The 144179-nt window shown below is 42.6% G+C and overlaps 1 protein-coding gene across 2 annotated transcripts; it reads right to left on the minus strand.

Moving 5' to 3' along the window:
* Positions 1 to 211: 211 nt before the first annotated feature.
* RAP1GDS1 (Rap1 GTPase-GDP dissociation stimulator 1) lies at positions 212 to 113966 on the minus strand. 2 transcript variants are annotated; one of them, XM_075860647.1, is made up of 15 exons: positions 113754 to 113966; positions 68350 to 68457; positions 52677 to 52799; positions 50676 to 50801; positions 27980 to 28126; positions 19581 to 19709; positions 17449 to 17574; positions 10985 to 11128; positions 8358 to 8489; positions 7297 to 7431; positions 6353 to 6478; positions 4820 to 4959; positions 2527 to 2653; positions 1130 to 1258; positions 212 to 843 (listed from the first exon to the last, which is right to left on the minus strand). In XM_075860647.1, exons 1-15 carry the CDS (start codon positions 113755 to 113757, stop codon positions 716 to 718), a joined length of 1824 nt encoding a protein of 607 aa, XP_075716762.1. In that variant the 5' UTR covers positions 113758 to 113966; the 3' UTR covers positions 212 to 715. The 2 variants fall into 2 exon arrangements, with proteins under 2 accessions (XP_075716762.1, XP_075716763.1); XM_075860648.1 differs by lacking the exon at positions 27980 to 28126 and having other exon boundaries at positions 113754 to 113965.
* Positions 113967 to 144179: the final 30213 nt, after the last annotated feature.

Genomic DNA, 144179 nt, shown 5'->3' on the forward strand with positions numbered 1-144179 from the left:
CACCCTAATAGGTCATGTCACTTAACCTACATGAAGATAGTGATAGATGCCAGTAACGTATGTACAAAGTTTCAATTTTAGGCTGAACATAAGGTTGGGGTAAATGTGATGGAAAGAGTACACGCACTGCATTGTGCAATATGTTGGCACCAAATAAATAAAAAGTACAATACATAGAAAAATCCTGAAGTGATAAAGTACAAACACAAAGTAAGAGGGCACTGGTAGTTTTATTAGTGGATTCTGGGCATTGTACCACAAGTTTGACAGCAACAGGCAAGACTATTGAATGAGTGGCAATACATTCCCTTTCTAGCCTGCAACCAAAGCACCAAAAATGGAGCTGTTGTGACTACGTATGATAATCCAATTCCAAAAAGAACTGGCTGCTTCCCGTATTGTCCAGACTCTAGTAATACTCTATTATGCACTTCAGCGTTGTTATAGGGGTCAGTGAGTATCACTTTTACATTATAGGACTACTACATGCACATATTCCCCTTGGATGTAAGCAACAAGTATACAAGGGAGACAGCAATGAGAAAAGACAGGCTTGGTTTTCAACTTTCTGTGCTTACGATTGTACCTACAGCAGTTCATCTGTTTCTGTGGCAACATAACACTCATGCACAAGTGACACAATTGGTGGGGATATGGCCGGGGCAGAGCACAGGAGACAATGGAATCAGCAGGATGGACAATTTGCCAAGCAGTCTCAGCTCTGTACAGTCAGTTTCTGCTCTGTTAGCGAGGCTTGCTGGGCAACAGTTTTGTTCTCATGGCTCCGTAATTTTGATACAACGTCCAGGAACGTCAGGCTTTGAACTTCCTTATGTAGAGGCTCTGTAAAATTATCAACAAGAAATATTTGAAATATTCTAAAAAATATTCACAGAATTATTTTTAGCGCCCCAGGCACAGCCATATGTACGTCATTGTGCCTGGTAAACACTGAATGGGTGCTGCGGCCACTTCAGTCAGCTGACTTATGGGGGTGCCAGTAGTTGGACCCCCACCAATCGGATATTCATGGCCTATCTTAAGGCTAATTTAACGTTGTTACAAGTATTCGTACATATTACGTATTATATATACACGATTATATATAACTCCATGGTATATTACTTACCGGAGCCCATGACAGCACAGATCAGGACCATGGAATTGTACTTGATCTCTGGAGCGCTTCTTTCATCCGATAACAGTCTATGCAGAACCTGGACTAGCTTGGCACTTTCTAGCTCACATTCTGCAGTTTCTAGAACAGACAAAAGTAAGAGGGTCAGTAACAAAAGGACAGCATAAAGTGATAAAGAAGTATCGTACAGCAGCTCCATCCATAGGACGGGAACGGTCATGCACATGATCAAATTATTCCTCACATGGTGCCTATTGCGAAGGTTTTACAACATTTGTGCAATATCTAAAATATCTGGTATAACAATTGCCTTTTCATCTAGAGAGCAGATGTCTGTCAAGATGTCCCAACAACTAGGAAAATCATTTTTAACAGAATGTTGAGATTCGATCTCTGCACATGATCCGTGGACCATTGTGGGCAGTTTAAAGACATCAACTTATGTTCACAGCACACACGATGACACATACCGAGAAATTTATGTTTCGATTGACTAAATCGGTTTTTATTGCTCCATTTGATCATTCCGACTTTATGAAGAAAGAAATCGTTCTCCAACCATAAGAAAAGGTGTACCACGCAAGCTGGCCTAATATAAGGGGCGGCAATACATGGTACATGAAAGGATGGGAAGAGAAATATCTGGTCATACACAACAAAATGTGTAAGGACTTACGGAACATTAAAATGTTAGATGGTCAACAGTTCTGACTATTGACCGTCTAAAATTCCACTATTCCGGCACATGACCAAAAAGAATTGGGATGTGAAAAGGGAACAAGCTGGCTCAATTGTTGTTGTATTACAGTCACACAACTGCATCCATTTTTGGTTTTGTGTGAAGGTAAAAACTAAAAAGATCAAAGCATTTGGGGGTCTCTAGAACATCCTGTGGTACACAAGTGCTTAGATTGTCTATATGGTAAAAATGGTCTGTAATGTATCAAAGGCGTTTACCCATTACAGTAGGTGAAGGCATTTTATTATGACATAACCTAGTGATCAGTGAAGGGCTGACCGCTGGGACACCATTGACCCCTAAAGCAAAACGGACTGTGATCAGTCTGCCATTTTCGCCATTGCTGCTCTAATTCAGTCTTGAGATTGGGCAGAGATGTCAGGTCACATGGGATCACGGAAAACCCCGTTAACGGTCTCGTACAGCCGAAGGCAGCAGAGTATGGAATAAAACAGAACACACAGTTGTTGTAATTTCCATATTATACACAAATATATTTGTTAGTATGTATTTTTATTTATCTTCCCATAACCTCTGCACCTTCTAAATCACAGAGAAAGTAAAGGATTTCTGGATATAATGCCAAATGGATCAAGCACAGCATCAGTGAGTTAATAACAGGAAGATATATACCCTATAAAATACTCACGTAATTGTAATGCCGCTATTAATCCCAGGGCAACAAGTGCTTCATTCTGCATTATTACATGTTCGCTGGTTGCCATGGTGACTAAGTGCTTGATGCCACCACTTTCGACAATGGCTTTAATTACATCCTATGGCAAAGAGAAATCAAGCAATGAAATAAGACAGATTTGCATGGAATTGCAATCCTTTTCATAGACAATACTAAGTCTCCAATGGTAAAATACATACGAATATAAAAGTAGAATTCATGTGTACATGTAATAAAGTAGGTCCATTTGAGTTTCAATCCTAAACCTTATAGAGCGTAAAGTACAGACTTTACTGTATGCTACGGGTTCCAGAACTCTTACTGCTGTCAATAGAGTAAGTATTCAGAACAGCCCTGCTATGTGAAATCTACAGATAATATATAACAGTCATTCATTGTAGGTAAAAAATACGGCAATTAACCAGATATTATCATATTTCTATTGCGTTGTTGCTGCTATTTTTGCAAAATCGACAGCAGGATCTGCCGCCACATTGGTTGTCACTTTTGAGCTTGCTTCTCAGCAACAGATGGTCAACTATTGACAAACTTTTAAATATCACTCTAATTTATTAAAATATGGTAATTTACATTTTATAATAAGAAAATTAAAGGGAACCGGTCACAAGTTTTTAGGCCCCTAAACTGCCACCCTGCCTCCCCACGGAACTGATGTTCCGTACTGAACAAAACGATACAGTATGGAACAGCAGTTCCGCGGGAAGGCAGGGTCTCCTAGCATCATAAAATGTCTATGAGTCCTGTTCACCTGTACCGTGGTCGGGCCAGAAAATCCAGCCAACACTCGGACCGTTTTTGACGACCCGATCTCGGTCGTGTGCAACTGCACTAAGAGCAAAGCATTGGACAATTCTGAAGTGGCCTTCTATGAGTCCTGATCCAAATCCTATTGAACATCTGTGGAAGGAGCTGAAACATGCAGGCCGGAGAAGGCACCTTCAAACCTGAGACAGCTGGAGCAGTGTCCTCACGAGGAGTGGCCCAAAATACCTGTGGACAGGTGCAGAAGTCTCATTGAGAGCTACAGAAATCGTTTGTTTGCAGGGATTGCTTCAAAAGGGTGTGCAATAAAATATTAAGTTAAGGGGACCATCATGTTTGTCCAGGCCAGTTTCATTATTTTTTTTTTCTTTTGAACCACAATTCAAAAGCAATGTCTGATTTACATTAGTTGATTTTCAGTAAATTAAGATTTATTATTACTTTTGTCAGTTTCAAGATATTTCAGTGACCATTGTGTGTTTTCCTTTCTTTAACGGAAGTGTACCAACAATTTTTTTCCACGACCGTATCGATTTATATATTGAAAATGCACACTAAAGCTATGTTCACACAGGGCGGATACGCTGCGTAAAAGCACAAAGTGTATCCGTCCTGGTTGTCGCAGGGAATTCTGGCCGAAAAATCGCACCAAATCGTAGGGCAGTTTTTCGGCCAGAATGTCCACTGTGGAAATCCTGCACTGAAAAAAAAAAAAAAACGTTCGATACTTCCATAGCCATGGCGATGCGTCCCTCCGTCTTCCTGCAGGCCAGCCTTCTGGGAGGACGTTTCATCCCATGTGACCGCAGGTCTGGCGGCGGCTCCCTTGTACCCTCGCTAGACCTGCGCTTCTAGTGAAACGCCTTTCACATACTATAGATCGGACAGCAGCAGAGCTCATCACATTCTCTTCCCTGTGCTATCCTGCTGCTCTAGAGAGAACTGTATAGTATTCGAGGCAGAAAGACCTTCCTGATGTCAGGATGGGGGCGCGCACATCTGACGTGAGGATGGGACCGCCGCACACTCGCACACACACGAAGCAGAGTCCGTACATTCAAACGGTGTACGAATTTCTGATCGCAACAGGAAAAATACAAGAAATAAAATGTAGTAGAAAAGTGTCGGTAGCCATTTAAAACACATATAAACACAAAAAAAAAAAAGAGCCCAAATGCATCAATAAAGTATATTACAAAATATTTTTATATTACACATGCTGCAAGAAAATAAACGTTTAGTTACGCTTTGAACTATGGGTGACTTGTAAAATACAGTTTTGGTGATGGGAAGTGACCAGTCCAATAAGGAGAGCTCTGAGCTGCATCGGACTATAGTTTTCGTTTCATGTTGAAGGCGCATACACGAAGAGCTTGATAATAGAAACAAACTATATGAACAACGGTGCATACACAGAGGGTAGATCCAAACCAATAGTGTGCTTTTAATTTGTGTGTGTAACTTTTTTCACACTTTAACTAACCTTTGATTTGCTGTGTCTTATGAGAGCCGAGAGCAGCCGGTTTGATTCACCCATAACCCCAGCATGGTCTTTGGCTTCACACCACTCTACAAGACGCTCAACAAGCTTGGTGTTCTTTCCCAGTTGTTCAGCAGCTTCAGCTACAGGAATATATAGAATATTTTAAGTTGCAATTCTTAAATGTGAGATCATGGAAAGCCAGAACTGCTTTTTACTCAACGGTAAAGAGCAAAATGAAACTTTTTCCGAAATCAATATGAATTTCAGAACACCCTTTTAAAAAAATGTACGTTTCAAAAAAAGGGCTAGCATTAAGCTGGGGTTCACCACTATGGCCCTCATATTCATTATTACTGCTTTATACTATAGGTATTTTTAACACTATGTTTCCACATAAAAAGAGGTTTTCCAAAATTCACCAGAATTATGACAAGCGACAGAACTTCAATAATGCTTACAAACACTATATTTTATATCTACAATCCTTAATGCACCGTCCTGGTTACCTGGAGTGGGAGACTACCTGCATAGCTTTTTATTGCTTCTTGGTTTTATTTTATTCTTTCTCCCAACTCCTCCCTTCCATTTTCTATATGGACCTATAATAATGATCATCTTCTTAGTAATTCATTTGACCATAATAGGCCATATTACACAGATGCCTCTAATTGTATTATAGCGGAAAAACAAACTGGTACGTCATAAGTTAGGCGGTATAAAAACTTTAATATGTTCGTGATTATGTTATATATAGCGGAGGACGAAAACTTTAATGTCAACACACTTACTGGAAAAACCAATTTTCATATCAATATCATAAACTATGAGTATACTTGAATCTCACAATTTACATCAAATCATTACAAACTATGTCCAGATTGAATGATTTATAGATAATACATTCAAAATCTTTGAAATTTAAAACCAAAGATCGCTTCTATCAAACATCCAGATAACAAGAGCTGTCCTTATAATATTATACGGACAGGTGCGATGAGCTATTATAATGAATGCCACAAAAATAAATAAATATGGCTTACACCGTAAATGTATGATCGGTGGGGGTCCCAGGAGTTAGAGGTGTCTTGGATGTTCCCTTGTCTCCCAGAAACGATAATGTGTGTTACCAACTACTGGCGTAACCTTCCGCTGATCAGGCAGGATAGTGGGTGGAGCTATTTAAACTTTTATTTTTTTATTTTTGTACCCCATATCCCAGTGGCCAACTACGCATCGAGAGCCACTGGTGTATAGCACAGATAGTGCCTTTAAGAAAAGAGAATTTATTCCAACCAGTATACAGATGTTTCACGCTTTTAGCGCTCTACAAGCTATGGGAAATAAGGCACCTGTGATGTAGCACTTTTTAACTCTAGTATTGCAAAGTCCAGCAAGGCCTTTTATCACAGTAGAAATTGGAAAGGTTGCAATGCACCCAACGGTCTTTTCTACCATGACCTTGACCAGCAGATATCAGAAACAGAGCACCACCAAATGGAATAAAGCGTAGCCCCCTCTGCAGCGCGCTCTTACCTTGAGCATCTATCAACATCCGTAGAGTTCCCAGTAATTTAAACTGTACTGGAGGCATTTCTGACTTCAGAAACTTAAGCACTTCTTCTGCTACTCCAGCGGACAACATTTTTGCTTTATTCACAACTAGAAATGATAGAATGAAAACGCCATTACACAGGATATTCTTTTGTGAACACATTTATGCGTTCTACATATAAAGATGAAAAAGGGCACAGGCTGGTTCATATTGGCTCGAAGAACATTAGTAATTGCGTGTCACAATAATAGACTCATTTACCTACAGTTCTACATGTTCTTTTCTCCTTCCGAATCTCCTCCTACACCTTTTAATAAAATCTCTTGCTTGAAAAAAGCGCAAGCAACCAGGTGCGCAAAAGAAAAATGTTGTTCCAAGCACAACACAATGGCAATTTTAATGCAATATTCATAGTGCTAGGCCAGTAAGTGCTTCCTGGGGGTCATAATGACAGGGCCTTATTAGTTCTTGACACACAGTCGTGACATAGATTTGGTAGCTTTCTGAGGTGACAGAAAAATTCAGAAATTAATTGAAGGGAAATCACAGAGAACTAGAGTAGAATGGCATAAGTTTACATATAGCAGGACGGAGGTGGCGGTCACTACCCAGAAGTTACTTCCAGTTTTTGTCTTTTTTCAATCATTATTAAGTAGATTAAATATCAATAGGCTTATGGGGAAACTTCGACAAACCAACTTTTTGGGCTAATTTGCTAGGATGGACAGATTTCCTATCAAATATGACAGAATGTAATAAACTTCTAAAAGTGAAGAGTACTTACATTCAGGTCAGGCTGCTCGTTCCTGTAATACTTCATATGAGGTTTTATTTTATGAATTATGGAAGGCTTACAATAGGACTGTTGTGCAAAACAGAAAGTGCATTGAATAATACCATTTGTGTAAGCACGTGGACTACTTACCAGGAATTGCCAGGTTTCTCAGAGCACTAAGAGCAGCATGCTGTACCGTTACATTGCCATCCTCCACATGTCTGTCTAGGAGATCTAGGAGCTTCTGCACAATGCCATTGTCCACCATATGAATGCAGTTCCCATCTAAATTAAATAGATTACCGTCAACCCTGGCAGGCAACATACACAGAGACAGGATTGCTTTCAATTAGGCTTAGTACAGTAATGTTATGGTAGAGTGTGTACTATTATTGTGTTTCGTCTGCACCACGCTACCTGCTATTGCTTACCCGAGGGGCGCTTAAATAAAATATACCATATGTACAGTTTGACCATGGGTTAGTAAATCAGACGTTAGTGTAGGAGCCCAATACTGATAATATTTTTTGTCATATACAGAGATATTGCAAAACTGACAAGATTCACAGCAATATTGGGTGTCAGCAAGTGACAGTAAAAACACTTTTTTGTAGCATGTTCTATGAACAGTAAAGTGATAGTTTACACTCAGAAGCCAATTTAAAACTGGCAACCAATATTGCAGTGAATGTTGTCCGTTTTGTTCACATACTGTCAGGAGTCATAACGACATCTTGTTTCTGGTCATTCTGAAGAACTATATAACTTGTGCAAGAATTAATCATATTAACATAAAGCACATCTACTCTATCCCAACAACATCCGTCTACAATCTGTAAAATTCAAGTCAAGAAATCTAGCAATCCCGAGTAGTAGGCGATTAAAGAACGCTAAATATTGTGTAAAATAGATACTACAGGAATCAGTTATTCGAGGAACCGTATATGTATCCTGGGTTCTAATCTGACCAGGGTTACCTACAAGGAGTTAGCATTGTGCCTATGTGGATATGCGGTGGGTGTTTGGCTTCTTAGTCAATTGTTCCCGATACGTAAGTGTTTACAATGTAAGCTTAAAGGAAAATAGTTTGAACACAGGGACTTATGTTTTTAGGAGTTGCAGAACTTGTTTGCATTATATAAATAACAGGATATAAATAAACTAACAGCTTAACAAAAATCTTTAAAAAAAAAAAAAAAAAGGAGGGTTACCATTTCTAGCAAAATTGGCTATTGCCAGGGCACCAGCTAACTGTAGCTGATGATTGTGTGATGGAAGCCAAGACAGAACCCTCTGAAAGACGCTGCCTTTTCCACCTTCAAACAGCTTCTGCATCGACTCATCTAGCAAGAAAATAACCAGGTTTTCACAAACGGACATTCATAGGCATTTGGTAAAAGCAAGTCAAATGTTCAATTTTACACATGTAAGAATAAATTACATAGTCACTTAGGTTAACCTTCCAAAGACCTATCTCATCTAGAGGACGCAAAACAAACCCAGCAGGGTTCATTGTAGAACGTTTTTAGTCATTGCAAAAAAGAAATTAGTCTTGATCCCATAAGGCTGATGGATTTTCCTGGATCAATTAAACATCATTCACTTCTCTTATTAGTTAAAACTCTCAATTCCAGTAGATCTGACAAACGTCTAGCCTTCTGTTTTAATTGTTTTCCTATTGCTACTACTTATAACATATTACTTAAGACATTTCCAACAGTGACTACTCAAAGGGTATGTTCACACGTAGCGTTATCTGCAAAAAATTGTGTTGCACTTTTTGCAGCAGAAAAGGGAAAAAAACAACATATTTCCACTTTTAAAAAACAACACAAAAACTACTATACTTACCTCCCCTGTTCTCCCGCACCAATGCCTCACTGCTCCGAAGGCTGTTCTCTCTGCAGCCGCCCTCCAGGGATGGGGTTTCGTCCCATGTTTCGTCTCAATCACAGGTTGGAGTGTCACATGGGACAAAACGTCATCCTAGGAGGCTGGCAGAACAGAGATCAGACAGGTGAGCAGGGACGCAACGCTACAGGTTACTAGGGGAGGCGAGAATAGTCTTTTTCAACCCCTCTTCTGCTGTCCGCAGCAGCATATCCGTTCGAAAATCTGCACCAAATCAAAAACAGGATTCGGTGTAGACTTTGGGGCAGAAATCCCAGCAGAATATGGCACGGATAACCTGCAGCAAATCCGACCCGTAACAACATACCCTTACTGTAATGAACGCTTTCTAATAACGATGATTGAACTGCCTTTTCTACACACATAAATGAATACTTTATATCGAATGAACTTGTATATTTAAAGCATTAATAGGTGTGGTTTCAATTTCTCAGTTAGATCACACAAATATAACAATTGCTCAAATGGAATCATTTACATGAAAAAATAAATAAAAAATGCTCTGGTGTCTGGATATTGTTGTTACTTGTTCCTCCTGGTGTTTTTTTAACTTTCTTTTTAGAATGTCCATCTACTGTGTCTATTGCCAGTGGAGACACACGCTCAGTCCCACAGCCCGGATCCTCCACTGGAAATGGCTTCTTCTCAATCGGCACTGGACACATTAGGTGGATGTTATGAGAGAAAATATGTAACAGAAATATCCAGACACAGGAGCATTTTTTTCAACGCATTTTAATTAGAAAATTGTTAGGTTTCCATGATCTAACAGAGAAGTTTAATAATTACTTGAGGGACAACCCCTTTAAAGGGGCTTTCCAGAGAAAAAAATGATGGCCTATCCTAAATGTCTGATCGGTGGGGGTTCAACTCTTAGCACCCCCACAGATCAGCTGTTTTGAAGGGGCCACGGCAGTCCGTGAAGAGGCACTGCTCCGTACTGTGAAACGCTGACACACTAGTAGCGGCGGTTCATAGTAATACAGCCTTCTACCTTTCAAGAGATTTTTTTTTAATGTTCTTGTTTTCTACTGCATTGTATAGGACCATGAATATAAATAACTGGATAAAAGACTACTTGCAAAAGGATTAAAAGCTTAGCATTCTTTAGCCTCATCACTGCACGGAAAGTGGTCTTGCACACGTACACATTTATAACAGCTATCATGTAAAATGTCTTAGGCGAAGTTCACACAGAGTTTTTTGACGAGTTTTTTGACGCGGACACCGCGCCAGAAAACTCGTCAAAAACGGCCCGAAAATGCCTCCGATTGATTTCAATGGGAGGCGGAGGCGTCTTTTTCCCGCGAGCGGTAAAACCACTTCGCGGGAAAAAGAAGCGACATGCCCTATCTTCGGGCGTTTACGCCTCTGACCTCCCATTGACTTCAATGGGAGGCAGAGAAAGCGTATTTTGCGGCGTTTTATGCTCAATGGCCGCGGGCGAAAAACGGCGCCGTGCAGGGAGAGGAAAATCGGCCTCAAACTTCCAAACGGAATTTTGAGCCAGAAATTCCGCCTGCAAAATACTCCGTGTGAACATAGCCGTAGGCTCTGTTCCTACTTGTGTTTTTTAAGCTTTTTTCATTACACATTCACGGCTATCTACCAAAATACTAAAAGCACAGTTAACAGTGGAGGACAAATGGGTGACAAGAAGGGCCGGTGGAGTGCGCTTTCATTTAGATTCAACATGTGGGGGGGGAAAAAAAGGCATTGAAAAGTGCACTCTGCAGGTTCATCTTTATTACTCCAGGCTTGTTTTTATTATTCATAAGACAAGCACGTTATACAATATATTTAAGCTGGCCAGAAACATTAGATAGCGGTTAAGCGTGCCATCAGGTATCCAAGACCTATCGCCATGACTTCTCTATTAATATGCAACCAAAATGTGTAAGCAAACAAAAATCCTTCACATACTTACCACCTAAAAGCAGAAGGACCATTAGATCAGAGGCCGTTTTCAGTTCTGCAATTTCTTCATCCTTTTCACTGTTCACAGTATGATGGACTATGTCAAGTAAACATTCCACCAGTCCAGCCTCCACTAGCTGAAGCTTTATAGAATCTACAAAACAAACCAACACACAACATGTAATGTTTCGCAAGACAACTAAACTGCCAATGATACAAACTAGCTGAACAATGAGACATGGTGACTTCAATAGACAATTTAATTAAAATTGAAAAAGTGAAAGGTGGTCATGAAGTTCCACATTTAGGTTTTTCCTAGGATTCATGGGTCGTCAACCACTTTTGGCTGCGATGGCCTGTGGTAAAACAGCTAAAATCTCTTATTATTTTATGGAATCGTATCATCAGAGAAGGACAAGAACAATCATCCTGTACAAGAACTGGGATGTACATAGATTCAAAATGATCACTTTTTGTTGCCAGAAAGTTTTCGTTTGAGTTGAGAAGAATTTCTGCAAGCAGTAAATGACAGATCCATCAATGGTTAATCCTATTAATCCATTTTTCATTGAATCTCTTAACCCGTCCATACACATGAAATAGGTTGGCTGAGTGCTCACTATCTCTCCCAACTTCCACCAATAGGTTTGGTTTACACGTGGCAGAAAATGCCGTAAACCTACGGAAAAATCTGCAGGTGATGCATTTGGATTTGCAGTGGATTTCACCCTTTGCTATGCACAAATACACCCACAAAAGTTCAGGTAAATCTCGTGTACTCCACCATGGCTGGATCACTTCATTGCACTAAATATTTCCATTAATAATGGCGATATTCAATGCCAGATCTCTGCATATAAAAGAGCATCAAATGTTAATATTATGTAGATTACCAATATGTATTGCAACACCCACACAGTGCCTTAAATAAACCTCAACCTTCCAGAGGCAGTCACTTGTCAGGATGATTATTTTGTGTAACAGATGTTGCTTTAAGTGCATATGAAATGGCAAAGCTTTTCCAATACAGAACAGCTGACATGCACACAATCCTGCCTTCTGATGCCAAGCGTGCCGTAGGAATTTCTGATTTATCCCGCACAGAAAAGCCTTATTCATTTCTAATGACAATATTCAGATGCATTCCCAGGCATATAAACTTTCCAGATTTGTTATTGCAAATAAAATAGAATGGAGTGTAGCTTTAACCCCTTAAGGACACGGCCAATTTTAGCCTTGAGGACAGAGCAATTTTTTTTAAATTTCCCTCTTTGCATCCCGACGCTCATAACGCTTTTATTTTTTGTACGACGTAGTTGTATGAGACTTTGTTTTTTGCGGGACGAGTTGTACTTTATGTACGTACCATTTTTTGGTACAAATACATTATCGTTTAATTTCTATAAATTTTTAATTAGATTAAAATGCAGAAAAAAAGCAGTTGTGCAGCAGTTTTAATATTTTTTTTTTTACACAATACACCGATCATCATAAATAATGTTATACATTTGTTGTACAGGTTGTTACGGTCGTGGCGATACCAAATATGTCTATATTATGTCATGTTTTGGGACTTATATTTTAAAAAGTTGATTTATTATAAAAAATGTATGTTTCTGTGTATTTTATTTACTTTTTATTTATTTATTTACCATTATTTTTTTTTTACATTCATTTAACTTTTTTTTTTAATCCCATAAAGGGATTTATCATTTTGATTTTTATTTTGTAACTGTAATGTACTGGCATAGATCTATATGCCAGTACATTAGCCTGTTACTGATCGTACACAGGCAGTTGTTAGGGCATACCTCAGTATGCCCGAACAACAGGAAATATGTTCAGACAGCCCTGGGGTCCTTCACTGGACCCTGGGCTGTCTGGCCATACGAGTTGTGGGCTTTGATCGCGTCACAGTTATTTTCTGTGACGCGATCAATGTGCAGTCCCCTCTCCTTGAACGCCGCGATCAGCTGTCATCGCGGCGTTCAAAGGGTTAACAGCGGAGAGAAGATGTTTCTCTCCTCTCCGCTGTCAGAGCGGGGTCGTGGCTGTGTATTACAGCCGTTGCCCCGCTCTCGATCGCACACACAGAGACGGCACAGACGGCTGTCACACAGGACGAGTATGCTCGTCCTAATGCGCGAAGTGCTCGCTGCTCAGGACGAGCATACTCGTCCTGTGTCGGCAACCAGTTAATATGATGCATGAATAACATTAACACCACTGACAGGTGAAGTGAGTAACATGGATTATCTCATTACAATGGCACCTGTCAAAGGGTGGGATATAGATTAGGCAGCAAGTGAACAGTCAGTTCTTGAAGTTGATGTGTTGTAAGTGGGAAAAATAAGCAAGTGTAAAAATCTGAACGACTTTGACCAAGAGCCAAATTGTGATTGCTAGACGAATGGTTCAAAAGTTCTCAGAGTCAGCAGGTCTTGTGGGGTGTTTATGGGATGCTCTTTTAGTACCTGGCAAAATGGTCAAGTGGGATTAATGCTCATTGACACGTTCCCACAGAAAAGCTACTGTAACACAACTGTTCTGCCCATGGTGCAGGAGCGTCTTTCCAGGTCTGATGTTAGTTTGAGCGGGAGAGTAAAACTGGACTCACACTTCGAGGCCATGTTATGGACAGCAAAAACTATCAAGTAGCTCATCAGAGCAGGACTTTCTGCTGCCAGCAGCTGAGACTGTGTGGGGAAAATGGCTTCGATCAGGTTAACCAAAGGGCACAGTCATGGCATTAAAGGGGTTATCCGGGTTATTAAAATTGATAACCAATCCTTAGAATAAGCCATCAATATTAGATCGGTAGGAATCCGACTGTTGGCGACCCCGCCGGTCAGCTGTTTGAAGGGTTCACGGCGCTCATACGAGCGCAGCAGCCTCTTCATTGTTTACATGGTTCTTCTGTGTTAAAGGAATAGTGGTGCTATACCTTGCACAGCCGCTACAAATGTAATGGCGCATGCAAATACGAACAGAGAGAAGAACCATGTAAACAACGGGCGCCGTGGCCCCTTCATCGGTGGTGGCGCCGACTGTCTGACCCCCACCTATCGAATATGGATGGCCTATTCTAATGATAGGCTATCAAATTTAATAACCTGGATAACCCCTTTAATGGTCATTCTGTTCCAGAGAACTTTTATGCATGCCCAAAAACTGTGCAACACCAGGCACTGCCTTATGTGTCGATCTACAGAGTGCATAACACTTGCGGGATGCCCTGGTCAATAAACTCAGCGATTTTGTTCCTCAACAGTACAGTATTTAGACCACTCTGCATGGACTGTTTTTTGGTACTCACTCAATTGGGGTAATAAAGGCCTAATAGAGAGACTGGGCAAATTGCCTGGCATAGTCAGGTTCAGCTAAGATTTAGCTTAAAACGTACCACGTCATTTTTATTCCCTGAATAACTAATGGAGCTGTGCTTTGTGTCTCCGCTTTTCAAGTCATTTCTGTGTGAGTGACTCCATTCAGACAGCACAACAAGCTACAACAGAGAAGTGTTCATGCATTTTGAGGTAATCCGGAGAAGAAAAAGTGTTCGACTTTCAGTAACCATGGCAACGCAGAAACACAGATTAGAATAAACACATTTGAATATAGATACTGTATAAGGTTGCTCTATATATTTTTCTTGATTTCGATTTATATTTTGATAAATACTGCAGGTATTTCACACAGCAGGTCGTAAAGGACGAGAACATCCCGTAACTTGCCATGTAGAGGTCAAGCCTTTTCTTGAATTACCCTCAAAGTTTACTTTGCCATATTCTCAGTCCAAAGTGTTCTTGTACAAACCCACAAAACGTACAATAATAAATGCAGCATTCGGGATAGCAAAAATAACAATGTAGACCCCTTTCTGGTGCTGGTTCATGTCACCACAGCCCCATCCCATCCGTTGTAACAGAGTAGGGTAGTTTCTCACTTCTCTGCTGCTGGTGCGGATTACAATGACCCTGGTGTAGGTGGATAGGACCAAAGTGGTCTCAGGGAGTGACTTCATGGTATGTACCACTGATACCCGTGTTGTACCACAACCATTTCATTGGTGCTTGGTACTAGAGACACTTTATCCTCATCAATGGCGGCATGAAACTTTCGTCCTTCAAGTCAACAAGATTTTAGAAGAAAAATCTGTATTAGCAGGTTTGGTGAAGTTGGACACGAGTGAGGACCAGTGTCTATCTATTCCTGCTGATGATCTGCTGGAAACTTTAACACCATAACAAATGGAGATGTCTCAGGATTTTAGGTCACAACGACATGTACAGTATATAAGGTAATGGCAGAAGTCTGTTCATGTCAGGGAGGTTCTTGTTTTCCAACATGAAACACATCCACTCATGAAACCATATATAAATCCTGCTGCCTTTTCTATATAGAATGATACATCTCCGTGGTGAACAGTATTGCATACGGTAGCTGTATCTTTCAACGTGAACTATATCCATATCATGTTAGATGAAGGATATATAGGGGCTTTAGTGTCTAACACAGCCTAGTTTCTTTCTGGTTGAAAATTGCATTGCAAATCTGCTATTGCGTTTACGGCCTCAGTCAGAAACGGTCACAGTTGGATATATGTCAGCGGGAACGCAGCACTCTGCTTCTTACAGAAAGGTCACTGTGGCTTTTCAGACAAGTCACAACACAGTAGTAGGTAGCGGGTTGTTTATAAGGTGTTACAAGCAATTAAACTGGTCGGAACAGGTAGCGCACAATACATACAATGAAAGAGGAAGCCTTGCCAGCAATGTTCACATTTCACCACATTGTACAGTGTTTTTTAATTCCCATAGATAGAACACTATATAAAGGGAATCCTGAAAACATGACCTGTTACCTGGGTCTTCACAAACCAGTGTCTGTATAGACTCTAATAACCTTGGATGTAATGAAGGCTCTCACTTCATTTTAAAGGTGTTTTTCGGGATTAGAAAATTGGTGTACTGACAATAATGACACTATATCTGTTCTTTCCTCCCTACGCTGCCTTTAAAGCACGCCAATGTGCGACCTTTTACATTAGTGTTTTACAACCCAGTTACACAGATTTGCATGTGGTCAGACAAAGTAGTCAAATCTTGGCCAGACTATAGGGCTGTACAAGCATAGAATGGTTTACACGTCCCCACAACAAGCTTCTGCCCAGTAGAAATGGAAGTAGCATTATCTTAGGAGTAGAACCCCCCCCCCCCCCCATGGTGGATACAGTAGATTGGACCTTCATTATTCAGACTTTTCTCACTTTTTTTTTTATGTAATATGTCATTTTCAAGCATATTTAATAATGGAGATCAGATTAAAAAATACTCCATCTGTACAAATAAAACAGAAAAGTTTCCAATATGTTGCTAGTCTGATACTAAATAGTTAAAGAGGCTCTGTCACCAGATTTTGCAACCCCTATCTGCTATTGCAGCAGATCGGCGCTGCAATGTAGATTACAGTAACGTTTTTATTTTTTAAAAACTAGCATTTTTGGCCAAGTTATGACCATTTTTGTAATTATGCAAATGAGGCTTGCAAAAGTCCAAGTGGGTGTGTTTAAAAGTAAAAGTCCAAGTGGGCGTGTATTATGTGCGTACATCGGGGCGTTTTTAATACTTTCACTAGCTGGGCGCTCTGAAGAGAAGTAACATCCTCTTCTCTTCAGAACGCCCAGCTTCTGACAGTGCAGATCTGTGACGTCACTCACAGGTCCTGCATCGTGACGGCCACATCGGCACCAGAGGCTACAGTTGATTCTGCAGCAGCATCAGCGTTTGCAGGTAAGTAGCTACATCGACTTGCCGTGAGTGTCAGAAGCTGGGCGTTCTGAAGAGAAGAGGATGTTACTTCTCTTCAGAGCGCCCAGCTAGTGAAAGTATTAAAAACGCCCCGATGTACGCACATAATACACGCCCACTTGGACTTTTACTTTTAAACACACCCACTTGGACTTTTGCAAGCCTCATTTGCATAATTACAAAAATGGTCATAACTTGGCCAAAAATGCTCGTTTTTTAAAAATAAAAACGTTACTGTAATCTACATTGCAGCGCCTATCTGCTGCAATAGCAGATAGGGTTTGCAAAGTCTGGTGACAGAGCCTCTTTAAGAAGCGGAATAGAACTACAATTGATGCCAGCAGTCTATACATACACATCCAATTCATTGGTGATGGGGAGAATAATAGTTCACCATCACTTTAAAAACAGGTATATTTAAAGGGTTATTCCCATCATTTATGTCATAGCCACAGGACCCAACCCTTCTCGTGAGGTGGTGGACAGTAAATGAAGAGGTGGCCACGCATGTGTGCGACTCTCTCTATTACTTTGTGTGGGAGTAACGTTAACAGAAGTGGGACTCACACCTTTTAGACATTTTTGGCATATCCTGGGGATATCCCATGAAGGTGTATGATGGGAACAACCCTTTAAGAAATAATTTTGATTTCATTACTCTTACCATTTTCTGCCAGAGGAGCGAGGACTTCAAAAATCATTTCTTTCTTTTCATGCTCTGTTTGCTTTTTAAAAAGTTTAACAAGTTCATCTGCAACATTTGTAGAGGCAAACTGCTCTTTACTTGATTCTAAAAGCAGAAAGTGAAAAAAATTCTTAAAATGTATAATTGTATAAAAACATTAGGTTTAAATGCCCTATTCTCCCTGTTTAGGGCCTTGAATTGGTTCTATGACAACAGAGAACATGGAAAATTAAGCTGGCCATACACGTCTGGATTGTTAGGTCATATACAACTCCTAAGACTTGGGCCATGTAGCGAGAGATATTGAGTCCTTCGGACAGTCAAACATATTGGAAAACCTAGGTGTGATGACCTGATCCATCCATTGTCTCATAGACTAATGGTGCAGAAAGAATGGCCATATGCTACACTAACTGAGCTATCTGCCTTTATATGGTCACATTCATTTTCTTCTAATTGTCTTTTGCTAAAACTATTTGGTGGATATGAAAAATGTAATCAAAATACACATGAAGCATCTCTCTCCTTATCTAACATAACATGGTAACAAAACTGTGACCACTACAGACTACTCTTCCAGCATTTTGTGTGGAGAATAACCTTGATACAAATTATTTTGTCCTTTATTCTTTCCAAAAGTAAGGTAAAAGTGGTTGTCCAGGATTAGAAAAGCATTGCTGTATTCTTCAACAAACAACCCCCCACCTGTCCACAAGTTGTGTGTGATATTGCAGCTCAGCCTCATTCCCTTCAATGGAGCGGAGTTGAAATGCCAGACACAACCAAAGGACAGGCGTGGCGCAGCTTCGTTATAGCCTTCCATTGGACATATAGGTCGGGAGGACGTATACCTGACGTATACCTCCGAAGAAAGGCTGAAAAATATTCCACTGCATATAGGTATACAGTGGGATACAGCGTCTGAACCCCCCAGGTAGAGTGATACCTGAAGCGCTGTGCCTGGAGAAGCTCCTGACGTCACTGTCCATATATTTGAGTACCTGGCCAGAGCGTCAGCAACGGTATGGTCAGGGAATCCGCTCTGGACGTCACTGTCCATATATGAACAGTCACATCAGGAGCTACAATACTGAGCGTTGGAAGTGCTCTGCCCAAGGACTCCAGCCCTGGGGAAGCCCCTGACGTCCCAATACATATATAGACAGTGATGTCAAGAGCTGCCCCAGGGCCAAATGCTTCCAATGCTCTGCCTGGGGACTCCGGAATTAAGAAGCTCCTGACATCAAGGTCTATATACGGACAGTGATGTCGGGAGCTTCCTGATGTATACATTTAACGTAAACCTGTGACGGATGCCTTACAGTGGCATCCGTAAGCCATAGGCTCCCATGTTTTTTTTAAAAAACACCCGTTTACCGCACTGTATACAGGATTTTTATTTTGTGCGATCCCTCTGGATGGAATAGTGTAGTCTATTACGCTATTCCATCCTTCAAAAAAAAGTTATATCGATGTATACCAGCCTGACGGAGACTAAAAGGACCCTCTCTTTCGGTCTTCGTGAAGCCCTATAGACACGTTCAGCGTGTGCGTTGGGAGCTTTCCCAATGTACATGCTAAACGTATGGCCAAAGCGTGATGTGAACTAGGCCTAACTGTGGCAACCCTGTTAAGGCCACGTTATGAGCAATAAATGCATAAAGAGAAAAAGGCTTGCTCCAGGATGACTTGAATGTTCAATGACACCATGAGTGTTATAATATAGTGATTTAGGGAGTGGGTAGTCAGGAAGGCATGCGCTCTCTTGGATCTTAAGCACTGAAGAAAAACCCAGATCGGTGAAAACTTTGGCTAGTAAGGGGCTACACCATTTAAATGTAAATATTGGGAGGACTTAATCACTAATGGAAATTTGAACAGTATAGTGGAGAATATGTAATAAAAAGGCTATGTGCAGGTTTACAATTTAAAGTAAGAAAATCAAGCAAAAAAAATCTACAGATTTTATATATATTGCTCCTACGCAGAGCTGTGTGTCTCCTTTTTATTTTAGATGCATTGCAGTAATAAAAAAATAAAAATAAAGTTAAAAATGGAAGATTATTTTTTAATGTGTTACACAAATTGTGTCCAGGCTCTAGAATACTTACCAAGCTCTGCTAAATTACCAAAGGCAACAAGGCACATCTCTGTCAGAGGAGTGTTCTGAGAATGGACTCCAAGGAGCTTCACTAATGTAGGAATCACTCCCATATTTATGAGCTGAGCTTGCAGAGAATCTAGAAAGAAATCAAACAAGAGTTATTTTACTGGTTTTAAAATACTGAAAGATCATACAATATAAGCATTAAAATGGAAACCGCTCCCATTCCAAGTAGTCTCGTACCTACTGCCACAGATCTAAAACAATAAAACGTGATTACTGGTTAAAGATGGAATACCATTAACAGTCTCATTAAACAATAGCACATCATATACGTTGAGACATAATACTTTACTAAAGGGATTCGCTTCTAGACTAATCTGCCATGGAACCAGTGTTCAGGATAAGCACTCTTTATACTGTAACATAAATTTGCCTCCTGTGCTTTGGACAGTCCTTTTATTATGAGGGTCCCCCGAAGATAAACTTATGACAGGGAGTCCTGCTGCTGGGGTCCCAAGAGAACAGATGTACTTTGTGGGGGAAACGGGCAACAAGTATTCAATTTCCCTGCTACCACAGGGAAAACGTGCCGGATCCTCTGGAGGGAAAGACACTTTTTGTAGTCGATCTCCCCTCTGATTAATAGATGAGGGTCCTGAATGAGCGTCCTGAATGAGGGAGTCCATTCTATTAACACAGAATTCAGTGTTTTTCTTAACCAGACAACACTTATATATTTCCTGAGAAACCCTTTAACGTCTAAAAACAGCAAAGAAAATACAAATAGTGCATGTTCAAGGCCAATTTATATGTATTGATAATTGGTACAACAAGAATGCCTTTGTGTCAAATTTAGTAACGGAGTGAAGCATAAATGACAGATCAGGCTTGAATAAAAATAAGCGTGGTTATTTGTGTAACATTGTACACGTAAATAGGCCTTTAGTTATTATAAAACAAGAAACTTTTCCTTAAAAATCGAAATGCATGGTTAATTGTGCACAAAAAGCATAACCATCAAATGTTAAACATAAAAGCATGAAGTTAACGAAAAGTAGCAAACAAAATATATAATAAACAGGAAACACATGATTCTTAACTTTAGATGGAATTAAAGAGGTTTTCCCACTATAGGATATGACGATATATTTCTAGGATATGCCATCACTTCGTAACTGCAGGTACCCACACAATGGTCAGAATATAGAGGCCATAGTGCAGTTCTAGGGATCAGTGGGGACCTCTGATCAGAATGTTCTGGCATATCCTAGCAATATGCCATAGAATTCTTAGGTGGGAACATCCCTGAACAGCTTAGAAGAAAAAGCGGACTTTGCGAACATTTTATCAGTTTCATATTAACATAATTACAAAACTAAAGAGAACCTTTCACTACCCCAGACCTGTTCAGCTGAGTGCACCATCTTATAGGCGCTGCTGCACAGACTTTAGGGGGGCACTTTGAATTAGCGGTGTAGTCTAAGCCATTCTGGAGAGATCAGTGCCGTTATAATTGGCGCCTGATATGTAGCTTAGCCCCTGTACTGTCAGAGGGGCGTTTCTAAACATGAAAGGGCAGGGGGCATCATAGTCAGAGCTCGGACACTGTCCAATCAGCTGCGGAGTGTCAGAACGGCTTCTACTGTGTGATCTACCTGCTGCATGTGCGCACACGTGCTCTCCTCCTCTCTCCTGCTACGGTCAGCAAGCGATTAGAAGACTCTGATCTTGCAAGAGAGGAGGAGAGCGCGAGCACACACACAGACACGCAGCAGAGAGATCTCACAGCAGAAACCGCTCTGACACTGTCCGCAGCTGATTGGACAGTGTCAGAGCTCTGACTATCACGCCCCCAGCCAGTACAAGGGCTAATTTACATATCGGGCGCCAATTATAACGCCACAGATATCTCCAGAAGAGCTTAGACTACACAGCTAATTCAAAGTGCCCCAAGGTCTGTGCAATAGTGCCTATAAGATGGTGCACTCAGCTGCACAGGTCTGGGGTAGTGGAAGGTTCTCTTCTCTTTAAAGGCTATGTACACCTTTGCACAGGTTTTTTTTTTACAAACTTGCATTGCATGTTTTTTACAAACGAAAACATTTTTAAATTAAAAATTGTTTACGGTTTGTCTTCTGTAGCTGCAGTGTATTTCAGTACATGGCCAGCTACTGTATTCAGTTCTCTCTCTGATCTGTCAGTCAGCTCCCTGACAGCAAACCGAGCAACTCCTCCTCTGTGGACTCATGTACGAGCATTTAGTGTGACATCTGCACATGTGCAAGGTCCTACTCACTGGTGTGTGCTGTGCAGGTGGGAACAGTTTCTCTTCAGTTATTTAGCAGCCACGTTCTCCTCTTCACTGAGGACTACAGTGTATGCCCAGCGATCTCTCCCAACCCCAGATAGCTAGGCATGTGCCCTGTGTTATCAGAGAGCTGTAGTGTAGTGAGATCATGAGCAGAAGATCAGAGGGGGAGCATGGGAAATACATAGACACTCTGTCAAACTGTGTGGGAGTGGTTATGCAAAACAGCCGCAGAGCAGCAGATGGGAGGGGGGAGAGCTGAGAGAAGGCTGTGCTCCTGCAGGACAAATCCACACAGCCAGAGAAGAGGACATGTGACCAGTGCTGGGGAACACCCCCAGGGAAGAGAACTTGTGACCAGAGCTGGGGAACACCCCTAGAGAACATGTGACCAGTGCTGGGGAACGCCCCTGGAGAACATGTGACCAGAGCTGGGGAACACCCCTAGAGAACATGTGACCAGTGCTGGGGAACACTCCTAGAGAACATGTGACCAGTGCTGGGGAACACCCCGAGAGAACATGTGACCAGTGCTGGGGAACGCCCCTGGAGAACATGTGACCAGAGCTGGGGAACGCCCCTAGAGAACATGTGACCAGTGCTGGGGAACACTCCTAGAGAACACGTGACCAGTGCTGGGGAATGCCCCTATAGAAGAGAACAAGTGACCAGTGCTGGGGAGCAACCCTAGAGAACATGTGACCAGAGCTAGGGAACGCCCCTAGAGAAGAGAACATGTGACCAATGCTGGGGAATGCCCCTAGAGAACATATGACCAGAGCTGGGGAACGCCCCTAGAGAGAATGTGACCAGTGCAGGTGAACGCCCCTAGAGAAGAGAACATGTGACCAATGCTGGGGAACGCCCCTAGGGAACATGTGACCAGAGCTGGGGAACGCCCCTAGAGAAGATGTGACCAGAGCTGGGGAACGCCCCTAGAGAAGAAGTTTGAATAGAGAAAAGTTTCAAACTGAATATGACCATTGCTGAAGCCATAAAAAGGAAAGCTCAATGCAAAAAAAAAGCTAAGTGCAACTTTTTGTTCTGCAGTGACTTAGTAAGATGTATGCATGTATATTGATTTTTTTCATGCACAAAGGTTTCCATAGCCTTTAAATAATATACAATTAATAGAAAATATAAAGATAGGAGTTGGAAAAAAGCACAAACTATACAACTCTACACCATTCAGTGGCTTTTATTTTGTGTCCTTATACACGAATAATAAAACACAAAAATCAGTTCTGTGCACAAATTTACAATGCTGACCAAACAAAGGGTTTAAACTGGACTAAAGGCAGACCTGGAGATGCAGTTATTCCAATAAGCAGTAAAAACAAATGCATTTGTATATTACTGTACAATTACACTAAGAGGGGTTTTCCCACCATAGTAAGTAAACGCATATTGCTAGGATATGCCATCAACTTACTGATCACGGGCATCTGACTGCCAGGACAGCGACCGATCCTTAGAATGAACTGGCTGTAGCACAAGGTAAGCGATGGGGGGGGGGGGGGGGGTTCTTCACAGAGTTTCCCTGCAAAATGATGCTTCAGGAAGGGCTGTAAAGTCAATTATCCAAACGTCTGACACGGACGCCTGTATTTTTCCACTGTCCGACTCATTTCTTTCTAAACGGCTCATGCATAATAAGCCCGGTTGTCTGCTCACTGTGTATAAATGTATGTGTAGTTGCTAATGTTGTAAGAAAAGAGAATAGTGTGCACTCAACCTCATGCAGCAATATATGCAATGTCCTCGTGGACGCATGCGGCTTGCTGCAGCGCCAATTACCCCTTTGTAGCATTCCTGGTTGTCAGGTAAACAAAGTTTCCCAAGCGGCCAAGCTAGGAGATAGGATGAGCGCAGCGTCAGCTCATTCAAAGCCCAGCGCTGACGCAGCGTGGCGGTGCCACACCAGCGGAGCAGATTTGTTACATAGGTCGGGGATATTAATTACAGCAACATCTACATGTTTTGTTTATATTGTAGCTTTAAATATTTCAAGTTTTCAGTACAAACAGAGCAAACTGATAACCAGACAAAATGAAAATAAAACTTCAACAATACATATAGTGCAATAAAGGGGTATCCCCATCTGAGAATGTTCTGGCATAGCGCTAGGATATGCCACACATTATGATGAGGTGGAGATCCAACCTTTGGGATTCCCGCCGATCCCTAGAATTAACGGACAGAGGTCCCTTCAGGCTTTTCTCTTGAGCAGCAGTGCTCCCGGCCACTCGCTGTTCAGGGAATTACAATAGAGTTCTATTCAAGTGAATGGTGTTGCAGTTCCCTCCACAGCAGGTGGCAAAGAGCATCACTGTGCAGATACATACTGGTTGACTACACTGAATTTTTTTACTTGTCCGGTTACCTTCTATAGGTTTTCTTACAGTGAACATACTTAAAGTGTACCTCATTTCAGAAAACGTCAAATATACCATAGAGACACATCAGAAGGTTTCATTAGTGAGGATATGGACTCCGAGAACCGCACTGTTAGCTAAAAGCTACTAAAAGGCTCAATGAAGCGGATAGCTGGGTTTCTGAAAACTGCTTATAGACTTGCATTATAATCTTGAGCCAGCATGAGACAGAGCTGCTAAGAACTCAACCTACTGCTTTAGAAGCTTCATTCTACTGAATAAGAGTCTTAGAACCGGGATCCCCACTGATGACAATTTCTGGCAGGTCTCTATGACAGTTTTTAACTGGAGGTACAGAAAACTGCAATACTTTAAAAAAAACGTAATTGTTAAAGTGTTCACGAAAATAGAGTAACTTTGCTGATACTTTAGGTTACCAATCATGTACTGATCCATTTTACATGATTCTATTCATATCGAAGGCTAAATTCATAACGGTTTTCCTGATACCTCAGTGTATAGGTTACCTAAACTATTTGCAAAGTTGCTCAGTTTTTAATGCAGATATTAACTATGAAATGTTGTTATAAGCAGGATTATGCTAGAAACAATGTGTTAACTTGGTGTGTTAAAAATGATGCAGTCGGCAGTGGTAAAAAGTATAAAACGTGTAGCACAAGAAAGAAAAGAACACTTTATACTGATCTAAAGACTTCATCAACAGCTCTGCTATGTAACATGAGTAACAGGCACTTTCCACTTCATTAGGCCTAATTCACACGAGCGTATTTCACGTCCGTGTTACGCGTGTGAGAATAACGGACGTCACACGGACCTATGCAAGTCAATGGGTGTCTGCTGCGTGAAACTCACTGCATGTCCTATACTTGTGCGTTTTTTGCGCATCACGCACCCATTGAAGTCAATGGGTGCGTGAAAATCACGGACAGCACACAGACGCACATCCGTGTGCTGTGTGTGATTCACGCAACTGTTGCTAAAGGAATGATGAGAAGAAGAAAACCACCTCCTTCAGTTTACTTTGCGGACGTAAAAAACGCGTGACATACGGATGACATACGCGTGTAAAAAATGCAGACACGCACCATACACGGATGTCACACGGAACCAGTGTGCCCTACTGGTATAAGCAACGAAGGGCTTTGCTGTGTGCACAGAGCACATGTCTACTATATTAATAGAAGTACTAATGGTGAAAGGTAACAATTGAGCTTTTACGACTTGTAAGTTAAGTCCATTCTTGCTAAGATTTGTTGCATACCACTTAAAATTCTGACATTTGCTCCTCAGACTCGGACGACAAACCCAAACGTTGTTCTTAGCAAGCGGAGGTTGGTAGTTTGACATCGGATCCTGAGGTGCAATTCATAAAATTGTATACGGTTTGAGGCAAGTATTAGCAAAACTGGAGTCACACTTTAGAGTATGTGCACACGATAACTGCATTTACATCTGAAATTACGGAGCTGTTTTGAGGAGAAAACAGCTCCTGAATTTCAGACGTAATTGCATGTACTCGCGTTTTGCGGGGCGTCTTTTACGGACGTAATTTGGAGCTGTTCTTCATTGGAGTCAATGAAAAACGGCTCCAATTACGTCCCAAGAAGTGTCCTTCACTTCTTTTGACGAGGCTGTAATTTTACGCGCCGTCTTTTGACAGCGACGCGTAAAATGACAGGTCGTCGGCACAGTACATCGTAAAGCCCATTGAAAGTAATGGGCACATGTTTGCTGACGTATTGAAGGCGTTTTTTCAGACGTAATTCGAGGCGTAAAACGCCTCCATTACGTCTGAAAATAGGTCGTGTGAACCCAGCCTAAGAGAGGAAGTCCAAGGACAGTAAATGATGGTATATCACTAGGATATGCAAAACTTGGTGATCAGTATGAGAGGTGTGGGTTCAACCACTGGCACCCCCACCTATCCCTAGAACAAAGGAGTGGCACTTCTTTTGAACACTGTTCCTGATCAGGCACTGTGCAGAAAACTGCAATACATATGTGGATGGGGCTGTGTTTCAGTACCTGCACATTTCGGGGTCAGGAGTGGCGCTGTGCAAGGAAAATAATCCAAAGTGGCCGCTGTGCTTTTAGCGAGGTGGTCCCTTCATTCTGAAGATTGCTAAGACCTCCAATGATCATGAAAGTATGGCATATCCTAGAGAAACCCCTTTAATTCGATTATAAATGCTTTACATGGGCACATTTCTGCTCCTTACAAGCGCCAATCGACAATATAACAATTTGATTGGCCCTCGTTTAAAGGCCCTTTACATGGGCCAATGCAAACTCTATGGGGACAAGTGAACATTAATATGATTGTTCAGTCCCCAGTCAGTTTGCATCATTGTCTGCAGCACATCCCCGGTTTACACGGTGAGATTTGCTGCCAAAAACCATGATTTTTTTTCTTTTGGATGTATAAAAGACCGTTGATACGTTTTTAAACCGGCCCATGATTGAGAACAAGCGCTTGTGCGGCCAAATTTCGGCACTTGTAAATGGGCCTCGAAATTCTCATTTAGCAGACTACTTGACTTACGATTTACTGGAGACTTTTGTTCAAAACCGGTCTACAATGTCGGTCTTTTAATTTGTGCTTTTGTATGATCTCACTGCAATTCACAAATATGTTGCTGCTATAGAAATAATATTGAAATTAAGGAAAAATTGCAAGCTGGCAATAAAGCCACATATAAATTTGATTTAGAAACAAAATACAGTGTCAGGCTATGTTCACACGGGGTCTTTTGCCGAGTTTTTTGACGCGGAAACCGCGTCGCAAAACTCGGCAGAAACGGCCCGAGAACGCCTCCCATTGATTTCAATGGGAGGCGTCGGCGTCTTTTTCCCGCGAGCAGTAAAACTGCCTCGCGGGAAAAAGAAGCGACATGCCCTATCTTCGGGCGCTTCCGCCTCCGACCTCCCATGGACTTCAATGGGAGGCAGGAGAAAGCGTATATCTCGCTGTTTTATGCCCGCGGCGCTCAATGGCCGCGGGCGAAAAACGGCGCGATAATTGCTGTTCACACGGAGTATTTTGGGGGAGGAATATCTGCCTCAAAATTCCGTTTGGAACTTTGAGGCAGATATTCCTCCCCCAAAATACTCCGTGTGAACATAGCCTCAGAGTAATAACAAATTTTTTTCCAATGTCATTCCACTCAAAAAAGGAAATTTTTTGTCAGGTACCAATACAGGCAATGCAATCCTACGATATAAACAATTTAAATGCACACTTGCGCCACCTAGGGGAAAATAACAATGGATAAGGACATAAATCGGAATATGGAAAAAAATAAAGATTTGAATAACCATATTAAATTTGCTAGAGAACAGCAGGGCACAGAACAGATTGCTTCTGAGATTCACTGCACGTCCATCTGGCAGAACAATGTTCAAAGTTGAATAAAAAGCATAGTAGAGTGAATTATCTTGTAGTTAACACTTCACGATTCTCCTACATTTCTGACACCAGATTTAAGAAGCTATCGGGACATGTTTTGGAAAATAAAAATAAAAGATGTTATTATAGTACAAACCTCCGCTGAATGGCCTCCAGTAATACACAGGCCCTTTTTTTTTTCTATTTAAACATCTACAATATACATTAGTGAACTACATTTAGTGAGGATAGCTTTGACACGACCTCAGTGACTAAGCTGCCTTTATGGTGTGTGGATAAAGCAGTTAGTTTACCATTCTCATTGCTATAGTTCATCAGCATGCCACAAAAGACAGTCATGAGCTTCTCATTTGCTGGATCTGTTAATGTGCATATTGACCGCAAATGGTCAACTACAATTTGTGCACCACCCGCTTGGTCAACTGCTCGCCTGCCCTCATCTGGAAACAAACAAAAAGGCACATTAAAACAATAAAAAGCATTCCATTAGCACCCTCACTTCAAATTACATAGTACAATAGTTTGGGAGGACATCTATATTATTTATGTCCAAGCTCAAAACATAAGACACTAGCAAGCACCATACGCAAAGCGTTCGTGCGCTATATAAATATTATTGTATAGCATTCATTTCTACTTCACATATCAATGCACAAAGCTTGTGTGGGATATGAGCGGTAAACTTTGTTCACCATGTACTAGTTTTGGTCAACGTCTACCAGTGACAATCTACTTTTATAAATGATAGGCATTGCTTTTCTTACTAGTGCTCACTCCTGCCACGTAATCCAGATTAAAATACGACACTTTGTTAAGAATGGAGGTCATGTGCGATCTCCATTAACAACGTTGCATTTGGACATCTTGTTGAATAATTGCTTGAGATTTGCCCAAATCATGGAGAATGTATTTTTCTAGTAAAAGCCCTAATGGTTATGATGAAAATATTCATGGCCAAATACAAAAATTCTAAAACGTGCCAAGGCCTTTTTAATTTGAATTGCACATCTAGTTGCACAGTCGAGTCACATTATTATGACCACCAGCTAATATCCACAGTAACGGCCGTGTTCAGCGCGGACAGCTGCTAGACGGGCTAGGAGTGACTCAAGGTGCTGGTAGGTTGTCTCCGGTATCTGGAGTCATACTGACTGCAGTGCATCCCACATTTTCTGGAGGGTGCATGGGGGAGAATCCATAGACTGAACAAGACAATTGAGGTGGTCCCACAGATGCTCAGTTGGGTTCAAGTCTGGCGAATTAGGTGGGCCAGGGAACTACTTGGAAGTCTTGGTTGTGCTCTTTCAACTACTGTCGGACATTTCTAGTTGTGAGACATGTTGCATTATCTTGCTGGAAGATTCCATCTGCCCCAGGGAAGGCAAACAGAATGAATGGGTGGACGTGATCTGCAACAAAGGATTCATACCCAAAAGTGGTTCAGAGTGCCTTCCATACGGATGAGTGGGCCCAGAGAATGGCATGAAAAAATTCCCCAGACCATAACGCTGCTGACACGCCAACATCCATCCATTCGATGAAGCAGAAAATGTGACTCATCGGAGAAGGCAACCCTTTGCCAATCATCGGTGGTCCAATTCCAATACTGCCGGCAAATTGAAGCCTTTTTTCCCCATGCACCTTTGTTAACATAGGAGCGGTGAGCATCCGACTGCTTCGGAGCCCCATACGTCGTAGGGTTGGCTGAACTGTTATTTTAGATTCACGTCTGGTAGCCCCCTGGTTGATTTTCACGGTGAGCTGCTCCACTGTACCGTATCGTTCGGCCTTTGTAGCAGACGTTCACCTCTCACATCAATGGCAGTTTCCCCGTCTGTTATTCCCAATGGTGCCATTTGTCCATTCACAACACATTTTCACCACAGCAAGACGTGAACAGTTCACAAACTGGCTGTTTGATAAATACTGCCACCCTTAGCGCAAAAGCCAATAATCATCCCCTGTTGCAACTCTGATAAATTGCCCCTTTTACCCATGGCAACGAGTGATATGTGTTCAGACAGCCTATCGCACACCTTATATACTCACCAAGCCAGCCCACGACACATCACTTCCTTCATGGGCTACGCGCTGCCGACGTCGAAAGTAGGCGGTCATAATAACGTGACTCGACTGTGTATGTTTCCATACAAAACTACTGAAAATTTCATTTCTCGTTGGACCTTCAGCAAAAGGAAACAGCAATGTAACACTAATATGATATGACATACCTACCTTGGAGACATCGCACGCTGTTATGGAGCCCATGGTTGGAGAGGGCCCTGTACTGAACTGCTCACGCTACTTGCCATGACACCTTGCTTTAGACAGCCTCAACACCACATAATATAGCTGTACTACATAAATGCCTGTTGCTTGAGAAGACTCCCACAATGTTTCTTTTGATGCTAATAAAGCAATGTCGAGGATTAGAAGTAAAAATGATATCATAGATGGCTGAAAGGCCAATGTTGGAGGCACATTTTTCAAATGATATAAGTAGCTTAAGACGTTTTCTGGATTTAGATAAATAGAGTTTTATCACTGTATAAATAAAAACTTCTGTAACTTTCTAATATACTTTTTCAAGATAGTAGTTTGCTGTAAGTAAATGATTTCGGTTCGGTACATACCTAGTTCTACTCTCAGATGACAAGTGAATACGATGGTGTCCAGTTTAAATATATAATTGGACAGTAACAGTACAGAGATCTTTCTAATGATCTTTTTACATCTAGGCCTGTAACCATGACAAGGGAGCATCCTGAATGGCTAGAGCAGTGGTCCCCAACCACTGGCGTTGGAGCCATATGTGGTTTGCGACCTCCAGTTGTGTGGCTCACGATAGGATCCTCGAGTTATGACCACATTGACTACAATAAGACTTCCAAATTGACTACATTGAAGTCATGTCCTAACTTCTGAACCATGACAATTTGAATGGCATAATACGAGAGATGCAGGTAAAACAAATGGATCTATAACGGCGCTGCTGCTTAATGTGGACGAGGTAAGTATCCAGAAGTCAGATTTGAGTTTATGTAAACTGTTTAATCGCAACGCGTTTCAGCGCCGAACTGGCGCTTTCATCAGGCATAGAGATACAGGAAAAAAGGCACATGTTTATATAGGGCCAGTTCAGATTAGACAATTAGGTAAAAAACCGCGAAAAACATCAGCGGGTCAAAGTTCAGATGGAGCGATCTAATACAATATAAATATAAATAAAGGTTTTAATGCATAAATAAAAGAGTATAAATAATAAAAGACTGTACGTCCTATCAAGAATTGATTTTGGAACGAAGTGGATTAAAACCATGTGCAGTGTATAAATGACCGGTATCATTCAATTACTTGAAACATTAATTAATGTCATCTGGGAGATAGGGGTGAGTAGACATGATTTTATTGATGTGTTAGTGTTAAATGTTATGTTTGGGAAGTAATACTGTATGTTAGTTACAATGTTTACACGTTGCCTCGGGAACCAGATGTGTTACGGAAGCCGAGGTGCTCCACAATGAATGGAACGCATGGTGAACCGCATTGCGCGAAAGATCGTGGAACTGCTCGGACGGGACCGGGAACTAAGAACGTCTCTCCTGAAACCGAATAGAAATATGGAGATCGGGCGGAGGGTGAGTGAAACGGAATATCAAATGTGGCTTAGGGCTAAAGGCCAAGATTGATATGTTAGTTTGTCACTAGTCAGCGTTTTATTTAGAGGAAACGCTGGTCAGTTTTAAGGGGTAAGGATAGTGGTGGTGCGGTTGTCCATACCTGTATTCTTTGAACATAATTGGCACATTGTGCTTTTTTTATATAGGAGAATTGAATTATTGATTTAATATAAGTAAAAACACGCAAATATACATTGAGTGATGTATAGTCATTGCCCAGATAGAGTGATGACTGGGATGCTGTTTGGAGATGGGATGTGAAGGAATACTGAAATTTATTTAAAAATTTAAAAAAAATTTAGAAAAGTACTTAAGAAGTTTTACAAGGTGTCTCATTGATGATTTATTACGTAGTCGGTCAGATCAATTAGTCCAAAGAGGACTCTGTGATGTCATTTAGACCCAAAGGGTGAAGTGTATTCATTTTAAAAATCCAGTAGTTTTCCCTTTGTTTTAACTTGCTGAATCTGTTTGGGACATCAATATTGATATGTTCTATTGGTGTGATTTTGATCTTATTAAATTGGCAATCATGCATTTGGAGGAAATGTCGGGAAATGCTGTGTTTAAGGTAACCGGTGTTTACATTAAACCGATGGTTGTTAACACGGGTTCTTAGACATTGAGTTGTTCTTCCAATATATTGCAACTGGCAAGGGCACTCTAATAAATAGATAACGTAGGAACTGCCACAGTTGAGGAGAGTTTGTATAGTGAAGGTTTCTTTGGTGACTGTGGATGTGTAATCATGTTTTTTATGGCTGATGGAATTGCAGCACAGGCAACGTAAATGTCCACATTTATATGACCCTTTTATGTTGGAAAGAAAATTTGTATGAGGTATAGGATGTTTTCTTACTCTGCTGGGAGCCAGAATATTTTTGAGGGTCAGGGATCGTCTGAAGGTGATATTCGGTTTACATAATAATGTGTCTTTCAGGTACGGATCGTTTTTAAGGATGTGCCAATGCTTGGAAAGAATGTTCCTAATTGTTTTATTGCCTCTGTTGTAAGTGGTGATGAAGTTGAGATTAGAGCTATTGGTACCTAATTTGGAATTCTTAATGGAGGGGTTCAAACAGGACACTTGAGTAAGTTCTGAAGCTTTAGATCGTGCGCCTTTTATAAGATTAGTTGGGAAACCTTTGTCTTTGAATCTTTTTTCAAGGATTGAGCATTCTTTGTTGAAATCTTTGTCAGTACTGCAATTTTTCCTAATCCTCCTGAATTGTCCAAAGGGTATATTTTTCAACCAGGGGCGGTGGTGAGCGCTTCTGAAGTCAATATAGCTATTAACATCAACTTGTTTGAAATGTGTTCTCGTTATGAATTTATTGTTGTCGTTGTCGTAATTGATGGTGAGATCTAAAAAGTCTATAGATGTGGGGGAGAATGTATATGTAAATGTTAGGTCATAATTGTTTTTATTTAGGGTTTCGATGAAGCGCACAGCTTCATCCTCAGTGCCCTTCCATATTAGAAACAGGTCATCGATGTACCGTTTGTATAATAGTATGTTACTTTTGTAGGGGTGTTCGCCATGGATGTATGTTTTTTCGAAGGACCCCATATACAGGTTTGCATAGGATGGTGCAAAACGGCTTCCCATTGCACACCCTTTTATTTGGTGGTAGAAGTTGCTATCAAAAGTGAAGATATTGTGTTTGAGAATGAAGTCAATGCAGTTTGTTAGAAAATCAACCTGGGGTTTGGAAATAGTGTTGATTAGGGAAAGAAATGAGTGAGCTACTTCTATGCCTTTATCATGTGGGATATTGCTGTACAATGTGGTTACGTCCGCTGTCAAGAAACAGACTGGTGATATTGAAGGGTCAATCTTTAGGTCGTTTAAGTCTCTGATTAGTTGTGTGGAGTCCTTGAGGTGGGATGGTAGGGTGAGAACTAGGGGTTGGAGATGAAGGTCAATAAAGTGTGAGAGGTTGCTGGTGAGGGAACCTATTCCCGAGATAATGGGACGTCCGGGGGGATCTGTTAGTGATTTGTGAATCTTAGGTAGATGGTAGATGAAGGGCATGTTTGGAAATGTAACAGAAAGAAACCGTTTTTCTTTTTTATTAATCAATCCTGATGAGGTAGCTGACTCAATCAGGTTCTGGTATTCAAGTATGTAAGTGGATAGTGGGTTTGTGGTCAATTTACTATAGAAAGTAGTGTTGCTCAGAATCCTCATAGTCTCTTTGAGGTATTTTTCTCTATCTTGGATGACTATGCCCCCTCCTTTATCAGCCGGGCGAATTATGATGTCCTGATTTTTTTGGAGGTTCCTCATGGCCTTCCTTTCATGCATAGTTAAGTTGTCAGGGTAATGGGATGGTAGATCTAGGGTTCTAAACTCATTGCTTACCAGGGACGCAAAGGTTTCAATCATAGGGCCTTGGTGGTGGGTTGGGTAAAAATTTGATTTAGGGTGGACTTCCACTGGAATGGCCCTAGGTGAGACTGGGTTTTCAGATGTTTCTATGGTTGTGCTGGGTGTGGTGGTGAGTTTAGTCATGGCAAAATGTCTGGTAAGGGTGAGCTTTCTTGTGAATCTGTTGAGGTCCATGAAAAGCTCAAAGTTGTTGGTTGAAGATGTAGGACAAAACGAGAGGCCTCTATTCAAGAGGCTATGTTCATAAGTGCTCAGAGTATGTAATGACAGATTGAATACTTTTATTGCTGGACAAGATTCCTCTTTTTGTTGAGGGATGGATGGTGGTTTGTGGCGTTTTTTGCCCCCTCTTCGTCCTCTGGGTCTGTACCTAGTTTCCTTTTGGTTGAGATTTTTTGGATTTTGGGGAAGAAACTGGTAATGGTTTGAGCTTTGGGGCTCATGATGTAAGGGATCAATACATCCTTGCTCACAACGGTGGGAGTTAATGGTGGTCTGACTAGCTGGGATGGTAGTCCTAAAAAAGATGCCGCTGCATATGTAATATCAAAAACCGAGGTGGCCAAATCAGTATTGGGGTTGTTGGGCCCCTGGGTGATGTTGCGCTCCTCTGTAGGACTGAAAGAATGGTCATCAGGTAAGGTAGGGTTTGTAAAATAGGGAGTGTCATGGATTGATAGTTCAAGAAGGGATGGAAAATGGTTACCATCCTCCTCGTCAATGGAGTCGTTGATCAAAAATGTGTGGGAAAGGTCGATGGAGGTTGGGGGTACTTCCATTGGTTCGGATACGGAGGGTAGCCGGGATAAGTGGATTGCTAAATCGGAGGACTTGACATCTAGGCCTGTAACCATGACAAGGGAGCATCCTGAATGGCTAGAGCAGTGGTCCCCAACCACTGGCGTTGGAGCCATATGTGGTTTGCGACCTCCAGTTGTGTGGCTCACGATAGGATCCTCGAGTTATGACTACATTGAAGTCATGTCCTAACTTCTGAACCATGACAATTTGAATGGCATAATACGTATTTTCTTCTGCACAAATACACTTAAAACATGAAATACCACTTGTACCATTATTTATTTATTATTATTTTTACTTCCGCAACACGTTTCTCCAGGTTTGGATTGTTGCTCGCGACCATCACTAAGTTTGAGGTGGCTCACATGGTCCAAAATGTTGGGGACCTCTGGTCTAGAGGAAAGAAGGTTTCACCATAATCGTAGATGGTGATTCTTTACTGTTAGAGCAGTGAGACTTTGGGACTCTCTGCCACAAGATGTTGTGATGGTTGCTTCATTGAGCAAGTTCAAGGAGGGCATGGATGCCTCTCTTGAAAAATATATTACAAGTTATGGGTAAATTCTGGGGATGGGACGTTCATCGAGGAATTTATTCCGATTAACATATTTGGAATCGAGAGGAATTTTTCCCCTAATGAAAACAATTGGCATGCGCCTCATGGGGGCTTTGCCTTCCTCTGGTTTAACCCCTTAACGACCGCCCACTGTCTTTTGACGGCAGGCGGTGCAGGTGCTTTGTCTACAGCGACGTCTTTTGGCGTTGCTGTAGAAGAGGCTGATGAGCGCTCCTGTGAACGCTCATCCTTTAAGCAGGAGCTGTAACTAACAGCTCCTGATCTTAGAGCAGCCTGATCAATACAGCTGGGGGTCGGAAAATATTCGGACCACAGTTATTTAACCCTTTGATCGCCATGGTCCGTGACCGCGGCACGATCAAAGGGAACTCCCCTCTTTGATTGAGTCACTGGAAACCCGGTGACGTGATCAAAGAGCAGGGAATCACTCTGCAGTCAGCCCTGGGGACCTACAGAGGACCCCAGGGATGTCTGTTTAGTAAGCCTGCTGTTAGGGTACACTATGTGCTGCCCTAACAGCAGCCTGTGTCATAGTGACATAGTATAACGTATTAGCATACAAGCGTAATACATAAGTAAAAATAAAAAAAAAAGAGTTGTAAATAAAGTTATCCCTTAATGGGATTAAAAAAAGTAACCAAAAAATCTATTAAAAAATGTTTCAAAAAAATTTCCCAAAAAGTAATTATTTTGCATAAAATATACTTTATTGCCCCTACATTAAATAAAAACAAAAAACCTACACATTAGGTATCTAAACAACCTTAATAACCTGCAGAATTAATCTAACAGGTTATTTAGCGTGGAACGTGAACAGTATAAAACACAAACAAGAAAAACTATGCCGAGAATCACTTTTTCCTATATTCATGCCATAAAAAAAAAAAATGTTCTACCCCAAACTGTGAAAAAAAAAAATACAATTTCTCCCACATAAAACGAGGCCTCAGATAGCCACGTCAATGAAAAAATAAAAAAGTTATGGCTGCTGAAATGCAGAGCGGTAAATACAGAAAAATGGAGCTGTCATTAAGGCCTTTTCAGGACCGGTCATTAAGGGGTTAAAACGGTAGGATTATAGGTTGGACTTGATAGACCGGTGTCTTTTTTTAACCTTAACTATGTACTCCAGCGGGCCTCAGTCTTCTGAAACAAAAGGCTATGTACACCTTTAAAGATGTTTTGTTTTTTTTTAGCAACTTTGTAAAGTATTTTTATTAAAAATAATTTTTACTTATTTGAGATACAGCTGCTTTGTATTCTGGATACAGAGCAGCTATATCGTGCGCTGAAACCTGAATCCGTCAGGTCAGCGGGACTGCCTGGTTTGATGACAGCGGCTCCTACGTGTCTCTGACATGCAGGATCCACCCGTTATCACACATCTAGCTTATGAACTTAGATGTTATCGATAACAGCTGGATCCTGCGTGTCAGACACACGCAGGACCCGCGGTCACCGAACGTGTCAGTCCTGCTGACCTTACGGATACAGGTTTTAGTGCAGGATACAGCTGCTATATATCCTGGATACAAAGCAGCTGGGTATTAAAAAGTTAAATGAATTTAATAAAACTACATTACAAAGTTGCTCAAAACACTCATTTTTTTTTTTGTATTTATTATATTTTTTTTTATATGAAACAGTCTTCAAAAGTTGTTTATAGCCTATAAGAATTATTAACCTAAAATCGGAAACACCCATTTAATGTGCATTACAAAAATGGTGATTTTATTAACCTCACCCCGCGGTGCCACCTAAATGAACTACCTAATAAACTGGTCCCTGTGCCAAAAGTCTGTTAAATTACATGCAGTGTTTGATGGCACGGTGTGCTCTCGCACGCTGTGCCAACGGTAGGATCGGGCATCCACACTGATAGCCCGATCTTGCGATGCGACTCAGAAATTAAATAATCTGTTCCCAGTCACAAGAAAAACAAGAAAACACACCACTTATATTGAACACTGTGTTCCCGAATACATAAGCGCTGCTTCTGCATTCGGGTGGTTGCTAAGAAACCCTGTTAGTTACGACGTTACAGAGATTGCTTTATGCAGGGAAAGCTTGGAAGCATGGAGAGAAGACGCAATCTACGTAGTCTCTGCTTGTCTGGCTATACAAATCACTGGTAACCATGATCTAAATATGGTGACAGCAGGGAACACACTGCTAACTTTTTACCCCATTCATTTATTAACTAAATACATAGTCGAAAACTGCATTTTCAAGCTAGTTGCCTCTGCAGAAACATCCTTCATCTTTTGGTTCTTCACCCTGACATCCTGGAGTGCTGAGTATTTTATTGCTTTTTGAATAAGAGGACACAGCCTGTGTCCTTAGGCGTGCACCCATCCCATATTTGCTTAGTTGCATGGTGCTACTCTGGGCTTTCTTTTTTATATATATATATATATATATATATATATATATATATACATACATATACACACAGTGAAGGAAATAAGTATTTGATCCCTTGCTGATTTTGTAAGTTTGCCCACTGTCAAAGACATGAACAGTCTAGAATTTTTAGGCTAGGTTAATTTTACCAGTGAGAGATAGATTATATATAAAAAAAATAAAACAGAAAATCACATAGTCAAAATTATATATATTTATTTGCATTGTGCACAGAGAAATAAGTATTTGATCCCCTACCAACCATTAAGAGTTCAGCCTCCTCCAGACCAGTTACATGCTCCAAATCAACTTGGTGCCTGCATTAAAGACAGCTGTCTTACATGGTCACCTGTATAAAAGACTCCTGTCCACAGACTCAATTAATCAGTCTGACTCTAACCTCTACAAGATGGGCAAGACCAAAGAGCTTTCTAAGGATGTCAGGGACAAGATCATAGACCTGCACAAGGCTGGAATGGGCTACAAAACCATAAGTAAGACGCTGGGTGAGAAGGAGACAACTGTTGGTGCAATAGTAAGAAAATGGAAGACATACAAAATGACTGTCAATCGACATCGATCTGGGGCTCCATGCAAAATCTCACCTCGTGGGGTATCCTTGATCCTGAGGAAGGTGAGAGCTTAGCCGAAAACTACACGGGGGGAACTTGTTAATGATCTCAAGGCAGCTGGGACCACAGTCACCAAGAAAACCATTGGTAACACATTACGCCATAATGGATTAAAATCCTGCAGTGCCCGCAAGGTCCCCCTGCTCAAGAACACATGTACAGGCCCATCTGAAAGTTGGAAATGAACATCTGGATGATTCTGAGAGTGATTGGGAGAAGGTGCTGTGGTCAGATGAGACTAAAATTGAGCTCTTTGGCATTAACTCAACTTGCCGTGTTTGGAGGAAGAGAAATGCTGCCTATGACCCAAAGAACTGTCCACTGTCAAGCATGGAGGTGGAAACATTATGTTTTGGGGGTGTTTCTCTTCTAAGGGCACAGGACTACTTCACCGCATCAATGGGAGAATGGATGGAGCCATGTACCGTCAAATCCTGAGTGACAACCTCCTTCCCTCCACCAGGACATTAAAAATGGCTCGTGGCTGGGTCTTCCAGCACGACAATGACCCGAAACATACAGCCAAGGCACCAAAGGAGTGGCTCAAAAAAAAGCACATTAAGGTCATGGAGTGGCCTAGCCAGTCTCCAGGCCTTAATCCCATCGAAAACTTATGGAGGGAGCTGAACATCCGAGTTGCCAAGCGACAGCCTCGAAATCTTAATGATTTACAGATGATCTGCAAAGAGGAGTGGGCCAAAATTCCATCTAACAGGTGTGCAAACCTCATCATCAACTACAAAAAATGTCTGACTGCTGTGCTTGCCAACAAGGGTTTTGCCACCAAGTATTAAGTCTTGTTTGCCAAAGGGATCAAATACTTATTTCTCTGTGCACAATGCAAATAAATCTATATAATTTTGACAATGTGATTTTCTGTTTTATATATATATATATATATATATATATATATATATATATATATATATATATATATATATATATATATATATATATATATAATCTATCTCTCACTGGTAAAATTAACCTATCCTAAAAATTCTAGACTGTTCATGTCTTTGACAGTGGGCAAACTTACAAAATCAGCAAGGGATCAAATACTTCCTTCCTTCACTGTGTATATATATATATATATATATATTTGTTACACACACATATATACATACACACAAAAGTTCAAAAAAGTAAATACAAAAAGTTCCGCTCCAAAAAAAAATAAAAAAAAGAGTACACATTACTCCGAACCCACATATACTAGCATGTTTTGCAAGGGTGTCAGGTGCTCAGGCATTTATACATTACCCCAAACATAAAAGAATTACCCCAGCCACCAATTTTAGTCAGTTCTACCCAGCCCTATCAGTTTTTGCACCTTTACCCAAAAAATTCTGTACTTGGATGATTAAAATCGGTGTCTAAAGCTAAGGGAGGCGCAATAGCGCCAACATACATTATACAATGTACATATAGTTGACATCACTATGCACAGGAGAATTAGAGGATTAATTTTAGGGATAAATATTATAAACTGAACAAACTACCTTAAAGAAATTAAAAATTCCCCATTAGAATGCAGCATTCCAAAAGGTGAAATTATTGCTCTGGGAATGGAGGCCCAAAACTCACCCAGTCATGACAGGGTTAAAGTTCTGCATCAGTATTTGTGACATAAACACAGAAAAAGGCCATACTTACTTAAAGCACCTGCTCACTCGCCTTCATCAGCGTTTCTGACCTGGCTGTGTCCATTTGTAAGTATGGCCTTTTTCTGTGTTTTTGTATAAATGTCCCTGTTTTTATCTGTTTTGTCTGTACATCAGGAGCTTTTCGCTCCAGTTAGGGAGTTAGGGACTCGCAAGTCTGGGGATCCTTGTCGTGGATTGCGAGCTTGCGTCCTTTTGGCCAAAATGATTACTAATACCCCAGGTATTTTTCATTACTACATATATTCGCTTCTCTTGGACACAGCCGGGTCTTTGATGCTGGGAGAGCATGGTGTGTTGTTGTTTGGCCTAGCAAGCAGGGTAGCCCGCTCTATGAATTATCAAGGCGTCACAAATAGGCTTCTACCTGGCTACACACGTTGCGCCTCATGACTTACACACTATCCCTCCATGTTTCACACACTTGCATCCCATTATTCATTTATTTTTTAGGCACTTTACTCATTACTGCCCCCTATATTTCACTTACATTATTACACTTGCACATACACTATTCATTTATTATTTTTTACTACACATCCCATGCACCACATACCACTCCCCTCAAGACTAGTGGGAGTGGCTATTATTACTTAAAGCACCTGCTCACTCGCCTTCATCAGCGTTTCTGACCTGGCTGTGTCCATTTGTAAGTATGGCCTTTTTCTGTGTTTTTGTATAAATGTCCCTGTTTTTATCAGTATTTGTGACATGTAGAACAGATTAGAAAAAGATGCATTGAAGGAGAGCGGCTAAATAGCTTGCAATGATTGACCAAATTTACTGCAGACTCCCCCCAATTTTTGTAAAAAAAAAAAAAAAGTACTAGTATACATTTTTGACGGCCATTAGGTGGCTTAAGAAAGGAAAACGTGTCTAGTATGCGGTGAGTTGTGGCAAAACTAATAAGTAGTGCCTACCATTTTGATAAATATGGCGAAGATTGCAGCGGACTAAATCACTTCTCAATTTGACAAATGTGAATTTTGGCATGTGCAAGCCTGTCTGGAGAAATTTCTATGCTCCTTGCTTCCTTTGGGCATCATTTTATCTACTTTCTGCACTTCCGACATGTAACTTTGCTGAGCTTTAAAACTCTACAACAGCTTGTCCCACTTACTATGTTTTATTCATAATGCCTCTATTTTATGGATTTCTTTTCATCTTTCCTTCCTCATTACCTCTTCTTTTTGCTTACAAAGTAACGGTCTGACAGCTGAACTTCCACTCTTGAACACAGAGGTACTAGCAATATGTCCAAGAAATCTTTCTATATACACATCACTTCTTGGCATATAGTCTTTCACAGCGATGGATAAAAACCTCCCAGCGTAAAAAAAACGTCAGCCTAGACCACAGCGTTCAGGGCTGGTATTTACATGCAGGAAATGTTTTTGAGTTTGCTTATCGAGGAACCCAAAGCGCCGTACACAGATCACATCAGTCACTTTTTTTTTATCTATATTAAACTTTACTAACAAATAAGGCAGTCAACCAAATATGAAACATTGTGTAAATAGTGAAAATATATATATATATATATATATATATATATATATATATATATATATATATATATATATATATATATATATAAAAATATATCTTCCTAACTAGATTTGTATTATTTAGCATAATATGGCATATGGATGTGTGTGATGTATAAAACCAGTTTGGTTAAAAAGAGTATTAGGGGGAGTTCACACTGAGTTTTTTGATGAGCTTTTTGAAACCGCGTCGGAAACCGGGCCAAAAAATGGCAGAAAATGACTCCCATTGATTTCAATGGGAGGCAGAGGCGTTTTTTCCCACGTCGGAAAAACCGTCTCGCGGGAAAAAGAAGGGGCATGCCCTATCTGCGGGCGTTTACGCCTCCGACCTCCCATTGACATCAATGGGAGGCAGAGAAAGCGTATTTCTCGTCGTTTTTTTTGCCCGCGGCGCTCAATGGCCGCTGGCGAATAACGCCACAAAAATCGGCGTGCAGGCAGAGCAAAATCTGCCTCAAAATTCCAAACTGACTTTTGAGGCAGATTTTCCTCCTGCAAAAAAACTCCTATCCGCAGGTTAAATTGCTTGGGAACCCACCGAGCACTGGTACATGGGTCCAGAGTGAGAGCATTCAGCGGTTTCCATAACAACCATAGAGTTGTTTGGTGTGGTAGTGTTCATGGACGAAAACCATCCCATACAAACTCCTTCTCCTCACCAGAGTAATGCTGGTGATGCTGGTGAGAAGGAATCATGGCATGGGACCCCTGTATGAGTGATCAGTGGGGTTCCTAGTGATATCAAATATATAATCTATTCTGTGGATGGGTGATTAAGTGTTCTTTTTGGAAAAAACCCTTTAAGAGTACCTGCAATTTAAAAAAAACCTTTAGATATGTCCGAGACATATCAGAAGTTTTGATCAGTGGGGAAGCAGGTGCGGAGACCCTAACCGTCGCTAAAACAAAGGCGCTCCTCATTAGCCTGAAGACAGACTCAGACGTTGTACATCGTTTTAGGGACGGTGGGGGTTTCAGCACCCGGAGACCCAACGAACAAAACTTCTGATAGGTATATGGAATATTAAAAATGTATTTTTTTTTGTTTTTAAAGTGCAGTTACTTTTTAACTATTTAAAACTAATCACAGCTAGAAGAATCTGACTCAAAATTAACCCCTTTAGGACGCAGCCTGTTTTGGCCTTGTGGACGCAGCAAATTTTTTCAAATCTGACATGTGTCACTTTATGTGGTAATAACTTGGGAATGCTTTAACCTATCCAAGCAATTCTGAGATTTTCTCGTGACATATCGTACTGTATGTTAGTGGAAAAATGTGATCAATATATTCAGTATTTGTTTGTGAAAATCACCACATTTTAGAGAAAATTTGCAAAAATTTACATTTTTCTGAATTTAACCCCTTAGTGACCAGCAATACGCCTTTTCACGTTCGTCACTAAGGGGCCTTAGGCTCGGCTGACGCCCTTTCACGTGAGCCTAGTATAAGTCCTGCACGGGTCTCCCGTGCAGGCTGGAGCCGGTGCTCTGCCGTCTGGTGACAGCTGGGATCCTGCTCCAACACCCGCGATCGAAGTGTACTTCGATCGCAGCCGTTTAACCCGTTAAATGGCGCCGTCAATAGCGACCGCGGCATTTAACTTGTTTACAGAGGGAGTGAGCTCCCTCTGTCACCCATCGGCGGCCCGCAAATGCAATCGCGGGTCTCCAATGGGTTGTCATGGCAGCCGGGGGCTTGATAAAAGCCCCCAGGTCTGCCCTGGACATATGCCTATTAGGACGCGCCGGCGGCACATCCTAATAGATTGACTGTCAGATTTACACTGGCAATAATGCTCTGGTATACGAAGTATAGCAAAGCATTATAGCAGCGATCTGAAGATCGCACAGTAAAGTCCCCTAGTGGGACTAATGAAATAAATAATAAATGTGAAATAGATTATTAATAAAAAGTACAGTAAAAAATAAAACCATTTTCTTTCCATAAAAAGTGGTTTTATTTAGTAAAAGTGTAAAAAATAAATAAAAGTACACATATGTGGTATCACCGTAATGACTCCATTAATAAAGTTAATATGTAATTTAAACCGCAAGGTGAACACCATAAAAAAATAAAACGCAAAAAACAATGGTGAAATTGCAATTTTTTTTCCATTGTCCCCCAAAAAAGTCATAATAAAAATGAATCAATAAGTCCCATACACCCCAGAACAGTACGAATCAAAACTACATCTCGTCCCGCAGAAAACAAGCCCAAAAAAAATCACTACATTGATGAAAAATAAAAAAGCGACGATGCAAAAACAAATAATTTTAGTTCAAAAGTGTTTTTATTGTGCAAAAGTCGTAAAACATAAAAAACCTCTACATATGTGGTATCGCCGTAATCGTACCGACCCATAGAATAAAGGTAATGTGTTATTTACGCTGCACAGTGAACGGCGTCAATTTAAAAACGCATAGAACAATGGTGGAATTTCAGTTTTTTTTTTTTATAATCCCCCCCACCCCAAAAAAGTTAATAAAAAAATTATATGTACCCTAAAATGGTGCTATTAAAAAGTACAACTAATCCCGCAAAAAACAAGTCCTCATACAGCTATGTAGACTAAAAAATAAAAAAAAGTTATAGCTTTTTGAATGCGACGAATAAAATAGCTTGGTCATTAGGGCCTAAAATGGGCTGGTCACTAAGGGGTTAAATGTATCTGCTTGTAAAACAGATAGCAATACCACACACAATAGTTACTAATTAACATTTTCCATATGTCTACTTTATGTTGGCATCGTTTTTTGAACATCCTTTTATTTCTCTAGGACGTTACGAGGCTTAGAACTTTAGCAGCAATTTCTCACATTTTCAAGAAAATTTCCAAAACCTATTTTTACAGGGGCCAGTTCAGTTCTGAAGTGGCTTTGAGGGCCTTATATATTAGAAACCCCCATAAGTCACCCAATTTTAAAAACTGCACCCCTCAAAGTATTCAATACAGCATTTAGAAAGTTTCTTAACCCTTTAGGTGTTTCACAGGAATTAAAGCAAAGTAGAGGGGAAATTTACAAATGTCTTTTGTCGGAAAATCCATTTGAATCCATTTTTTTCTGTAACACAAAAGGTTTTACCAGAGAAACGCAACACAATATTTATTGCCTAGATTCTGCAGTTTTTAGAAATATCCCACATGTTGCCCTAGTGCGGTAATGAAGCACAGACCTCAGAAGCAAAGGAGCAAATACATTTTAGGCACCATGTCAGGTTTGAAGAGGTCTTGTAGTGCCAAAACAGTGGAAACACCCCCAAAAAGACACAATTTGGCAAACTACACCCCTCAAGGAATTCACCAAGGGGTATAGAGCATTTTGACCCCACAGGTTTTTTGCTGAATTTAGTGGAATTAGTCCGTAAAAATGAAAATCTAAATTTTTTCCTATAAAACTTAGAAATTATAAATTTTTACAAGGAATAAAGAAGAAAAATCGCCCCAAGATTTGTAGAGCAATTTCTCCTGATTATGGCAATACCCCACATGTGGTAATAAACGGCTGTTTGGACACACAGCAGGGCTCAGAAGGGAAGGAGCACTATTTGGCTTTTGGAGCTCAAGTTTACTCAATTGGTTTTCGGATGTCATGTCGCATTTGCAAAGCCCCTGAGGGACCAAAACAGTGGACACCCCCCAGAAGTGACCCCATTTCGGAAACTACAGCCCTAAAAACAATTTATCTAGGGGTATGGTGAGCATTTTTATCCCATAGGTTTTTTGCTGAATTTAGTGTAATTAGGCCGTCAAAACTTCTATTGTTCTTTATTCTTTTTTTTTTTACGGCGTTCACCGTGTGCTATAAATTACATATTTAATTTATTCTGCGATTACGGCGATATGTTATGTATATAGTTTTTTTTATGTTTTACTGTGTTTGCACGATAACATCACGATTTAAAAAAAATTATTTTGTGTCGCCATATTCTTAGAGCCACAACTTTTTTATTTTTCCATCAGGAAAGCTGTGTGACGGCTTGTTTTTTGCGGAACAAACTGTAGATTTTATTGGTACAATTTTTAGGTACATGCGAATTTTTGATCCCTATTTATGCAATTATTTGGGAGCTGAAGTGACTAAAAATAGCGATTCCGGTATGATTTTTTTATTATTTTTTTTATGGCGGTCACCGTGCGGGATAAATTACATTATATTTTTAGAGTTCAGGCCGTTCCGGACGCGGTGATACCAATTATGATTAGTTTATTTATTTTCATTTTTTTCTAATAATAAGGGCGATTTTTTTATTTTATTATTTTGACATTTTACTTTAGTACATTTTTTTGTAACTTTTTTTTGTTTCTTTTTTTAGACCCACTAGGGACTTGAAGATCCAATTGTTAGATCGTTGTTATAATACCTTGCTATACCTAACAATACTTTGTTAGGCTTCCGGTTGTCATAGCAATCACCCAAGACCCCCCCCCCCCCGCAAAGATCAGCCACCGCAATCGCGCAGCGGGGTGCCAATGTGGCTATAACAACGTAAATGCAGCAGTCTCTATTGACTCCCGCATTTAAGGGGTTAATCGGTTCGGATCACCGCTGTGATCCGAGCCAATGTTTTCCCCCAGTACTAAGGTTGCTAGTAGCAGCCTGTACTGGGAGATGCCAGGTTGCGGGGAGTGCCTGTGTGCTCTGTTAGGAGCACTCGTAGATTAACGGGCTGCAGGCAGAAGGACCAGTGCTGCAGCCAGTTACTCTACGTGGGGTGGTCGGGAAGGGGTTAAGCAAAGTGGTGATTTGTAAAATAAATGTTTTAACTGATCAAAGCCGTAATGGGAAAGCGAACATCAGTTTAAAGAGACTGTCACCACATTATAAGTGCCCTATCTCCTACATAATGTGATCGGCGCTGTAATGTAGATAACAGAGTGTTGTACACAGAGTGTATGACGTTGACCAATCAGTGTCCTGCACTTCTCATTGTTCCAGCCCAGCATGATCCACAGCACAGTGAGATTGTGCAGTGAAAGACACTGGGCTGGAACAATGAGAAGTGTATGACACCGATTGGTCACTGATTGGTCAGCGTCATACACTCCTCTGTACAACGCCCAGTTGGTAAAAAGTAAAAACACGCCCAGTTGGGCATTAAGAAACTTATTAGCATAAATGTAAAATTGCTCATAACTTGCTCAAAAATGATCGTTTTTCAAAATAAAAACCACTGCTGTTATCTACATTACAGCGCCAATCAGATTATGTAGGAGATAGGGCACTTATAATCTGGTGACAGAGCCCCTTTAAGCTTTAGTTGCCAGCGTCTCCACTGCGCACACTAAATTGCTCTGCATACTCAACCTTACAAGCTGGGGATATGGGATATGCCTTGTGAAATCTAAAAAAATCTTGGATCCGACATCTCAAATGTGTCGGATAACAATAAAACAATGTAAAATATATATATATATATATATATATATATATATATATATATATATATATATATATATAAAAAAATAAAAACACCTGTGACCCAGGTATATATGTAGGCTTAGTTCCAGTTCTGGGTGTATGTGCAGAGTAGGTCCCCACCTTATAGAAGTCGCCTTGTCGTGGCAGGTGGGCAAACACTTTTTGATCAAAATGTGCACTAAGAACCTCCCTATTACAAGTAGATTTGGCATGTAATGCATATTTATTTATATTTAGTGGTCTAGGTGCCATTAGTGTCGCAGGGTGCTGTCACCATTCTTTTTATGATATATATATATATATATATATACACACACACACACACACACAAAGTTTCGGTGCTTTGTAATCATAAAAAGAAAGAACGTAAGCGGAGACATGTAATAACTGGGATGGCAAACAATATTAAAAACTCAGAAAAAGAACACAAACAAGTCTAACAGTGTTCACCTGCCAAGCGCTTTGACATGAAGCTTATCCTCAAGTGTCAGAAAGATGGATGTTTTTTCTGAGAGCGTTTCAGAAGTCTGTACTATGTGACAACTGAATAAGAATCAATGGGCCTGTTAGACAATATTGTTGCAAGCCAAGTGCCTGATGTAATTCATTTAAGATAGGAAAAGTAACTGTGCATTAGAAAACATATAGCTTACAGGGGTCCTAAATAATTTACAAATGAAGCCTTTTAGGAGTGAACAGACATGCCTTTGTAACAATAAGGCTCTGTTCACATCTGTGTTCAGGTTTTCCGCTGTGCTGCTCCATCATAGGAGCAGAACAACAAAAAACTGGAGCCACCGGATCCGTCGCATGAAAGTCAATGGGTTCCATCGGGTTTACATCATGGTATCCGTCATTTTGACCAGCAAAAACGATGGATTCCGTGATGGAGGCCCCTGAACGAATCCTCTAAAGCAGATATGAAAGGCCACAAACTCTGTGCTCTCTGAATGCGGCCAGTTAACAATAGATTAGTTCATATTATACAAATTATATGGGTCCACCGATAGAACTGCCTTACAACATCCATAGCCGGCACGTGGCAGGAAACTGGTATTGTTTTTCTTGCTAGAATCATGTACTGTATAATGCTGTGTAGTATGAAGAGAGCTAGCATTGTGTGCAATGTGTCCGAGAAACAATGTCAATGAGTAGAAGATGACCCTCATTGCATTTCGTATAACGAAAGGACATCAATAGAAACAGTGGCATACATAGAGAGGGGGCCCTGTGTGGCAAGATTGAACTGGACCTTTTATCATGGTGCTGACTTTTACCACAGAACACAAGGGCCTGGTGCCCCCTCTCTCTACTCTTTATGACCATTGTGCATATTCCTCACCCCCTTTATTCGCCATCACTGCAGCTCCTCTGTAGAGGGGAGACCTACACAGGTAATCACCACCCAACAGCAAAGGGGCTGGGCCCTCTCAACTTAAGGGCCCCATAGATGCCGCATGGTATGCCTCTATGGTATGTAGGTCCTTGCCTAGAAAGAATAGATAAACTTATCGGTGCAACGGACAATATTAAAACCAACAACGCCTCAAATGGACAGCAATTTGCAGCTACTTGTCAATGCCAGGTTTCATCCCTTCATCTTACACTAGTGGTTCGGAAGAAGCGAATAAAGTCATTCAGCAGTGGGGAGCCGTGACCAAGTATAGTGTAAAATTAATTACTTTATTTTACGGAATACTAGACGCGCCCATGTTTAGGTGGAAGAAAATAAGACAAGGAACACAGGAACATGGTCTACGCTTTTCTTCAACTAAAAAGTGAGCCTTGTAAGTCAAAAAAGTAATTTAAAAGTAAAAAAAAAATAAGTATTATCCCAAATCACTGTCCTACTAGTCTCACAACTCTTACTACTAAATATAGGACTACTAAATCACAGAAGATAAAAATAACCAAAGTGGTGATAACATCAACATGTAAAAATACCATCCCCATTCATTTATGCACGTACCCTAGGAAAACGGGATTCTCAGTACAGGATCGGTAACAATGTATAGTGCTGCTAAAAGCAAAAGCCTGCGGGTGAATTATTTAGTAACCACCACCTAAACTACAGATAAGATTGGTGCACAGACAAATTTTGCAGTAGACAGAAGAAACTGTGAAGCGTACCCTGGAAAGGAAAAAACAGAGAAAAAATAGTCGCAGTGCTTTGCAATTAGTGGGATTTGTACATCTGCCTCTTAGCTCAGTAATTACAGGTGAAAGAGCTACAAAAAGCTGAAAGCGTCCTGCTGGGTAAAATGGCCCATTTACGTCTGGTGACTATTGTTTACGCTTTGTAGCTAAGAGACTGATGAACATCCAGCTACGTGAATTAACACATTGATCTCAGTGGGAAAAAAGAGAAACATTAGAAGCGGTGGAGCCCAGGTCCATGCAATGGAACGGAGGAGATTCATCAGCAGAGGTGCAGCTGCTTAAAGTAGAAATACACATGGAAGCAAACAGATTAGATCACATGCAGTAGCAGTTATTACGCGTGTTAGAGGACAGCTTCATCAACAGTCACAAAAACCATCATTGCATCAAGTTTCACTTTTTCATATTGGACTTTCCATTCATTTTAGGCTCGGCTAGTAGAACATGGGTACTGCTCCATGTTTCTAATACACACGGCATGCCAACTTGAGAGCTGGTCTCAGGGACTGGTGCCTTCGGGACTATTGTGTCCATTCATTGTTGCACATGTACATAACTTACCTTTAGAGAAAAGATGTGTGGTCAAGTAAATGCTAGGTGTGCACTGTATAGAACTGTCTCCCTGCACACACTGCTTTCTTTAAAAGAAAATATTTCGGGAGCTTACTGTAGTTTTAATGCAACGCACTTTATGTGCTCCGTTGACTCATTAGAAACAACAAGTAACGCCATTTGCACCAATTATCTATCAAATATGTTGCAAGTCGCACAGAGAACAACAGAAGTAAATACTACGGTCTGATAACCACTATGGGGTTAACCAAACTGGACCACAAACAGTTATTTCAGATATAATCAGCCAGGAAGAGTCCGTCTTCATGGACTTTTTTTTTTTACCATGATAGAACGAGGACTGTACACACTTTGGAAAATGATCATCAATGGCTTCTTTCGATTTACAATGATACATATCATATGTCTATGAAGATCCCATACATTTTGCTAGGATTCTCACTGGGTATACAACTCCTCTAGTTAACTTCTACTGTATTTAGACTTGATGGGGGGGCGGGGGGATTTATTAACCTTTCTACGCCAGTTTTCTGGGGTAGAAAAGTCGTAATAGGGCCTAAGAGTCTTTTTACGCCCGCCCACTTATGTGAAAAGGCGGCGCAACTTCGCAAAAGGGTGCGGGGTCATAGCGGGCCGAAAAATGTATTATAATTTACGCAGAAAATTGGTGTAAATTATAGTAGAAGTCTACGCCAGCTCCTAAACTGGTGTCTATTGCATCCTGCGGTGCATAGCAAGGTAGAGGCCTGTGCCAAGCCCTATACCTAGCCCACTACCCAAATTAGACTACCCTCCCAACTAAATATAAAAAAAGAAAAATGATGCTCACCCCACCGCTCCTCTTCTTCCCAAGTTCCCTCAGCGTGCAGGGATGATGATGAGTGCCGCATCGCATACAAGGCTCTGACGCTGCTCAGTGTCAGGACCTTGAACAAGCAGCTGCACGCTGAGGGGACAAGGAGGGGAGAGGTAAGAGGAGTATGCTTTTTTTAATTTTATGTCCAGTGGGGCCGGATGGCGCTTGGCCATGGTCGTCGCACCACACAGCAAGTGGGAAGATGCAACAGATTTATTAGGAGGCGTGCATCTTACCCCAGCAAAATAATGGCTATAGAGATCAAACATGCTGTACTTACGGCTATCATAGCAAATATTTCCAAGAGCACGACCAGTTTGTAGCAAGACTTCTTGATCTTTACTGTTTAAAAGCTGCACCAAAGGTTGTATCAGTCCTGCGTCCACACATGGGATGCGCATTTGTTCTGAAATGAAATATACAATGCCTATTTATTAACTGCATATATAATAAATACCTAGCTTGAAACTGAAGAAATAATGAAAAGTCGTTTTTTTTCTACTTTTCTTTCAGAAATAAATGGTGGAAACTTATTCAAACTTTCACAGAAGATTCTTGCAAAAATTGTAATTCTTACTATATATCAAATATGGTGACATAATCTCACAATATAGGAAGTGTTGGCTTATAATATATTTGGGACCATTTAATTAAATGCAGTTTGACCTACGGGTCAGCAATATGAACATGTAAGAACTCTGCGCTGACACATGGCGCCTCCACGTGTCACTATATTCTTCCATAGAAGCAATTATTTTAGGGGCGAATACATCTGTAATACAGCATGCTACGGTTTTTTTTTCTTATGGAGGAACAGTATAGACCCATAGAATTCTATGAACGCCATATTCAGGATATGGATCCCAAATTTGGCCATGTGCATGACCTTAGAGGGATGGACAGGGTGGAACTCTGCATATATATTTATGAGGAGTCATTTTGATTGAAGGTGTTGTCTCAATATTATCTGTTAAGGCATATGAACGTCATTGGGGTAACCCCTGCATTGGCAGACCATGCAGAACATGGATAGATAATCTACTTATTTTTACTTCATTTCTGCTCAGTAACAGATGCAGCATCAAATAAATAAAATAAAAGTTTAAATTATTGTATTTTACAAATGTGTATTTATCTTTAGGTTTACTAGCGATTTAGCAAACCTTGTTTTTTAAGTGAACCGACACATTAAGAAATCAGGATGAAATTTACAAAGGTCACTATGTAAATTACTTAAAAACAACACTCATGTAATCTGAAATAAGCAGATTACAGGTTCGTCCGCTTCTGGGACCACCGGCAATCAACTATAAACTTCGGGGGAACCCGACAGCATTTGTTCAATTCCCCTGCAAGGCCACCGTAGGTAAAACGGATTATTACATGGTCCCTTTTAAAATTGTACGGCCCGTGTAATGCACAAAAGTGGTTGGTCATCCAGAGCTAGAGACACTTTGTAGCCACTCTCTGCTCTGGCTCATAGACGAGGATCCTGCATAGATTTTTATACAATACAAACGAAAGAGGACAAGTAAATTACTTTTTATTTTACGGAGGCAGGTTTAACTTTTAATGTAGACGATTTCGACACTTATCCAATAAAATATAAATAAGGCTGTATAGCTAATCTAAGTACAATAAAAAATACCCTTAAATAAAAACTCAATTACACATAAGGGCCTGTTCACATCACCGTTCATTTCCGTTCCCGGGTTCCGTCAGAGGTTTCCGTCGGGTGAACCCCGCAACGGAAAGTGAAAGCACAGCTTCCGTTTCAGTCACCATCCGGCAGGTTTCCGGTTTTCCGACGGAATCAATAGCGGAGTCAACTGCGCTATTGATTCCGTCGGAAAACCGGAAACCTGCCGGAACGGTGACGAACAGAAACCATTAGCGATGTTTCCGTCACCATTGCTATCAATGGCGACTGAAACGGAAGCTGTGGTTTCAGTTTCACTTTTCGTTGCGGGGTTCACCCGACGGAAACCTCTGACGGAACCCCAGAACGGAAATTAACGGTGATGTGAACAGGCCCTAAGTTACATTCTGACTGCAGGCTCTAAAAATAGGCAATTTGTAAAGGCAAAACATGGAAAACCATAACTTTAATTGATGGATGAATAAAATGATAAACTTTCAAATGGCACAGACTAACGGTAAACGGAGATGACTAAATATCTACGCTTAAGAAAATGAAATGGAAAGGAATTAAAACATACTGACAAATGAGGTGAATAAGTCAAGATGTTCCAGCAGTTAAAGTTCTCTTGGAAAACCTCACCATTTTTTGCTATTTCAGCTATGATGTGAGCGATTTTTGCTGTGCAGGAAGAATGTAAATTCAAAAGACTTGCGAACACTTGAAGAATCCCACTCTGAAGGACTTTTTCACTGCCCTTGACATCTGAAAGAAAAAACAGCAATATTCAGCATACTAGAAGAGCCATACTAACAGTGATTGCTTTGTCATTACCAAAAAATATTACTGCAATTTGCCATTTACCTATTACCACAATGTTATTGATCATCTATAGACTATTAGAATTTAAAACGTAGATGATATCTGGGTAATAATTCATGGACAGCTTTCTGCATATGAATCTCTCTTATGCCATGCAGATAAACCATATTATATAGACTTTTCCTCCAGTTTGCTTGCGCTTGAAAAGGGAATGCTAACCAACATAGTTAGGGAACGGATGGCCTTCATTTTTAATCATGATGTGCTCACACAATAAGTTTTGCCCCCATTTAATATGTGTACAGGTGTTCAAACTGGATGCAACCCAGCAATGTTTTTGTTTGGACTACCCATAACCTCCATAAACTCTACAAAATCAACAATTTGCATAAAATACATGTATTAAAAAAGGAACACCACTGAAAATAATTTTGTGATATATATCATAGATACATTTGAGAAGATCACACTGGTAAAGTCTGATCCGAGTCTAGCACTGCTTTACAGAATGAAATGATCTATCCAAGGGGTGCAGAATTTGGTGACGTGGCCAGCCCAAGAGGGCGACAAATTGGAAATGTAGGGAACCCACTTAGCTTGGGAATCCAACTTTTTGTCAAGAGGGTCAATGAGTGAAGCCACATCGGACAGTGGGATGGTAGTAGTCCTCGATAGCCTTGAGATAGGCAGATTCACAGAAGTAGAAGATTTTGGGATCCTGTCCTGCCGAAAAAGAAACCGTCTCTGCGCGTTCTGAAACAGCAAGACATCTGCCAGAAAGTCTTCTAGATTCTTCTCAAATTCGATATGGTTTGGGAAACATAGCTGCTGGCGGTGTAACGGTGCCTCTTCCTGAGAAGAGATGGGGGTCATCTTTTGCAGGAAAGGTGTCTGACAGAACGTATTAACGCCTGCACGGTAGCGGTCTATTGGGATTCCTGTTTTTACTAAATCCAAATCAGGGGATACATTAAGAGACTCATCCATATTGGAAGCAACATCAGCCATAAAAAGTCTACTGGGAGACCCCTGGAAAGAGATTGACAAGTAATGGAATCTGTCTCCTGGCACTTCTAAGCCTTTTATAGAATCTACTGTGAGAGGTAGACTGAGCATTGTTTAAAGGAGAGGAATTTAGGAAGGGAAATGCTCCAAAGACTGAACCATTGGCTGGGATTGTCTGAAAATGTCCCCTAGGGCCGGAGCAAGATACATCACCCGTTCAGTGGGTACCTGAGGATAGGGGCGGTATTGCAAGCAATGAAGGCACATTGGCTACATGAAAACCATATATTACAACCATCATAGGCATAGTATGCAGCAATGCCACCTGTATAGGCTGCTTGAATGAATCCTCTCGAGGAGAATACATGACAGAACTCACCCCCTGGACGTCTCGGGTGTACACAGGGTCACATCAGTAACCTCGCATGTATAGGGGATTTACTGGCCACGTACTGCCCAATTTCCTGCCACCGCAGGGGGTTGACTAGACTGGGAACAGGCTGGCAACCCACCTGCAGCTAAGGAGAGAATAGTAATAAATGAAAATAGCAGCAGACCTGCGTAGTCGGTCACATCGGACTCCTACGGAATCTAGACTAAAAACAAAATAAGTCAGTGTCTGCAGGAAAGGTATGGCCTGCCTGGGTAGAGTCAACACTCTTTCCTACCTAGTGGCAGGGGCCTATATCCATGGTGCTGTGTCCCCCAATGATATTAACGAGAAAATACATTATTTTTTGGTCACATTGTGACCATTTTAGTCGCTAGATGGCACGATTAAATCCTTTTGTACATTTAGAAATGATATCGGGTTTTTTATCCTAATCCTCCTTGGTATCCTACATGTGTGATAAGTGATCAACCATAATCCAAGTGAATTTAGTCTTCCGAACCGTATTTTTAAACCGGATGATGCAGTTACATTTCATTGTGAAATAGTGATGTGTACATAGTATTCTTAAGGCCACTGCTCCAATTTCTACCCATAAAATTGAGTGGAATCATGTTAGAGGGTTACAAACTAAGCCGCTTACCAATATGAATATTAATTGTGTAAGGGTCAACTGAGGACATGCTGAAATAAAACCTTTCTTCTTTTTTTTTTTTTTTTAAATATGATTTTTAAAACTTGATCTTTACCTGGTTAGACTTCATAATCTTACATCTGTAAAGATTTTATCTATACACATAGAAGCCCTTCATATTAAATCATATAATTTAACAGAATCAAGGAATTTTTCATAACCCATATATCACACAATCCCTAAATGTAAATGCCGTCACCACAAACTGTTACACTCATTATCCTAGTAGGATATCATAAATTAGAAATGCATAAATGCCTTAATTTTAGTTATGTCCTACATATATATCATAATAAACGTGTTATTACGGGACGCGTTATTACGCATCCGCCATAGACTAGAGTCTATGGAGGGATGCTTGTCACGCAGGAAAATAGAACATGTCCTAATTTTTCAGACCCTTCAAGCGCTTCGTTGAAACAACGCTTGTGTGAAAGTCCCTATTGAAATATATGAGTCCGTGTGATGGCTATTGTTTTAACGCCCGTCACACGGACGAGATACACACTCGTCTGAATGAGCCCTAAGTCTTTACACATTAAAGAGAACCTTTCACCAGCACATACATGTGCAGCTGAGTGCACCATGTAATAGGCACTGCTGCACAAACCTTGCCTCACTTTATTTTTTTTTCTATCCTACTCTGTTATTTACATATCGGTGCAGTTATTGTTACCGCCCGATATGTAAATAACCACCTGAATTGTCAATGGGGCATGTTACTTATCGCTGTGACACTGTCCAATAAGGTACGAACAGTGTCACAGCGTCTTCCTTCACGGTCTGACAAGAGCTAGCTTCTTCTTCTGTTCCGTTGCGGCGGGAGTATCGTCGGCAGCGGCGTCGGAGCGGTGTGCGCGCAGGCTCACTCTTCAGCTCTTTCCAGACAAGGATGACAAGACTGTGTGATATTTGCCTGCTGAGAGCTGGAGAGTGAGAGCGTGCGAGCTGTAATTTTACGCGTCGCTGTCAAAAGACGGCGCTTAAAATTACGCCCGCGTCAAAGAAGCACCGGAGCACCATTAAATCTATTATAACAAAATGGAACGAATATGGCACAACTACAAATCTGACAAAAGAAGGCCGCCCACCAAAACTCAAGGAGGGCATTAATCGGAGATTGAACAAAGACACTAATGATAATACTAAAAGAGCCACAAAGATCCACAACGGAGATGGAAGTATCTGTCCATAGGACCATAATATGCCGTACACTCCACAGAGTGGGGGTATGGAAGAGCGGCCAGAAAAAAAACCATAGCTTAAAGAAAATCCTAAGAAAAGACAACTTGAGTTTGCCAAACAACATGTGACAAAATCCCTAAACACATGGTTGTCGGAGACAAAAATGTAACCTTTTGGCCATCAGGGGAAACGCTATGTGTGGTGCTAACCCAACAATTCCCATCACCACCTCAAGAACACAATTCCCACAGTGAAGGAAGGTGGCAACGTATTATGCTGTGGGGATATTTTTTGTCAGGGAAATTCTTGAAATTCACCTTCCAGCAAGACAATGACCCTAAACATACTGCTAAATCTACACTGGAGTGGTATAACCCCTTGAGGACACAGCCTGTTTTGCCAATTTCTTCAGATCTGACAATTACTTTATGTAATAACTTTGGAATGCTTTTATTTATTCAAGCGATTCCAAGACTGTTTTCTTGTGATACATTGTGCTTTATGTTCGTGCTAAAATTTTGATTGATAAATTCAGCATTCATTTGTGAAAAACACCTACATTTAGAGAAAATTTGGGAAAATGTGCATTGTTTTCAATTTGAATGTATCGGCTTGTAAGGGTATGTGCACACGACTTATTTTCAGACGTAATTCAGGCGTTTTACGCCTCGAATTACGCCGGAAAAGACGGCTCCATTACGTCTGCAAACATCTGTCCATTACTTGCAATGAGTTTTACGATGTTCTGTTCAGACGAGGTGTAATTTTATGAGTCGCTGTCAAAAGACGGCGCGTAAAAATACGCCCACTTCAAAGAAGTGAGGGACACTTCTTGGGACGTTTTTGGAGCAGTTTTTCATTGACTCCATTGAAAAACAGCTCCAATTACGTCCGTAATGGACGCTGCGAAAAACGTGAGTACTTGCAAAAACTTCTGAAATTCAGGAGCTGTTTTCGACTGAAAACAGCGCCGTAATATCAGATGTATTTTGTGTTTGCATGTGAACACACCCTAAGACTGATAGTAATACAACTCAAAATAATTACTTGTTCACATATCCCATATCTACTTTATAGTGGCATTGTTTTTTTGAACACTTTTTCAAGAAAATTTCAAAAACCTTTTTTTATTTTAGGGACCAGTTCAGTTCTGCAGTGGCTTTGAGGGGCCTATATATTAGGGGCTCATAAAAAACCCTATTTTAAAAATTGCACCCCTCAGAGTATTCAAAACAGCATTTAGAAAGTTTCTTAACCCTCAAGGCATTTCACATGAATTAAAGCAAAGTGGAGGTGACATTTAAAAAGGTTTTTTTTAATTTTTTATTAAAGAAATTCCATTTTAATAAAAAAAATTCTGTAACACAAGATTTTACCAGAAAAACACAAATCATTATTTATTGCCCTGATTCTGCAGTTTTTAGAAATATCCCACATGTGGCTCTAGTGTGCTACTGGACCGAAGCACAGTCCTCAGAAGGAGAGGCTAGTGGATTTTGGGGCCTTCTTTTTATTAGAATATATTTTAGGCACCATGTCCAGTTTGAAGAGGTCTTGTGGGGACATAACATAGGAAACAACCCCAAAGAGACACCATTTTAAAAACTACACTCCCTAATGAATTCATGTAAGGGTATAGTGAGCAGTTTAGCCCCACAGGTTTTTTGCTGAATTTCTTGGAATTAGGCTGCAAAAATGAAAGTCTACGTTTTTTCAGGCAAAATTTAGTTTTAGCTCAGATTTTTTCACTTTCACAAAGAATAAAAGAGAAAAAGTACCCCAACATTTGTAAAGCAATTTCTCCCTGAGTACGATAATACCTCATATGTGGTCAAACTGCTGTTTAGACCCATGGCAGAGCTCAGAAGGGAAGGAGCGTCATTTGGCGCTCAAATTTTGCTAGAATGGTTTCTGGTTGCTGTGTCGCATTTGCAAAAGCCCTGAGGGACCAAAACAGTGTAGAACCCCCCAAAAGTGACTCCATTAGGGAAACTACACCCCTCAAGGAATAGGAGTATAGTGAGAATTTAAACCGCACAGGCTTTTTTGCAAAATGTATTGGAATTAGGCCGAGAAAATAAAAATACACTTTTTTTTCCACTAAAATGTAGAATTGTTTCATTTTCACAAAGGTTAAAAGAGAAAAAGAACCCCAACATTTGTAGAGCAATTTCCCCCGAGTACGGCCATACCACATATGTGGTCATAAACTCCTGTTTGGACACACGGCACGGTTCAGAATGGCAGGAGCGCTATTTGGCATGCAGATATTGCTGGATTGGTTTTGGGTGCCATGTCGCATTTGCAGAGCCCCTGAGGTACCAGTACAGTAGAAACCCCTGAGAAGTGTCTCTATTTTGGAAACTACACCCATCAGGGCATACAGGTGTTTCATAGATGTTATTAGAATTAGGCAGTGAAAATTAAAAATAAAATTTTTCCCAAAACTATGTTGTTTTAGCTCCCAATGTTTTATTTTTTACAAGGGGTCGTAGGATAAAGAACACCACACAATTTGTTACTGAATTTCTCCCTAGTATGGCAATATCCTATGTGTGGCCTTAAACTGCTGGCACAAGGAGCGCCATTTGGCTTTTGGAGAGCAGATTTTGCTGGATTGGTGTTCGTGCACCATGTCGCATTTGCAAAGCCCCTGAGGTACCAGAGTACAGTGGAAAGTACAGAGAAGGGACCCCATGTTGGAAACTACACCCCTCAAGGCATTTATCATTTGCCCGAACATATAGCACCATGTGCGCATTGGCCCACAATTGCTGGGCTCGGAGGTCAAATAGTAAAACAAACCCCCTGGTAGGGATGCACGGTGCATCGAAACTTCGATACTGTTTCGATACTGTGCATCCCTAAACGGTTCGATTCCGCTATTTCCTGTATTTCGATACTGAGCTGCGCAGCCGCACAGCTCAGTATAGTAATACATGAATGTATGGGAGCGCGGCTGCGGCTGTGTACTTCAGCCACAGCCCCGCTCCTGAGTCATGATAAGTTCGCGGGGTCAGGATGATGCGATGCGGCCAGCGCTGCACTAATGATCTGCGGCACTGGAGACAGAACATGGCGGGCGCACTCCAAAACACCCCCATGTTCTGTCCTCAGTGCCTGAACCTCCGCTCATTAGTGCAGCGCCGGCCGCATCTCCTCATGCTGACCGCGCGCGCACTTCCTGTCAGGAGCGGGGCAATGGCTGTATTACACAGCTGCAGCCCCGCTCTATAACGGCGGAGATCAGAGAAACCTCTCATCTCCGCTGTTATTCCCCTGAATGCTGCGATCACAGCGGACTGCAGCATTCAGGAGAAAATGAGCAGGGGGGATGCCCCTGGATCGCGTCACAGGGAATTCCTGTGACGCGATCGAGGGCCATACCATATATGGGCAGACAGCCCAGGGTCTATTGACGGACCCCAGGGCTGTCTTACCATATTTCATGTTGTTAGGACATACCCAAGTATGTCCTAACAACAGCCTGTGCGCTATCCGTCCACAGGCTAATGTACTGGCACATATCTGATATATGTCAGTACATTAGAGTTTAAAAATAAAGTAAAAACAAAGTATTGTTAAAATGAAAAAAAAAATACACATTCACCTTTTTTACAATAAACATTAAAATAAGTCTCAATACATAAAATATTCACACATTCAGTATTGGCGAGCGCAACAATTTTTTTGCATCATTTATGACGTGTACGCTGTAAAAAAAGGAAACACGGCTTTCTTTCACTTATTAATGTGAGGCGCGAGGTGCGATGAATATAACCTCCATGTGCCTCACATTAATAGTAATTAACCCCATCATGTACCTCGCACATTAACCCATTATGACTGAGAAACATGATGGGATTAATTACTATTAATGTGAGGCGCGTTCAAAATTCATCACACGTCGCGCCTCACATCAGAAAACGGAAGAATTTTTTTTTAATTACTGTTGGCAAAAGTATCGAAATTGGTATCGAAATCGCAATACTAAACGAAGTATCGGTATCGAAGTCCAAATTCTGGTATCGTGACATCCCTACCGCCTGGTAGTGACCCCCATTTTAGAAACTATACTCCTCAAGGCATTTATTAAGGGGTGCAGTGAGTATTTTGACCCAATACTACTCTTTTACTAGAAAATTATGCGCAGTGGATTTTCCACTGATATGCCATTTTAGTGCACAATATGTACTGTCCAGTTTGTACCACTGAAGACAAATACCTCAAACTGTTAAGCAGGTTCTCCTGGGTTATGGTAATGCCATATATGTGGAAGCAAACAGCTGTTTGCGCACGCTGTAGGGCTCAGAAGGGAGGGAGCGCGATTTGTCTTTTGGAGCGTGGATTTTGCTTGATAGTTGTTCTGTCTGGAGTTTTACTGGAATTTCAGTTTATAATGTGTGGGCATATGTAAGCTGTGTAGAGTACATCAGCACATAATACGGTGATATAATAATGGGGTAAATAAATAATATATCACAAATGTGTGGCCAGAGTCGCACTAATAAATGGTGCCCAATCTTATCCCCCTTTTGGAAAACACTCTGAACATTTTGTGTCGCCACATTCTGAGAGTAATAGCTTTTTTTTTGTGATGGAGTGGTGCAAGTCCTTATTTTTTGTGGGACAATCTTGAGTTTTTATCAGTACTATTTTGGGGTACATGCAAGTTTTTGATCACTTTTTATTCAATTATTTTAAAGGTGTGGTGACCAGGAAACACCAATTCTGCTATTGATTTTTATTCTTTTTTTTTACGACGTTCACCGTGCGGTATAAATGATTATTTAAAGTATTCTCCGGGTCGATGCGATTACGGGCGATACCATATGTATATCTTTTTTTAATGTTTTACGATGTTTTCACAATAAAATCACTTTTTAAAATAATAATTTCGTTTTTGTGTTGCCATATTCTAAGAGCCATAACTTTGTTATTTTTCCTTCAAGAAAGCGTGTGAGGGCTTGTTCTTTTGCGGAACAAACTGTAGTTTTTATTGGTACAATTTTTGGGTACGACTTTTTGATCCCTTTTTATAAATTTTTTGGGGAGAAGTGACTAAAAATATAGTGATTCTGGTAAATATATATATATTTTTTTTACGGCGTTCACCGCGTGGAACAACATTATATTTTTTCCACAGTTCAGGACGTTCTAGACGCAGCGATACTAATTAGGTCTAGTTTCTTTTTTTCTAATAGGGCGATTTTTAATCACGTAAAACGTTTACTTTTTTATTTTTCTACTACTTTCTTTTATACTTTAAAAAAAAATATGTTTTATTCCCTCTAGGAACTTGAAGGTCCAACAGTCTGATCGTTGGTATAATACAATGCAATACTTATTTATTGAGGTGTATTATACCTGTCGGTTCTACACTGACAGGCAGCATATTAGGTCCTGCCTCTGGCAAGGCCTAATCGTCTTCCGTAGATGGCATATCCGGAAGCCATTGTTAGGCCTCCGGTTGCAATAGCAACCATCGGCACCACGCAATAGCGACACGTGGGTGTCAATGGTGTTGTAACCCCTTAGATGCGGCGGTCGTTGTTGACCATCAAATTTAAGGAGTTAACTTGCTGGGACAACAGCGATCGGTCCCCGTGGAATGAGATGTGATCCTGTCCCAATGTCTTCCCTCAGTACTAAGGCTGCTAGTAGCAGCCAGTACTGAGATGCAGGTAATAGGGAAATCACTGTGCGCAATGTAAAGAGAACACTTAAATTAATGGGCTGCAGGTACAAGGACCAATGCTGCAGCCTGGGAATTTACGTGGGCTGGTCGGGAAGGGGTTAAGGGGAAAAGTGTAAATGTTTTGGAATGGCCTAGTCAAAGCCCAGACCTCAATCCAATTGAGAATATGTGGATTGACTTCAAGGACAGTTGTACACCAAGGAAACCCATCTAACTTGAAGGAGTTGGAGCAGTTTTGCCAGGAAAAATGGGCAAAAATCCGAGTGTGTAGATGTGCTAAGCTAATAGAGACATATCCCAAGAAACTTGTATCTTTAATTGCAGCAAAAGTCGGCTCCTTATGCAGGGGTGAATACGTATGCACAGTAAAGCTCTCCGTTTTTTTTGTGTGACACAAACAATAAGTGGTAGGCACACTGTATAAAACAAAATGCTACAACCCCCCCCCCCCCAAATCTATTTTAATTGAATGTTGTAATGCAACAAAAACAGGTTAAAAAAACAGGGGGGGGGGGGGTACATTCTTTTGCAAGGCTGTGAGGCTTCACAAACAACCTATGGGAGAAATCTTCACACAACCATCTGACAGATCAATCGAAATTGCTTATTATACCAACTTTTATATCTTGAGATACTAACTTAGCATTACAGAGAACTCTAAACTCCTGCAGCATCTTAAAGCCCCTGCACTAATAGATTTGGTGCAGATTTTGATTGGGTTCCCACAGTGCAGATTTTACATGCGGTTTTTTTCCCGCCAAAACCAGGAACGGATCTAAACAGAAGAAATATATAAAGAAAAGCCTTATAGATCTCCTCTCCTGGATCCAATTCTGGTTAAAAAAAAAATGCATGCAAAATCTGCAGCAAATCTGTACTGTATGAACCCAACCTTTATGTCCAGATCTGCGGGTGGAAAATCCTCAGCGGAAGACTGTTGCCAGCAAGTGGATGAGATTTTTCAAATCTGCAGCATGCGAATTCTGTACTATTTGTTCACAGCGGATTTCACCCTTTTCAATGTAAAAGGGGAGAAATCAGCAGCAAAAAAAAAATTTAAAAAAAATACGTAGCACAATCCGCACATAGGTGCAGAAACGCTGCAGAAAATCCGCTACATGTGTGGGCACCCTAATACTTGACATTTGATGTTTATATGCATAGTCAAAAGGGAGTAAACATATGGCTATTACTGGTGATGTTTTACCTTTAAGCCATTTTTATCTCAGAATGGTATGACTAAAGCAAGACAGACTAATCGTAATGATGTGGCAGTAGTGGCAGACTCAAAACCAGTTATTTATGTAAGCATTAGTTCTAGCCTGAGAAAGCAAGTTTGAAATGTTTGTGGTTTTATGATTTAATGGAAGAAATGACTAAGAGTAGTCTGTCATAGAACAAAGCAAAGTACCTAAAGTCAGCCGTTTCTAAAATTGCAGCTATGTGAACGAGTGTTTAGGGTCTACTCACACAGATTTCTAAACAATCCAACCAACTTCAATATCTGTAATGTCCAAGAGCCATAAGAACGCCCGTTCCCGATATTAGCCCACTCGTTTGTCGGCAGATCACATCTTTTATGCAGCCTATAATATCATCGTTTCAGCAGCATATCTCACCGAGTCAACAGGTCAAATTGCTGCCAACAATATGCAAACTATTTGGGGAATGAATGATTGTATTTTGCATCGGCCTGTGTAAAAGGGCCTTTTTAACGAAAGTCGATCGGCCCTGGTTATGGACAGAAATCTGCCTCTGTAAATCAGCCTTAAAGAGGACCTGTCACCTGCCAAAACAACTGCAGCTGACATCTCACTAAATATGCCGGCGCCTCACAGATTCTGGCGCTTTCTTTTCTTCTAGCCCCCACCTTTCCTGGGATATCAGTGTCGACAGTTTTGGCACCTGATACGCAAATGAGGTGTTTGACTTGTACTCTGGCACGCATATGATCATCAGCACAGGCGGCAGTGAGTACATGAGCCGCTCTGACGTGTTAGCCACCCACTTGACAGTCTAAGGTCTCATTTGAATATCGAGTGCCAGAACGAACAGTAGCGATATCTCAGGAGCGGTGGGGACCAGAAGAAAATATTTAACAAAAGCACTAGAATCTGTGAGGCGCCGGCAATCTAGAGGTCAGCTGCCGTTTTTGGGCAGGTGACAGGTCCTCAAGGCCTCATTCACACGACAGGGTCCGAGTGTCGGCCGGGAAAATCGGCCGTTTTTGGCCGATTTTCCCGGCCGGTTTGCATCCGTTCCGATTTAGTTCCGTGTTGCCGTTTTTACTGGCCGATTTGGACCCGATTTGCATCAGTTTTTTTCCCTGTCCGTTTTAAAATCGGATGAATTTCATTTAAATTTGTTGCCACACACAGCCCTTTGTAGATAATGCCACCCAGCCCCCTGCTGGTAATGCCACCCAGCCTCCTGTAGGTAATGCCACCCAGCCCCCTGTAGGTAATTCCACCCTGCCCCCTGTAGGTAATGCCACACAGCCTCCTGTAGGTAATGCCACACAGCCTCCTGTAGGTAATGCCACCCTGCCCCCTGTAGGTGATGCCACCCTGCCCCTTGTAGGTGATGCCACCCTGCCCCCTGCAGGTGATGCCACCCAGCCCCTGCAGGTGATGCCACCCTGCCCCCTGCAGGTGATGCCACCCAGCCCCCTGCAGGTGATGCCACCCAGCCCCCTGCAGGTGATGCCACCCAGCCCCCTGCAGGTGATGCCACCCAGCCCCCTGCAGGTGATGCCACCCAGCCCCCTGCAGGTGATGCCACCCAGCCCCCTGCAGGTGATTTCATCCAGCCCCCTGCAGGTGATGCCACCCAGCCCCCTGCAGGTGATGCCACCCAGCCCCCTGCAGGTGATGCCATCCAGCCCCCTGCAGGTGATTTCATCCAGCCCCCTGCAGGTGATGCCACCCAGCCCCCTGTAGGTTGCACCCATCTCCCCCCCCCCCCCCTTCCAGGAGAAGTCACTGACTTCAATGTCCATATATGGACAGTGTAGTCACTGACTTCTCCTGGAGAGGAATTCCCTGCCACAGGTCGGGGATTCCGCTGCAGAAGTGAGTGACTTCGCTGTGTCCATATATGGACAGTGTAGTCACTCACTTCTCCTGTAGCAGCATCCCCGGCCATAGAGTCGGGGATTCCGCTGCTGAAGTGAGTGACTTCGCTGTGTCCATATATGGACAGTGTAGTCACTCACTTCTCCTGTAGCGGAATCCCCAATCCCCGGAAAAAAGACCCTCCTCACATGCACTCTGCACTGTGAGGAGGAGGAGGAGAGAGAGAGCGCGAGCGACGGTAGACCCGGCCATCACTCGGGACACATTCCGGTGATGGCCGTGTATTACCCGGCCCCATAGACTTCTATGGGAGCCGGGCACGTCCCATTTTTTGACGGCCGTTTTTCCCGGCCCGTCAAAAAATCGGTCGTGTGAATAGCCCCATTAGGGGTCTATTGTTCCTAATGCAGCTGGGTGCCGGCCGATTTATGAACGGCCGGCACCCGGCCGGGAAACCCTGTCGTGTGAATTCCGCCTAAGGGTCTTTTCACATGGAGAAATCATTGTATTGTATGGGGACGAGAGATTAGTTTCTACCCACACAGTTTAAATCATCTTGGGCAGCAAATCTTCTGTTTACACAGAGAAATGTGCTGCTGACAATTATGACTTTTAGGGTCAGTTTTTTGGCGCTGATTTTGACGTGGAAACCACGTCAGAATCAGCACTGAAAAACGGCCGAAATCACCCCCCATTGATTTCATAGGGAGGCAGAAGAGTTTTTTTCCTGGGCGGCTTTTGGCCGATTGCGGAAAAAGAAAAGCGGCATGTCCTTTCTTGACCGAATCCGCATCTGAAAAAAACTCCCATTGGTGAAAAAACACGGGAAAATATGTGCAGGCAGTTAAAAATTTGCCTCAAAATTCCTGAAGAAATTCGGAGGCATATTTTTTGCAGAAATCCGTTCTATTAATCTGAATGGAACTTGCAGAAATCCATACACCTTCTACAACTCCATTCAGATGAATGCAACTGATTTTCAGACGCAGAAACTTCCGCAACAAATACGGTCATATTTGAATCCACACTTACTGCTGCATAAAAGTTTCCGCCTGTCAATCCACCTTTTGCTCGATTGTCGGCTGATCGCTGGGCCCTTTTATACAAGCTGATGTTTCGTTCCCCCGATCTACAATCATTTTACATCACATCTTAAAATCGGCATAGCATGTAAAATTGCTCTGGCAATAATTTTCCACTGGCGATTAGAGTCTTCTTTCAGGTACAGTTCACACACTACAATCAAGGTGATAACAGTGCCTGGCAGAGAAAGATCAGGTCAGATGAGACCGATATTAAAACGGCATTTACACACACCAATTTACATTGATATCTGTCTGATTGCATAGAAATTTGTACTTGTAAATACACCATTGCAGACCAGCATAACGCTTCATCCAGACTTTATAGCAAAGGCAGTGCCACACAAAATGCCAGGGATAGGGCAAGATGCAGTATGAAGTACATACAGCATGCTCTAGAAACCATGGAGCGCTTTGCTACATAGTGCGGACAGCATCTTTCAAAACCCACTTCAATGTTATCTTGAACCTCCCTGCTACTTTAACAAACCACATACAGACCGACTTTAAACACCAAGTCTAAGGGCCCCTTTTAGGCTATGTTCACACTGGGTATTTTGCCGAGTTTTTTGACGCGGAAACCGCGTCGCAAAACTCGGCAAAAACGGCCCGAGAACGCCTCCCATTGATTTCAATGGGAGGTGTCGGCGTCTTTTTCCCGCGAGCAGTAAAACTGCCTCGCGGGAAAAAGAAGCGACATGCCCTATCTTCGGGCGCTTCCGCCTCCGACCTCCCATTGACTTCAATGGGAGGTAGGAGAAAGCGTATTTCTCGCTGTTTTATGCCCGCGGCGCTCAATGGCCGCGGGCGAAAAACGGCGCGATAATTGCCGCGAAAATCGGCGTGCAGGGAGAGGAATATCTGCCTCAAAGTTCCAAACGGAATTTTGGGGCAGATATTCCTCCCCCAAAATACTCAGTGTGAACATAGCCTTACACGTCCACAGAACACTCATTCTCGATTATTGCCCTGTGTAAACAGGGCAACGGTCAACCGATGAACAAGTGAATCGACTGATCGGTGATCGTTTACACGGCCCACGTCAGCGGACCATAAAAGAGATGTCTCTAGTAGATCATAAGAGATTTTACACAATTACTTAAAAATGACAAATAAAAACAGTGAAATGTCACTGATCCTCTTGTAGGTTTATAATGTACTGCATTAAATTCCCTCAGACTGCTACAACAGAAACCTGAGTCTCCAGGAATGAAATGTATTACATCTAAGGCCTCATGCAAACGACCACATTGGTGTTGCGGTCCGCGGAAACCACGGGTCTGTTGTGGTCCATCGGACCACCAAAAACTTTTGTTGTGCATCCGTGTGTTATCAGGACTCACGGATCCACAACAATTCACCAGTATTGGTGAATCCAAAAATCCGCACCTGTGAGAGTGAGTAAAATGTGTTTATGGGACTCCATCTTTCATGGATTGTCCATTTTATATCTTAAAGAATCCATTTTGTGATATGAAGAATAATCTGTGTCTTTGTAAAAAATAAAATTCATGCTGGGATTGTCTGAACAATTCCATGTTTATTATTTCTTAGCTAAATGTTTCTAATTCCTTGTTATGAGGAATTATACATAAATGTCTCATACCATCTGGGAACTCATTTTATTCACCATTTTTTGTTATGCGGAATAGACAGGCGATATTGCAGAAGCGGGGTTGTTATGACCATCAGTCCTGATGACGTTGTGGTGACGTTGCATGTTATGAGAAGTTTTGGTCTTACATGCAAGAAGCCTTTCTCGCTCGTGATTGGCTCAGCCCGGCCAACTTTCCATTGTACGTGGTGGGCGGAGCCAGAGACAATGTCCCATTGTAAGTGATTGGCTGAGCTCAAGCCTACTCCCCTTTTGAAAGATATTATTGTAAATTCATTCCATCAATAAAGCAAAGAAGGATTTTGGGTATACAAACCATTGTCTTTGTGTCTTACTTCTCTCCGATATATCAATATATCTTATGGATCTGGATAAGTGACAAGGATGTCAGTTGACACACCCATCAAACCTTCAGTCTAACATATTTTGGCCAGGATTGCGTCAACAGGGCCGTAAAGTGACTTGTCCTGGAGTTCTTGAGGTTTGGATTTGCGGCCCCCACGCAGATTCGTGTGCACGGGGCCATAGAAATGAATGGGTCCGCAATTTATCCGCAAAAATTTGGATAAATTGCAGGCCGCGAAAGCACGGTCATGAGCATGAGGCCTTACAATTTCAGAAAGTATTTTTGGCCTGAAGATTCCCATCTCTCATGCTTCCATCAGGTATATTTGCAGAGAATCACAGGCAAATCCATTTGATCACTTTTGCAACCATGTAATTAGTAGAAAGATGATTCGGAAACTTACTGTTTTGACCAAGTGCCTGGAGTAGACAATCCAAACATCCATCTAACTTGTCAGATGCACAGTCAGATCCAGTTAGCTTCAATTTCTCCAAGGTGTCACTTAAATTATCTGCAATATAAGCATTGACATAGTAAAGAAATCAGCACAATAAGTGATATTAAATACGGACGTGTACTTTATACAATCAGAATATATATTAAATGACTCCCATAGGCAGAGGTCAGGATGCCTCCGAAAAACACAGCAAGTGAACTGCGGAAATACAGAAAGGGATAGTACACAACTGAATACGCCATAATCCACCAAACCATGATCTAAGCGTTTTACTAAATTACAATAAAGACAACTGGACAGACCCTCGCAACTCATGACGGTCAGGGTCATCCCAGTCCTGTAACCACAGAAGTGATCTGGTCATGGGACTTGGATATAGCACCGCAAACATTTTATTTGCTGGCTGGTTATTTACACAGCCTGTGCATTGAATACATGACAAAATAAATGCTTATTATGGAATAATTGGAACTGTCCAGACATTTATGAAAACACTGCTATAACACGGTGTTTGTATGTATTCTCTAAGGCAGAGTTCACACGTAGCGGATTTTAGCCTTTGCAATGCAATGATATCCGCGTCAAATCCCTGCCTAATTGTACGTTGTAAAGGCTTTAGTCGCTGAAATAGTATGGTTTATTCTAATGCCCTGTTCACACGCCATGCCTTTGATGCGTCTTTTGACGTGTAAAATGTGCAGAAAAACGCGTAAAAAACCCCACATGATTTAAGCATTAATGGGAAAGTGTGCCGTTAGTGCATACAACGCTTTTTTTTACGTGCGTTTAAAAAAATGTGTCGCAGAAAAAAACAAAACTGAATCAGGTAAATTCTTTGGCGCGTAAAATGCGCCTAATTCCCATAGTCAATGAGAGTCCTAATTACACTCCAAAATCGTGTAAAAAAGAAACAATAAAAACGCGTTAAAAAAACACCCTGTAGTTTAAAAAGCGCTTTACAAAAACGCTAGAATTTTTGACACGTTTACACCTCGGGTTTTTTCGACTGGTAACTGATGACAAATCTAGTTGAACTGCATGAGAATTAGATAGACTTGTCTTTTTTAGCCCCTTAAAGCGAAGGTGTCATGAAATGTTATTTTTTTTATCATACTGCTTTTAGTATGATATTAAAATTAATTTTATTTATTTGTGTTCTTGTGTTTTACTTTTTACTTACTTTTCTATGGGGGCTGCCATTTTTTTTTCATCTCTGTATGCGTCGATAAACGACACATACAGAGATGGAATACGGTACATACATCCCCATAGAGAATGCGAACGGGAGCCGTTCCATTCTCTGCAGCGTACGCCGTCTGTGTGGGAACGGCTCATGCCCACACAGACCAAAACTAAGCTAGTTATCAGAGCGAAATCCGGCGCCATTTTCATGTGGACCGGAAGCCGCTGCCAGACAGTAAGAGGACGACTTCCGGCCGCAACTTCCGGCCATATATTCAAGGAAGTGAAGGAATAGGAGCGGAGGCGGCAGGAGCAGGTAATTTATGTTCGTGTATGTGATGTGTGTATTATGTTCATGTTATACTGTCTGCTGAGCCCTGTATCTAATCCTCCTACACTGTGCAGTCGCTCAGAAAATGGCGGCACACAGTGTAGGAGGTTTGAATATTCAAACCCCTCCTTCTCCTGGCACTAGCCAGAATAAGGGAGGGGGGATTGTGTGAGGACACTGGAGCGAGTGTGTCTACCCCAAATTTTCAGCATAAAGCAATGAGGTTGCTTTACCACATTGACCATGCTGCAATTTTGGGAACTGCTCCCTCTATAGTGACCAGCACATGGAAATGTTATAAATTAGAATCTCATTTATAATATTTCCTGACTTGTGAAAAAATTAAAACAAATGTGTAATCACTCAAATAATAATTGTTTAACTAAAAAAAAAATAAAAAAAAAATGGTAGCGACACATTCCCTTTAAAGAGACTGTCATCAGATTATAAGTGCCCTATCTCCTACATAATCTGATCGGCACTGTAATGTAGATGAGTGTTTTTTATTTTGAAAAACTATCATTTTAGATTTATGCTAACGACTTTCTTAATAGACAACTGGGCGTGTTTTTACTTTTGACCAACTGGGCGTTGTACAGAGGAGTGGATGAAGCTGACCAATCAGCCTCATACACTTCTCATTGTTCCAGCCCAGCATGATCCACAGCACAGTGTAATTGTGCAGTGAAAGAAGCTGGGATGGAACAATGAGAAGTGTATGATGCGGATTGGTCACTGATTGGTCAGCATCATCCACTCCTCTGTACAACGGCCACTTGATCAAAAAGTAAAACACTGCTGTTATCTACATTACAGCGCCGATCACATCATGTACAAGAAAGGCCACTTATAATGTGGTGACAGAGCCTCTTTAATGACCAGGCCATTCAGGCCTGAATGACTATGTACACCTGTGTCAGGATTTTTTTTTTTTTTCTTTTATAAAATTGTGAATCAGTGTGTTTGGTGCAACTTCCTAAATACATTTTATTATAAATAATTTTTACTTTTTGAGATACAGCTTTGTATTCTGTATACACAGAGCAGCTGTATCGTTCGCTAAGACCTGAATCCGCGGTTCAGTGACAGTGAGTCCACCTCTAATCGATCACATCTATGTTATGAATTTAGATGTGATCGTTAACTGCTCAATCCTGCGTGACCCGCTGTCACTGAACCCGTCAGTCCCGCTAACCTGACGTTTACAGGATTCAGTGCAAAATACAGCTGCTCTGTATAAAGAATACAATGCAGCTGTATCTCAAGAAGTAAAAATATTTTGTAATAAAAAGTATTTAGGAAGTTGCACCAATTACACTGATGCACAAATATATATATATATAACACCATGTCAAAAGTGCATATAGCCTTTAATTATCAGCTACATTTATTTTTTTTAAATTTCCTCCTCTCTGCATTCCAGCTGCCATAACTTTTTATTTTTTCATTGACGTGGCCATAAGAGGCCTTGTTTTTGAGAGAGAAACTTTTTTTTTTTACCCCGCAGTTTGGGGATACAAATAAATTACTGTGTGATTTCTAGAATTTATTTTGCGGTGTGAATATAGAAAGTGATTTTCGTTTTTGTTAATTTTTATTCTATGAAAATAATCACTGGTTATCAACCAAAAATTGGTTCTGTAGACCCAGACCCAAAAATGTATCACTGGAATAGGGTATCCACTAATATTAATAAATAACTTTATTTATTTATTGAATATGCTTTAAAATCAACAAAAATGGTGACTTAAAGTTCAAATGAATGAGGTCCCTAGTCCATGGGATATGCTCGTATTCACGATTACCCCAATGGTGGGTGTGTATAGAAGTAAAAAGCTTAAAGAGACTCTGTCACCACATTATAAGTGCCCTATCTCCTACATAATGTGATCGACGCTGTAATGTAGATCACATCAGTGGATTTTATTTTGAAAAACTATCATTTTTGACCAAGTTACGAACAATTTTAGATTTATGCTAATTACTTTCTTAATGCCCAACTGGGCGGTTTTTAACTTTTGACCAAGTGGGCGATGTAAAGAGAAGTGTATGACGCTGACCAATCAGCGTCATACACTTCTCTCCATTCATGTCCATTTGTACTCCGCACAGCGTGATCTTGCGAGATCATGCTGTGCTGTCACATACACTCACATTAACTTTACTGAAGTGTCTTGAGAGTGAATAGATATTGCCTCCAGCCAGGACGCGATGTCTATTCACACTCCCGACACTTCGGTAAAATTTGTGAGACTTAAATCGCTGTACAGCGTGATCTCGCAAGATCACGCTATGAATTACAGCACAGCGAGATCACGCTGTGCAGCGATTAAGTCCCACACAAACTTTACCAAAGTGTCAGGAGTGTGAATAGACATCGCGTCCTGGCTGGAGGCAATATCTATTCACTCTCAAGACACTTCAGTAAAGTTAATGTGGGTGTATGTGACAGAACAGCGAGATCACGCTGTGCGGAGTACAAATGAACATGAATGGTGAGAAGTGTATAACGCTGATTGGGCAGCGTCATACAATTCTCTTCACAACGCCCACTTGGTCAAAAGTTAAAAAATGCCCCGTTGGGCATTAAGAAACTAATTAGCATAAATCTAAAATTGCTCATAACTTGGTCAAAAATGATTGTTTTTCAAAACAAAAAACACTTATCTATATTACAGCGCCGATCACATTATGTAGGAGATAGGGCACTTTTAATCTGGTGACAGAGCCTCTTTAAAGAAAATTATTATTGAACACCATTCAAATCATTTAGGGCTTGCTCATTTTACACTAATAGTCTATATCAGATATTTATTTTGGTAGTTTGTTAACATACAGATGCTAGTGATATGAGAGACTGTTGTGTTAGAGCCTTAACTGGTAATGCTCTATTACACCGGCCGATAACCTGCCGGTGCAGCGAGCGCCGCCGATCAACGAGACATCATTGATCGGCGCTCATTTGCTCCTGTTACACTGAGCTATGGATGGGGACGAGCGGTCGTTACTTCGATAGCTCGTCCCCATACGTTATTTTCATGTCGGCAGCAGGTCTCCCTGTTTACACAGGGAGATGTGCTGCCGACAACGATAATATTTTACTTTTTTAAACCGATACGATCAGCAGATGAACAGCGTTTGCTCGTTCATCTGCGGTTTGCTGCCCTGTTTACACAGGGCAATTTTCGGGAATGAGCTTTCTATGAACGCTTGTCTGCCCGATAATCGCCCAGTGTAAAACCCACTTATGTTATTTGGATCAGCTCCTATATTCATCAGTCACACACCCACATTAACCCTGCATTCAGGGAATCAGAGCATGGAAGATATGTATGTGGCATGTAAGGCTGTTGTATTAGAGTACTAACAGTTAGTAATTTAGTATAACTCCTATTTCTGTCAGTCCTACAGCCACATTCACCCTGTTTTCAGGGATTCACAGCATGATACATATGTACTTGGCAAAGAAGACTGATGTATTGGAGCATTAGTAGTTAGTCGTTTGACACAGCTCCTGTATGAATCAGTCCTTCAGCCACATTAACCCTGCATTCAGGGAATCATAGCATGGAGGACATGCAGGTGGCATGAAAAGCTGCTGTTTTGGAGTACTACAAGTTAGTCATTCAGTTTACCTCCTATTTCCAGCAGTCTCACAGCCTCGATAACCCTGCATTCAGGGAGTCACAGCATGGAGGATATACAGGTGGCTTGAAAGCCTGCTGTATTGGAGTACTACAAGTTAGTCGTTTAGTGTTTCTCCTATTTCCAGCAGTCTTACAGCCTCATTAACCCCACATTTAGGGAGTCACAGAATAAAAGATATACAAATTCCTTCTATCCCTTCCAAACAGTCTAGTCTGAACTATTTTGGAAGCGCTCTGAAAAGAGAATACTACCTAAGCTCTCTGCTTCTAAGTTTACCCTGTCACTATAGTCAAGTCATCTTTAGCCTCTCCAACATGTTTCACCCTTTATTCAGGGATCTTCAGGGAGAGTCAGGCTAAACATACAATAATGTATACAGGTGAAGTGCAATGACCCGAACATAGGTTTCCGTTCGCATCACCATTGATTTCAATGGTGACGGATCCGGTGCAAATTGTTTCCGTTTGTCTCAGTTGTGCAAGGGTTCCGTAGTTTTGACGGAATGAATACTATAGTCGACTACGGTACTGCTTCCGTCCCCTTTGATTATGTCGTAGTCTTAGACCAAAGCAATCAAAAGGGTTAAAATGCTGAGACGTAGTTAGGAGGCTGCTTTAAGAACAGCAGCGATCAGTAACAACTCGTTCTTTTTATAAACAAATTTTTTTATTGGATTTTATAACATTACAAGAAACATAAAATCAAAGAGAAATCAAATATTATACATCAGAATTGATCCCTGAGAAAAGGAAATGTACAGTAATAGCAACATATTGCATAAGATACAGCAGAGAATACGATATTCTGCAACATTCGCAGGATCGCCAATGACCATTGAGGTACTTGTTGTTACAAATGACATTAGACCAAAGTAACTTAAACAATCAAACAAACATCCCCCCCCCCCCCCACCATAGCTCAGGGTCCCATCAGTTTTCAATTAATCTTCAATAGCAACCAATATACGACATTTGGACATCAGATCTAATAATCATATATACCTTCATGATCAAGCTTTGTGCACCCCCCCCCACCCCTTGCTAGACTCTCACCGAGGCCCCAAGTTACCTAGCGTCCCCGCCACCGCTCTTGTCAAATACCAGGACGTGTAATGAAATGGTGCCATCAATTCCACAATCTCGCTTTGTCGGTAATGCTTGGAAATAAAAGTCTTCCATTTCTGAAAAAATTTGGAAGCTTTAGCTTCCGGTGTACGCTCTATGTCTAACTTATCCATATGTATACCCTTCTTCATCTGGTACATTAGATCTGTAAGTGTAGGTATAAGGGGCGTAAGCCATTGTGCCAATAAGCATCTTTTAGCGATCAGCAAGAATACATGAAGGGCTTGTGGTACACTAGGGAGATCAGGAAAGACATGAAACAGCAGAGACAGTGGGTCCAGGGTTAGTGAGATTTCCCAAGTATCTTTTATAAATTGCACTATCTCGGTCCAATACGGAACGAGTTTGGGGCACTTCCACAATCCATGTAAAAGATCGGTTTTGGGAGTGGCACATCTTGGGCAGGCTTCCAATCTATCTGGCGCATTTGGGTGTGGGGGAATATTGAAACCATAAATAGCGCGATGTATAAATTTAAAATGTGTCTCACGCCATTGCTCATTTACTACCGCTTTTCTCACTTTTAACCACCCTTCCAAGATTTGTTGAGATAATTCTGAGACCGGGAACTCTTTGCTCCATGCTTTAAACAGAAGTGCTGCCGTAGACCTCCCCTGTTGATCCCGAAATGTTTTATACAGATGTGATAAGGAGGTTTTAGCTGGAGGAGATTCAATCATAGAGTCAATGGGATTTTCCAACCACACCTGAGTCACACCTCGACTTAAGGAGCGTATAAAGGAGTGTAGCTGACAGTAAGCTAAATGATGATGCGAAGGGACATTAAAAGTATCTACCAGTTCCTGAAAGCTCCTTACACGGTTTTCAGAGGGGTGCAGAATGTGCCTGAGTGTTGTAATGCCCAAAGCCCGCCAATGTCGAAAATTAGAGTTTTCTCTCCCCTGTGAGAAGCCCGGGTGTCCCCATAGATTCATGTGTGGGGATATTCGCTGAGGAAGCCCAAATGAAGACCTAAGGGACTTCCATGCCATTATTGTATCTCGTAGTAGTATGCTGTGTCTCACACTGTCAGGAAGTATACCAAAAGCAGTATGCAGTAACGATGACAACTGCAGCGGGTACACCACTCCTGCCTCTAGGGAATAATTGGAATAAAAGTTAGATTGCTGCAACCAATCTATCCCGTGGCGAGCAAGGCATGCTAAATTGTACCTACGAAGGTCCGGGAAATTGAGGCCTCCCTGATCTTTAGGTAACATAAGCTTCCTCAGCGCTATCCTTGGTCGTTTTTGGGACCAAATAAAGGAAGTAAAGGCTGCATTAAGCTTCAAAATATCAGTGTGTCTAAGGAGAAGGGGTATAGTCTGCATCGGATACAGCAATCTGGGAAAGCTTATCATCTTAAGTAAATGACATTTTCCCATAAAAGATAATGGCAAGCTGCGCCATCTCGTTAATTCATTAACCAATTTAGACAACAGGGGGGGGTAGTTGAGAGTATATATAGAATCTGGGGTACGGCCTATATGGATTCCCAGATATTTGATTGACCTTTTGGCTATAGTCACCGGGATGTTTAAAGTGGACCAGTTACTTGAGGTTCGTGTACGGGACAGATCTAGGAGTTCACATTTCTCCACATTCACCTTAAACCCAGAAGAGGCCTCAAAAGCCCTCAGTAGGTCAAAAACCCTAGGAAGGTCCTTAAGCGGGTCTGATAAAAAGACCAATACATCGTCTGCAAAATATGACGCCTTAGCTACTGTCGAACCTACCGCTATACCATGAATGTCCCTATCAGCCTCCAATGCCCTAATGAAAGGTTCAAGGGCAATGTTAAAAAGAAGAGGGGAAAGCGGGCAACCTTGTCTAGTGCCCTTAAATAAAGGAATAGGGGATGACAGGAAACCAGGAGTGTATACCCGTGCTGACGGTTCAGTGTAGAGTGCGGACAAGTATGTACGAAAAGGGCCCACTATATGCATGTAATCTAGAGTCCTACCCAACCATCCCCAGTCCACCATATCAAAAGCTTTTTCAGCATCCACGGTAAGGATTGCCGGAGATGGATGAGCAGAAGTATTAAGATTTACTTCATCTAGAACACTCAGAATTTTCCGTATGTTTGACACTGCTGAGCGGCCCTTGATGAAGCCCACCTGGCTAGGGGAAATTAATCTAGGGAGAATGAAGGCTAGCCTATCTGCCATTATTTTAGACATCAACTTAAGATCCAAATTAATTAACGAGATTGGTCGGTATGATGATGCTAGAACAGGATCTTTATCCTGTTTCGGCAATACCTTTATATATGCGACATTAGAGGCTGGTGGAATCGGCTGCCCAGACAGGTAGCTATTATATAGTTGAAGCAAACATGGAGCCATTTGATCCCTCAGAGCTTTGAAATATTCCCCAGTATACCCATCAGGGCCTGGCGCTTTATTAAGTTTCAGGGAATTGATCGCAGATTTGAGCTCATCTTCCGTAATTGGTGAATCTAACAAGACCTTCTCTTCCTCGGTAAGAACCGGCAAATTCAGGGAATCTAAAGGAAGAGGAGTCACCCCCGGTATACCCTGGCGACTAGCGTATAAAGTGGCATAAAAATCCCTCAAAATGGAATTGATCTGTTTGGGGTGATTCTGCATCTGCCCCAATTGATCCTTCATCCTAGCGATAACAGAGTGTGACCATGGACCTTTTGAGAGCCTGGCCAGAAGACTACCTGCCTTGTTGCCAAAACGAAACAATTTCGCCTCTAAGGCCGAGCGCTTCAGCTTCTCACCCTTATCTAACCACAGCTCGTAGTCGCTTTTGGCTTTTTTCCAGGCTTCTCTATTAACTAGAGATGGCGACTTCTGGAAAAGAGTGTAAGATGTCCTGAGAGTTGTACTGTAAGTCTCAATTTTTTGTTTAGTTACTTTCTTAAAATTAGCAACATATGCCATAATGTGACCCCGCATGACTACCTTCGCTGTATCCCAATAAAGCTGGGTGTTATCTGCATGAACTCCATTTGTCAATTCATACTCCTGCCACCATCCTTTAAGTTTGCTTTGGAAGGATTCCTCCGTAGCCAGACTTGACGGAAATCTCCATAAATAATCCGTACCGTGGGGGAAGCTATCATGTACTTCCAATACTACAGGGGAATGATCCGAGATAAGCATCTGCTCAATTACACACCCTCGCATTCGGTGTAATAAAAGTGGGGATACTAACATATAGTCAATGCGAGACCAGGATTGGTGTGGATGTGAATAATGGGAATATTCCCTACCATCTGGGTTTTGAAGTCTCCAGATATCCGTCAAATCAGTGGCTGTAAGGAATTTTTTTAATATCGTTTCAGTTGTGATAGAGGTGGCTCTCCCCCCCTGAGCTGTGGAGGTCCTATCTTCACTCGGGTGTAAAACGACATTTAGGTCACCTCCTAGAATTTTATGTGGATGTCGATCCACTTCAATTGTAGTGCTTAAACTATGAAAAAAAGATGAGCTACGTGTGTTTGGGCCATAGACATTGTACAGACTGATTTGTTCAGCGGCGCCAGTAAGTAATACATTTATCCATCGACCCTCCGAATCTCTAGACACCTGTGACACTGTTGAGGAAAATTTTTGGTGTATAAGAACAATAACTCCCGCTTTCGAATCAACAGCCGGGGATCCGAACACTTGACCCACCCACAACCTTTTCATCCTGAAGAAATCTGCCTCTGCCAAATGCGTTTCTTGTAAAAGCGCTATGTCTGCACGCAAACGTTTCAGATGACGTAATACCATCATGCGTTTATGTGGAGACCTTAATCCTTTGACATTCCATGATATAATTCTCATATAAGAGCTATTAAATATACGGTACAGAAATAGATGTCCCTGAGCATGGATTCCCACAACACAAACTGCCTGTTCAACCGCTTAACTAAAAACCATAAAACAATCCCCGCACTGGAGGTGTGGCTTAATACCTTATCACCCACCCATTGGTGCAATAAGACTTCACTTATTTCCGACACACAGAAATACATTACCAAAAAAGCAACTAGGTTATGTATCATAGTGCAATTACATTCAATAGCCTTCCATTCCCCCCTTCCTAAGTAAAATCAACTGGGGTTGCTTAATAAAGAACAACATGAAACAGTTAGTATGTCCATACCACATCTTCCATATCGGCAAGACTCAGAAGAAATGAAAAATCGTCATCGTCATCCAGACCCTTCTCTTTTGATCTGGCAGGTAATATAAAAGCTGACTCAAAAACAGGCAATCATCAGTGATCATCAGCTCCTTCCGACCATATTATCCATCAAAATCTTGTCAGGTATCAGCTGAAACCAGACGTCCCACCCGCTGAGGCTTCGGAGAAGATGGCGGAGTTGTAGTAATGTCCCGATTGCCTTCTACGCTCTGCTTTCGAAGTCCCGGAGCCGAGCGATGAGGTACATCCTCTGAAGTTGAGGACTTCAAGCTTGCAATGGCCTCTTCCGGAGACTGGAACGAATCAAATGACCCATCTGAATGAAAAACTTTTAAAACCGCAGGGTACAGTAAAGCGAATTTCATCTGGCGTTTGTATAAATCTGAGCAAATTTGAGAGAATGCTCGCCTTTTCTTAGTAACTTCCGCCGAAAAGTCTCCAAAGATGAGGATACGATGGCCTTTGTAATCTAATCCATCTTTTCTGTTCTTGAAGGATTTGAGCACAGACATCTTGTCAGAGTAATCTAGGTACTTTACAATTACTTGCCTCGGACGATCTCTCATTGTATTCCCATCGCTACGTTTATCTGGTTTTGCCGCACGCAAATCAGCTCCAATTCTGTGTGCTCTTTCCACCCTGCACGGATGGTGAATGCCCAAAGCTGCCGGCAGATCCAGCTCACATAGACGCCTCAGATCTTTAGCTGGTACCGATTCTGGTAAGCCGACGATGCGCAGATTATTCCGCCGAGAACGGTTCTCTAGATCTTCTACCCGCTCCCACAGTTTCTTGTTCTCCAACCGTGTATCTCGTACCAGTTGCTGTACCTCCTCAAGTCCAGAATCCATATCCTGAATCGCCGTTTCCAGCTTATCAAGACGCTCCTCGTGCTGTGTCACCGAGGCATGTAGGTGCGATAATGAGGTTTCTATCGTTTTAGACAGAGATTCCTGCAAATCTGGGGTAATTAACTGTGCCACCTGTAACGCCAGTTGCTTGTAATCAATGACACAGGCTGTGTCGCCCATGCCCCGTACTTGTGAGGAGCTGAGCTCCGAATGTTCAGGCAAGACATTAGGCGGGATAGGCCCGTCCGCCATATTGGGCAGTTGTTCAGCCACGCGGCCTGATTTGCTTTGCGTCTTGGATTTCCCCATTACTGAGACAAATCTGTCCATGCACTCACCGGTCGAACGGGTACTGCGTCTGGGAGATGGCTGGATGATTTATGCTTCCCCAGAAGACGTAAGTACGGTCTGACAGAGAGATATGTGGAACGGAGGCAGGAGCGCTCTCAGGCGTGCATCTCTACATGCCGGGGCCGGAACCGGAAGTCAACAACTCGTTCTTAGAGCAAGAGGGCTCACTGAGGCGCTCAGTCTCTTCTGCAGAAACCGCAAAAACATGTCGCTGTAGACTATGCTGCTGCACCGCTCACAGATTACACCTATTTTTACCACACCAGAAAATGTGTCAGCAGTATGTTAAATATCATTTACTAAACAGGTGCACTCAGTTATGTGACAGCTAAGCACCACCTATGGTGGAAGAAATGTTAAATGGCAGGTGGCAAAACATACCTTATGTGCCCTACCAAAAATACAAAATAAAGGACTTCTATTCTATAATTCTACTGGTCAGCATCGGTGTCACATAGAGCAGTTAGCAATGCCAAATTCTAAAAACCCTTTTACACTGGCCAATTATCGGGCAAACGAGCGTTCATGTGCCCTGTGCCCCTCCTTATGTCAACAGGGAGACGTGCTGCCAACACGACGTGATCGGAGTAACGAGGGCTCGTCCCCATACTAGCCCCTTTACATGTTGATCGGCGCTCGTTTACACGTTGGGCCGTGTAATACTACCTTTAGATAATAGTATTTTCTTCCCCCCCCCAGCATTGCACAAATATGTATTGGTTTAATATACTCTATAGTCCTATATTAGGTATAAATATCTCAGTAGGTTTCCTAACCGCCAAGCCACAAAAACTGTGAAGAGATGGGTATGATCAAATTAAATTAGGATTCAGATCATCTCAGTAGAACGCTTTTATCTGTAAACAAAACACATTTAGGAGTGTGAATTGTATCTATTCATTCAGAACAACCTCTCCTAACACACTGGATTCTAAAGATAAGGGGCAAGTGTTCATTTACTGAGAAATCAGATTGCTAAAACATGGTTGTTAGAAGACCTCAAGGGCTCATGTACTCGGGCATCAAACTCATCCATCAGATTAATGTACAATAGATTAGATAAGATAGCAGACAATAGGAAAATGCACAACGTTTCCTTGTTCCATCAGCTTGTGATGCATTCACAAAGGGAAATGTGTCGCCAGAAAATTATTATTTTAATTTTTTCAGTTAAACAATTATTATTTAAGTGATTACACATTGTTTGAATTTTTTCACAAGTCAGGAAATATTATAAATTAGATTCTAATTTATAAAACATTTCCATGTGCTGGGCACTAGAGGGAGCAGTTCCCAAAATTGCAGCATGGTCACTGTGGTAAAGCAACCTCATTGATTTATGCTGCAAATTTGGGGTGGACACACTCTCCTCTAGTGTCCTCACACAATCCCCCCTCCCTTCTTCTGGCTAGTGCCAGGAGAAGGAAGGGTTTGAATCTTCAAACCTCCTACACTGTGTGCTGCCATTTTCTGAGCGACTGCACAGTGCTAGGAGGATTAGATACAGGACAGTATATAATACAAGAACATAATACACACATAATAACAACATAACACACGAACATAATACACACATCACATACACGAACATAAATTGCCTGCCGCCGCCTCCGCTGGTCTACGCTCCTATTCCTTGCGCCTGAACATATGGCCGGAAGCCGCGGCCGGAAGTAGTCATCTGACTGTTCGGCAGTGGCTTCCGGTCTACCTGAAAATGGCGTCGGATTTTGCTCTGCGAACAAGCGTAGTTTTGGTCTGTGTGGGAGCGGTGCATGCGCCGTTCCCACACAGACGGCGTACGCTTCTGAGAATGGAACGGCTCCCGTTCGCATTCTCTATGGGGTTGGATGTGCCGTATTCCATCTCTGTATGTGTCGTTAATCGACACATACAGAGATGAAAGAAAAATGGCAGCCCCCATAGAGAAGTAAAAGTAAGAACACAGTAAAAAGTAGAACATGAGAACACAAATAAATACAATTTATGTTAACATATTAAGAGCAATATGATAAAAAAAATTATGACACCTTCCCTTTAATAAATGCCAGTTGGAACCTTTTTATTAATGCAGGCCCTGAGGATATAGACAATTTTGCCTAGATGACTCAAAGAATCATTTGCGTTTTGCCTTTCTTCCAGCATTTTTGCCGTCATACCGTTTTACTTTTATATTGGCCTAGCTGTAAAATGTTAGAAAAATTAGTGCAAATAAAATGTGGATTAGTTGCCTGTAGCGGCCAATCAGACTGAAGATTTCAATTTTTTTTAAGGCACGTTGCAAAGTTATCTGACTGGTGAAATAGGCCACTGCTTCACTTTACTCCTTTTGCACTAACTCGTATACACTTTTCTTGCTCTATGGGGGGGGGGGGGAATTTGCAGCGGCCGACCCGTACCTTTTCCCCCTCAGATTGGACAACCCCACTACAAATCTGTCAGACTACCCCCTCAGATTGGACAATAAATAAAAAATTATATTATATATGCAAAAATAGCTAAAACTGGCGTATACAACATCAGTCTTTGTAAATCTGCCCCTAAACAGTATGTCTTCTGAACAAGCAACCTATATGTTCGATTATCTTGCCCCTTTCATACCCTATTGAAACGAGTAAGAATTCACCCATGTAATAAGACAGACTCCGTTCACACGATCATTATGGCTTCCCTTCATAACAGTACCATGACCATTGTGACAGAACCGCTTTATGGCGGATCCAAATGGACACAGTCAGCGGTTTCCAAAATACTGTAAAACCAGACTGAACCCCTAATGGAACCCTGTAGTACAAGTGTGAACAGAGTCCGAGACACATTTGCAATTCATATGAAGAAGCTAACGAAAACACAATATTCAATTTACCCTGTAGTGACCATGAACAGCAAGAATCGGGATGCAGATGTGTGGTGGAAAGTCTTTGTGCAATGAACAACTGGAATAAGCAGATTATTTTTTCTGAGGCAATGTTACTGATAACTTATTTTTTTTATACATAATGACGTTATTTGCACAAGTTTGTACAGCTTGTTCTCTCTTGGAAATAAAGGCAAAGAATTACTGTTGTGAACATAGGTGAACTCATACTTGTCCATTAGGTCGGAGTTATGCCTAGTTGTTATGCCAACATCCTACATAAAGTCTGCAGAGACACTACAAACTGTCTGCAGGGACCTAAAGATAACAATGTAATGGTATTGTCATTTTCTACCAGTCGGTGGAACAATTTGGCATTTTAATATAAGTACATCGTCGGAGTTACCATGATCATTGCCTTGTTGTTAGCCTTCACCGGTTTATTCATCATATATTATTTCTATGCAGCAACTCTGCAAATACATTTCTTTGCCAGCTTACAAACAATGCCCACCTAACATTACAACGCAAGAGTGAAAGCGGAAACATGGATGTATTAACTTTAATTTATACCCTATGGATTTGAACACAGTCATAAGAGCACCAACAAGAATGCACTGAATCCATTGGGAACACAGAGCATCCTTACCTCTCCTTGCTACAAAACACAAACATTGTAGAAGATAATGTATGGTTACAAATAAAAGAAAGAAGTTAAAGGGAATGTGTTGCCAGAAAAACATGTTTTTTTTTTTTAATTAAACAATTAGTGTGTAGGTGATTAAACATTGTTCAAATTTTTTTTATTTTTTTCATGAGTCAGGAAATATTATAAATTAGATTCTAATTTATAATATTTCCCATTGCTGGTCACTAGATGGAGCTATTCCCAAAATTGCAGCATTGCAAAATTGGGTAAAAAGCCCTCGCTCTAGTGAGCTCTCAGCATCCCCCCCTCCTTTATCCTGGCTAGTGCCGGGATAAACGAGGGGTTTGAACGGTCTAACCTCCTACACTGTGTGTCGCCATTTTTTGAGCTAACACACAGTGTAGTAGGTTTACATACAGTAGTAAACGTACACAAACACGAACATACATTGAAATCTCTTACCTGCTCCTGCCACCGCGGCTCCCTCCGGCCCGTCCGCTCCGTCTGCTGCCGCTGGTCCAAGTGCACAAGTCCGGAAGCCGCGACCGGAAGTAGTAATCTTACTGTCCGGCCGCGACTTCCGGTCCACGGACGGCGCCAATTTCAAATTGGACTGTGCGGGAGCAGCGCATGCGCAGTTCCCACACAGACGGCGTACACAGAAGTGGATGGGACGGGAGCCGTTCGCAGTCCCTATGGGACTGTGGCTGCCGTATTCCATGTCTGTATGTGTCGTTAATCGACACATACAGAAATGGAACAAAAAATGGCAGCCCCCATAGGGAAGAAAAAGTGTAAAAATAAGAAAAAGTAAAACACAAACACACAAATAAATATAAACGTTTTTAATAAAGCACTAACATCTTTAACATATGAAAAAAAAAATTGTGATGACACTGTTCCTTTAGGAGGAGAAAGTGTGATAAACCGTATGGCAACGTGGCATTTTATAGTATCTCAAGGTTTCCCAATCAGGGTTCTGTGGAACCTTCTTAGGGGTTCCTTAATCCCTTCAGGACTGAGCCTGTTTTGGCCTTGTGGACGCAGCCGATTTTTTCAAATCGGACATGTGTCACTTTATGTGGTAGTAACTTAGAATAGCTTGGTTAGGTAAAAGCATTCCAGAGATTGTTTGCTCATGACATACTGTACTTTAGGTTAGTGGAAAAATGTGATCAATAAGTTTAGTATTTGTTTGTGAAAAACACCCAACTTTAGAGAAAATTTGAAAAAATTAGAATTTTTTTAAATTTAAATGTATCTGCTTGTAAAACAGATAGCAATACCACACAAAATAGTTAGTAATTAACATTTCCCATATGTCTACTTTATGTTGGCATCGTTTTTTGAACATCCTTTTCTTTTTCTAGGACGTTACAAGACTTAGAACTTTAGCAGCAATTTCTCAAATTTTCAAGAAAATTTCCAAAACCTATTTTTAAAAGAGACCTGTTCAGTTCTGAAGTGGTATTGAGGGCCTTATATATTAGGCTGGGTTCACACGACCATGTTACGTCCGTAATGGACGGAACGTATTTCGGCCGCAAGTTCCGGACCGAACACAGTGAAGGAAGCCGGGCTCGCTGCAGGGCAACTGTCCCGTACTGTAATCATGTTTTCAGTACGGGACAGTAGTTCCACGGAGAGGCAGGGACTCCTAGCGTCATACATAACTATGATGCTAGGAGCCCGGCTCCCTGCACTGTGTTCGGTCCGGGACTTGCGCCCGAAATACGTTCCGTCCATTACAGACGCAACATGGTCGTGTGAACCCAGCCTTAGAAACCCCCCATAAGTCACCCAATTTTAAAAACTGCACCCCTCAGTTTTCAAAACAGCATTTAGAAAGTTTCTTAACCCTTTAGGAGTTTCACAGGAATTAAAGAAAAGTAGAGGGGAAATGTACAAATTTCTTTTTTTTTTGTCAGAAAATCCATTTTAATCAATTTTTTTTCTGTAACACAAAAGGTTTTACCAGAGAAATGAAACTCAATATTTATTGACCAAAAAAAGACACCATTTGGCAAACTACACCCCTCAAGGAATGTATTAAGGGGTATAGACCATTTTAACCACACAGGTTTTTTGCTGAATTTAGTGGAATTCATCTGTAAACATGAAAATCTAAATTTTTTCCAATAAAACTTAGAAATCATCAATTTTTACAAGGAATAAAGAAGAAAAAGCATCCCAAGATTTGTAAAGCAATTTCTCCTGATTACGACAATACCCCATATGTGGTCATAAACGGCTGTTTGGACACACGGCAGGGCTCAGAAAGGGAAGGAGCGCTATTTGGCTTTTGGAGCTCAAGTATGCTGGATTGATTTTCGGATGTCATGTCGCATTTGCAAAGCCCCTGCCGGACCAAATCAGTGTACATCCCCCAGAAGTAACCCCATTTGGGAAACTACAGCCCTAAAAATAATTTCTCTAGGGGTATAGTGAGCATTTTGATCCCATCAGTTTTTTGCTGAATTTAGTGGAATTAGGCCGTGAAAACGTTCAGCGGATTTACATTTGTCTTTGTTTCTAACATCATGTCCTCTCTCTATCTGAAAGTGAATATTCCTTATGTTCCGACCATCTACTAACCCACATAAACCTGTTGTCTCCATCTCATGCGGTACTACCATAACTCCTAGGCAGCCTGCCCGCTGTCCTGGGGTTATTTTTGACTCAGACCTTTCCTTTACTCCTAATTTTCAATCTCTTTTACGCTCCTGTCATCATTACCTCAAAACCATCCCCAGAATCCTCCCTTTTCCTTCTGTGGAAACAGATAAAACTCTCAATGTTGCTTTGGTTCACTCTTGTCTCCTCTTGAGTACTGTAAAAAGGGTTTTACACCAGACGATCGGTCATGCGAGCAATAATATAACGCTCGTTGCCGATAATTGCCCCGTGTAAAAAGGGCAGCGATCAGCAAATGCTCGATCATCTGCTGATTGTATCGTTTTAAAAAAGTAAGATTATTGTTGTCGGCAGCACATCTTGTGTAAACAGGGAGACGCGCTGCCGACATGATAATAATTGATGGGGACAAGCGATCGGAGTAACGACCGCTCATCCCCATCCATAGCTCCGTGTGACAGGCGCAAGCGAGCCCCGATAAACGAGGTCTCGAATGGCGCTCGCTGTACCGGCCGAGTGTCGACCAGTGTAAAAAAGGGCCTTAAGTCATTACTAATCTGTCTTCCTCTCACTAAACTCTCCCCTCTTCCATCTATCCTGAATGCATCAGCCAGGCTCATCTTTCTCACCAACCACTACACCAATGCCTCACCCTGTGCCAATCACTGCACTGGTTGCCCATTCCCTTCAGAATTAAATTCCCACTTATTACTTTCAACCATAAAGCTCTCCACAGTGCTGCACCTCCTTACATCTCCTCCCTCATCTCGGTCTACCGCCTTATCCGTGCTATACGTTCTGCCAACGATTTTAGATTAAAAATCTCCATAATCCAAACCTCCCACACCCGTCTCCAAGATTTTACTCATGCTGCACCAGTTCTCTGGAATGTGCTCCCCTGGACTATCATATTAATTCCTAACATCCACAATTTTAAACTTACCCTAAAAACACATCCCCCGGGTATAAACACTACCCCATGGGTATAAAACATGGCTGGCCCATTGTACTTATCAAGCACTTTTATTACATTTTGTGTCTTCCCTGTTTCCTCATAGATTGTTAGCTCTTGTGAGCAGGGTCCTCACTCCTCTTGTTTGAATTGTAAATTAGTTTTGTCACTATGTAATGTCTGATATTGTCTGTACATGTTCCCTTTGAATTGTAAAGTGCTGCAGATTATGTTGGCACTATATAAAGATTATTAGTCCTGTGAAAAAAATCAATGTCTTAAATGCAAAATGTATAGACTGGCAGCTACTCCATGATGATGGTTATGTAAAATGTCTGAGTAAATTTACCGTTAGTGACTCGACACCCACCAGAAATCAACATGCACTTACACCATGAAAACCGTGCTCCCTTGCTCATCACTCTTGTGCAAAACGCATAGTTAATCTCTGTTGGCCATTTCCCCCTACTTAATATGCTAGTCCATAGACTGTGTAAGAAAAGTGAGGCCTCTAAGTACAATACTCTTCTCAAGTAATCTCCAGTCATTGTTGAAAAAGGTAGGTGGAGCTACTTCAGAAGCCAAAAACACACAGAACCAGCAAACGGGGATTCGAATCTGCAGAAAGGCTTTTTTTTAAAAAATTATTTTGCATTAGCTCTTGCATTCCGTTTTCCTTAGAAGCTAACCTACCACCATTTCTTAGAACGGCTTCATAAAAATAAATAAAACAAATGTGCCAGTCAATTGTGGTAAAACTCACAGCAACAATAAGCTCGTACCAACACTATTACATGCAAACATAACCTACATGCATTTACACGGGGAAGCAATGAGCAAAATGTTCCTAAATGCCTTTCAAATTCAGGACCATGATGCAATTTGGCAAAGTACTTACTGCAATTCTCCCTCGAAGACTTGTAGACTCTCGACTTGTCACTTCTCCTGACCTATCTGTTTTAGTAAATACTTGTATTCCCCATGAAATAACAATTCTGGAACATATTTCCTTAGAACTCTACATTGTGTTATTCCTCCTGGAAATGTATGAATAAATTGACAACTGGGTGTTACCAGTCTCCTTGTCAAAGGGGCGTGTCCTTATACAATACTACTGTCAGCACTGATTGGACAATGTCGGTCTGTATATGGACACACCCCCAACTGGTAGAACCGAGTTGCAAATTTATTAACAGAAGAACGGCACAATGCAGAGTCCTAAGAAAAGATGCGCCAATACAACTATTGACTAATACAGACATTGTAGGAGACGAGACGGGTCCTCTCTAACGTAATAAAGAAGGGGTGTTAATAAATGCCAACCGGACAACGATAGTGACCCTATCTGTAGAAGAGTGGTAAAGGACAATGAAAAAAATATACTTCTAAGAACTACAATTTATTGTATGCTTCACGTCAGAATGATGTCAGTTCAGTTTAGACAATAGTCAAGATGTTGCACGCAATATTTGTGCCTCTAGCAACAATGAAGAGGAATACACAACTGTACAGTTTAGCAGACTACAGGAAATAACAAGAATTAACTTGTGAAAAGACAATGATATATAGACGTGATATGTTTATCTACGCACATCCACACAACACCGCCTATAGATCTGCTGCATGCATTGAAGGTAATGTACTCAAGAGTGCTCATAGACTGTGGTATATGGAGATGTGTAGACCTGGCTTTATAGGCAACATAATAAGCAGTAGATGCACGGACTGGATGAATAGCTCTTTAAATGAGACTATGGAAAAACAAACAAAAATTTATTGGTCACGAAGGCCTAAAATAGGCTGGTCACTAAGGGGTTAATCAGGAAAGAGCAGACTCCCAGTGAAAAGAGACTTGATTTGTGTGTTCGTTAATGGAACAAATAAAACGGGCAGTAGACCACGATAGCCGTCGACCAAACAATTTTCCCTAGCTTGCTCAAACAGGCATACTACCTCCGACGCCGCTTATTTTTGAGAGAAAAAAAATTAGATTTTTCCTATAGAAATCCAGCCTGTTTGAACTGTTCCCACAGACATGGAAAAAAAAATCTCCTGTTTATTTCCAGTTCACACTCTTTAGCCAAAACCAGGAGTGGCTGGGTGGGAACCTAAACAATCTGCAAGTAAACGTGCATGCAATGTTTTCTATCAGGCAAAGAAAGACATTCGGCGTTAAAATGAATGCAACTGATGCCAAAAACGCTCCCATAGGAAAGCATAGTCGACTACGGTATTGATTCAGTCAAAACGGAACCCTTGCACGACGGAGACAACCGAAAACCATTTGCACCGGATCTGTCACCATTGAAACCAATGGTGATGCAGACGAAAACCTATGGTTTCCGTTTGTTTCAGTCAGGGTTCCGTTCTGACGGAAAGCTCCGACGGGAAGCCAGAACAGAGCCCTGACGCAGATGTGAACGAAGCCTAACATGCTGTAGGGAAAACAAGCCCGATGTATAGAAACGGCACCCGACATGCTGTGGAGAAAAATAAATGTTGATTTGATGCTGTGGATTTTGCCATATATTTTATCCAGAATAGGGACGCTCATAATATTCCCTAGTAATTCCCCTCGGATACTCTATTTGTTATGTTTTTACAGTTAGGCAGAAACCATCTGTAAGTATCTGCTGGCGGTTGGAAAGTGAGCTTCAGTATAGAAAATCTTTACTCATGGCGGAATGATGCTGCCACAGAAATGAGGAAAGAAAATCTTTTCAAGCATATAGATAGCTCTTGCAGCGCTACAGGCCCATGTTCTATTTTATTAAGCCTCACTGATCTTACTTGCTTTTAAGGCTTAAAGGGGAAAAAAAAATCTGTAATCATTGTTGATCCATGTTGTGACAATGGCTTACTCCGATGGTACGTAATAAATCAGCAATGTACAAATCTGCAGTAAGAAGTAGGAACACAAGATAACATACTTACATAGCATCTCATAGTAGTAACTAAGCTGCATGGATACCTCCAGAAAATATATTGAGAATATGTATATAAAAAGGGAAATCTGCCTTCGGCTGTTTGGCCTGAGCTACTGATAGAGAAATAAGCAGACACTAGGAGTTGATATTAAATGGGCTATTCCTAGAATGGACAATTATCTATCCACAGGATAGATGATGATTATCAGATTGCGAGAACAGGGGTCCCGATTCTGCTCGACCGCAGTCAGGAAGACAATGAATGGAGTGGAGGTTAACCATGCACATCGTCTTTCCATTCAAAATTTATGGGAATAACGGAAACAGTGGAGTAAAGCCAAGGGGGCGTGGTGCAGTAAAGATGAATGGGGGGGGGGGGGGGAAAGCTCCGGTATCAAGTGGTCTTTCTAGCAGAGATATTCAAAACACTTGGCGACACACTTTTGCCACACCTTCTGTATGTTTTTTATTCAGCTGTTGGGGGCCAGGGATTGCCGGACTCTATGAGAGAAGCAGTGATAGTTCTTCCAAAACTGGGTAAAGACCCTCTGTTGGCCGAATCCTATAGAACAATATCCTCATTATGCATTGATATTAAAATTATCGCCATGGTCATAGCTACTCGGTCTCTCTAAAATGATCACGACATTAGTACATCCTGATCAAACAGGCTTCATGCCTCATAAATCCACCGCTATCAACCTTAGGAGGCTATTTCTGAATTTACAACTTCCAGTCAATAACTCTGGCAGCCGGGTGATCTGCTCACTAGATGCGGCGAAAGCATTTGATAGCGTGGAATGGGCGTATCTATGGGCGGTGCTTTGGAAAATGGGCTTTGGAGAATCATTTATCTCTTGGGTTAAGATGTTATATGACAGGCCTATGGCCAGACTTCGCGTAAATAACTTTTTGATGGATGCCTTTCAATTGGGTAGAGGCACGAGGCAGGGATGCCCACTTTCCCCTTTCCCTTTGAAATAGCCTAAGAGTCACTGGCAGCCTTGATTAGGGGTTCGATAAATATTGTGGGATTTAAACATAGAGATCTGGAAGATAAACTAACATTATATGCTGACGACGTACTGCTTTTTCTAGAAGATGGTACAGTTTCCCTTGATGTGGCTAGGTCTACTGTTGAAAGGTTTGGCCGATACTCTGGTCTGACAATGAATTGGTCCAAATCGGTTATGATGGAGTTGGATACCCCGTGTATACAGGTACCCCGTGATGATCTTCCTATGAAGGGTGTCACATCCTTTAAATATTTAGGTGTCCAAATATCCTTAAAGATGGAAGATTATGAAAAACTAAATCTGACTCCTCTGCTAGCTCGCTTTAACCTCAAACTAGACGTGTGGCGTAAATTGTATTTATCAGAAGTAGGTAGATGTAACTTAATCAAAATCGTATGGATGCCTCAATTGCTATATCTTATACACAATGCGCCTATATGGCTACCGCAAAGTTTTTTCCATAAGGTTAACACTTTATTTAGGTCTCTCATCTGGAGCACAGGGCATGCACGTATATAAAATTAGACATTTTGCAAAGAGATAAACGGATGGAGCTTTGGCGGTTCCTAATCCTAGATTATATTATCTAGCTTTCCAGTTGCAGCATCTCAGAGGTTGGGATATTGATATTACTCGGTTAACTCCATTAAGTTATTGTTACAACAATTTCTATGTTCCGACTCATTATGAGGGTTTGGAGGCACATCAATTTAAAATACATACTAAGAATTTTGCGACACTCTATCTGATACATAAGATAAGGTGTTGTGTTAGGGATATATAGCACATCAAGGTTGTACACAATATACGGTTATATGGGACACGCCATGGTTGACTCACTTGCATGCACTAACTGATTTCGAACTGTGGAAGAGGGGGAAGTGTGCACAGATTGGACCAGTTGATAGATGATCAAGGAATTAACTATATACTCGTATATAGACTGAATTTGATATCCCTCATGCCCAATTATATAAGTACCTTCAGCTTCAAACATGCTTATGAAGTTGAAAGCAAGAATCAATATGTCGGTAACGGATAACATCCGGATTGGAGTTTAGTAAAGTGGATCTCATGCGATCACATGGAATGAAGTCATCCATGGATGCCAGGCTGGACGCAGGAGCAGAGAGTTCTGGGTAAGTACTTTTGTGGCAGAATCGCAGCTTTTCTGCCACAAATATCGCAACATCAGTTATTTTGTTGCGGGCTTTACTTCCCCGTTAAATTCAGCAACAGAAAAGCAGCTATTCCGCAATATAAAGTGACATGCTGTGGATTAAAAAAAAATCGCACCGCAGGTCAAGTTATGAATGGTTTTTCCAAGGGAATTTTACGCAGCGTGTGGATGAGATTTGTTCTTTTGATTTCATCCACACTGCTGCTACTGTAAGGGCTCGTCCACATGCTGCTGAATTGCCACGCTTTTTCCGGACGGAATTTCGGACGGAAAAAGCGCAGCAGAATACAGTAGCAGCATAGTGGATGAGATTTATCAAAAATTCCATGCTGCGTATTTTTCGGAAAGCAGCATGTCATTTCCTGCTGCGGAAAGTGGCCAGAATTGCTGCGTTTTTCAGAGGAAATGTCTCCATCTCCTAACATTGTGAAACCCCATACATTTACAGCCCAGTCATGTGAAGAGTCCAGCCATGTTTCAGCAACACCAACTATATTCTATATTTTCCTCCAGTACCAAGGCCTCCAGCTCCCCCATTTTGCTTGCTAGACTTCTGGCATTTGTGAACATACACTTTAACTTGCCTGTTAGTTTTTCACTTTCAGTATCAGAAATGTGATTATTTGACATTATTTGAGCATTTTTATTTTCACTGCTGTTTTGTAACGAAAGGATCTCCTTATCTTGTTGCCTAGTCCTCTCCCCACAGTCTGTTTCTCCCCCCACCAATATAGTCTGACGCCTCTCTAACCTGACTACCCCTTTATTTTCTACATTGGCCTCCCTCCTCAGCCCTAGTTTAAATACTCCGCCACCCCAGCTAGAATTCTCTCCCCCAGCACAGCGGACCCCCTTCCATTTAGGTGCAAATCATCTGCAGAATACAGTTTGTACCCCAATGAAAAGTCAGCCCAGTGCTCTAGGAAACCAAAGCCTTCTCCTCTACACCAATATTTAAGCCATGCATTTAACTCACTGAGCTCCCGCTGTCTTTCCTGTGATGCGCATGGCACAGGCAGTATTCCTGAGAATACTACCTTGGAGGTCCTTCCCTTCAGCTTGTAGCCTAGTTCTTTAAAATTATTCTTAAGGCTCCTCCACCTACCATTTATTCTGTCGTTGGTACCCACATGGACCACGACAGCTGGATCATCACCAGCCCCTCCCAGCAATTTATCCACCCGTTCCACCACATGCCGAATCCTGGCACCATGGAGACAGCAAACCATTCGGTTGAGGCGGTCCTGGCGACAAATTATTATTTTTTCCGGATTATAGAATCCACTACAACTACTAATTAGAATAGGTGTACATAGCCTTTAATACAATGAGAACCTTTTCAGTCCTACTTTGGTATTAATTACTAGTACAGAGTTCTTGTCTCAAATAACAATATTTTCAAGTTACATTGTCATCCCCGACTAATTACAACTGCAATGCCTTATGCACATGGCCGTAGCTGTGTGCACGGTCCGTGATTATAGCACCGACAGGCATCAGAGTGTCATCAGGGGGCCATCCGCATTCACGGACAGTGCACACACAAAATCTGCATTTATTTCAATGAGCCCGGACCGTGGAAACCATTGTCGTGTGCATTGTCCCATAGGTTAGCAAGTGTTTTATACGATCTGCATGTGCATGAGGCCTAACTTGAGAGCACTGTACATAACATTTTTCCTACAGACATCCCTTAACCCGTTAGTGACCGCCCCATAGTGTTTTTACGGTGGCCACTAACGGGCCTTATTCCAATGCAATAGCCTTTTTACGTCGCTGCATCGGAATAAGTAAACAGAGTAGGGAGCTGTTAAATCTCCCTGCTCTCAGCTGCCAGAGGTAGCTGAGGGCTGGGGGCATCCCTGCTCAAACGTGTGAGATCGATATTAGTATCGATCTCACCCGTTTAACCCCTCAGATGCGGCGCTCAATAGCGAGCGCCGCATCGGAGTAGTTTTGGAGAGAGGAAGGGAGCTCCCTCTCATTCCACTGACACATGGCGATAAGATCGCCGAGTGTCTGTGTCACCGATGGCAGCCGGGGGCCTAATAAAGGCCCCCAGGTCTGCCTGTAGTGAATGCCTGTTAGATCATGCCGGAGGCATGTCCTAGCAGATGCCTGTCCGTTTTACATCGGAGAATCGCATATTAAAGTCCCCTAGTGGGACTAGTAAAAAAAAAAGTTTAATAAGAAGTGGAAAAAAAAAGTGAAAAAAATAAATAAATGAAAAACCCACTTTTCCCCCTTACAAACTGCTTTATTATTAACAAAATAAAGTAAAAAAGTACACATATTTGGTATCGCCGCGTCCGTAACGACCCCAACTATAAACTTATTACGTCATTTAAGCCGCACGGTGAACGTCGTAAAAAATAAAATAAAAAAACATGCAAAGATTGCTGTTTTCTTTGAATCCAGCCTTAAAAAAAAAATATGTGATAAAAAGTCACATCTACTCCAAAATGGTACCGATAAAAACTACAAGTCGTCCCGCAAAAAAAAAAGCCCTCATACAATTGTATCGGCGAAACAACAAAGTTTTGGATCTTCAAATATAGAGACACAAAAACAAATAATTTTGAAAAAAAAAAAAAAAAATGTGTTTTCACTGTGTAAAACATACAAAAACTATACAAATTTGGTATAGTTGCATTCGCAACAACCCACTGAATAAAGTTGTGTTATTTATACCACTCAGTAAACGGCTTAAATTTAGGACGCAAAAAAGTGGTGCGAAATTGCTGTTTTTTTTCTATTCCCCCCAAAAAAAAAAGTTAATAAAAGTTAATCAATAAATTCTATGAAACCCAAAATGGTGCTATGAAAAATCACAACTTGTCCCGCAAAAAACAGGACTTTATACAGCTAGGTCGACGCAAAAATAAAAAAGTTATAGCTCTTTGAATGAGACGATGGAAAAACGTAAAAAATGGCTTGGTCATTAAGGTCTAAAATAGGCTGGTCATTAAGGGGTTAAAAAAAACACCACATGTATTCACTATAGAGGACAGGGGATGGATGTTTCCTGGCTTTAGATTTAGTCTCCATTCTTCTTCAAGAGGTTCTTCCTCTGACCAACTCATGTATATCTAACCTCAAACATTTCAATTATTATTACGGTATATCTATTGTGATCGAATATACAGAGAAAGAATATTTTCTCCACATAGATCTCTTATTTGCATTTGTTTTGAGACGTTCTGCAGCCTAAGATCTTAAGACAAACTACCTATGGCCTAACTCTGGCAATAATCGTTTCTCTAGATTATAATTCCCCTTCCACATATACCTGCACCGGTTTGGCCTCTATGCATAAGTATTTATAAAAATATCCACCGTCTATGTGCTTAGATTTTTGTGGTGACCACCTTTTCTTTCTTTAACATTTGTCCCTTTTGCCTTGAGTGGCAAATAATATGGGCAATACAAGTGTACCAAGGTGCAAAATAGATTAACAAATTCTAAAAAGGTGGGCACAGGCATTAAATTGGTCACAATGGCAATGTCCAGCTGCTGGAATGGGAGAAGGCTGTAATACTGTAAACCACCGCTACAAAATGTGTTGGTGATTCACAGTACGAGCAGATAAGGAATGAAGGGGAAGCAACGCTTGTACGAGTGCCGCGGCCCCTTCAAAATAGCAGACCAGTGAGGGTGACCGGAATCGGACCTCCACCGGTCAGATATTGATGGCCTATCCTGAGGATAGGCCAAATTCTTGAAAACTGGCGGATGAAAGCTGTAATTATCATGCTACGGAATCATGTAACACTATAAATGTCTATTAGCACCTTTAGTGCATTGACGTAAAATGTATGTCACATGCTCAGGATACAGTTTGCAAGTTGTATTATTCCATACAGTACTTGCACTATTTAGGAGAGTGACTACCAGAGCAATAGAGCAGAAGCACCCATCCCCACGGTTAAAGGAGCCACGGAGATTAGGGAAAACCTGTGAGCACAGTGTCACTGCCACATTACAAAGCATAGAAAACTGGATAATGAAAAATGAGAGAAATATTCAGTGGGCACGAGGAGGGGAGAGGCAGCTAGATTTGAAATGACAGGAGAAAAGAAAATACACAGGGGACGGAGTGAAGACTACAAGAATTATAGTACTTATAATTCCTGAATTTACCACTTACTCCGAATGGTGTAGTGAGACCCTATGGTTACGGGCCTGGCCTGGGGGGCTAAGGGGGGTTTGACAGTGTGCGGACCTTTTTTTCATGGTGAATTGAACATGAGCAATATTTAATAAAGGTTATACATTAAGGGAAACAAAATATGTATGTATCCAGATTAGGAAGTTTTAACGCTAATTTATGCATTGAATATTAATTAGAAGACTATATTTCACTTCACATTATGAGCATTTTTTCATCACTTCTAATGTTAGCATAAGTTTACCAAATGTGGCCTGCATAACAGATAACTGACATTCTTCAGATTATTTCAAAGCAAATGCTATGGAGGCCAGGACTACTTCACGTATCAATCAGCTCAACAGCAGTGAAAAGAGGAGACGGGAAACGACTATACGACAACTGGAAAAAAAAAAAAAAAGGTTATACAGAAGCAAATAACCCTGTTAATTGATTTTAATCAGAATGGATGGAATTGTGTCACAAGGCCCAGAAGTAGTGATTTCAAGAATACTACACGAAGGGTAAGTTTACACGTACCGTAAATACCGCAAATTTTCCACAACGGATTTTGTTGCAGAAAATCTGCAGAATAATATAGTAGCAGCAAAGTGGAGGAGATTTAAACAAATCTCATCCACACACTGCGTAAATGCGGAGCGGAAAACCCGCTCAGAAATTGACCTGCGGTGCAGTTTTTTTAATCCGCCGCACGTCTATTGCATTTGCGTAATCGCTGCTTATTTGTTGCGGCCTTTCTCCATTGAATTCAATGGTGTGGTAAAACCCGCAACAAATAGCAGATGTTGCAACTCAGAAAAAAAAATATCCTATACTTAACCCAGAAGTCTGTGTTTCTTCGTCCAGGCCGGCGTCCTGGGATGACAATGTGAACGCTGAAGCCAATCACAGGCTGTAGCGGCGGTCACATGGGATGAAACGTCATCCCAGGGCTGCAGAGCGTCATGACGTCAGAGGGACGCATTGCCATGATAGGTATCCTTTTTTTTTTCTGTGCAGTTCTCCGCAACGGACATTGTGTCCGGAAAACTGCACCACAATTTAGTGCGTTTTTTCGGCCGTAATTCCCTGCGGCACACAGGGCGGATACATTCCAATATGTTCTTGAGGTTTGTTTTTTTTACACAATTGCCACACAAAGGTTGATAGTGGCAATTAGAAAAAAAGATTGGTCATTCTGATACTATTTATTTTTACCCACAGATGACTGGGTTTCAAGTATATTGATGCTCATATGAATCAATCAGGGATTAGCTTCCAGATTATAACTGTATAACTGAAATGAATCATGGACTTGATTGATTGATATGGGCAAAAAAGCCATTTGTTTTCCCAAGACTGTTTTCACACAAATACAGGAATTGTAAAGTGTTTGGCCCGGATCACACAGTATTTTGGCGCCGATTTTGACGTGGAATTTTAATGGGAGGCGGAGGAGTTTTTTCTCCCGAGCGCCTTTTAGCCCCTCGCAGGAAAAAAAAGCGGCATGTCCTTTCCTGCTGCGGTTCCGTCTCTGACCTCCCACTGAAATCAGCTGAAGGTAGAAAAAGCGTTTTTCGCTGCGTTTTTTGCCCACAGTGCTAAATGGCCGCGGACGACAAAAACACAGCGAAAACTGAGGCAAGAAAGTGCAGGCAGGTTAAAATCTGCCTCAAAATCCCTGAAGGATTTTAACCCATTAGTGACCGGCAATACGCCTTTTCATGGCGGCCACTAATGGGCTTTATTCCAATGCATACGCGTTTTCACAACGCTGCATCAGAATAAATAAACAGAGCAGGGAGCCGATATCGATCTCACCAGTTTAACCACTCAGATGCTGAGTGGTTTTGGAAAGAGGGCGGGAGCTCCCTCTCATCCCACCAGCGATAAGATCGGTGTCTTCTATGGCAGCAGGGGGGCCTAATAAATGCCCCAAGGTCTGCCTGTAGTGTATGCCTGGTAGGTCATGCCAGAGGCATGGCCTAGCAGATGCCTGTCCGTTTTACACGGACAGGCACTAATACACTGCAATACAGAAGTATTGCAGTGTATTATAAAAGCGATCGGAGGATCGCATAGTGAAGTCCCCTAGTAGGACTAGTAAAAAAGTTAAAAACACCTACATTTAGAGACAATTTGGAAAAATTGTCATTTTTCTAGATTTGAATGTATCTGCTTGTAAGACAGACAAAATAGTTACTAGTTCACATATCCCATATGTCTACTTTGTGATCGCATCGTTATTGAACATTCCTTATTTTTCTAGGACGTTACAAGGCTTAAAACTTTAGCAGCAATTTTCACATTTTTAAGAAAATTCCAAAAGCCTTTTTTTTTAGGGACTAGTTCAGTTTTGAAGTGGCTTTGATGGGCCTATATATTAGAAAGCCCCATTTTAAAACCTGCACCCCTCATAGTATTCAAAACAGCATTTAGAAAGTTTCTTAACCCTTTGGGCATTTGGCAGGAATTAAAAGCAAAGTGCAGGTGAATTTGTTTTACATTTATTTTATTTTTTTAAGAAATTCCATTTTAATCTTTTTTTTTTTTTCTGCAACAAAGAAGCTTTTACCAGAGAAACAAAACTCAATATTTATTGCTCTGATACGGAGTTTTTAGAAATATCCCACGTGGCCCTAGTGTGCTAATGGACTGAAGCACAGGCCTCAGAAGCAAAAGGAGCACCTAGTGGATTTTGGGGCCTCATTTTTATTAGAATATATTTCAGGCACCATGTCAGGTTTGAAGAGTTCTTTTGGTGCCAAAACAAAGGAAACACCCCCAAAAAGACCATTTTAAAAACTACACCCCCTTGAGTAATTCATCTAAGGGTATAGTTAGCAGTTTAACCCCACAGGTTTTTTAATGAATTCCTTGGAATTAGGCCGTAAAAATGAAAGTCTACTTTCTCACGCAAAAAGTAGATTTAGCTCAGATTTTTTCATTTTCACAATGAATAAAAGAGAAAAAGCACATTAACATTTGTCACGCAATTTCTCCTGAGCACAATAATACCCCATATGTGGTCATTAACTGCTGTTTGGGCACATGGCAGAGCTCAGAATGGTAGGAGAACTATTTGGCAGACAGATTTTGGGTGATTGGTTTTTGGGTGCCATGTCGCATTTGCAGAGCCCCTGAGGTACCAGTACAGTAGAAACCCACTAAAAAGTGTCTATTTTGGAAACTATACCCCTCAGGGCATTCATTTAGGTGGTTGTGAACATTTTGACCCGACAGGTGTTTCATAGATTTTATTAGAATTAGGCAGTGAAAAAGAAAAATATTTTTTCCCCCAAAACTATGTTGTATTAGCTCCTAATTTTCCAATCTTACAAGGAGCGATAGCAGAAAAGACACCACACAATTTGTTACTCAATTTCTCCCTTAAACTGCTGTTTGGGCACACGGCAGGGCTCAGAAGGGAAGGAGCACCATTTGGACACCATGTCACATTTGCAAAGCCCCTGAAGTACCAGAGTATAGTGGAAAGCCCCCAGAAGTGACCCCATGTTGGAAACTACACCCCTCAAGCCAATTATCATTTGCCTGGACATATGGCAGTGCTCAGGAATGAAAGAGCACCATATGCATTTGAGGTCTAATTGGTGATTTTTCACAGAATTGGCCCACAATTGCAGGTCAAACAGTAGTAAAATTTTCATTGGCTGGAAAACCCATTTAAATTTATATTCCGGGTCGATGCGATTACCGGGATACCATATGTATATAGTTTTTTTTATGTTTTACGCTGTTTGCACAATAAATTCACATTTTTTTTTTAATTATTTCGTTTTTGTATTGCCATATTCTAAGAGCCATAAATCTTTTATTTTTCCATCAAGAAAGCTCTGTGAGGGCTTGTTTTTTTGCGGAACAGATTTTATTGGTACCATTTTTGGGTACAAGCGACTTCTGATCCCTTTTTCTTTTCATTTCTTGGGAGGTGAAGTGACTAGAAAAAAATAGCGATTCTGGTATTTTTATTTTTTATTATGCCGTTCACAGAGCGGGATAAATAACATAATATTTTTATAGTTAATGCCGTTACGTACATGGCGATACCAGTTCTGTAAAGTAATTTTTTTTCTAATAAAGGATTTGATTAGGGGAAAATTGAGTTTTTGTTTTTTTTTGTGTATTAGGACCTGCCTCTGGCAGGCCCTAATCGCCTTCCATAGATGGCAGACCAGGAGGCCATTGTTAGGCCTCCGGTTGCCATAGTAACCATCGGCACAGCACGATCGGGTCGTGGGGGTGCCGATGGGGTTGTAATCCAATAGATGCATCGGTCGCTATTGACCGCCGCATTTAACCCCTTCCCGACCAGCCCACATACATTACCGGGCTGAAGAACTGGTCCTTGTGCCTGCAGTCCATTAATTTAAGTGTTCTCCTTACAACCGCCATCTTTCAGTACTGGCTGCTACTAGAAGCCTTAGTAAGGAATGAAGACATCGGGACCGGATTGGTGCTGGCCACGATGACGTGATCACCATGATAAGCCAATCATGGTGCTCACATGAAAGTTTGTTGCAGCAAAAAAAAACTTTCGCGCTGCTTGTAACTCGGTTTCTCCTCTGTCAGATCGTTCTCGAACAGCGAGGGAGAAGAACTGTGCCGAGCATCTCTCCAGTGTGTCTATTATAAAGAAACACAAACTATAAAAAACATTAATACTACATTAACAGAGTTTGATGGATGCTGAATTACATTTCTTGAATTATTGGATGGTTCCAGAAATGTATATAAATATTAACTAAGCTACGTAAAGTAAAAGACCCTACTAAATGTCAAAACTGTGAAAAAAAAATAAAAAATGAAATACGGTGCCATAACTTATTTTCATGAAGAATAATTAGATTATAGGTTACTTAATGTTCTGTTAGTAGTGTTGCGAGATTTCAGACTACCTTGCAGTTCTGCAGCAAAAATAATTGCCAATCTTCAGAATTTCTGGACCATTAGATGCTGAAGTAAAGGAATTTCAGTTTAATACAGTATAATACCACAGTGCTGGCCATTCATAAGCAATAATCTACTGTGTGCATTAGTCAACAGAAATGGCCTCTGTGCAGCAGCTTTACTTGCTGGATACAATTTTGCAGACATCCAATAGGTTGTAGAAAAAAATAAATAAAAAAGGAATCAAAAGGGATAAGGGAGTAATCTCAGTTTATCATGCTTGGGAGAGGATGTTAGTGCTGGTTGATTGTTAGCAAAACATATTTTACAACAGCTTGTGAACGAAGGCCATAGAAATAGCCGCCATGTTGCCACTAGCTGCAAAGAACTACATTTCAAGGGAATCTGTCAGCAGTTTTGACACGTTAAAACAGCTGGCAGAGCTATATAGAGAACGGGAAGAGCAGCGCAACTATACCTGTGATGTTGGTCATACAGGTTGTATGACTGAAAACAATTCAATATCTCTGGCACTGCAATTGCAAGTGGCACAGAGGCAGCACTTTCATGTTCAGTGCTTCAGGCTCTCTGCACCGAATACTGCCAGCCTCTCCCCTCTGGGGATGGCTCTAGCATCCAATTAGGAGAATGCTAGAGCCGAAACACAGAGAAGGGGGCACTTGAGATCGCAGCACCAGGGACATTAAAACTGAGATTTTTTGTGACCGACACTACAGGTAAAGTTAAGCCGCTCTCCCCGTCCTGCATATAGTGCCGTCAGCAGTTTTGAGGACTGAAAACTGCTGGCCGATTCCCTTTAAAGGAAAACATTATAACCGGAAATAACATTTCTACATAAAATGTTGTGTACATACTTCCCTTTTCTTGTACTGACCATGATTTGCACGATCTTTTCTCCTCCATTCAAGTCTAAAGTAAATTCAGAATTTTGCCTGTTTCCGGCTACCATAGAGCTCCACTGGCGTACCGCGGACACCAGTTGTCCGGACCAGTCATGCCATCCGCGGCAGAAGCTTTTGTGCTCGATGCTTCGGAACACCAGACAACTGCCACATTCAGTTGTATCAGCGTCCTCAGGATGTCGATACAATTAGGATACTATGGCGGAGCCTGGAACTATCAGTTCCCTGCTCTGCCATTCACTAGGTTACAGGCCTCGTTAGGCCTGCAGCCAACAAGACGCTGGGACCATGACGTCAGTGCATCGCGCTGGCCTACGCAAGGGTCCCGTCTCAGCGTCCCATAGGCTGCATGCCTAAGTGGATGAAGAGGCCTGCAGAGCAGCTCCTTTCTTCGCGAGGGGGCAGCTGCGTGTGGTACTACCTAAAAGGGGTGGCTGCGTGTGTGGCACTACCTAAAAGGGGCGGCTGCGTGTGTGGCACTACCTAAAAGGGGTGGCTGCATGTGTAGCACTACCTACAGGGAGCGGCTGCGTGTGTGGCACTACCTACAAACCTTTACTGTTCAGATCGGACCTTCACCTGACGACAGACCCTGGTAAGTGGACCTTTGCTAAAAATTGTTTAGTACCCCTGCCATTGAATAACGTGTTGCTCAGGCAAGTCCAGTTTAAAGTTTGCTGTTTTGATAAGTTACTTTTTTCTACATTTATTTTTCAGCCAAAAACAGCAGTGTTGCCAACAGAAGTGGGTATATCGTATATACTGATCAGCCATATTAAACCACCTGACTAATATTTGACTGCACAAGACCTCTGAAGGTGTCCTGTGGTATCTGGTGAGCGCTGTGCCACTTTTTTTCTGATCGGCTTGGAAAGCCGAGCGAGCGATGTACAGATTAAGACTTTTGAGCCTGTACACTGCTCACTCGGCTTTTCGAGGAGAGTCAGCTTTTCTTGGTTAGATAGGTCTATGTTACAGGTAACAATGTAACATTATGTTGTTGTGTTAAAGTGTACCTTTTAGGGAACATAGTGACGAAAAGGTCTACAAACACATCAGATCAGGTACCAACCTTGATCGGGACATTTGTGGTCTGGTTCCTGGTGACCCTCATGATTTTTCTCCTATTTTACCTATGACTAATATTCACTATAACATAACTGGCTCTAGTATAGGAGTTAGTATTACTATAAATATAACCGGTTCTGGTACAAGACTTAGTCTTACTTTACCACTTGTGGCTTTTTGGACCAAACTATTCTAAAACGCATTTAACAAGAGTTACACAGTAAACACTTTTGGCATCACAACAGGTCAATTGCAATTGAATTTCTTTTCTGATCCACTATACTTTAATGGTTTCTATATATTTTCTTATACACTTGCTCGTGCATCAGTACATTAAAGCTTAGTCTGAAGTTCACTACTTTATGTTGCACCCAACCCAAAACATGGTTTCAGAACTCCTCGACTTTCCCTAAAACGTTCTGCTCGGCAAAAAGTTTAAAGGCAAGCAGCCGATTATCCCTCATACATTTGGGACGAATAACCCTTTGTATTCGGTTTCCTGGATCATTTTTATGTCATTTTAAAAGTGTTAAGGGTAATAAGGTTTTCCTTGATGTTACAATGCTTCAGACTGTTTCTATACAGAAAAAGAATGATTCTAATCTAATTATTCTAAAACCTTATCTGCTTTATGTAAATATTACAACCATTGGTATAATATAATGGAAAATTTACACTAAATCTAGTCTCTCTTATTCATGAGACTACTGCTAGGTGTGTACTACTTTACCCATCAGCTTTTACTGGGTGTCTGTCTCCCGAAGAGAAAAAGAGAGTTTGTAGGAATCTATGAACTGCAAACTACATTTTCTCTAGGGAAAGGACAGCAACTTTAAAGGGTAAGGCCCCATATGCACACGACCGTGAAATCACCCGTAAGCTCCGCCGCCACTACGGAACAGAAAAAGAGAAGGTGAATTCTTCTTCTGTTCCATGGCATCAGAGCTGTGCACGCAAGCAGGCGCTCACTCTTTAGCTCTCGGCAGACAAGGACGACAAGACTGATCTCTCGCGAGAGATCATACAGTCTTGTACTTGCCTGCCGAGAGCTGAAGAGCGAGAGCGTGCACGCTCACACACTCTCCTCTGTCCAGCTCTTGCTGCTGACACGGTCCGTAGCGGATTGGATAATGTCACAGCGATGTTACACGCCCCCTTGCCAATTACTGCCCCATTGACAGTTATGGGGGTTATTTATATATGGGATGCCAAATATTACGGCACCGATATCTAAATAATGAAGGAGGCTAGGGAAAAAATTGAAAGTGCCCCTGAGTGCAGCCCTGCCCATTACATGCTGCCCACGTGTGAAAAGTTCTCTTTAAAGTGTAACAACATTTTTTTTTAAAACTTTTGACATGTCAGATGTTTTGATCAGTGGGGTCTGAGCACTGAGACCCCCACTAGTCGCTAAAACGAAGCAGCAGAAGTGCTCGGGTGAGCGGTGTGCCGCTTCAATTCTGTTTGGCTTTCCTTGGAGAAGTGTACGGGCTCAATAGAAATAGAAAGTTTAGGAGTCTGTACACCGCTCACTCGGCCGAAAGTTGATCATAAATGAAGCGCCACAGCGCTCACCCGAGCACTTCTGCTGTTTTGTTTTAGCGATCGGTGGGTGCCTCAGTGCTCGGTCGGAAAACTTCTGACATGTCATCAATGTAATTGGTGCAAGTTTTAATTACTTTATATTGAAAATTATTTTTACTTTTTGGAGATACAGCTGCTTTGAATCCCGTATACAGAGCATCTGTATCTAGCGCTGAAACCTGAATCCATTAGGTCACCTATTATCCATCACATCTATCTTATGAACTTAGATGTGATCGGTAACAGCTCGATCCTGCAGGACCCGCTGACCTGACTGATACAGGATTCAGAGCTATATACAGCTGCTCTGTATACAGGATACAAAGCAGCTGTATCTCAAAAAGTAAAAATTATTTTTAATAAAAAGTAATTAGAAAGTTGCACCAATCACACTGAACCCCCCCCCCCCCCTCTTGCAGTATAATAACTACTGAGGGTGCTATGATGGGGGGGGGGGGTTATACTGCAAGGGGGGTACTGACTGACTGCTGTGGGGGGAGCTATACTGCGTTCAGCTTCCTGCCCCCACTAATTTAAGTGGTCAGGGGGGGGGGGGGGTTGTCTGAGCATCTTACTGATAGCCGAGGGCTGTATTGGGCTGAATAATCCCCCCATAGAGCACTCACTAATTACTGCAAGGTGGGGGTCTGGGAGTCTGACTGCTATGGTCTGCAGGGGGGCGGATTACCCCTAGAGCCCTCAGCAGTCAGACGCTCAGACCCCATTAAACTTGCAGTATTGCAGCTAGTGAGGGCTCTATGGGAAAGATTATTCCCCCCTATAGAGCCGTCGGCTGTCAGTAAGATGCTCAGACCGCCCCTTGTAGAATTCCCAGCCCTTCAGCGTCGGCCGATCACTTTTAAATTAGTGGGGCAGGTTTATGGGGAAGGATTATACTGTGCTCAGCTTCCTGCCCCTACTAATTTAAAAGGGGTCGGCCAACGTTGGGGGGCCAGGAGTATACTGCAAGGGGGGGGGGGTTTGAGCATTTTACTGACAGCAGAGGGCTCTACAGGGGGGAAATAATCCCCCCCATAGAGCCCTCACTACTTAATATACTGCAAAGTTAGGGGGGGTCTGAGCATCCGACTGACTGCTCTAAATGGGGGGCAGAATACTCCCCCCTACAGAAGCCCTCTGCAGTAAGTCAGACGCTCAGACCGCCCCTCCCCCTAGCCTTCCATTATAGTGACGTGAGGGCTGTATGGGCTGGATTATTTCCCCCATAGAGCCCTTGGCTGTTAGTAAAATGCCCAGACCCCCCTTGCAGTATACTCCTGGGTCCCGGTCCCCCAACTTCGGCCGACCGGCACCTTTTAAGTTAGTGATGGCAGGAGCTCCGTTTTTAATACAGGCCACCGCTCACCTCGCGCATCTCATCACTTCTCTCTCTGGCGGCGCTTGCTGCATACAGCGTCAGAGAGGAGGAGTGTTCTTACAGACGTGCCCATCATGCGGCACATCAGGTATGTAAAATAAGGCATGCCTCCCCCCGGCCAGTCCGTCCCTGGCTCAAAATGCCGCCCCCCCCTTTTTGGCTAGGTGGGGCCGCCTGAGGCTGTCTGCTCACTTCGCCTCATGGCAGGTGCGGCACTGCGTGTGAACATACCATTTAAAGTAATGGCAGGCCTAAGGGTAACTAAACTTTCAGAAAACTTCTGACAAGTCATAGTGACATGTCAGAAGTTTGGATCGGTGGGGGTCCGAGCACCGAGATCGCTACCGATCTGCTAAAACGAAGCGGCAGAAGTACATCAGACCTGTCTCTGTAATGTGATGCCTTTAAACAGGGTGGCATTTTCAAGTGACAGATTTACTCTAATTACAGGTATTCACACCCCTGAGCTGTGCCCACTGTATTACTTCCTTAAAAGCATCTTATGGATGCCTGTATGCAAAGTGACATGGTGTCATGATTTCTGACAAGTTTATTTAAAGTTTTGCATATTTTCCTTTCTTAAAGTGGTCGCCTTAACAAGACAATCCCTTTTCGGGGTGAGATCACATGGAGCGGCAAACGCACACGGCCGAAACCACACTACATGTGGTGGAGAATGGCCTCACGTTTGTGCCGGTAAAACACTGGGATTAACAGCAAAATTGTGCGGCCATTCACCACTGCATTTGGGCGTAGTTTCACCACGTGTGGTTGTCGCTTTGGGTCTTCTCACCCTTAGAAAGAAGCCAGGCACGATGATCAGCGTGTCTGGCTTCTCATATCCCTGGCGCTCAGCTGTCATTACTCGTCGCGTCTACCTACTCATTTACCCTGCAGCAACTTAAATGCCACTTAAACCATGTGTTCCTAATACATATTCACTCGTAATAAGTACATTTATGTAGGAAAAATAGCATAAAATGTAATGTCCTCCTTAACGTACAGACATAAATGAGAAGACCTTACAAATTCCTACGAAATTTAGTCTGTGAAGATCATTACTAATAGAATTGGTTCCTGCACATATATTTCATAGAATAAAACACATTATAGCCTTCGTAAGACACAAAGCATATACCACTGTGACAAAAGCCCACCGTGTTAAATTATTGAAAAAATATATATATAATAATCCATTTACTGATTCAATTGCGAACCCTACTGAATGAATATACTTATATGATATATGGGATCACAGACGTTTAAACATTGGTGGTACAGCGGATAGCACCAACAACACCGGAGTCTCCAGATACCACTCCTGAGAACCCCAGTGTCAGGGTAAAATGTCAATGACGCTGTCACCTACGCTATATATCCCCTCTCATATCTGACCCTATGCCTTTCTGTATAATTATTTCATCAGGGGTCTGTTCATTATGAATCTGGCTACTGCGCCAGTGATATTAAAAAGTGTACAGATATTCTGTTCCAACTACACACACGGAAGCATTCCTCCTGACAGAACCGGTGGCATTTAGTCAGGGTTGTAGACCTCCTTGCTCGCACAAGCTTTTTCAGTTCTGTCCATAAATTTTCTATGGGATTGAGGTCAGGGTTTATGATGGCCGCTCCATTACCTTTACTTTGTCCATTTGGCCACAACTTTGGAAACATGCTTGGGGCCATTGTTCATTTGAAAGACTCATTTGTGTCCAAGCTTTAACTTGGCTGATTTCTTGAGATGTTACTTCAATATCTTCTTATAATTTTCTTATCTATTTTGTGAAGTGCACCAGTCCCTCCTGCAGCAAAGCACCCCCAAAACGTGATGCTGCCCCCTTCCCCATGCTTCACAGTTGAGTTGGTGTTGTTTGGCTTGCAAACCTCCCCATTTCCTGTAATGACAGGGATAGGGAAACAGACAAGTGAGCCCTAATCTACCCGCCACTCAGTCCCTGCCTACTTGCAACGACCCGCCCTAGGCGACGGGGTACAACTGGGCGACGGTCCCTACACTCAGTAAGTGCACGACAGACAACCAGACAAGGAAACACAAAATAAAGGGAAACGGGGCAGTTACCCACGGCAACACCGTGAGCAACAAGAGTGGTGAACGAGCCGAGTCAAACCAGGAGTGTACGAGGTACCAAACGCAGAGCAGGAGCGTAGTCAGTAAAGCCAGGGTCAAACCAGGAGTGTACGAGGTACCAAACGCAGAGCAGAAGAGTAGTCAGTAAGCCACGGTCATATGAAGCAGGGTCAAATAGTACAGAAGCTGCAGCAGGGCCAGGAAACCAGAAGAGAAGAATCACAAGCAAAGGAGGAACAGGAAAGGCAGGTATAAATAGACAGAGGGCGGGAGCTAGCTCCGTCTGGCCAGGCTGTGATAGGCTCTCCCACTCCTAAGCCTGCCATTCTGAGTGGTGGAAGATGGAATCAGTCTCACAGACATAGAAGCAGGAGCAGACTGATTACCTATGGGCGTGGATACAGAAGCTGTGCCTGGCAGATCCTTAACATTTCCCCCTATTTATAGAACGATGGTCATTATGGCCAAACCGTTAATTTTTTTTTGTTTCATCAGACCAGAGGACATTTCTCCAAAAAGTAAGATCTTTGTCCCTTACGTGCACTTGCAAACCCGAACCTGGCTTTTTTAATGGCGATTTTGTAGCAGTGTCTCCTTCCTTGCGGAGCGGCCTTTCAGTTCATGTCAATATAGGACATGTTCTACTGTTGATATAGATACTTTTGTACCGGTTTCCTCCAGCATTTTCAGAAATTCGTTTGCTGCTGTTCTTGGATTGATTTGCATTTTTTGCACATACGTATTGTTATCTCTAGGAGACAGAACGCATTGCCTTCCTGAATGGTATGAAGGCTGCGTGGTGCCATTATGTTGAAACTTGCATATTATCGTTTGAAAAGATGAACGTGGTACCTTCAGGTGTTTAGACATTGCTCCCAAAGATGCATTGGACCTGTGGAGGTCCGCAATTCTTTTTCTGATGTTTTGGCTGAGTAAAATTGCGATATACTGCAATACATTAGTATTGCAGTATACAGTGCAAGCGATCCAACGATCGCTGGTTCACATCCCCTAGGGGGACCAATTAAGAAAAAAATAAATAAATGTACAAAAAAATATTAAAAAGTTTAAAAAAAACCTCCACCTCATCTCCCACAAAAAACTGGAATAGAAAGTGATAAAAAAAAAAAAAAAAACTTGCATGTACCCCAAAAGGATACTATTAAAAACTACAGCTCCTCTCACAAAAAATAACCCCTTATACCGCTCAATCGATGGAACAATATATGGCTCTCAGTATAACAACACATTTTTAACAATTAGTTTCTTCCTTGTAAAAGTAATAAAATATATTTTAAAAAAAACAATATAACTTTGCTATTGCTGTAAACGAATTGACCTGCATAAAGGCAACATTAGGCCGTGAAAATGAAAATCTAATTTTTTTTCTCCGAATAAAATGTACTTTTAGCGTTACCACCCACAAAACAATCCACAGCATGTAACCTCCTCCTTTAATAGCCGCTGCAATCCTATTGGAGCACCTCAACCTTGGGTTCCATATAATATAAAAAGTACAAAGAGAGAAAAACCTTGGAGAGCGGCTGGTCTAGGGTTTGGTACAGCAAGTACAAAATTATCATATATAGTAAATCATACTCGCGTATAGGAGGTGATGGCCTGCGATCCTCATATATCGGAGGACGATTAACTATATATGTTAATTTTGTGCTTGCTGTACCAAACTCTAGACGCTCTCCAAGGTTTTTCTCTCTTTGTACTTAGATGTGATCGTTAACAGCTCCCGCTGAAGCCGTCAGTCCCGCTGACCTGGCAGATTCAGGTCTGAGCGCTTCAAACCTCAAGTCTCCCTCCGTATCAAGGTCTTTTCTAAACCAAGATGTTAAAAAATATAAAGTGTAACTGTAGTTCCAGAAAACATTTGATATGTCGTAGAGACAGAAGTTTTGATCAGTGAGGGTCTGGGTGCTGAGACCCCCACGATCGCTGAAATGAAGGTGTAGAAGCGCTCAGTACCTTCAGTTGTGATCGGAGATCCTCGTCAGGCTGAAGTCAGGCACATAGACCAATAGAACCAGGAAGATTACAGCACCAGGATGAATGAAAAAGATATGGGTGCAAGACCAACAGGACTGGATCCAACCGTCCCACGCAATGACAAAAGAACGGAGATTCAGGCAGTACAACCAAAAGAATAGGAACTTTTTGTTTACCCCTGCAACGTTTCAGCTACTCAGAGCCTTTCTCAAGCTCATAGACCGTCTATGAGAGCAATCTTGGCCTGACAAGGAGCGCCGATCACAGCCCTCGGCTGAGCGCTTCTGCACCTTCGTTTCAGCGACGGGTCTCAGCACCCAGACCCTCACCGATCAAAACTGCCGACATGTCTCTCCAACCTGCGTCTCTCCAGCTATTGCAAAACTACAACTCCCAGAATGCCCTAAATGTCACCAGATTTTTTGTCACGTAACGTACTTTATTTAGTTGGTAAAAGTAGACTGATACAATTGGACAATATTTATTAAAAATTGCTAGAAAAAAAAAAGTTAAAATAGTCTTTTTGTCCTATTTTTAACTGAAATGTCACATATGACACATACTGTACAAATATTTTATCAAATATACATTTCCATCTCTTTACTTTATTTCGGCAGCACTTTGGAAAAATAATTCCATTTTTGAGCAATTTTCAATTTAACAATAATTTTTAAAAATTTTAGGTGCATTTTGATTTCTTGCACCAAGCAACATGTATCACAATAATAGAAACCCACAAATGTAATGTTAAAAGTACACCCCTTAAGGTATTCATGGAGGGGTGACGTGAGTATTTTAACCCCGCAGGTTTCTTTGCAGGAAATAATGCAATGGTGAAAAAAACTAAATTTTAATTTTTTCACAAATGTGTCATTTTAAAGACAGATTTTTTTTTTTTAAATGTGATCATGAGAATGAAGAAAAACACCCTAAAATCCCCGTTTCTCCCGTTTTAAAAAAAATATCTTTATTGTAGCCCTAATGCGCTGTCTGGGCACACGGCAGGCCCCAAAAGAAGCACCCGTTGGCTTTCAGGACATAAACTCTGCTTGAAATGTTTCGGGCCCCCCTAGACATTTGAAGAGGCATGCAGCTGCCAGAATGATAGAAACCTACCATTTAGCAAACTAAACCCCTTAAGATATTCATCTATAGGTGTAGTGGGTATTTTGACCCCACAGGGATCTGCAGTCTTGTAGTTTCCAAGACAGGTGTGAACAGGCCCTAAATCTCCTTCTTTCTGCCTCACACAAATCACACTGTGTGGGGAGAGTGAAGGGGGCTTAGGGTATCCTCCAACTGAGTTTTTTGCAGGCATTGAAATCAATGGGAGGCATTTTTGGCGCGTTTTCCTACACGGTTTACATGCAAAAAAAACTCTGTGTGAACAGGGCCTTAGCATTCAGGGCAGCAGAAAAGTTTGTTTTTTTAAACAAACTCTCTGGAGTGATGTATCACATTTAACTATCTGGCAATCTGATGGACGAATTTGTGTTTGGCGTATGCCATGAGAACGCTACCTACCGGAATGCATAGTGCCTACTGTAAAAATTGGTGGAGGAGGTATAATGGTCTGGGACTGTTCAGGGGTTTAAGGTAGGCCCCATTTCCAGTGAAGGATAATGTTAAAGGGGTATGCCCATCCTTTAAAGAGATCATATTTTAGCAATATGATCAGTAGAGTCTAACCTCTGGACCCCCACCAATCCTGAGAATGCAGAGGCTGCAGCGCTGATTAGGCGATACATCCCCTTCACTGTATTTCCCTGCACAGCAGCGCCCACTGTCACGCACTGTGCAGACAAAACGTAAGAAAAATGCAGCGCTAAATGAGTGGGATCAAAAAATTATGCCATTTCTTAGGTTTATGCCGTCACTTTAAAAAATAGGAATACTCCTTCGATGCTACAGCAAACAAAGGCATTTTATGCTTCCAACTTTATGGTAACAGTTTAGGGAGATACTTTCCTGTTTCAGCAGGACTGTGCCCTAGAGCACAAAGCAAGGTCCATAAAGGCAGGGGGTGAGGAATTTGGTGTGGAAAAACTCGACTTTAACCCCATCAAACATTTTTAGGATGCAATGGAACGCCGATGGCGAGTCAGACCTTCTCATCCTAAAAGAGTTTTTCCCGGGCACGGGGCAGTTTTTCATACTGATGATCTATCCACATGATAGGTGATCAGAGTATGAACGGTGCCGGTCCGATACTTGGACAACACACCAATCAGCTGTTCCAGCTGCCTCCGGGCCCCCCGATGTCCGTGGCGGAATCACACGGCTCTGGTCACAGTACAGCGGCCGTGCTGCAGCTCTGCTCCTATTCAAGAGAATAGGAGCAGAGTTGCAGTACCGCAGCACAGCCACTATACTGTGACCAGAGCCATCTGCTTCCAACACCGGCCACGGCATAACATCCGATGCCCAAAGGCAGCCTGAACAGCTGATCGGTCCGGGGTTCAGGTGTCGGACCCCACTGATCATATACTGGTCACCTATCATGTGGATAGGTCATCAATATGAAAAAGAACACCCCATGCCCAGACAACCCCTTTAAAGGCAGCATTTGGGGTCTTAATTGTCCATTCCGAAAATACCCCTTTAAAATTTTCACCTATCCACAGGATAGGTGATAATCGTCTGTTCGTTGGGGGCTCCACTAATCGCAAGAACAGAGGTCCTGTACCCCCAGATCTTCCTCACTGCACCCCACACAGTGAAGAGGACATTAAATGGAGCGGCGGTCGAACATTCACGCTGGAGCCCCATTAAATGTCTATGGGAGTGACGGAAACAGCCGAGTACAGCGCAACCGCCACTCTACTCAAGCTGCATTCTAGGGGTTGTGGACCCCATTCTTGTGACCAGTGCGGGTCCCAGCGATCATTCAATTATGAGCTGTCCTGCAGCTAGGTGATAATTGTGGATTCTGGGACAACCCCTATATTTGACCATATATTAGTAAGCTCTTCCTACATGCGCTCTATTCTTCTACCTAGACTTCACAATGCTGGAGGACCCCTGTGTGGACAACACGCAGCACGGGCACAGCACGGGCACAGCACCGAACAGGGGATTTTTGCTCTGTACAACTTCCTTGATAAACTGCTTATGCAAAAGAGCTGCCTGTATGCAATGGAGCGGACGGCGGGGACGTCACACCTATATGTATTTCTATACATCCACTATAGGAGGAGAGCTATAGAGGCACATCAGGCAGGAGCAGATAATGGCACGGCTCAGCTTCCTGCCATAGTCCCGTGTCTGTAGTGTCACACGTCGCCGCTACATCCTGCACATACACCTCTGTATATGATGAATACGCACACACTGTATACAGCTGCGCCGTGGGTGACTGTCATTCAATGCATGTCTCCTCCACTCACCCATGCTGCTGATGCCACCCCCGGTCCCTGTGTCGCTCCGTGTCGTAGGTGGGCTCTTGCTCTCCAGCTGCTTTTTGCCCGGTCAATAAGAGGGTATCTTGGGGGTTAGGGGGACCCTGGCGACACCCGGCGTTAATACTCGAGTCACCGCGAGAGCTATCGTGCTCGCAGGTTCTAGGCTCAGAGGAGGCGGAGGAGGGGCGGGGTTTGGAGTCTGAGCGCGCCTGCGCACTACACAGGTACAGTGCCCAGCTTCGGCCCCACCCTGCTGTGCTGCTCCTGCCAGTGCCACCAGTATTGGCACGGCGCAAGGCACTGTTTGGCACCGATCTCTGTCGATGTACCCTATATTGTGGTATAGTGAAGTATACAGTGTGCCTATAGCTAATAGTAATGCTAGAGATCATTCATTCAGGTGTTGGGAGTGTCAGAAAGGGAAAGGTTGGCGAGTTATGTGATAAAAGAAAAAGCCCGTAGGCAGTAGTGTGTGTAGTCCTATTCCCCGGCGCTCGTCTATTGAGGGATAATGTGCATGTGACACAGAACATTTATAAGGCCGTGTTCACACAGCATTTTGTTGCATTTTCAGTTGGGCAAACACAGGATTTTTAAAGGGGGATTTCCAAATGCATACTTTTTAAACCAGATTATTTTCACCACGTTCCGGTTTTTTTTCCAGATGATTTTTGCCACATAACCTCTGTTTTTTACGCTAGCAGTATTGGTCTGCACGTATCCACCAGCCGAGCCCTTTATATCACAAGCTCTAATATAAATAACTAGGCTAGTAGATATGTGCTGACCGCTACTCATAGCGTAAAAACCAGCGTAGATTGTGCCCCACTCAGTGCCCCCTATAGATAGTGCCCTACACTGATTCCTGTACATAGTGCCACAGTGTCGCCTGTAGATGGTGCCAGTGTCCCCTGTATATAGGGCCACAGTTCCCTTCGTAGATAGAGCCACAGTGCCCCCTGTAGATATTGGCCCACACTGCCCCAAGTAGATAGTGCCATGATGGCTCCTGAAGATAGTACCCCACACTGCCCCCTGTAGATGTTGCCGCAGTGTCCCCTGTAGATGTTGCCACAGTGTCCACTGTAGATGGTACCACAGTGGCCCCTGTAGATTGTAGCCCCTGTAGATAGTGCCACAGTGCCAATGTATATAGTGCCACAGTGGCCCCTGTAGATAGTGCCACAGAGTCCATTTAAATATGTAGATAGTGAAACATTGCCCCCTGTAGATAGTGCCAGAGAGCTCATATAGATATTGCCACAGTGCCCATATAGATATTTCCACAGTGCACCCAGTAGATAGTGCCAGTGCTCCTTATGGATAGTGCCACACACTGGCCATGTAGATAGTGCCACACACTGCCCATGTAGGAAGTGCCACACACTGCCCATGTAGATAGTGCCACACACTGACCCCTGTAGTGCTACAGTGCCCGTGTAGATAGTGCCGAACTCTCCTGTCCCTCTAATAGGAACGACGCAGGTGGCACGATGAAGTAATCGCACCGCCTGCATTATCACAAAAGCGCCAAATGGTGGGGAGGGGAAATGATGGTGCCCTTGCCTTTGCTGTCAATTGTCCCAAGAACGCGAATACAATTGAGTACAATAATATGTAAGGGCCTTGCAGCCCTGGTCACAGGGTATTTGCGGTCAACTGGTCAGTGCATGTTCCACTGTCAGTGTAGTTTTTCACAACTTTTTTTTTCTTTTGAATGGGGGGTTAAAACACAGCAGCCAAATGTTAGCTAAAGGGAATGGGTCACTAGAAATGTGGTGTTTTTTTTTTAGTTAAACAGTTAGTATATAAATGATTACACATTGTTCTAATTTTTTAAATTTTCTCCCAATTCAGGAAATATTATAAATTAGATTCTAATTTATAACATTTTCATGTGCTGGTCACTAGAGGGAGAAATTCCCAAAATTGTAGCATTGGCATGTGGTAAAGCAACCTCATTGCTTTATGCTGCAAAATTGGAGAAGACACACTCGCTCTAGTGTCCTCAAACAATCCCCCCTCCCTTATTCTGGCTAGTGCCAGGAGAAAGGAGGGGGTTGAATGTTCAAACCTCCTACACTGTGTGCCTCCATTTTTTGAGCGACTGCACAGTGTAGGAGGATTAGATACAGTGGTAATCACACAGTATAACACGAACATACACACACATCACATACACAAACATAACTTACCTGCTCCTGCCGCCGCTGCCTCCGCTCCTAGTCCTTGCTTCTGAACATATGGATGGAAGCCGCGACCGGAAGTAGTCATCTTACTGTCCGGTCGCGGCTTCCGGTCCACATGAAAATGGCGCCGGATCTCGCTCTGCCGAAGACCTTCCTTTTGGTCTGTGTGGGAGCGGCGCATGCGTTGTTCCCACACAGGCGGCTAACGCTATAGTGAATGGAATGGCTCCCATTCGCATTCTCTATGGGGATATATGTGCCGTATTCCATCTCTGTATGTGTCGTTAATCGACATACAGAGATGAAAAAAAAAATGGCAGCCCCCATAGTGAAGTAAAATAAAGAAAAAAGTACAACACAAAAACACAAATAAATAAAATTTATTTGAATGACATACCATAAAAAATTTTTTTTCGTAACACCTTCCCTTTAAAAATCTATAGTAAAATTTTAAACCGTCTGCTGTTGATTTGTAGTTGTTTTGGGGTTAGTCAACTTAGTCCAAACGGTCCAGCAGAACCTACCAGAAAAAGAAAAGTTAGCAGTATGAACTTTTTTTTTTTTACATACACTGCATTCCAAATTATTATGCAAATGTTATTTTTCGCTGATTTTCCTAAATAGTCGATGCAAATGACAGTCAGTATAATCTTCAAGTCATCAACCGTTGCAGTATAATTCAAATTTGATTGAACAAATCTCCTAATGATAACAGATTTTTTTTTAGAAGTAAAAAACTCAAAATGCACTGTTTCAAATTATTATGCACAACAGAGATCAAAACATTTTAAAGGTTGTAAAGAGAACTAAAATGGTAATTTGTTGAATTTGCAGCATCAGGAGGTCATATTTACAGAAATCAAAGGCTCTTTCAATAAAAAAAAGGCCAAGTTACATGTTAACATAGGACCCCTTCTTTGATATCACCTTCACAATTCTTGCATCCATTGAATTTGTGAGCATTTGGACAGTTTCTGCTTGAATATCTTTGCAGGATGTCAGAATAGCCTCCCAGAGCTTCTGTTTTGATGTGAACTGCCTCCCACCCTCATAGATATTTTGCTTGAGGATGCTCCAAAGGTTCTCAATAGGGTTGAGGTCAGGGGAACATGGGGGCCACACCATGATTTTCTCTCCTTTTATGCCCATAGCAGCGAATGACACAGAGGTATTCTTTGCAGCATGAGATGGTGCATTGTCATGCATGAAGATAATTTTGCTACGGAAGGCACGGTTCTTCTTTTTGTACCACGGAAGAAAGTGGTCAGTCATAAACTCTACGTACTTTGCAGAGGTCATTTTCACACCGTCAGGGACCCTAAAGTGGCCTACCAGCTCTCTCCCCATGATTCCAGCCCAAAACATGACTCCGTCACCTCCTTGCTGATGTCGCAGCCTTGTTGGGACATGGTGGCCATTCACCAACCATCCACTACTCCATCCATCTGGACCATCCAGGGTTGCACGGCACTCATCAGTAAACAACACGGTTTGAAAATTAGTCTTCATGTATTTCTGAGCCCACTGCAACCGTTTCTGCTTGTGAGCATTGTTTAGGGGTAGCCGAATAATAGCTTTATGCACACTTGCAAACCTCTGGAGGACCCTACACCTTGAGGTTCGCGGGACTCCAGAGGCACCAGCGGCTTCAAATACCTGTTTGCTGCTTTGCAATGGCATTTTAGCAGCTGCTCTTCTAATCCTATTAATTTGTCTGGCAGAAACCTTCCTCATTATGCCTTTATCTGAACGAACCCGTCTGTGCTCTGAATCAGCCACAAATCTTTTCACAGTACGATGATCACGCTTAAGTTTTCTTGAAATATCCAATGTTTTCATACCTTGTCCAAGGTATTGCACTATTTCACGCTTTTCGGCAGCAGAGAGATCCTTTTTCTTTCCCATATTGCTTGAAACCTGTGGCCTGCTTAATAATGTGGAACGTCCTTCTTAAAGAGGCTCTGTCACCACATTATAAGTGCCCTATCTCCTACATAAGGAAATGGGCACTATAATGTAGGTGACAGTAATGCTTTTTATTTAATAAAAGGATCCCTATGCACTGCCTAAATGAATGGAGAAGAGTGCATGATGCTGATTGGTCAGCGTCATACACTCCCCTGTACAACGCCCACTTGGTCTAAAGTAAAAATATGCCCACTTGGGCATTAAGCAACTCATTAGCATAAATCTAAAAACGCTAATAAAGTGGTGAAAATAGATTGTTTTATTAAATAAAAAGCACTGCTGTCACCTACATTATAGCGCCGATCTAGATAGGGCAGTTATAATGTGGTGACAGAGCCTCTTTATGTAGTTTTCCTTTGATTGAGCACACCTGGCAAACTAATTATCACAGGTGTCTGAGATTGATTACAATGATCCAAAGAGCACTAAGACACAATACCATCCATGAGTTTCATTGAAAAACTAATAATTAAATGTTTATGACACTTAAATCCAATGTGCATAATAATTTGGAACACGGTGTAGTTTTAATTTTTTTATTTCCATTTACATGTGTGAATGATCCAATAAAGGTTGGCTACTTGGATTTCTTATGATTTTTTTTGTGGATGGAGGGGCGCAATTTCAATTTTCACCACAGGCAGCAGAATAGCTAGAATCGGTCCTGGCTGTGAGTGATTTCACACAGACGGGTATTACGCTCGTCTGAATGAGCCCTTAGATTACAAGTTGGATTCACAAACAACTATGCTTCCATGATGAAGGACACTTACTGTAGACAAAGCAGGAGTGGGATTAAAATTTTTAACAACACGTTCCCTGTTTTGCGGACAAAGATATACGCTTCTGGGGCGGTCGCAGTGTTTTGCGGTGTATCGCGCCATGGAAAACGATTCTAATAATAAAATAAAACAATTACAATATTCCAAATACACCCTATATTAAAGTGGACTCTAAATAAAGAAATTCCCTGTCCAGAATGTATTAGTGTGGATTTCCCCACTATGTACATAATTACATAAGCCTATATACTTACCTACCCACACATTATATTACACTCACCCATTACGTATAGACCTATATATATGCACATTCAATATCCTAAGCGTGCTCAGCCCATTTAGTTAGGCTGTAGACTGTGAGAAGGGTGGAGGACAGTGCGGCGTGCGCAGTAAGCTGCGACAACTCTCCCGGCTAATGCACAGATACAATGCCAGGAGCAAGCTCAGTACATATATACAGCACCAGAACAAAGCTCACTACATTTATACAGCACCAGGACCAAGCCAAGTACATAAATACAACACAAGAACAATGCTCAGTACATATATACAGCACCAGAACAAAGCTCAGTACATAAATACAACATCAGAACAAAGCTCAGTATATAAATACAGCTCCAGAACCAAGCTCAGTACATATATGCTCACCAGAACCAAACTCAGTACATATATACAGCCCCAGAACCAAGCTCAGTACATATAAAGTGCACCAGAACCAAGCTCAGCATATAAATACAGCAACATCAACATATGTCTCACAGAAACAACCACATAGTGTATTTAAAATGGTGCAATGAATATGTGTTAAAGCGCCCCTTGATAAAGCCATCCACACGAAACGCTCGTTGGGGTTTCTCCTTACCTTGGAGCCACTGGACCTTTTGGAGCGACATGGGTTAGTTACTCATTTACTTCTTTTCACAAACCTATATTGCAGCTATACCATGGGACTTTGATTCCCTTCTGAGGTTTAGAGACGGCAAGTATAACTGTTGGCGCCCCTCTGAGATGAATGTTAGAGTACTATATAGCAGTGTTACAATTTACCTTCTCCTCCACAGATATTATCAGGGTACATACTCTGCCTTTTTTACGTTTTTCCGTGTGATGTAACTCTGCATATCCCGTGTCGACATAGAATATTGCCATTTTGTTAGCTACTTTAGATGTGGCTACTTAGCCCTTCTCTAGAGCTTACCTCTTGTTATCTATGTGTTTTCCTGTCCTATGTGCAACTCATATACAGCTGTCTGATTTGAATTCTCTATTTTAATATTTTTATATTGTATTGTCCAATAAAGTTTGTACTTTTTCTATGCCGGTGGCATTAAAAACCAAAAATAGTATATGACTCCTTTTTTTCTCTTTGTTTCAAATATAAATACAGCACCAGAACAAAGCTCAGTACATATATACAACACCAGAACCAAGCTCAGCATATAAATACAGCACCAGAACTAAGCTCAGTACATATATACAGCACCACAACAAGCTCAGTACATAAATACAGCACCAGAACCAAGCTCAATACAAATATACAGCACTAGAACCAAGCTCAGTACATATATACATTATCAGAACAAAGCTCAGTACATATATACAACCCCAGAACAAGCTCATACATATATACAGCATCAGAACTGTAGCATTCATGGCCGTGGGCCGTCAGGTTTGCTCACCTCCCGACGCCTGCAGCCATGGATCAGAGAGCGCTGGCACGCATCTCCTTCCTAGGAGACACCAGAGTTCACTTCCGCTTCGGTCCGCTGTGTCCCGTAGGGTGCGCGCGCTCGTGCCCGGTTTTAAAGGGCCAGCACGCGCACATGTGAACAATCATAATCATCAACTACACATGATTCCTGGAATATAAGAAGGGCCCTGCCGTTCTGATCCTTGCCTGAGCGTTGTTAGTGTATCCCATGTCTGTCTTGCAAATGGCCCCTTAGTGTTTTCCCGTTCCATTTGTTACCCGTGTCCTGTTACCCGTATCCTGTATCCTGTGCTGTGTTCTCATTTCTGAGCCTCTTAGTGTTGGCGTCGTGCCCTACTGCACCTTCTGTCGTTTGCCACGTCCAGTGTCGTTTGCCACGTCCAGTGTCGTTTACCACGTCCAGTGTCTTCTGCAACGTCCAGTGTCTTCTGCCACGTCCAGTGTCGTCTTGCACGACCAGTTTTGTACGCCACGTCTGGCGCAACCTGCTGCACCTACCTCCATCCGTGCTGAAGCCACAGCCACTGTCTGGACTAGTTCAGGTACCCGTATGTTACGAACTGCTATAGACATTTGTATAGACTGTGACTAGGCCAGCTGTCTCTCTGCTATGGCGGAGCGGCCTAGTGGGTCCCTGTGATCATGTTGGTCCTGTAGAGACCGGAGGTCTAGCATATCCGCCCGCATCTCTTGTGATGTCGTCATGGTCTTGGATCGACCAGCGGGGTCCATGGCCTCAGCGTACTGTCACATTGGTTTTGTGGACCCACTGGGCAGCTGGCAGGGTGCAGGTCACAGTTCGTATAAGGTACCTGTGGCAGCTCGGACAGTAGCAAGTCAGGCTCGGCTGGGACTAGGCAGCGGGTAGACGTCAGGCGTGGAGCAGCAGGACAGGCATAGGTACAGCACGGCACTAGAACATGATAGCTTGGGATACAGGATACAGGATACAGGGAACACTGGAACTGGGAAACATTAGGAGACCATTAGCTAGATAAACTAGGATATGACAAACAATGCTCAGGCATGGGAGGATGGGGCTGGGACCTTCTTATAGCCCAGGGTGCTCTGGGAGAAATCAGCTCAATCTCCCACATGCGTGCGCTTTTCCTTCTTAAGTGTGGACTGAGCTGGCGAGCGCAGCCTGGTGGTCACTGTGGAACAGGACGGCCGTTTGTGCATACATCTCTGGAGAGAAGGGCGTCGACTGGATGGAAGCAGTTCGTGTTCAGCAGCGACCACGGACGTTGCACTGAGCTTGGTTTTGGTATTGTATTTATGTACTGAGTTTGGTTCTGGTGTATATATGTACTGAGCTTGGTTCTGCTGTGCTGAGTATATATATACTGAGTTTTGTTCTGGTGCTGTATATATGTACTGAATTTGTTCTGGTGCTGTATATAAGAACTGAGCTTGGTTCTGGTGTTGTATTTATGAAGTGAGCTTGGTTCTGGGGCTGTATATATGTACTGAGCTTTGTTCTGGTGTTGTATATATATACTGATCTTGGTCCTGTATATATGTTATGAGCTTCTCTTTGGTGGTGTTTATATGTATTGAGCTTGGTTGTTATGATGTATATAACTCCAGAACCAAGCTCAATACATATATACAGCATCATAACTAAGCTCAGTACATAAATACAGCATTAGCACAAATGCAGCTCAGTACAGAGATCATTTGCAAATTCAGTTTAACCCCTGTCATATAAGTTTGTACGGCATAAAACTACAGCTCCCAGTATAGCCCGAATGATGGTAAGTATATCCTGGGAGTTGTTGTTTCACAAAAAGAGAACGATAGTACTAATCAGTCACATGGAGAATAAACATTTAGATTTAGTGACTCACCGGTGACGACTTCTCAGATTGAAGTCGTTATTTTTCTCTTTTCTTTGGTCCCCTATGATGAATTCTCCCGACAACGACCCATTTCTGCAGTTTGCCGCTCAGATGTCTTCAGCTTCTCACTTTTCCAACATTTCCGCACCTATAAACGAAGATAAAATTCTCATGGTGCCGCACTCTATGCTCCTAAATATAATAGAATCATACACTGTGCCCCTGAATATAATAGTATCATACACTGTGCCCCTGAACATAATAGTGCTACACACTGTACTGAATATAATAGTACTATACACTGTACTCCTGAATATAATAGTACTATACATTGTACTCCTGAATATAACAGTACTACTGTATACACTGTGCCCCTGAATATAATAGGACTATACACTGTACTCCAGGATACTCCGATCGCTCTTCCCCATACATTACCATCATGTCGGCAGCGCGTCTCCCTGTTTACAGGGAGATGTGCTGCCGCCAACGATAATATTTAACTTTTTTAAGACTACACGATCAGCAGATGATCAAGCATTTGCTCGTTCATCTGCTGATCGCTACCCTGTTTACACAGGGCAATTATCGGCAACGAGCGTTCGAAGAACGCTTGTCTGCCCGATAGTTGCCCAGTGTAAAACCCTGTATAGTGTCTCTCATAGAGCCCCCTGTAGATAGTGCTCCCCATAGTGTCCTCTGTAGATAGTAGCGTTCCCTGTAGTTAGTGCCCCCTATATAGTCCTCCTCTGTTGTTGGTGCCACCTATATAGTCCTCCCCTGTAGTTTTGCCCCCATATATAGTCCTCAGCTATAGTTAGTGGCCCCTAACTAGTCCTCCCCTGTAGTTGGTGGCACCTATATAGTCCTCCCCTGAAGTTCGTGCCCCCTATATAGTCCTCCCCTGTAGTTAGTGCCCCCTATATAGACCTCCCTTGTAGTTAGTGCCCCCTATATAGTCCTCCCCTGTAGTTAGTGCCCCCTATATAGTGCTCTCCTGTAGTTATTGTCCCCTATATAGTCCTCTCCTGTAGTTAGTGCCCCCTATATAGTGCTCTCCTGTATTTATTGTCCCCTATATAGTTCTCCACTGTAGTTATTGCCCCCTATAGTTAAGGCCGCCAACACTGCCCACAATAAAAGGAAAACATCATTATATGCTTACCTGTCCTATTGCCGCGCCATCCTCCAGCCACATAGTCCTCTTGCAGCGGAACGACGCAGCGGCACGATGACGTCATCACGCCGACTGCATCATTGCTAAAGCGCCAAATGGCATCAGCGCTAGTGAACTCAATTGTATCCGCGTCCTGAGGACGCAAATACAATTGAGTGCAGAGGTCCGGTTCTGGTTTCCCGCTTCACCCCGGTTCTGCGAACTAGCTGTAATTTTAACAACCGGTTCAGGGGAATCGGGGCAAACCGTCCGGTTCCCTCCCCTGAGACAGAGAGTGATAAAATCCCATGCCTGAATTTGCTAACTTGATATTAGTAAATGCATTTGAATTGTCAAGAAGCTTATTCATACAAACACACATAAAGTAAATGCAGATTCAAATTCTCTTTGGTTGCCTGCTTTGTCTTTTCTGGCAGAAATCTCTAGGTCAGGATTGAAATATTTATTGTAGGAAAACATTGCTAAATAAGTGAAATTATAGGTTTTCTACAATGCTTGGAAGCACTTTATCTATTCAAATTATATGTAGTGTTTATTCTGATGTTTCTCAAACAGACAGTCTTTTTTAAAATAGCAAACATTGGCTGATACAAAAATCTATACAATTTACCATAGCTAAATGTAGCAACTTCTTTAGGTTCACAGAAGGACCATCAATATAAAACTTAACCGTCATTTAACAAAGATTACACTAAAAACAAATACTTAGAACTAGGTCACATCACATCAAGTGGAAAATAATTTTTTTGTATGTAGGTTAGAGCAATAAAGTTAAGATGGGAATACGGAATAGATATATATACACAGTCGAGTCACATTATTATGACCACCTCGTACTTTCTAAGTTGGCAGCCCTTAGCCCATGAAGGAAGTGATGTTTCGTGGGCTGGCTTGGTGGGTATATAAGGTGTGCGATGGGCTGTCTGAACACATATCACTCGTTGCCATGGGTAAAAGGGGCGATTTATCAGAGTTGCAAAAAGGCATGATTATTGGTTTTCGGATCAAGGGTAAATGTATTTCTCAAACAGCGAATTTTGTGAACTGTTCGTGTGCTACTGTGGTGAAAGTGTACCGTGAGTGGACAGATGGCACCATTGGGAATAACCGACGTGGAAACTGGGAAACACAACGTGCCATTGATGTGAGAGTTAAATGTTGGCTACAAAGGTTTGCAAGTCTCGAATGACACGCTACATTGGAGCAGCTTACTGTGAAAATCAACCAGGGTGCTAACAGACATGTGTCTAAAACAACAGTTCAGGGACCCCTACAGCTTATAGGGCTCCGAAGCAAACGGATGGTCACTGCTCCTATGCTAACAAAGGTGAATTGGAAAAAAAAGCTTCAATTTGCATGGCAGTATCGGAATTGGACCACGGATGATTGGCAAAGGGTTGCCTTCTCCGATGAGTCACATTTTCTGCTTCATTGAACGGATGGACGTTGGCGTGTCTGGGGAATTTTTTCATTGCATTCTCTGGGCCCACTCATCCATGTGGAAGGCAGTCTGAAAAGATTTTGGTATAAATCCATCATTGCAGATCACTTTCACCAAGAGCCGATTCTAGCTTTTCTGCTGCCTGAGGTGAAAATTGAAATGGCGCCCCCCAGATTTTGATTGACATCTCCCTGGCTGTTCTACATCACTACCAGCCTGCTCCAACTCTTGTGGCTGCGCCGTTGCCTTGTACTCCCCTGGCATGTGCGGTGCGGCGATGAAGCCAGGCAGAGTGGACCTCGCTGCACGGTGCATGCCCACGTAGTACAAGACAATGGCGCATCCGAGAAAGTTGGAGGAGGCTGCTAGTGATGTATAACAGCCAGGGGGATATAAATCAAGCATGGAAAGGTGGGTTTGGAGGCAGGACGATGTGACTCTTCAGGATAGCAGCAGCGCCCCATTACCCTTTAAAGAGTATTTAGCTGTAGTGTGCTCTGTTTTTAAAAGTTGACTTTATAGATTTTGCTGCATCTGAAAAAAACATGCAAGGGAATGTTTGGAAATATTCTCAGGTCATTTATTACCGCCTGGTGGCGGTTCAAGGGGTTGAAACTACCTGACAGGTTCCCATTAAATAGGCAATGAATTGCAACTATTCCATCTGCCCTGCAATTTTTGTTATTATTAATATAACCTTTATAATTACACCAGAACCAAGCTCATACATATATAAAGGAACCAGAACCGAGCTCAGTACATCAATACAGCACCAGAAGAAAGCTCAGTACATAAATACAGCACCAGCACAAAGCTCAGTACCTATATACAACACCAGAACGAAGCTCAGTACATATATACAGCCCCAGAACCAAGCTCTGAACATGCAGTGACTACTGTACTGATTAGTGGCAGAATAAACATTTACATTAAGTGACTCACAGGTGACGTCTTCTCAAATTGTAGTTGTTCTTTTTCTCTTTTCTTCTCCATCCGTTCCAGACCTCTATGATGACGTCATCGCGCCGATTGCATCGTTGAAAGACGCTGATTGGCAAGGTGCCTTGCCCTGCTATTCGACGATGCAAGCGGCACGATGACATCATCACGCCGCTTGCGTCATTGAAATGCACGGATTGTGCCCTGCCATTCAGCGCTTATGCAGTGCTTATGCATGTAATTGTATCTGCGTCCTATAGACGCAGATACAACTATAGTGCAGGAGGTTTTGGTGGTGGCTGGTTTCAGTGGCGCCACCTCCCCCTCAGAGATTCAGCAGGCCGCCGCCTGAGGCGAGAATCTCATCTCGCCTCATGGACAGTGCGGCCCCGCCTCCACCCATACATGCTGTTTGTCTTCCCTGGGGCAGATGGAATCTTCCAGCAAGACAATGCAAAATGTCACGCGGCTAGAAATGTTCGACAGTGGTTGGAAGAGCATGACTAAGACTTCCAAGTACTTCCCTGGCCCCCTAATTCGCCAGACTTGAACCCAATTGAGCATCTGTGGGACCACCTCGCTCTATGGATCCTCCCCCATGCACCCTCCATCAAATGTGGGATGCACTGCAGTCAGCATGGCTCCAGATACCATAGACAACCTACCAGCACCTTATTGAGTCACTCCCCGCCCGTCTAGCTGCTGTCCGCGCTGCACACGGCAGTTATTCTGGATATTAGCTTGTGGTCATAATAATGTGACTCGACTGTGTATAATATATATATTATAGATATATCTATAATTGCCGTTACTGCAGCGGAACTACCTCCCTAAAATGGGCCATCCCACTATATAACCTCCTTCTTATGTTCTATTAGGTCCCTGCATGGTAAAAAATGTCTAACTTGGTTATTCAGTCCAGATCAATAGATTAAAGATAGTAACAAATCACATTCCGTAGAGATGTTATAAGGAGGCAACAATAAATCCCATCATAGTAACACGTTCCATTGTGTATGTAGGTCAGGGCTATATAATTGTGGTGGAACCAACAGAGTAGATAAATATACCTTACCCTATGTACAATCCTATAATATAAACACCCTGCCTGCAGCAGGACTGCCGCCCTGATAAGAACGATTCCACTCTGGAACCTCCTTCTTATACCCTATTATGTCCCCTAGGAATGTAGTGTGAGCTAGTTCTAAATATTTGTCTGATGGCTGATTGGTCGGTTCTGTGATAGCGACTTCTTTAATTATCTTATAGGCTATGTACACCTCTGGAAGCAATTACTTTTTTTTAATTAATGTATTTTACATTTTTAAACTTTTAAATTTAATTTTATTGCATTTTTTTTTAACATTTTACAATACAGCGTCTATGTATCCTGTATACATAAAAGCTGTATCGTTCTCTCTCAGCCGATTCCCTCAGTTCAGCTGAACTGACGGCTTGGCTGAGAGCGGGTCTCTGACACAGAGGATCCATCTAATATCGATCACATCTAAGTTCATAAGTAGATGTGATTGATATTAGGTGAATCCTGTGTGTCAGAGACACGCAGGACCCACTCCTAGCCAAGCCGTCAGTTCAGCTGAATTGAGGGAATCGGCTGAGACAGAACGATACAGCTTGTATGTATACAAGATACATAGAAGCTGTATCGTAAAAAGTAACATTTAATAAGAAGAAAAAATTGCTTCCAAAGGTGTATAAAGTCTTTAATTATCTCTATGTGCATGGCTGAAATTCAGGTAGTAAAGCGGTAGATTGAGCATTTGGGTAGTGCCTGAGGGTTTATATCCAGAAGGGTACAACAGCCTCCAGTCAGGTGCACCAACTTAACCCCTTCAGGACCAGCCCTCTACCATTTATTTCTCCCACCTTCCCAGGGCCATACATTTTTATTTTTCCATATGAGGGCTCGTTCTATAGTTCCATATAATGTACTGAGAAATGGTCATTCTTGTGGGGTGGAATAGAAAAAACATAACGATTCCTCCATTGTATTTTAGGTTTAGTTTTTACGGAATTCACCATGCGGGAAAAACAACATGTTAACTTTATTCTGCGGGTCAATGCGATTACAGTGATACCAAATTTATATTGTTTTTTTTATGATTTACTACTTTTACAAAGAAAAAATAATTTGTTAAAAAATAAATTTGTTTTGTGCCGCCATATTCTGAGAACCATAACTTTTTGTTTGTCAATGGAGCGTTTTTTTGCGGGGCACGCTGATCAATTTTTTATTTTTGGGGGAGCTAAGGTGACCAAAGAACAGCAATTCTGGCATGTCTCTTTTTTTTTTTTACGGCGTTCACCCTGCAGGTTCAATAACGTTATATTGTAATAGTTTGGACTTTTACTGACACGGCTCTACCAATTTTATGTTTATTTTATGGGGTGTCTTTAAAACTTTTACTTAAATTTTTTTGTACTTTTTGTATATAACTAAAATCGTTATTTAACTTTTATTAAAACTATTTTAGTTCCCCTAGGGGACTTGAACCAGCGATCATTATATTGTATTGCAGTGTATTGTACTAATTACTGGCTCATATTAAGCCCTTCCACTAGTAAAACTTAAAAGAAGCATAAAGATTGCAGACTGGGGCCTTCATCGGCACCACGCGATCGCACGGCATGGGGTCGATGGAGTGACAGAGTGTGCCCCGCCTATTTCTAACGTCTTAGATGCCGCTGTCGCTATTGACTGAGTCAACTCCGAACCCGGCCATTAGTTCGAGGTTTCAGCTGTAAATATATGGAGCCTTATGGACAGGTTTATCATATACGTTGGGAACTTTCCCAACGTACACCCTAATTATAAACACAAAACGTGATGTAAATCGGGCCTTACATGCCCAAAATGTTGTGATTTTTAAATGAAGCTATGCATATATGTGGTGGCCCGTGGGTGGCGGGGAATGCAGGAACCCAAAATGGTGGATACTGGGCTCTCTGTCTTGTGTCACGGTGGTATTTTGCCTTGCAGGCCTTCCCACCTCCCAGGGACACACACACAGTGATGAGGGGGTTGCACAAGATGATGATGATGACTGTTGTTTCCCCCGGGGCACTCCCTTGGTGGCTGACTCCTGTCTGGTGTTATTTGGGGTGCCCTTGGTGTAGAGTGCAAATAGAAGACAGGAGACGGTGGTGGCAGTTAATCAGGAGAGCTTGCAGCACACTTTTACTTTTCAAGATGGAGATTGTACAATACAAATGTGTCATCCAAATTCAGCTCAATCAGTGTAGCCCAATGCTAAATGCAGGAGTGCTATTATCTCTCTACTCACAGTCTCTCTTTCTGGACTCTTCTGGCTCCTTGAGCTGTTATTCCAATAAATCTCTTTAGGCCTGTCTTTCTCTGTAATCCGAAAATGGCTGAACTCGGGAGCACCTTCACTGTGCTTCCTGCTGCATCCACTCCTAGCTCACCACAGCCCTCACTCACTCTAACCACTCCCTAATTAACTCCTCCCAGCTTCTGTTACATTATAGAAAAACACTCCGCATAGGCTGAAACACAATGTCATAACATTTCTGAACCTGTAGATGGCAGCATAACACAACACATGAAGACAAACATAGTTTTCATAGTAGTGCTCCTGTGGGACACTACATACACCCCCTCTTTAAATAAAGCCGTCCTCGGCGTCCGACTCTCCAGGCGGCAGGTTAACCTAAAACAAAGGTTAATCACAATTGCAATAATAAACTAAGAGTCCATACAGTCTCTGAGGAATATGAGGATATAATGCTGAACAGGGAAAATGTCCAAGAGTCCTTGTCATATGAACTGGGGAAAATCAAGGGCTTGTTACCCAATTGGGATGCAAACAATACAATGTCTCTGGTGAAGGATAATCCAAAAATGAAGTCTCAGATTCAACAGTTCAATCTTGATATCGAGCTGGCATCTTACCTTGGGTAGCTCTATCAGATCTCCTCAGGGGCTCCTCTATAACAATTTCAGGGTCCTTGGATTCCTCTGGACCAGGCCGGAACTCGGATGACGAGGTCACTTGGTCTTCGCCGGGATCAAGAACAGTTCTTGGAACAAAAATAGACAGCCAAGGTTGGAACAGCCAATCAAGAGGGGACATACTAGTTGTTGGCGGTAGCGGTTCAGCTGCAGGAGATTTCTCAGTTGTCTGTGGTTCTGCTGGTACCTCTTCCTTTAGGCAGAGCTTGAGACGATTACGGTGGACGACTTGGGAATCTCGGCCTTCGCGCACAATCTCATAGACATCAGTCCCAGGGTGCGGGATGGACTTAATTGTGTATGGTTCTTTCTGCCACTTTCTGTCCAACTTACTTGAACGATGGTTGTTTTTCAGCCACACACGGTCTCCAATTTGGAAGGGTTCTGCTTCGGCCTTTTGATCAAAACCTGCTTGTTGCCTTTGACGAGCATCTTCCATCCGTCTTTCCACAATCTCGTTGGCTTCAGCCAGGCGACGCTGGTGATCACTCACCCACTCTGTGTTTGGCAGGGGGTTGATAGTATCTGGAACTTCGACATCCATGGCCAAGTCCGAAGGCAATTTGCCCTGACGGCCAAACAGGAGATAGTAAGGAGTGTACCCTGTGGAGCAGTGCACAGTGTTGTTATACAGGTACACCAATTCTGGCAGGAGAGTCGGCCAATCAGCCCTCTTCTGGGACGGAACAGTTCTTAACATCCCAATAAGAGTCTGGTTCATCTTTTCACATAAGCCATTACCTTGTGGATGATAAGCAGTAGTTCTCAGCTTCTGACAGCCATAGAGGGAACACAACTCGTGGAACAGTTGAGACTCAAATGCGGAACCACGATCAGTCAGTATCTTGTCCGGACAGCCATAGGGGAGTACGAAATTCTTCCAAAAGATGGCAGCGGTGGTCTTGGCAGTCAGGTCTTTCACTGGCATAGCTACCACGAACTTCGTATAGTGGTCAATTATAGTTATAGCATAAGTATACCCAGTGCGGCTTGGTTCAAACTTGACATGGTCAACGGCTACCAGTTCCAGCGGTCTATGACTGATGATGGGGTGAAGTGGGGCTCTCTGGTCATGACGCTCTCCTCGGCTCTGAGCACAGGTGGGACATTCTCGGCACCACTTCTCTATGTCGTCTCTCATGCCAATCCAGTAAAATCGTCGGCGTATGGTATCTTCCGTTTTATGAACCCCAAAGTGTCCCGATCTGTCATGGTAGGCTTCCAAGATGGATTTGGAATCTCGCCGGGGTACCACAATTTGATGTAGACGCTCACCCGTTACTGGATCCAGGGCAGTCCTCTGTAGTAGACCTCTGGACACGAAAAGTCGATTCCTCAGTCTCCATAGACAAATTAATTCCTGATCAGCTTGACCTCTACGTATTCGGTCCGGAGTCCTCTTCTGAAGAAGGGAAGTCTGCAATTCCTGTAGGTTTCTACTCTCCCGTTGGAATCTAGCCCACTGTCTGGAATCTTGGGAGCAGTCAGGAACATTTGGTTGCGGATGTTCGTTTCGCTTCCTCTGAGCGATCACCGAATTCTGGGTTGCAAACTGAGCATAGAATGTAGGCATCTCTACCTCTTCCCATTCATCATTACATCGGACCAGTTCTTCACCCACAGGCAAACGGGATAAGGCATCGGCATTCACGTTGGACGCACCAGTCCGGTACTTGATCACAAACTGATAATTCGCCAGTCTGGATGCCCATCGCTGTTCAAGAGCTCCCAGTCGCGCTGTATCCAAGTGGGCCAGCGGATTATTATCCGTGAAGACGATGAAGGGTGTTGCAGCCAGGTAATCTTTAAATTTTTCGGTCACTGCCCACACAAGGGCCAGGAATTCCAACTTAAAGGAACTATAATTCTGGTCGTTCCGTTCAGCGCCTCGAAGACCTCTGCTGGCATAAGCGATGACTCTCTCTTTCTGGTCCTGTACCTGCGACAGGACGGCCCCCAATCCCTTCTGGCTGGCATCAGTATACAGCCTAAAGGGTTGGTTGTAGTCAGGATATCCCAGGATAGGTGGTTCGGTTAACAGCTGCTTCAGCTTCTGGAAAGCGGCTTCATGGGCTTCAGCCCACTCAATCGGGATCCTTCTCTTCATAGCTTCCTTGGAGTGACCTCTTAACAATCCCTGGAGGGGTTCTGCAATCTGGGCAAAGTGTGGGATGAACCGTCTATAATACCCTGCAAATCCCAAGAAACTTCTCACCTCCTTGACTGTGGTAGGGGCTGGCCAGCTCTTTACTGCTGCTACTTTGCCTGGATCAGGAACCACTCCTTCTGCACTCACGACATGGCCTAAGTAATGGACTTCCGGCTTCAGGAGATGACACTTGGAGGGTTTCACTTTCAGGCCATATTTGATGAGGGTTTTGAGGACTTCTGCCAGGTGCTGTAGGTGTTCCTCATAAGTCTTTGAGTAGATGATTACGTCGTCCAGGTACAAGAGGACGGTCTCGAAGTTTTGGTGACCCAGGCAGCGTTCCATCAGCCTCTGGAAGGTTCCCGGGGCATTGCATAGCCCAAAGGGCATACAATTAAACTCGAACAACCCCATGGGAGTAGTGAAAGCAGTCTTTTCCCTATCTTCGGGAGCCATAGGTACCTGCCAATACCCGCTGGTCAAATCCAGAGTTGAGAAGTAGGCAGCAGACCCCAAAGCAGTCAGGGATTCTTCAATGCGTGGCAGGGGATACGCATCCTTGTGAGTGATATTATTGATTTTGCGGTAGTCCACGCAGAATCTAATGTTGCCATCCTTCTTTTTCACCAGGACTAGGGGTGCAGCCCATGGACTGTAGCTCTCCCGAATCACATCTGCGTCCTTCATCTCCCGAATCATTTTCTTCACTGGCTGGTACATGGCTGGTGGAAGGGGACGGTACCTTTCTTTGATGGGTGGATGGACGCCTGTAGGGATGGTGTGCTCAATGATAGTAGCCTTCCCAAAATCCATAGGATGTTTACTGAAGGCTTGTTGATTGTCTTTGGCCACCATCAGGGCTCCTTCGATCTCCTCTTCGGTAGTATTAGCATCGCCAACATGGATCTCGGTCCACCAGGGTTTTGTTGTCATCTCAGGGGTAACTTGATTCTGGGTAGCTTGCTGGAACACTGTAGTCTCAGGGCTCCAGACATCTTGGAAGAAGACCTGTGAGAGCTTAGCAACTGGACGGTATTTACTCAGTACCACAGCCGTATCACCAATGTTCAGGAGGCGAATAGGTACCCTCCCATTAGAAACAGTCACTAGACTTCTGGCTGCTAGCACGGTCGGATGATCTTCCAGAAGAAGAGGTTCCACAAGGGCCTGGTAATCTTGACCTTGCAAACCTGGACGAGCTCGACACCACAGAATGGTTTCCGTCTCTGGTTCCAGAGTCACTGGTTGTGAGTCCATGATGCGGGCACGGCAGATCTCACCCTTTTCATTCGTGAACCTCTGTTGGGCATTCAAGAGACGGATAGCATGCTGAATTGCATTTTGATTGGAGACAGGGACTGTAGAAAGTGCTCGGTGTAGGGCATCTAGCATCTCTTCATAGCAATTCCTAAGAACATTCATGCCCAGCACCACTGGTGGAAAGTCATCATCCCAGACGTTCACTACAATTACGCCTTGCTGGGGCAGTTCAGTTCCTCCCATCTGGATCGTGGGTTCCCAGTAGCCCCGATGGGGTATCGATTGTCCATTACTGGCTACAATGTTAAGCCACGTGTCTGGGGGTTGTATCAGCTGGTCGAGGTCCCAGTACTTCTCAAACCAACTTCTCTGCAGAGTGGTGACTTGAGAGCCAGTGTCCAGTAAGGCCGACAGTGGGATCCCATTTAGGTGGATCGTAATCACTGGACACTGCCCAATGTACCGGGGAATCCACTCTGGTGTTGTGGGACCTATTGGTCTTCCTCCCGAGGGGCGGTCCTCTGCCTCGGGGGATTGTCGTTTAACTGACGACATTCTCTTTCAATATGGCCAGCTCTTTGACACCTACGACAAATGGGTCTTCCGGTGGTATCAAATCTGTCAGAAGAGCGTCTACCCCAATTCCGGTAACTTCCCCCTTCTGATCGGTTACTGAACCTGTTACTGGAGTAGCGGCGGCTTTCTTTCTGGCGTTGCTCCATATCTTCCATTTTCTGGCACATTTTACTGAGGCTCTTGGTGAGGACAGCAATTTGGTCCCTCAGTTCACCAACTGGATCTTGAGCTTGCATGTGAGTACACTGAGCTAGTGCAACTTGACTTCCCGCTGCTGTAGGATGATCTACTTGCGACTCCGTAGGAGTCTCTATGGAATAGGGGAAAACTTTGGCTTGAACCGCTGCGGCTTCAGTCCCCAGGATTCTAATTGCGAGCTCTTTAAAGTCCAAGAAAATACAGCTTGGGTTCTGGGAGGCCAACATTCTGAGCTGACTTTTAAGAGCTTCAGATGCAGCTCCTTCAACAAACTGCTCCCTTAAGGCCTTGTCAGCCTCTGCAGCCTCTAAGGGTTCTACTTGCATAATTGCCCGCTGGGCCTCCTGCAGGGATAAAGCAAAGTCTCTCAATGACTCACCGGGCTGCTGCTTCTTTCCAAAGAATCTCATCTTGAGCTCTGCCACAGTCCTTACTTCAAATGTGGCACGCAATCGGTCCAGTATCTGTTCCACTGTTTTTTTCTCTGTTCTGGGCCAGGATTTCACTTCTCTTAATGCTGCGCCCTCTAGTTGTCCCATCAATATCTCAACCCTCTGGTCTGTTGAGACAGGATACAAACGGAACATGGACAGCATCTTCTCTTTGAATTCCCTCAGGGAATGAACTTCGCCTTTGTAGCGAGGAAGCCATGGTGCTCCAAAGTAATAGGGCATAGTGAGTGGCATCACTTGCGCTGTTGGAGGTGACCCACTGGGGCTTGGAGAGCCGTTATCTCCGTCGACAGACATTTTCTGCAATAAGTCCTACAGTAACCCCTAGCAACGGGTGTTCAATTTCAGGCTATGCACTAAGCCTCTTTTCCGGATATCTTTTCCGGTGTCTCTACACTGTTAACTGCCACTTTTTACTTTAAATCTCATTTACTGGCCTATTCAGGCACTCACCAGCTTTCTCTTAGCTGCTCCGCTGTTTTCGCGGGTTCTCTTGCGCAGCTCCTTGCCACTTCCAATATGGCGGCGACTTGGCGGGAAACTTTTATTCCGGCTGTAGCGAAATGTCTGTAACTCTGCTCCGGCTGCGATAATCTGGCTCCGGCTGTGGCGCATCAGCGCTGACTTAGTTCATAAGGCACAGAGGCCATAGATAATCCTGTTCGTGACGCCAAAATTATATGTGGTGGCCCGTGGGTGGCGGGGAATGCAGGAACCCAAAATGGTGGATACTGGGCTCTCTGTCTTGTGTCACGGTGGTATTTTGCCTTGCAGGCCTTCCCACCTCCCAGGGACACACACACAGTGATGAGGGGGTTGCACAAGATGATGATGATGACTGTTGTTTCCCCCGGGGCACTCCCTTGGTGGCTGACTCCTGTCTGGTGTTATTTGGGGTGCCCTTGGTGTAGAGTGCAAATAGAAGACAGGAGACGGTGGTGGCAGTTAATCAGGAGAGCTTGCAGCACACTTTTACTTTTCAAGATGGAGATTGTACAATACAAATGTGTCATCCAAATTCAGCTCAATCAGTGTAGCCCAATGCTAAATGCAGGAGTGCTATTATCTCTCTACTCACAGTCTCTCTTTCTGGACTCTTCTGGCTCCTTGAGCTGTTATTCCAATAAATCTCTTTAGGCCTGTCTTTCTCTGTAATCCGAAAATGGCTGAACTCGGGAGCACCTTCACTGTGCTTCCTGCTGCATCCACTCCTAGCTCACCACAGCCCTCACTCACTCTAACCACTCCCTAATTAACTCCTCCCAGCTTCTGTTACATTATAGAAAAAACACTCCGCATAGGCTGAAACACAATGTCATAACATTTCTGAACCTGTAGATGGCAGCATAACACAACACATGAAGACAAACATAGTTTTCATAGTAGTGCTCCTGTGGGACTACATATATAGTATATAAGGGAAACTGTACACTGCTAAAAAAAATGATAAATTGTATGGAGTATGGAGAACCTCATTTATGAGGAAATCGTTTTGGCAGGAATAGGTGCTTGCTTCAAGAAAGGCTTGAAATGAAACAATATAAATCATTTTTGGGCAGATTGTCTCATTTCTTATGTTTGTTGTTTTTTTTAAAATTTGCCTTCCTCTTGATCAGAAAAAACGACGTTCTAAGATTTAGGGTATGTGCACACACACTAATTACGTCCGTAATTGACGGACGTATTTCGGCCGCAAGTCCCGGACCGAACACAGTGCAGGGAGCCGGGCTCCTAGCATCATAGTTATGTACGATGCTAGAAGTCCCTGCCTCTCTGCAGGACAACTGTCCCGTACTGTAATCATGTTTTCAGTACGGGACAATAGTTCCACGGAGAGGCAGGGACTCCTAGCATCGTACATAAGTATGATGCTAGGAGCCCGGCTCCCTGCACTGTGTTCGGTCCGGAACTTGCGGCCGAAATACGTCCGTCAATTACGGACATAATTAGTGTGTGTGCACATACCCTTACCCCCACCCCACCCCTTCCTTACATTGTCCTCCCCCTCCCTTGGTTAAACTGGATGGATAAAGATGTTGCATCTGCACTAGACATGTAACTATTGGTATTATACACGGCCGTATTACATAGGGCCTCTACTGTACCCCCGTGTGCCTCCTATTTCATACAGAGGTTTTTTTTCGTACAAATCTTATAAAATAAAAAAATCTTTGCATTCTCCATCAGACTTCGTACGGGGGTATTCTCCCCTAGAAGGAGGGTTTTCCACAATGCTTTGAAGCTGTCTGGCTCCATACTAAGCTACTATACAGTCTCTTCCGTAAGGTTCAGATTCACAGGGCTATGCCGTGTGCATGAGCCCTAGAGGCCAAAAATACTTGTCATTAACGAGTTAAAATGTAGAGATTCTGAATATATAGGCGTAAGATGGGGAATTGGTGTTTATGCAATTCTCTAATGTGTAAGTACATCCCATATCCTAGCCTTGCTGCATTGTGCAGTTAATCAGGGTATTTGGGATGCAATGGAATGGAACAATGTCAAACACCATCTTGATGTCAGATCTTCCTGACACTTCTATTTTTCATTCCTAGAAGAGTAGCCTTTCAGCAATCTTTTCATGCGCTTCTCTGTGGATTTTACTGCTCGCCTCTGTCACTGCTTTAATATTTGATATTTTTCTCCTTGTATGGCTGAACTGCTTGTGTTGTCCTTGATTCACTTTTCCAGACATCTACACTTTGTGAAAAAACAATACAAGCCATCCATGGCCTTAGGAAAAAATTTCTGTTTTATAAAGCAACATTTTAACACTTAGTAAAAAACGAAAAGTTAACATAGAAAAAAATAAGTCCTAATTGCAGTCACATTTAAAGACAAGTTTAGTGGCTTTTGATGGGCTGCGACCATGTTTACTGCGTGGTCACTGAGTCAAAAGCAGATGGTAGTCACATTTATTATGTATAAGTCTCTGACTGATTAACACATTCTTTACTATTGCAGTCCTATTGACAGGACGTCCATGCATAATTAAAGAATTGTCTACAGAGAGGCATTAAAATGTTCCATGAATTCTCCAATGAATATTATAGTTACAAAGTTGTCTATTTTTCTATCATTAAGGCCTTATTCACACGAACGTGTCCGTTTTGTGCGTGTAAAAAATGCAGTGTTTTTCTTGCATTGCAGTTCCGTGTTTGCGTCAGCAAAATAAACTGAAGGAGGTGTTTTTCTTCCTTATTTCTTTAGCAACTGTTGCGTGAATCACGGACAGCACACGGATGACGTCCGTGTGCTGTCCGTGATTTTCACACACCCATTGACTTCAATGGGGGGGGGTGATGCGCAAAAAACGCACACGTATAGGACATGCAGTGAGTTTCACGCAGCGGACACACGTAGCGTGAAAAACACTGAATGTCTGAATGGCCCCATTAAATTGCATAGGTCCGTGTGACGTCCGTTGTTTTAACGCGCGTAACAAGGGCATGAAATACGCTTGTGTGAATAAGGCCTCATTCAAAACAAAAACTATGTAACACTGGATACTGTGATAACTTGGAAGACCACATCTCCCACAATTCCTAGCTGGTTGGTTCCTGCTTCCCTACAGTATTCTAATTGATCGATATTCCTGAGAAGCTTTCAGTACTGCAGTGATTTACTGTGTTTAATAATGCATTTCTAGGTAGATGCACACCCGACTGGATACGTCGACTTGACACTTTCATTTTCCTGACTGTTCTGTTTAAACTGTTCATGTCAGCAGAATAAAGAGTAATGTGAATTGAGCCATTCAGTACAAGGAAGGCTAAGAAATGACACAACCAAGTTACATTTTTGTGGTTTTCATGTTGTGGGTCTATCTTAAAGGGAGTCTGTCACTAGAATGTCCGTATTAAACTAGTAACAGGGTATTGTAGAGGAGACTAAGGCCCCATGCACACAAACGTGCTATTGTGGCCGCAATTCCCCGAAAATCCACAGGAGAATTCATTTCTATGGGCCCATGCACACAACCATGGTTTCCAGAAAGAACGGACATGTCTTATTACGGCCGTGTTCTGCGGCCCAGGCTCATATAGATTAATGCACGCGGCCATGTGCACGGCCCGCGATTTGCGGGCAGCCCGCAGGTGACACTCCGTGGCGGTCCGACGCGAAAATGACGGCCGTGCACATGGCTACGGTCGTGTGCATGAGGCCTCACCTCATGTGTTTATCTTCATTTTCTGCTTACTGCCTCCTGTGTAGACAAATCTGTTTTATTAATGAGCATTTAGGTGCAATGAGGGCGTCACCGTTGCTACTAAATGCTCTTACCTCGCTCCCCAGTTCAACCCCCCTCCCTCCCTTCTTACAATGATACACAAGGGCCAGGCAGCGTAATCAGCGCATTCATGCCTGGCCCCGTATTGTCTGTAATGCACGCGCGTGTCTGCTCTTTACTCAGCGCATTACCCTGTTACTAGTTTAATACGGACATTCTGGTGACAGACTCCCCTTAAAGGCTATGTACATCTTTGAAATAGTTTTTTGTTTTTTTATAAAAATGGTCTTTCAGTTTGTTTGGTGCAACTTTCAAAATACTTTTTATTCAAAATTATTTTAACTTTTTGAGATACAGCTGCTTTGTATTCTGTATACAGAGCAGCGGTATCTAGCACTGAATCCTATATCTGTCAGGTCATTGGCACTGACGGGTTTAATGAAAGCGGGTCCTGCGTGTTTCTGACACGCAGGATCGAGCTGCTATCGATCACATCTAAGTTCATAACTTAGATGTTACATAGTTACATAGTGATTGATTACAGGTAGATCCTGCATGGACCCGCTTTCACTGAACCCGTCATTTCCGCGGACCTGACGGATTCAGGTCTTAGTGCACGATACAGCTGCTCTGTATACAGAATGCAGAGCAGCTGTATCTCAAAAAGTAAAAATAATTTTTAATAAAATGTAATTACAAAGTTGCACCAATCACACTGAGGCTTTATTCAGACGAACGGGAATTACGTCCGTGCAACGCACGTGATTTTCACGCACGTCGCACGTACCTATATTAGTCTATGGGGCCGTGCGGACATGTGCGTGAATTTTACTCAGCGTGAGTCCGCTGAAAAAAAGTCACGACATGTCCGTTCTTTCGGCGTTTTGCGCGAATCACGCACCCATTGAAGTCAATGGGTGCGTGAAAACCACGCATGCCGCACGGAAGCACTTCCGTGGGACGCGCGTGATTCGCGCAACAGCTGTCAAAAGGATGAATGTAAACAGAAAAGCACCACGTGCTTTTCTGTTTACAAACATCCAAATGAAGTGTCATAATGATGGTGGCTGCGCGAAAATCACGCAGCCGCGCATCATATGCTGCTGCCACACGGAGCTGGTAAGTGGTTTTTGCACACGCAAAACGCCGCATTTTTGCGTGCGCAAAAACGCCACGCTCGTGTGAATCCAGCCTGAAAGACATTTTTATTACAAAAAAAACAAGTTCACACTACCGTTAATATCAAAATATTAAACGGAAGGCAACGGTTCCCATAGAATTACCATTGATTTCAATAGTAATTCTTTTGTTTCATTTGATTTCCGTTTGTCTCCGTTCGCTAGGTTTCCATTTCTTTTGACAGAAGCAAAAGTGCAGTCTGCAGATCTTTTGTTTCCGTGAAAAAAAACGGAAACCTAGCGAACGGATCCTCTCTTCTTTTGATGGAAGAGAGGTAAACGTATACTAACGGTAGTGTGAAAGAAGCCTAAGCGTGCGTTCACATATATCAGTTGTATCAGCATCAGTTTTTTTGTCTCTCAAGTGATTACAACTGATGCAAAAACTGATGCAAATATTTATCAGTTGCCATCAGGCTTTTTCACGATTTTTACTACAAAACCATCAGTTGTCATTAGTTGTCGTTAGTTGTCATCAGTTTTTACCATTCGTTTTTAACATCAGTTTTTACCACAATGGTCCACAAAATGGTAGTCTAGGCTCTGAAAATGTGCCCTTGTATGTGCCACACACCCCCTGTAGATAATAATTCAGTGCCCTCTGTAGATAGTGCCACACCCCCCAGTATATAGTGCCACACCCCCCTGTAGCTAATGCCACAGTGCCCTCTGTATATAGTGTCACACAACCCCTGTAGATAATGCCGCAGTGCTCTCTTTAGATAGTGCCACACCCCCCTGTATATAGTGCCACACCCCCCTGTATATAGTGCCACACAAGCCCCTGTAGATAATGCCGCAGTGCCCTCTGTATATAATGCCACAGTAGCCCCTGTTGATAACATCACACAGCCCCCTGTAGATAGTGCCACAGAGCGCCCCCTCGGTAGATAGCGCCACACAGCGCCTCCTGTAGATGGCGCCACACAGCGCCCCATGTAGATTGTGCCACATAGCGCCCTCCTGTAGATAGCGCCACCCCTCACTGTATATAGTGCTACCCCCCTTCCCCTGTAGATAGTGCCACTGAAGGTCCCTCTAGCAGAGGAATCCCCGGCCAGAGCATTGCGGACGCTGTGGCTGGGGATTCCCTCTCGGAGGACCCCCATGTCAAGGACTTCCCCGAGCACAGTGCTTAAAGTAGCGCTGTGCCTGGGGTATTATCGGCGAGTGGAGGAGCTCCCTCCGCTCTAAACTCATTCTGAAGCAGGGACCTGATCGTTCCCTGCTTCAGTATTAAGTTCAACTGTGTCTGCGTCCTGAGGACGCAAACACAGTTGACAGCGGCACATTCTCCCGGCCGCACGGACCAGCGGGACACCACTGGGAATCCTCGACTGTCCTGCTGAATCCAGGATGGGTGGGAGGGTAGTCGTCAGGGTCTCCATCTGGAGCGGAATCCCCGGCAATGCTATGGCTGGGGATTGTGCTCCTAGCTAACATCCACCTTCCTGCCGAGTGCTGCCGGAAGGTGAATGCGGCAGCACCCGGCGTTTATAGGATACGGTGCCGGACCTCCCTGGGAGCTGGAACCAAAAATGCTACAGGTAAAGTTTTTGGATCTGGCTCCCAGGGAGGTCCGGCGCCACAACTGATGTCCCCTATGGGATCCGTTCTAGCATCAGTTTGCCTCCAGCTTTTCTTCAACACGCCGGAGGTAAACTGAAGCAGACGCCGGACATATGTGAACGGCCCCTTAGGGTGCATTCACATATATCAGTTGCATCAGCATCAGTTTTTGTGTCTCTCAAGTAATTACAACTGGTGCAAAAACTGATGCAGAAATGTATCAGTTGCCATCAGGCTTTTTCACAATTTATACGCCTCATGCACACGATCGAGTGTGCCGTCGGAGTCCCGTCAGTGATCCAAGGAAAGATAGGACATGTCCTCGGATCGGGGACTCGGACCATTTTTCACGGACCCAATTCACCGACTGAAGTGAATGGGTCCGTGAATACGATCGGGTGCCACTCGGATGCCGTCAAAAACAGCCCGAGTGGCACAACGGTTGTGTGCATGAGGCATTACTACCGAGCCATCAGTTGTCATCAGTTGTCGTTATTTCTCATCAGTTTTTACCATCCGTTTTTAACATCAGTTTTTACCACAGTGGTCCACCAAAAGGTAGTCTAGGATCTGAAAATGTGCCAATTTTATCAGAGTGGTGCATAGTTTGTGACTATTAGATACATGTTATGTACTTGTGATTTCACAAAACTTCTGACGTGATACTGGCATGTCAGGGCTCTCCTTCTCTGCTCCGGCCTCAGCGCTACACTGAAGTCTGACACACACATTGTTATGTCACATGTGTTATATTCAATGCAGCGCCGGGAGAGAGGGAGCCCAGAAGGCAGCTGCTGTCCACTGACCTCACCTCAGATCAAATCTTTGAGCAGCCTTATGAACCTGCAAAGACGCCAAACACGAGCCCTAACTTCAGATAGTAGCTAGTTTTTGGCGCCTTTAGGTCCAGTTCACACTGAGTTTTGTGGCGCTGATTTTGACACAGAAACCACGTCGGAATAAGTGCCAAAAAACAGCGCAAACCACCTCTCATTGATTTCAATCGGACGCATTTTTTTTTCTGCAGGAAAAGTAAGCAGCATGTCCTTTCTTGCCGTGGTTCCGCCTCTGACCTCCCATTGAAATCAATGGGATGCAGAAAAAGAGTTTTTCGTTGCATTATTTACCCGTTCAATGGCTGTGGGCAAAAAACGCAGCGGAAATCGCGGCAAGAAAGTGCAGGCAGGTCAAAATCTGCCTCAAAATTCCAAAAGGAATTTTGAGGCAGATTTTTCTGCCTGCAATACTTCATGTGAACAGGGAGCTACCCAATCCTGCCGCACATCTCCTACCCACCGCACACCACGCTGAGAATGTTTCTTTTCACACGACAGGGTCCGGGTGACAGCTGTTAAAAACGGCCGTCTCGCTCCGTTTTTGATGGCCGTGTTCAGGGTTGCCATCCCCCACTTCAGAAATTTCTGGACAACTGAGCTAAAATTCACGGACAGACCAAAATGTTTACGGACAAATTAAAAAATTGTTGCTTGTGCAGTGTGCAGTGTTCTAGGAGTGAGTCACCAATCACAGCTCCTCTTGTGGCTTTCCCACGCAAACTTAGTTGATGTTTTCTCTGATTAGTCGTTCACTTTCCCTTTTTTTCTCCATCCGGCCCAGACCTCTGTGACGACTTTGTATATAGCGCCACACACAGACCCCCTGTACTGTATATAGCACCACACACAGCCCCCCTGTATATAGCACCATACAAAGCCACCCTGTAGATAGCGTCACACACAGCCTCCCCTGTATATAGCGCCACACACAGCCCCCTTGTATATAGTGCCACACAGCTCCTCCTTGTAGATAGCCACACAGCACCCCTTGTAGATAGCCACACAGGTCCCCCTTGTAGATAGCCACACAGCTCTCCCCTTGTAGATAGCCACACAGCTCCCCCCTTGTAGATAGCCACACAGCTCCCCCAATGTAGATAGCCACACAGCGCCCCCCTTGTAGATAGCCACACTGCTCCCCCTTGTAGCCACAAACAGCGCCCACCTTGTAGATAGCCACACTGCTACCCCTTGTAGTCACACACAACGCCCACCGTGTAGATAGCCACACAGCTCCCCCTTGTAGATAGCTACACACAGCGCCCCCTTGTAGCCACACACAGCGCCCCCTTGCAGATAGCCACACACAGCGCCACCCTTGTAGCCACACACAGCGCCCCACTTGTAGATAGCCACACTGCTCCCCCTTGTAGAAACACACAGCACACACCTTGTAGACACACACAGCACCCCCTTGTAGATAGCCACACTGCTCCCCCTTGTAGCCACAAACAGCGCCCACCTTGTAGATAGCCACACTGCTACCCCTTGTAGTCACACACAACGCCCACCGTGTAGATAGCCACACAGCTCCCCCTTGTAGATAGCCACACACAGCGCCCCCTTGTAGCCACACACAGCGCCCCCTTGCAGATAGCCACACACAGCGCCACCCTTGTAGCCACACACAGCGCCCCACTTGTAGATAGCCACACTGCTCCCCCTTGTAGCCACACACAGCACACACCTTGTAGACACACACAGCACCCCCTTGTAGAGAGCCACACTGCTCCCCCTTGTAGCCACACACAGCGCCCACCTTGTAGATAGCCACAGAGCTCCCCTTGTAGATAGCCACACACAGCGCCCCCTTGTAGCCACACGCAGCGCCCCCCTTGTAGATAGCCACACTGCTCCCCCTTGTAGCCACACACAGCGCCCACCTTGTAGATAGCCACACAGCTCCCCCTTGTAGATAGC

Source organism: Rhinoderma darwinii, chromosome 1 (genome assembly GCF_050947455.1).
Source record: "Rhinoderma darwinii isolate aRhiDar2 chromosome 1, aRhiDar2.hap1, whole genome shotgun sequence".
Lineage (NCBI taxonomy): Eukaryota > Metazoa > Chordata > Amphibia > Anura > Rhinodermatidae > Rhinoderma > Rhinoderma darwinii.

Excerpts from the sequence above, each read along its gene's own strand:
- RAP1GDS1 (XM_075860647.1), bottom strand. Across the intron at positions 28,127-50,675 it reads AAATATTTGCTATGATAGCC|ATGAGGGCAGGCGAGCAGTT; the intron begins GTAAGTACAGCA and ends GTTTGTTTCCAG. Across the intron at positions 19,710-27,979 it reads GAACTATAGCAATGAGAATG|ATTCTCTGCAAGCTCAGCTC; the intron begins GTAAACTAACTG and ends ATTTCTTTCTAG.